Raw genomic sequence first — 118,604 nt, 5'->3', positions numbered from 1 at the left:
ATGATAGTTTGTAACCAAATGGACCCTTATGGGTCTGTAACTCTGAGAGTGTACATTGTACTCTCTCAGAGTTAAATTAATATTGATTTTACAATATAAATTGGGGTCCCAGAGATAGAAATGCCATTAAATGGGGGTTTGTAGACTAATATGCATGTCAAACAGGGGGTCCTTGAAGTTAAACAGGTTGAAATCACTGCTAGAGCCATACAAATCTTCTCTTATGGGAGTTCCTGGCATATCTTTTCAAATGATATAAACCACTGGTTTACTTAACACTGATCTGTCCCTCAATCTCTGCAGCATTGTAATGTGACCACAGACTAGATGAGACGATGACACAGTAATTGAATTAAAGCCCTTTGAATTGACACAGTAATCCTAAAAATGAGATGTATAGTTTATAGCTAGAATTTGATAATATAACAGTTTACAAGTTACTTTGAAGGTGTCCCTTGTGATTAAACAGCAGAAATATATACTGCCATAAATAAAATACATTATTTACAGTAAGACACCCTGAGGGCAAGAATTAAGAAGCGACCTCGTCCTAAAGGGCGAGGTCGCGTGCACACATCCACCAGGCAGACTGCTGGGCGAGCAGCGAGTGCTGGCGCTTTGGCATGGGCATGATGGGGGCCGGGGGTCAGATCAACAAAATCGAATTAATTCTGTACTGGCCATATATGGAGCGTGTCTTGAGTGTACAGGGTTTTATGAGGTCAGATGAACATATGGAATGTCAGAACAGGTCAGCTCCATATATGGAGATCTACGGGTGGCAGAGGGGGAAGTTCCGGGCCTTAATTTTCGGGCCTGTTGAGAACTTTTCACCGCCTGGCTCCAGCCTTGAATCTCTAGCCACTCCCATTAAGAAAATATGTTCTGGTGATATAATGAAGTGAAACAAAATGAAAATTCAGACTGGGTGTCAGGCTAGAGCTAAATGATAGTTTGGAACCAAATGGACCGTTATGGGTCTGTAACTCAGACTCAGAGAGTGTACAAATGGTCTGGAACCAACCATTTGTACACTCTCATGAGTTAAATTAACATTGGTTTTACAATATAAATTGGGGGTCCCACCCAGAGATATAAATGCCATTAAATGGATATCCACGGCTTGGGGCGTCTTCACTTGTCGAAAAGCATATCGCCCCAGCGTGGATATCTCGCCCCAAAGCACCCAAGGGACCCAGAGATAGAAATGCCATTAAATGGGGGTCCGTAGACTAACGCATGTCAAACTGGGGGTCCTTGAAATTAAACGGGGAGGGGGCTAATTAGTGTCAATTTAGGGGTCCTTACCTTGACGTGACAAAGTTTGGGAACCACTGGTCTAGATATAGCAGTAGTATGTAGTCATCTAGTATATATTGCCATCTAGTGGCTGTTATAAATCATAGCGCATATCACAACATCCCTTTTTCTTTCAATGTAAAATCACAACAAAATACTTTTAAACATTTCTGTTGCACAACTCTTCTCTTCATCTTCCCCATCTACTGCTGCATTTTCTGGCAGAGATAGTTTTATACATCCATATATATAGGATACGTTATCTTTATAACTTTTGAAAGTTGACAGCAGTATTTCTTTTTTTTTTTTGCATTCACTCGTAGCAGCAATTTATTCAAATGTAATTGAATTGAAGTTTGTTACTCTGTATATATAACAGAATTTCTATGTACCGATGTGTAAGTAGTGTAGAGTATAGTGTGCATACAATGATTTGTATAGGTGCTTATATTACATTCTCTCTCTCTCTCTGTCTAGTTACTGCCCTGCCTACACATCCCACAGTACCAAACATGATGGTGTGAAAAAGTTTATGCTGAACCGGAAATTTGTCTTGGGCTTTCACCCCAGCTGCAGCCACACATAAAACATCAGTGACAAACAAAAATACATAACAGAGGGAGACACAACATTACACAATGTTGTGTCTCCCTCTGTTATGTATTACTATTTTTGTTAATTGTCATATAGTAATACCAGTAAGACGCCTGAGGGCGAGAAGCGACCTCGCCCAGGTCCAAATATGGCACTGGCCATATATAGAGTGTGTCTTGAGTGTTTGACGAGGTCAGATCAACATATGGAATGTCAGAACAGGTCAGCTCCATATATGGAGATCTAAGGGTGGCAGCGGTGGCAGTGTCTTGAGTGTACAATGTACATGGTTTGATGAGGGCCCAGGTAGGGCCGGGCCTTCATTTTCGGGGCTGTTGAGAACTCTAGTTTTCGCCGACTATACCTCCGAGTTCATGATCCTTTTAAAATCTCTCGTCCATTTTTGTACCTTGCTACCCATTGCAATTTCTGTCTCATAGAAGCAATGCTACATAAAGATCTAGCTTACACATGAGACATAACACACATTTAAAGATGCACTGGCTGACTGCTGTTCACTAAGAATAAGGCTTTGTGTATACATACTAGTAGTATATTAATAGTATGGCTCTGAAAGATATCAGCCCTTCACTTAGTTTTTTTATTGGGTGAAGGCCAATTAACATGCTAGATGACCACAATCATTACTATTAATGTCCATTCATATGAACCCGTTTTATAATATATACCTAGTATATCTTAAGTTGTTATACATTACGCCAAGAACAATTTTAGTGATAAAGAAACCCCTTTGAATCTTGAGATGATTTGCCATCTCTCAAATGTAAAATTTGTTTTAACTGAGTGCAGCATTATACATACGCAGAAACCCCAGAATGATAACACAAATAAATGAATTGACCCTATATCTTTGTTTCCATCTTATTGTATCGCAGTATAAGTAAATTTAATATTTAGATCACATTAAATCTGACAGTCATCTGACAATGACAAGAGGCATTTACATGTTATGAAGAGCCCTAAACCGGGCTGTACACGACAAGAGGCTGATTTTACAAACATCACACAGACAAGGAGATAACCATTAGGATACAGGATTAAATTTACAGGGCATAGAGCAAGTGATGGATTTGCCACAGTCCAGCAAAGCAATTGGCAAGATGTTGATCCAGGGGGAAAAAGAAGAAGTGTTCTATTAAATCAATGTCAATAAATAAGGTGTCTTTGTGCCTGGCTGAGAATAGTAATATGTTGTACCGTGGAATGAGAAGTCCAAAGCTGTGTGAAACATACTATGTACAGTATGTTGTTAAACCTTTAACCACGTTATAATCGGACTAAGCGATTTTCAATTCCAAAAAAAGAAATTATAGACTAATGAAAATAATAAATCAATATGCAATCAATATATGCAAACAAATTAAAATAAATTGAACACAAACGATTTTATACGGTGGCTGACCTGCCTCCAGCAAATGGAATCTTAGAATGGAATGTGTATTGCTTTGTTTTAGTGCTGTGATCAAGTGTTAACCTGAATCATTTAAGGCACAGAGAAGGAATGGCCTGAAAATTACAGATCTAATTGAAAACAATATTAAAAATAAAAAGCATTTCTTTTAAAAAGGAAAAAACTATACTGAAAACATAACAAAGCAGCGAGTTGATCCATAGTTGATTGGAGAACAGATGGAAGGACGGACGGGTAGCCAGTGGAATGAACAGACTTCTTGGGCTATAGGATCGTCATCCTATAAACCCATTCGGATACTCTGAATAATCTGGAAGATGGCTGTGGAGAGGGAACAAAAGATGGATAGGGCTGTCACGAACATGTCATTTTACTTGACGATTAATTGTCACACAAATAAATGGGATAACGTTTTCATTGTTTTTGGCATTGAACATGCAAAAATTACATTTCTATTAGGCTTCATAAACAAGAATTATACAGGGCAGATATGCCAAATAACTTAAATAGAAAGAAATGACAGATTTAATTAAAAGGGAGTTTTCTTTTTAAATGGTGGAAATAGCTGATCTACAACTGCATAACGCATCACGATGATTTGTGTGCGTATAGATCTGTAATTTCCACTATTTTGGGGGAAATGTATTTGAGCCCCTCCTATGTCCAGATTTGAGTGTGTGTGCAAACACAAACTTTGTCCTACACAAACATTAAATTCCATTGACAATGAATGGACAATTTTGAGTGTACAGTGTACATTGTGTAACACAAACGAAGGTGAGGAAGCAAATTCTGATTGGCCGGAATGAGATGATGTACGATGATAAGAGTGCCCCTCACTTCACACGGGTGTGATTTTTCAACATCTAGAAACAATTATGAGATTATATGGAAAACAAATCACACCCATGTGATCACTTTTGTCTTCAATGTTTGTGTCTACACAAAACCCAAAAGGCTGGGCATTGTGATCAGACGATTATGTAAGTATGAGTAACATGCCTAAAGATGGAGATTGAACAGTTCAACAAATCCAAACTCCATAAATTAAGCATATCTGATATCTGCCACTTACAGACAGTACATTGAAGTGTGCTAAATTCTACTAATTTCCAATTCAATTAGAATAGTTTCACCACTGTATGGTAGAATAGAAACAATATCATTAACCCCTTTTGGTGTTAGCATTATTTTATAACATAGCTATTGAAAAATAGAATATCTACATTCTACAAGCTCATAGCACGCCACCGAGTGGCATGCTACGAGCTTGTAGAACACACGACAGACGGACAGAGCTTCAAATACATAATTTCCAGTCCACAGACATGCTTGTCAGAGACCATACAAAATAGTCAACAAAGGACATTCTATTATCAAATCTGAACCCACAATCCTCTCTATAACTTATTTTGTGGTCTCAGTCTGATTCTGTATAGGCATACTGCTGCCAGACCACAGTGACCATACGGTACATTGTCTACTCTGGGCCAATGTGACCCAGAGCAGCAACCCTGGACACACAGTCACATACACAGCAAAGTGCTTACTGTAGTATTACTACAAAGTATATTTAAAAAAAGAAAATGCATCTTACACCATCGTACATCATTACCTCAACATAATTACACAACTTAAAATGAAATGCAGGCTACTTTGCTGTTGACAATAAATACAAACAAAAGTCGAGTTGGGATGAGTCACCCCTAAATGACAAAACTGAAAACAAATAAGAGACAATCCAAGAGATAATATGAGTATCTCAACAGGCAAGATGGCTGCCAACACTGATCCAAATGTGGATGTCCTTATGTAGACTTTGCTGAGGTGGGCAAACATGTTGGACAATGCAAACACACGTGTACAGAACCACCTTGCTTGGAAAAAGATTAGGCCTACCAACATAGGAAAGAATAACATTCAGCAGCACATGAGACTCTGTTCCTCAAGTCTTTAAACCCCAACTACAGTAGATAGGGAAGAGAAAATGCTGCCAAACACATTGCCAAAATATGTAATCAGAAGGTCCTAGCAATTAGCAAATATAAAAATACAACAGTTTGTGGCCATGCTGTGTTTGTGACATGAGTTGCTGAGTTGGCTGGCCATGGAAATGTCAGGAGATAAGGTGCTCTCATCTAATCATGTTGTGTTCTTGACAAGGGCAGCGCTGCAGATAAACTCAAAATACCTGTGTGAATGCCAACATCTGATGTTTTGGTCAGTCTCAAAAACGGTTTTAACAAATTGAGCAAGCTAGTGGAAATAACTGTGGAAGTAAAGTAATGCTACGCCTCCTACCTCTAATCTCTTTTTCGATCCTCAATTCCGTCAAAGATCAATCCTCAGTTACAGTTGAGTTTTTCTCATCAATACACAACCATCACAAGTAAGCCTGAGGCTACAACTAGCATATAGCAGTCTAGCTCTGGTCCATAGCCTTCTACTGCTTCTATGATTCTGCCCTGCAGTATAAGGCTATGGGGACTTTCGGTTTTCAAATCGAAATCAGACCAGCCTCTCGTCTTTAGCGTAAATAAAAAATAATGTTTTTGCTACTCACAAAAACAAAGGCGGGTTGCGTCATTAGAAAGCCTACTTTCCTTAGTGGATGCACTCTGAGCCCCCCACCACACGTATAAACTGTACTTTTTGGCCACCGGAGGAAAAATATTCTCTATGAGGCAATTCTCTGGGCAATATCGGTAGAGGGCACAGCGGAGTAACTAGAAGTATTTTTTCCCCGGTGGAAATAAAATCCCCCTTTGGCCAAAAAGTACCGTTTATACGTGTGGTGGGGGGCTCAGAGTGCGTCCACTAAGGAAAGTAGGCTTTCTATTGACACAACCTGTCTTTGTATTGTGAATGGTGAGGTCAAACGCTTGTGAGATTTCCACTAAAGAGGAGAGGCTGGTCTGATTTCTATTTGAGATTTAAAACCGAAAGTCCCATAGCCTTATACTGCAGGGCAGAATCGTAGAAGGCTATGGACCAGAGCTAATAGCAGTCTATGACTGCATGAGAAGCAACTGTACTTGCATATTCGTTTGTCACATTATGGCACCCCTAAAGGCACTATACTCACTATTTTCTTTGTGCATGATTGAATTGCATCAACAGTCACAGTAAATAGAATTATTTGAACTGTGTTGAGTTGAAGTGAACAAGAAGATTTTACTACGTTTTTACTTTACACTCACCTGAGCCACAAACAACAAAAATGAACAGGGCCAGAAGCCAGGGTCCCACGGCCACTTTGTCATCTTGAGTGGTTCTCTGCAACGCACGCACGCGCGCGCACACACACACACACACACACACACACACACACACCATCAAAACGTAGGCCTGGCTTACTACATAGTAGTACTACATACTATCATCAATGACAAACATACAGTATCATATGGACATATAGAATGCGGAAAGATGCAGCTGAGATATTTACATCTTATCTTGATGGCCAATTAAGTTGATAAACACACCAGACATACAATGTGTCAACATATTTTGCTGGCCAACTGCACAAATCAAGTTCCTACTAAATCATATAGCAGGTTCAAGGAGAAAAACAGACACCGGTTCTTGAATGAACAGTTTAGTACCGTCATATTATATTTATTAAAAAAATAAAGCACAAGGACGTGGTCTGATATAAACGTTACCGTGGATTTGACGACGTTGCCTCTTTGTGTGATGTTTTTGCTGTGTTTCTCGTTGGCCATGCGGATCCTCTGCTTGGCGACCATCTTTCAATACAGTTGTTTTTCTTTATATCTGGAAAAATAAACGACTCGGTGCCTGTAAGTGGCTTCTTTGCTTTAGTTTAAAAGTAAAGGCAAGCACAACGATAGACAGGAGGAAAAGCAACGCGTTACTAATGCTACGTATACATCTGCGACCCCGCCCACACCGGAAGAATTCTATTTTTTTCCTTTAACTAAAAAAAACTTTATTCAAAACCGTTCAAGACAAAAGACAAGGTGTAGACAAAACAATTAAAAACATTTAAAACAATTACATTAACTGTAGCGGACCCAGCTGGCCTTTTAAGGATGAAGTCTGAACTGATGATTTTGAAGTTGCTTTATTCATAGATCAACGTAGAACTGGGACAGAAACAAAATACAATGTATCAATGGTCATAAATCACTACAATATAATCCATAAACTGTTCCAATCTCAGGCACAAAATACATTTTCCATGCAACACTAACGTACATTACACAATACATAAACAGTCTTCTGCATACATTTTAACAATAATACCAAATACCAATAACAGTGCAAGCAAATCAATAAAATACCTTGTCCCCCTTTCCAGCTAGGTGCTATATTCTGTGTGTGACATCAGTTCGTTCCATGGTTAGTTGGCATTTGACCGTTCCTTTGGCCTCCCTTTCCTTAGCCATCCACATAACCAACCAACTTCAGCCACACCATTTGTGTGCTGTCTGTTCCAAGTCTTCTCTGTACTGAGGCAGCATTTCCTTGTTTTTAACCACAGTGCCACAGCTGAGCTGAGTCCCAATCATCTGATTCACATCAGCTGTGATCAGTTGTTGGCACACTTCCTGTTCCAATGCCTCACAACACTGAATATATACTAAACAATAAAGTATTACCTGTGGGTCCGTTACACTCCCACCAAATCATACAGTGATTTAAAAGCAATGTACATAAATCACAAATGATTTAAAATTACGTGACCCCAGATGCATTTAAAATTCTTAGAATAGGTAAGAGTGAGTTGTACCATCTTTCTCCCACCTTGAGTACTCCATCTCCAATGAGAGCATGCTCAGCATTGACTTCCAGGAGCCTAGTGTCCTGGGCCTTGAACCTTCTAGCCATGGCTGGTTTCCCTTTGATGGGCAGGGATGCCTGCGCTTTGTCTGGTTGTCTTCGCACTCCTCTAGGCCTCCGTTCCCCTTTGACTGCTGCCGGGGAGTCTTGCTTGGTAGCCCCCTTGTAGGCCATCGCGGCCACTGCATTAGGCTCGGCCTCTCCGGCCTGCAGAGTACCAGCTCCCACCGAATCCCCTGGTGCCTTGGGATGTGAGGCCAGGGTAGCTGCACCCTGCTGGGCTGAGTCTTTAGGCTTCACCACTGCTGCTCCCTCAGTCACCTCCAGCTGCTTCTTGATGACTGTTTCTTCCTCACCAGCCGGCGCACCTGGGCCTGGCTGCTTTTGTTGAATCTCTTCATGCTGCTCCTTCATGGCAGTCAGGGGTTTCTCCTGCTGCTCCTTCATGGCAGTCAGGGGTTTCTCCTGCTGCTCCTTCATGGCAGTCAGGGGTTTCTCCTGCTGCTCCTTCTCTACGGCCGCCCTCTGTTGCTCCTGCTCAGCAGCCAGGAGCCTCTGCTGCTCTCTCTTCTCTGCAGCAGCCCTCTGTTGCTCCTGCTCAGCAGCCAGGAGCCTCTGCTGCTCTCTCTTCTCTGCAGCAGCCCTCTGTTGCTCCTGCTCAGCAGCCAAGAGCCTCTGCTGCTCCCTCTTCTCTGCGGCAGCCCTCCGTTGCCTCTCCTTAGCAGCCAGGAACCTCCTCTGTATCTCCTCTTGCCTCTCCATCTCATGTTGTCTTTGAACTTCCAGAGCTTTGCTTTGTTCTTCCTGCTCACGTATAATTTCGTACTCATGAAAATAATTATGCACTTCCATTCCGTAAAACTTTCCATTTACCATATTCTCAGCAACAACTTTGAAAAGATCTCTTGAAGCGCATTCACATATAGCCACTCGGCCTCGTAGACCATCAGGTGGTGTGATGCATTTCTGGATTATTTCACCATACAGTTCAAAAATGTCTTTACTCTTCTCCAAGGTGTAAAGGAGAAGTCTTGGGTCCCTCTCTGTAACGCTGGACCTTAACTGTTTCTTTACTATTCGTGCTGCCATTTTCCAATGTTCATATAGTTCAAAAATACTTTTCAACTTATGCTCAACCTCGGAATCTGTATCGTCTGCCATTTTGTAAAAGAAACGGAGAATAAACCTTAAATGGCCATAGAAAATAATTTAGCACAGAAAACTATATTTCCCTTAGACAACTGCATGTATTATTAATTAAACAAAAATAATCTTGGAAATCATAAACATCTGAAAATGTAATTAAACAAGCCTTGTGCAAGTCTAGTAGCTTGTTCAGTTCCTTTTCCATATAGTTAGTTTCCTGACCTTGTGTGCATGTTCCTTTGAATGGAAGTTGTGTTTGTGTCTGTTCACCAGATCCATGTACAGATGTCAGACTCAGAGTGAGAGAAGTCCATGTTTCCTTGCAGGTGGTAGATGATGAGGAGTCCATTCGGGTAAAGTTCTACTGTAGCGGACCCAGCTGGCCTTTTAAGGATGAAGTCTGAACTGATGATTTTGAAGTTGCTTTATTCATAGATCAACGTAGAACTGGGACAGAAACAAAATACAATGTATCAATGGTCATAAATCACTACAATATAATCCATAAACTGTTCCAATCTCAGGCACAAAATACATTTTCCATGCAACACTAACGTACATTACACAATACATAAACAGTCTTCTGCATACATTTTAACAATAATACCAAATACCAATAACAGTGCAAGCAAATCAATAAAATACCTTGTCCCCCTTTCCAGCTAGGTGCTATATTCTGTGTGTGACATCAGTTCGTTCCATGGTTAGTTGGCATTTGACCGTTCCTTTGGCCTCCCTTTCCTTAGCCATCCACATAACCAACCAACTTCAGCCACACCATTTGTGTGCTGTCTGTTCCAAGTCTTCTCTGTACTGAGGCAGCATTTCCTTGTTTTTAACCACAGTGCCACAGCTGAGCTGAGTCCCAATCATCTGATTCACATCAGCTGTGATCAGTTGTTGGCACACTTCCTGTTCCAATGCCTCACAACACTGAATATATACTAAACAATAAAGTATTACCTGTGGGTCCGTTACATTAACACCATAGATTATTACAAGCAGTATTGCAAGCAGACCCCCCACTATAATTACAAGACAGTGTTACAACTGATGCTGTAAAATTAAAAGACCCTATTTTCCAGATTTTCCAAAAAATATATAGTCTATTATTGCACCTATTTTGTTCATATTTGTAGCCTATTGGTCTATTTAGGCGCTGCACATTAATTGTTTGATGCAACATGATTGCATTGCACACTGTTTTCTTTCTCCATCCTTCATCCAATTCAATAGCGGTCGGTGATTGGCTTGTTGGTTGTCGTGGTAACTGCTGAACTCAACGTTGATGAATACGCCATATGGAGGAGACTTCATTTTCTAAATGAATAATGAAAAAAATATGAATTGTAATACTTTACTAAACAAGATAATCTGATATGAGACCATAATTATGAACCGGTATAAATGCTTAGATGCGGTTGATACCAACTTCCAGAGGTTGTAACACTTGGTCCATTTGTGATCAGAAAATACAGAACGACACGCCACATGTTTGCATCTTCAATCAACTGTGGTACCGGTATCTGCATTTGGTTATGGCACACATACACTTTCACTGATACACTCATTCCATGAATTACCACTAACAATAATGTGATGATGTAAGCAGACAAATGTGACTTTGTATATTAATGTGGTATAATTAAATGTGGTGTTGTATATTGGCATGAATTATTTTACTTAAACTGGTGTGTACAGTACACTATACTTTTAATTAATACAAAAGTATTTGTTGTAGTGTCACATATAGACAACATGAAGATTAGAAAGTATTTTTTGGACACTACTCCATATGTCTACATGTCTTCCTCATCATCACTGTAGGCCTATCATTTTTGCACAACCCAAAGGCTCTTTCCAGAGCCACACACACTTAGTTTCATATGATCAATGGGGCCGATCTACTTATATGTATTGTACATTACATTGTATTTGTAAAGTTGCCCGAACGGCCAAGGCTCCAAGAATCGACACAGTCCAAGAATGTACATCTTTTGTTGTATTTATTTACCTCCAAAACTGATGAACAGCCCATATGACGGATTGTCACAGCCCGGGTCTGAGGCAAAACAAAATACTGCACGAATGATACTGGCCACGATACACTTTCAAAAACCAAAAGTAATAAATAAACACTTGATAACTAACAAAGACAAAAACAACAAACCAAGAACTAAAGACACTGAAAACAGGCTATGCCTTCCCTGAAGACCCTGGCAGCTCTCCCTTGGTGTTGTCTCTTTGCTGTCTCAAGCCAACTGAGCAATCTCCCCTCAACATTTCCAGCCTCCCTTATATACCAGGTGAGACCCACCCACAATGATTAGTAATTGGACCAATCTACTCAAACCAGGTAAACCATGACCCATGAGTTAGACCAACTATACAATTACACATTTAGAGTCTGAATGTTTTCCAAGGCATCACATCACACAAAACAATTACAATAGAATTAGGCAACACAGATAAGGGTATATGATGCTACACATGGCCACCCCTCCAAGGAGCTTGATGACAGTCAATTAATGGAAGCATCTGTGCAGTGTGTGTTTGTCATGACCAGTTTTATATTGTGGAGTCTTCTAGTGTCTATAGGGCACGGGTTGCCCCGTGACAGTATTGTTTGTTTTTGTACTGCAAATGCCTGCTTAAGTTTTAATGCTTTTTTATATTGCATTGTTTGCTGTCTTGTTTTCTTTTAACCTGTACAGCACTTTGGTTGACCTGGACCTGGTCATGATAACTCTTGCTTCTTAACTGTGCCGTATTAAGAAGCTCTGTTGTTTCAGCGTAACCTCGCCCTTTAGGGCGACTTACTGGTGTTTTATAATGTATTATTCATCATTGGCTTTTATTTAATGTGTGCTAAATTGAAGGGATGATAGCGCCCCTATATTATTGCAGGGCAATACTTGTACATCAAGCTGCCTTAAGGCTACGTTCCAACAGTCTGCAACTGCATGTTCACCTGTACAGCCCATAATGCCCTTAATACAGGCCTCCACCTGGGCTTTGACTGCTCAGGCCTGCGTAAGAGTGGGTGGAGGATGAAACAGCTGAAGAAGAGACAGCACAGAGGCTGGCTCCAGTTTCACCTGCCAGTCATGAAAGGTACCGAGGAGGCAGTTACATGAGTGAGCCCTGTGAGCTTAAAGTGCTGTCACTGTGGCTTGGAAGAATAGTATAGAGCACGCCGGTAACTATGGTAACATTTCTAAATTGTTGTTTGTCAAGTGGACCTCTGTGCATGAGTGTGGACCTCCAGGGGTCCTTGAAATCTAATTAGTCAGATACCGGTAAATAGACGGAAGGAGACCAATGACTGCATAAGGCTATTTTCTCAGGGCAGTAAATGGTGCTGCCTGAAGAAGAGCTATCATATAATTGAGTTGATTAATGTAATTGTAATTCAATCCACCTTTATTGCAATATAGAAAATGCTAAGAATGACTGTATAACAATATAAAAATGATCACCTACTTCTCATGTGCAATGTACACACTTCAATTTCTTCAATTTAATTTCAAGCTAAATATCTTTGCATATCAGGGTCCCTGGACAATATTATCTCAAAGGGAGATCCAAAGTCCATGAAAGTAGGCCTACATTTTTGCTAGGTGACATGATATAATTTGAAAAGTAAAGAAGCAGACCCAATTCACGATGTCTCAAGTTTGAAAACTACAACTTTTTATTCAGATGTGAATGTTTCACAAGGAACTTCTTCAGTCATAAAATGTCAGTCACAAAAATACATTCAACTTCATTCAACTTGTCTTATACTATTCATACACCTGCATAGTAGCCTATACGTCCTGACTCTTGTCATGTTGCCCCGTTGCCAGCAGAGAGCGCCCTTGCACTTGAACTTTACAATTGATTCCATAGTTACCGGTATTCCAAAACTGTGTCAACGCTTTACCCCATGGGCACATTTGAGCCGACAGCCGCGGACAGAAGAAGCTGTGTTTTACGTAATTTCCGAGTTTTTAGACAGCTGGTGGATGGAAAAGAAGCTCTATCCCCGCGGCTGACTGCCGCGACGGACAGATTCCCGGAAACGCTCACATCCGCGGGGGTAGAGCTTATTTTCCATCCACCAAAAAGCCGGAAAGCCGTCGGGCGTCAGCTTCCTTTGGCCGCGCCTGTCGGCTCAAATGTGCCCACGCCACGGTGTTAACGCGTGTGGCGAGTTCAGACACAGGTCACACTGTCACACAGCCACATACAGCATTATGGTAGCCTGCTGCAAGTGGGCAGCCTACTGTCGCATTTCAAAACAGAAATGTTAATAATTCATGCGTTAATTTTGTTGGCCTATACGCCGTGGGGGGTGGCACCCAAGTTACAAAACGGAGTAATTTGGCTATTTGTTAAATTAAGATACATGGCAGAAATGTGGGTTTCGAGTGTCAGAAAACGCTGAATTGTATTCACTGTCTCACACTCACCGCCAAAAACTAAAACATGTGTATAATATTTCCATAAATCGTCATACAATCCGTGAAAGTATACGTTTCCATCGTCGGTGCGCCGCTTTTGCATAAAACGATGTCCAGCTCAGCCCGAGATAAGAAGCAGGCAGCTGACGACCTGAGGTAAAATGCAGTTCAACCTTCTATGTGGATAGACTCTCTCTCTCTCTCTCTCTCTCTCTCGTTTACTACACATGTGGATAAATGCCCCACCCCCCTCTCTCCCCCCTTAGAGTCCTTTAACTACACATGTGGATAGACCCCCCCCCCCCTCTCTTTCTCCTTACCATTGAGAAGCATGCTGGTGAATGATCTCTCCAAGTCCCTCTTGTGTTGCGTGTCAGGGACAGTTGCGTGCGAAGGGCACGTGAGGTCAATGCGACCAATCCGGCACCTGAAATACACTACTCTGGCCGTCTATAAAACACCCAACCCGGCATCTTTTACCAATGGCTCCGACTTTATCCAAGAAAACCTAGATTAAAAACAAACCCTGACTGTTATGTAGGCTACTTATTTACTCTGTAAACCTATACTTCAAAACTGGACAGTGGACACTGTCTGCAACACGTTTCGGTGAGTCAATATATTTGCCTAATTATAGCCTATCTAAGTGTATTGTATTGAGTGGCCACTTAATTGCTTACACTGCTGTTTTATTTACTGTCTCTCCATTGTTTCTTCCCCACTGCCAATCAAGGCACCCATTCAATAATTAAATCTGGTGTATTTGAATGGTTTCTATGTACGAGGCTATACGTGTGCACTGTGCACGCTTAGTTTAATAATATTTATGACTTTAATTACTTCTTCCCCCCCCCCCCCCCCCCATCTATCCATGTATGTTCAGATGATGATTCCACCAGGAGAGTGTCTCTACGCTGGCCGGAAGAGGAGGAAACCTGTCCAAAAACAGTTGAGTTTATTGCTTTTACTCTTGCTAAACATTTTATTGTTAACTGCCTCTTGAAAGTATGGTAGGCCTATACCTTAATTCTGTAGAATTGTCGATTTTGTGTTTCGTTTCGAGTTGCTAACAAGCAGTACACAACTTTTGTTAAAACTTTGTGTATGTTCATGATCTGTCACCTGTTGGTTGTTACAGTAGCAGTAGGTAATTCGCATCCTCCTCCTTATATTGACACCAATACTAACAGAGTTGCACTTGCAACTGGTTTGCACATACACAAACCTATATTTATGATACCAGCTGTAGAGAAACTATTGACAACATATATCTTCACTGATGAGAAGATGAGCCGAGAAGGCGAGAGAAAGGAAATGGAAATTGTTTGGACATTTACAAAACAGACCCAAAAATATGCAGACAATTTAAAAATCATACTCTTGGGAGTGAGAATGAATCCATTACATATACCAGCTAACACCAGCTGCCAGAAACCTCATTTATACCTATAATCATACGTCAACTTTTTATGTTTTATTTATTTTCATAACTGTATGTCATAATAATAATAAATAAATAAATAAATATATCAGGGATTTATATAGTATTAGTACTCAAGTACTCAAAAATGCTTTACATGTGTTGGGGCCAGGAGAGAGAACATAAAAAAGGACAACTTTATTAGGAAGAAAAGAAAGAAGAAAAAAATATAAATTAAAATTAAAATACCCAATAAAAGATAAGAATTAAAAGCAATAAAACAGTAAAGTTAAAATCAAGTCAAATTTGAAGGGTCTAAACAGGAGGGTTTTCATCATCATATGCAAGCATTGCACATACCGGTAAGTAGTGAAAATAGCAGATCTACAAGATCTTCGCTGCGTTTTGTGAGCTTGTAGATTGGCTATTTTTTACAATTTTATATTTTAAAAACTATATAGGCTATATATATTGTAAAAAAAAGGGAATGTTTCAGACTGGTTTCCACCCAATATGCATAAGAACATAACACTTAAATTATCTTAATGTTAATGTTTTAAAATTAATATTTATTAAAACATTTGTTAAATATTGAATTAAATCAATAAAGAATTATGGCTACTCATTTAGAATTTACTGACATGCAAACTTATTCTGCCAAATACCAAAATAATCTTTTCAGATTAATTCAAATTTCCTTGAAAGGTTCAAATTAAGCATGTTTAGTTACTATTTTTAAAACAACCACAAATTCAACAATGTTCAACTACTTTGCATTCTTTAGCCAATACTTTCATGACCGGCGGAGTCTATAGTGTCAAATTAATTGGCTCAGTAATGCGACAAAAACAAAAGAATCTCCATGAATTCAAGGCTTCATGGGGTGTGTAATTGATAAAAAATATTTTTTTTGGGTGAACAACTCCTTTAAAATGTTTCTTTGCTGGCTGCGTCACATGCCTTCTAACTGTCAAGGACCCCCACATGAATGTGTATTTGGCTACAGACATCTAAAATATTCTGTGCAAGGGACCCCCATACAAAGTTTTTGTTGTTAAAATATTCAGAATTATTAAAACATCTTCAACATTTTTCAAGAAAACAGATCTACAAGCTCGTTTCAAATAGCAAATGATAGATAGGGTTAAAGTGGTTAAACAGAATTTTATTGCTAACTTGGAACCAACTAACAAGAACCCCTGGGCGTCCCTGGACCCCACTTTGAGAACCAGTACCCTAATTGATTAAAATGTCATATGTATGTTTTATTTTTTTATTTTGATTGCATCATAGCAGAGACTGGGTTCAAATCCCAGGTAGGACATAAAAGTTATTGATTGCAGCTTTAAGATATTTATTTTGTATTTTTGAGGGCCAATGCACAGCTTTGTGTGTTTGTTGGTGTGTTTGAGCACAGAATGTGATGATTTGATTGGCTAATGTATGATGCTGTATGATGATAAGAGTGACTATCACTTCACGCAAGTGTGATTTTTTACAATATGTTTAGATTGTACAAGCAGAGGTGCAGGAACGAGAGAGTGCTTGGACTGTGACACAAGTCACAAGCCTCATTTGTACATAATTGGTTGATTCGTCAGGTTGTGTATACATTGTACATGTAAAATCAATAAGGAATCACTCAGATTCAATGTTTTCTTTTTTTTCCTTCCTTTTAACACTATAATAATGCATGGTTCTTTATTGATTGTTTGTCACCATTGTAAAGGAGGAATCTTCAAATCTGCCTCCAAGGGTTAAAAGGTGCAATTAATTTGCACAAATTGTACATGTACATGTACCTCTTTTGCAAGTGAGACCTGGCCAAGACAGGGTCAAAGCAGTAGGCCTACATCAAATTACAAAATGATAAGAAAGAGTGCAACAAACGTTTGTGGTGAAAAAGCTTATTTTTCCAAGTGGCAACTTAGAACATTTTACATATTCTGTAAAAAATAAACTCAGTCCTCAGTATTAATTAATTTATTTGTAACTCTGGGGGGGTTATATGATTTTCTCATATTAGATGTGAGCACTGGTTTCCACTGAAAGTTTCAGGCTCCTTCATGCCTGTTAGCAGTGAAGTTATATTTTATAGTTCTTACTAGTTTGTCCTGATCTCTCTCTCTCTGTCTGTCCCACCCCCCTCTCCACCCCAGGAAGACTTCGGCATCCATTGTGAAGACCAATCCGTCCAAACGGCACAGGGACCGTCTCAACGCAGAGCTTGACCGTCTGGCCAGTCTGCTGCCCTTCACCCCAGATGTGATCGCCAAGCTGGACAAGCTGTCTGTCCTCCGCCTCGCTGTTTCCTACCTCCGTGTCAAGAGCTTCTTCCAAGGTGGGCAGTGCCAGTGACATACTGTAAAATCAGAGTGTACAAATGTAACCCTTAAGGACTTGCTTGAACCCCAGCATCGCTATATCCCTATTATTCCTATTCTGGGGGGAACATTTGCCTGATTGACAGCTTTGTATGACTTTATAAGAAAAGGGCTGGTCATGTCATAAACCTTTCAGGAACGGTCAGCAAGTACAGTTGCAACCCATGTCCATTTAGTGAGTTAGTTTATTTTTATTTCGGCCATTTAAAAACAAAACAAATGGTTGGTTGTACAGTAGCCTACTTAGTCAACATTGTGACTATTTTAGCCGAAAAGGTATGGGCTGAAGCAGAAAGCCCACATATTTACATAATTAAAAAAATAATATATATATAATAAAATATCACAGTAGCATATATGAAATGCACAATTGAAAATAAAGTATCATGAAGCTACATTAAAATACAACTAAATGTTATATCTATCTATATACATAAATTATACTATACATGTTTATTTATTACATTTTATATATTTTATGGAGGGACAGACAGTAGGCTGACAGGAAATTGGGATAGAGATGGGGGGAAGACATGCAATAAAGGCCGTCGGGATCGGGAGTCGAACCCACGGCACACTGCCAGACTGGGTTACCAGCCAAGGTGCCTGGACCTCTGAGCCATGGCTTGGTTGAATGCTTGATTCTGATTGGTCAATCACTGAATTCAGCAGTGAGTTATATCTTGATAATGACCGCTCCGCTCTATAACAGACCGCTGCCTAATCAAACCCTCTGAGCACCAGCTGTGCGGCTGCGCCCCGTTTGATTTACTGCTGTTTCCAACATGACAGCCATGTAAACACACACTGTGACACACAATGTTATTTACATCTAAACATTGCTCTCAAAAATATTTTTGAAAACATTTGAGCGAAAAATAGACGAAACAGTACCCGAAAATGGATTCTATTTGCACTGCAGCTGGGCAGACACAGCCAGCGCAAACTTATGGAATACTTTTCGTGTTGTTTTGAGTCAATTTATTAATTTATGTTAGGTAGCCATGTAATAAGCGAGATAATATCTGGCTAGGTGGTCATTGTCGGGAGAAAATTCACCGATAGGGAGTTAAACCACAGAGGCGAAGCCGAGGTGGTTAAACTCCCTGAAGGTGCAGCTTGGAAGTGATTTATTATGAGCCTTGTATAATATTGCAGTGGAGTTGAGGTTGACTAAATCTTGTAGTTTCAGTGTACTTGTGGATTTTACTGTGCAGCTGACACGAGGACAGTGTCAGTGTGTGGGGTGCGTGCGTGCGTGCGTGCATGTTGTTATACCTACTAAATTGAACTTGGTGTGTTTGCAACAGGCTGTTGAATTGCAAGCAAATGTCCACATACAAACTGGAACTTGTTTATTCAGTGACGATCCACACCAGATGGGGGAGCTTGCAAGTCACGGTTGGAGGAGACAGTGGAACAAACCAATCACCTGGCATTGTTGGCCCATTGCTAACAACAAGAAATGAGAACATTTTGACTAGTTTGGCTGGCTAGTCTTTGGACATGATGATAATCGAGACCAAATACAGTGCTTCGTTTTGGTCACAAACCAGTCATTTTGTTACGTGTGAACATACTAAATTCAAATCCATTTTACAGGGGCCTTTAATGTGGCCATGTTGTGTTTGATTGAGTGGTGGTGGTGCTCGGTTGTTGTGGGCGGTTTCGGCAGTTTGGTGTGTGTTGTAACAGTTTGACTGAGTGCTTGTGCCAGTCAAAAAAGTCTCAAATTATAGGTTTAAGTAAGTCAGTCAAACAGCATGCAACAGCAGGATGCATTGATTCATTCAATAAGAATACTACAACATAATAATGTACAAAATATTACAATATATGCTATAAATTACAAGCTTGGGATAAAATACACAACAATCAAGCTTGAATGTCAGAACAAATGTATTGGAAGAGTCAAATAATAAGCAGTATAGGTTTGTGGGTATCAGTGATTGTAAGGGTCCATTCCATATTTATATTTAAACAAAATGATTACCAGAACACATGCATGTGCGTGAGTGGATGTGTGCATGTATGTGTTCGTTTGGATGTACGTAGTCTCTCGCACTGAAATCCCTGAGCATTGTGAGATGAAATCATTGTATTGTCTCTCCACTTTTTATAAGTGCATAGTGAACCAGAAAATTGTATTAATACATGGCTGCAGTATTGTACACGCATGTATGCAAACAAAAACTATGCAGACAACATATTGCAAACAATGCACCAAGACACCCCCACACTCCAGCCACACCCCATTGTGTCTTACCCTCTTGCTGCCCTCAATTTCCTCTCTCTACTGTCCTGTCTAAATAAATGGGCGAAAGGATTCCACATGCATGCCGGTTTAATGACGCACGCACGCACGCACGCACGCACGCACGCACGCACGCACACACACCACATGTGCACACACCACATGTGCACGTAGACAATATATTCTGTTCTGTTCATGCACATCAAGCTTTCATTCTGAGGCGATGGCAAGCTTCAGTCAGTTTGACCAAAATAAGGACATAAAACATGAGACTTGATACATGGGACTTGTCCCTAGAGATGATGTGACCTTACCTCTGTCCATGATGGAAATGTATGTATGATGGACAAATGTACATACAGAACATGACTGGGCCATGGCCAGGCTCAACTAGAAACAGATGACATTCAGCGGTTCAATTAATCTACTGGCTGGCCATATTGGCTGTCATTTTGCACCGACTGAGAAGGTTTAGCAATAAAAGCGATTGATGGTTCAACACATCATTAGAATGTTGTGTTTTTGACAAGAAAACGAAAGACATCAGTGACCATATCAGGGACGCAAGACGTATTAAATTATTTAAACGGTATCGGTATAAGATATGTATATTTTTGGCAGGATTCAACTCCAAGTCCGAGTTTTGTCCGATTTAACAAACTGTTTATTACAGACTTTACAGGGAAAGGCTGCACAGAATGATATGACCGTCAAAAAGGTCAGCAATGGTCATTACTCTACATTACCTAATAATAACTGTAAATACTGGGGGTAATTGGGGTCAATTTTTTTGGCTATAATTCAGTAAAAGTCCAATTTAATTGAAACTAGAACAAAACAGAGATAACTCAACTTATCACCTAGGAGAAAAGCTGGAGCTCACCCAGTGTGTCTTCTGTTTGAAGGGGACTATGATCTGTGGACACTTGTTCTCTCTCTTCACATGTCTCACTGGTCACTACCCACTGGTGTGTGTCAGTTCTTGTCTAGTCTCTGCCTGGTAATTGTACAGATTGGGCTGTCACCATATAACAGAGGCCTAAAGTAACTGACCTGCTACAGCAGACAGCTTAGGCGTCTGCTATGACGCTCAACAGGAACAGAGCTGAGAGAACACAGCGTGTGTGTGTCTGTCTGCCTGTGAAATCCACCGCATGAGCTCTTTGTTGACCTTAACACTATTGTTAAGGTCTTGTCTTACACAATTACATTGGCGTTAAGAGGGCTGAGTGTGCATGTGTGTAGTGAGCATGTGTGTGCCAGTGTAAATGTGAAGCGACATCCCATTATGCCTGGTTTAATTCAATATTTGGTGCGTGCGTGCTTGCCTTGCATGCAATTGCATGCGTGCATATGCGCATGTGTGTGAACATGCACATGTACGTAACTGGTGAACTAAATGAAATAGTAATTTAAAAAAAGTAAAAGTCATTTAATATTTAAAGTGACGTTTCTGTTGAAGAGTGACGTGCATGGAGCACCAAAGTGAGACTTTAGCGTTATCACGCCCCTGGTTCAATAGGCAGTGTACAAGAAGTACACTGCCTCAAGTGCACACTGTCTCACAAGTCCTCACAAACAAAAGACATAATCCAGTTGCAATTTTCATTTCAAGAATAGGTTTGTGTCACACTATCCATGAAAAGCAAGAAAGATGATCCAAAGAAAAATATTCCCCATGAAATTTCATGAAGAAAAAACTCTAGTCCACTCTCCAAACAAAAAGTCTTTAAATACCAGTGTCATGCCATGCTAGTGTTCTTACGTTCCCACTGATGGGTCGATCAACCCTGATATAATGTATGACAAGATTTGTGCTTTATCCACAGCTGTACTCCATGAAGTATATTCCCCATTGATCTCATCTTTGTTTTGTTTACTGTAGTGTTGGGCAATGGCAACACAGTCACAGATGTTAAAATATCACGTGGTAACATTCTGCATGTTTAGATATTACACGTAAATTTAAGTAAAACACGATTTCCTTGTTATTGCCTATGAAAGTGTTTATATGTGAGGACTGAGGAGATATTGTTTTTTACAGGAGCAATCGTGGAGTTTCTATTCAGACACAATTGCAATACTCACCTTGTTAAGCAATTACACTGATTTATACTCACAAGCTACTCTCAATCGTTGTGAACTTGTTGATATGCTATTTTTGGTACGCAACACTGGCACGCAACCAGTATAATAACTCTGGCATTAGATAGCACTCCACTCTGCATGACCCTGCCAGATGGGAGAGAGACATAGTGTAGATAGAAGGAGAGAGAGAAAGAGCAAGTGAGTGATGGGCGAACATGTCAACCATACAATTCAATAATGTGTGAGTCAAACCCTGTCAAGCCTGAACGAGTCCAAATCGCCTGTAACTCGTTTATCTCATTTCCACAGCTACTGCCAAATCTGGCTACAGACAAATCAGTTGTACAGTAGTTAGACGTGTTTCAAGCGTTTGGAAAAATGTGGACGAGTATTTGATTGGTTGATTTATTGAATCATTTATTAATACGCGTAGCACTAATATGCATCTTCGGAGGCCAAATCACAAGTGGACAGCTCTAAACACTGGTCTGCACATGCATTGAGGATGTATTGAGCAATCACCCAGACCACATTCGGGGATGGTCAGGGGATGCATGTGACCACAATCATTGTGGATGCAAATGCGTCCTCTGGTTCCCGACTGCATTGATTGAATATCCCCTGTGTCATCTTCTTAAACCACTTAAACCCTTTAAATACTTTGTTGACTGGAGTCTCGCAAGGGTCTATACCAGGGACACTCCTTTTTTCTATTTACACCCAATCTCTTTGCCGCAATCTCCAGTGGTGTAAAGCAGGGGTTCTCAACCCGTGGGTCGCGACCCCTCAGGGGGTCGCCAAATAATTTTGGGGGGTCCCCAAATTATATTAAAAAAAACGTTTATTTTATTTTCTTTGCAACTGAATGGCTGGAAAATGGAAATGAAGAGTTTACATGGTACACATAGTACATGCATACATCTTCCCTAATTATATTATATCTGGTTTCAGTATTTATTTATGATGTATTGTCTCTATTATTAAGGTTATTGTAGCAGTCAATTTATATTGGGGGTCGGGAGGGGGCGGGGCGGGGGTCCCGAGACATTGCCAAAACATTTCCGGGGTCCCCGGCCAAAAACGTTGAGAACCCCTGGTTTAAAGTAACTTGTACATTCACTCAAGTATTGTACTTAAGTATGTGTTTGGGACTTATTACTGGAGTGTTTCCAATTTTCAATACTTCTTACTTCTACTAATCAGAGGCAAATATTTATAAACAATTATTTGGGAAACGTGTGAAATGGGACATTCTGCAAAATTACTTAAATGAGAGTAATATTTTAATGCAAATACTTTTTTACTTTTACTCAACTTCACAAGGAGCATAGGTCTGTGCGCTAACTGGTTCAACCACAAGGCACAAGGCTGTTTTTCAGTACCGCACACAACACATTGGCATCTCAATTGAGCTAAAACAGGACAATAAAATAGAAAAAAATGAAAGAAAACACACATTTACATGTAAAACATATATAAATAGAGCCAATAAAAAACATCAAAGCAAAACACATCTCGAATGTGTGATGAAATGTTTTGGTTTTGGTGGTGTATTTTAAAGAGTGCTTGCGTGTGTGCAAGGCACATACTTGCATGCGTGTGCACAGCAGTGTGCCCATGCACACGCATGCGGCTGCATGTTTATGTGTAAGAAAAAGCCATCTTCTTTCTAATGAATCCAAACATCTGCATTACTTCATGCCTGACAAACCTATGATATCACATGTGCATCTCCAAGCAGCCGATGAATAAAACAAAGCTGTCCATAGAGTGCATAGGTCGCAGTCTCATATTTCACACAATGCTCGAGCTTAAAAGGCACCCACGTGAACACAATGTAAATGCATATATTATGTATTTGCTCAGGCTTACTATGCCCTCGTAGAGTGATGGTATTTTGACCAGGGGGGATGTTGCTGTATAGAGTCAGACAGAGGAGAAAACGATTACTCGTCACGCTATAGCGTGAGGTAGGGATGACCCCAATATGTCATCCTACAGGCCGAGGGGCACTGTGCTTGGTCTTTTGGCTCTGTGATTAGAACCCCAGCCATTTGGCAACAAGACATGCTTTTGTCCTGAAGCCGGGATTCTGAATATAGGATTCTTAATTCATAATAATATTTGATTGTTCTGAAAATATAATCAAAATATCCCATCTACAAGCTCAGAACGTGCATCATGACATGTTGTGACTTTATAGATCTGCTATTTTTGAAAACTTTAAAAAATGTACATTATAGTAAAAAATATGTTTCTTACGTCTTTGGATATTTTCATCTATATGCCCAAACATGCCAAAAATAGCAACACCAGGTTAAAAGTGGTTAAGGAGTGATTTTTTGCTTAATGCAAACAATATGAATGCGTGACTTCCAACAAAGACACATTTTCCCAATTTAAAGTCTTGGCCTCATTCGTTTTTGTCAGTCAAGAAACCAGTGCAGTTAAATCCTCAGTGTCTATTTGTACATTCTCAGAGTTAAATGAAAACAGGATTGTCCTGTGAATCATTTGAATGTTCAACTATTCCAGATATCTTCACTTAGGTTTACAATAATTAGGTTTCACTATTGCATGCATGTGAGTTTGTCAACAATATATTTTGCCTAACATTGTGATAGCTGCTATATGACATAGGATTGTTACTGCAGATTAACATTAGGAAGAAGAGTCATACAGCTATATATATTGCACAAAGTAGCACTTGAGTACTGTACAGAGAATACATAAAATTGACTGCATACCGGTATTTGAATTCAAATGTATTGTTAAATCCACAACATAAGTTCCCAGAGACTAGAAAAACAAGATAACATAGTGTTGTCAATGGCAATGGCAGATAGATTACAGTATATACAGTATATATATACCGTGATGTGAAGATAATTATTTAAGCATTGCATAAAAACCCTGAAATACACAGGGCTCCTTGCTGATTTCCAAGGACCCATGATCCCATGATTGTATTGAACACACGCACGCACGTACGTACGCCTTGTACGTACGTACGTACGTACGCACGCATGTTCGCGCACGCACGCACGCACACACGCACACACACACACACACACACACACACACACACACACACACACAATTAGACCAGCACACACACACACACACACACACACACACACACACAAACAGACCAAACCTTTGATAAATAGCTAAATAATTACAATGTAGTGGCCCTCATTGATTCCAACATGTTCAGTTACATGCACACGCACATGTTACACACATAATACTTTTCATTCATTCAATATTTATAAAACCCACAGACACACTTAATTTCAATCATAGCATAAATAGCAGCTTATATAGATTGACTCCTTTTTTTACTTTTCTGGACGGGAACCCCTTTTGGTGTTTTAAGCATTATGTTTTAAGCATTATGTTAGCTATTGAAAAATAGGAGATCTACAAGCTCATATAGCGCGGCACTGAGTGCCGCGATACGAGCTTGTAGAGCAGCTATTTTAAAGATGAAAAATACAAGGTTCCTGCGTGACAGCAACGATATGCAGGCATGGGCACAAATATGAATAAGCACATACAATAGGCATTCACCGGAAAGCACCCTTGACCCCCCCCCCCCTCCCTCCTGATCACTTAGGGGTCAATGCTAGTGAGGTCTTCATCGACTCCCACGATACAACCCATCAGCTTGGGTGTCAACAGAGAGTTGAATCTAATTGGTGATGGAAGCACCCCCATCAAAGCAGATGAAAGCGTTGTCACGGCCACAGCAATGATGTCCTTTGTTCCTGTGTGGGACCGCACCATATGTCTGTCTGAGACCACACCTCACTTCCACACCATGGCCAAAGCAACCAAGTGCCGTCGCTACCTATACGCACAATGGTCAGCCACGTCCTGTATAGCGAACTTCAAAATGTTTATCAAATCAGCAAAACTCCGGCATTCCCACCATGAGATGAGATGAAATAAAATTACAGTATGATGATGCTTGCAGTTAGAAGAAACTGAGCATCTTCTTCAGTACATGTACAGCCCCACCTGCACCTTCAGTGAGGGACATGTAGGGGATGCAGAACCCAGTATTTGCGCAGTTATGTTCATAATGTACCATATTTATGTACAGTAACAGCATTTTACTCATAATGTGAACACTGTGTGCAATGATTACTATTGGAGAGCGTTAACTTTTTGACAATAGATGTTCAGTTTCAACCAAAACATTATCGCTTACATTACAGAACCTTTAAGAAACACTGCTATAAATGATCTCTGTATGAACTTTTGGTTGATACAAAAGGGCCACAAGGAGCCCTTTGTGTCCCTTTGTGCTAGGGGTAGAAGTACGGGGATCGTGTGATCAGGTATTAGGCTGTCTTTGTCAGAGCATCAGCGTCTGTCCGTGTTTAATAAGATGAGATGACGTCGTTTTGGATTGCATGAATTAGTTAATCTCACAGCTCAGAGATGCCGTGTTGCCGTGGAGAGAGAATAATTGAAATGAAAGACAAACAAAACAAATAGAAGAGAAGAGACGCAAAAGAGAAAGACGAACAGAGAAAGTGCTGGAAAAAGAAGAGTTTGAGAAAAATAAGCACGGAATCCACGACACGCTGCAACCAACTCTCAAAAAGTTTGGCGCGACCCACAGACAATGGCTTACACTAGTCTGCCTGTGTAACTGCAACCAGCTGATTCAGAATGAAAGAAACTTGAACCACAAACTGACCTTTCTAACCTCTTCTATGATTGTCCGCTGTGTGTGTATGTGTTTACATGTGCAATGTGCCTTTAACAAGGCTATGTTTGGTAGCGTGTATAGCGACAGTACAGTGAGCGAGTGGCTTGCGTGACTCAAACAGACTGAGATTCTGACCTCAGAGATGCCATGAAAACGATCTGCCGATTACAGCGAGGAAACACAGGGGACCTGGCAGGCAAAAATGAGCCTGTGGCAAGGGGGAGAGGATACTACAGCAGATGAGAGGAGAGGATGAGAGTGGGAGAAGATCAGATCACAAGAAATATAAGGTGAGGTAGGAGAGGAGAGGAGAGGAGAGGAGAGGACAGGACAGGACAGGACAGGACAGGACAGGACAGGACAGGACTAAGACAAGGGATGCGTGGAGGACAGAGGAAAGATTGAGAGGAGAAGCGAGAAGACAGAACATAGGTGACAGGGGAGGGGGCATTCCTGTGTTTTCTCTGCAATAGGTCTGGTCAAACCAAGGGGATGTGTTGTCAACATCTACATTAAATGGATATATAACTGGAATAGTATTAATTTTTACATAAATGGACCCAGCACACTGTTCAGACTAAGTTCAGACATATGTGAAGTAAACATAAACAAAATATTTCTATACAATGTTCCTTGTTGCTAAATCCAAATAAATGTGTCTGAAAGCATTGTCTAAATTGTGGTGGAAGTTAATGTTAAAGTAGTTACACATAATTTATTCAGGGTTCAATTCAAGTATCCATCATTTAATCAACCAAGAAAAGCAATTTAACTGAAGTATTATCTATATAATTCACCACATCATCCCATCAATTGACGAGCAGTTAAACAGAAACACAAAACAGTCATTTTGTCAGGGAATGGGAAGGACATTGACAGTGTCTAATCCAGAACAAGCCGACATAATGCCTCCTTTCAAGAACTGGTGAAAAATAAGCACCACTCAATCTCAGAGTGTCAATCAGATCATGCACTGGCTCAGGTGGTAGAGCAGCAGTAGATTCAGTGCTTGTTCAAGGACACTTGTCCTGGGCAGGCACATGATTGGAACCTGCAGACCTACTGTACAGCTAGACATCAGTTTCTCTACCTAGCTAAATAACACCTAGGGTTTTCTGTCAGTTCATGGTGGCAGATGATGGCAGCTGTCCATCAATACGTATGTGCTTTCAAGGTCAAAGTCAAACTTGACAAGTCAAAGAGTGTGTGTGTGTGTGTGTGTGTGTGTGTGTGTGTGTGTGTGTGTGTGTGTGTGTGTGTATACATGCATGTGTGAGTTTAGTTTACCATCTTGTATGTTGTGATGAATGTGATAAGAGGTCAAATGGGAGGAAACCTTTCCCAGAGCTTATCAGTTTTAATGCTAAAGGTTAGGGTTGGGTGGAAAACATACCTTGACATGTCACATTATGTGATGACGGTTTCTGTATTAGTATTCCTCACTACCAGAATCAGATTTGAGCACAGATCCTCATTGCAGTTTATGTGAATCAAATATTTAGAGCTAATGTTAAATCATTTCTGTTAAGTCCTTCCAGGCATCAGACAAGACTTCAATAAAATATATCTGGTAAAAAGAAAAAACATCTGGTGGGAAGAAACTGAAAAGGATGGATGCCATGGCCCAGAATGGAATCATATCAACACCAACTAGGCCACTAAAAAGATGGGGAAACATTTTCAGTATTCCATTGTCCATTCCTGTTTCCACTAAAGGTTACATTTTTGCACATACGCTTAATAAATATAATGATATAAATAAATATAATTCCCATATAATTAAGTTAACATTTCAGTGCATGCATCATCTGTCCTGTCTGTGTGTAGTGTACTCATCTTTTTGCAGAAATCTGCCTCTATTGTGTACATTTTTGCAGTGTGTGTGTGCGCGTGTTTTTGAGGGGGGGACAGAAAGTGGGTTTGCCAGTTGAAAAACTGCTGGGGCGAGGCATGCAGTAGGCTTTTAACCTGAAGTGTTCAGGCCTCATTGACCCTGTCACAACCATTGGAGGAACTGGACCCCCCCCCCCCCCACACACACACACACACACACACAGTGTCATCTTGCTAATGAGACTCAAATTTCCTAAGTCATAGCCGGATATTCTCCCCATGCAACCACCACGTGTGTGTGCGCACACACACACACACACACACACACACACACACACACACACACACACACACACACACACACACACACACAAGTTCCAGCAATGCATAGGTGGAATGATTTGTTCTGCATGCATCTGGAGACCTTTCTTCGACTTTATCAAATTTGCTTTGGCTAACACATTTACAGAAATATCGATCATCTGTCTCTAGTTAGTACAGACATAGAAATACAAAGAGACGTGGCGAATGATAACACACAATAATACTGTAGTTGAACTTTCAATGAAAACAGGAAACATATGATGAAAAATACAAGATCTGTAAGTTCACAAGTTTGGGAGCTTGTAGATCTGTTTGATTTGTATATCATTGCTGTCGGGCAGTAACCTCACATCTCCACATTTCAACTTTCTCCGTTTTCATTCCGTAAAATTATGATAATCACAAGAGTGATTATGAAAACTAGTGAAACTACCACAACACATGATGCAACACTTTGTGAGCTCGTAGATTGTCTATTTTCACTATTCTAAAAGATTTCCACCCGAAGGCAACGATATATAGTTTAAGTGATTAACTGTAACATAAGACAAACGGATGGTTGGGGAATAGACACAGTCAAACACGAAGGCTTGAAGGCTTCTATTGTTTGTTGGAGTTGGAAGTCACTGTGTCAGCGACCTGCGGCCTGTCATACAGCCAAGTTGTGGACTTTGGTCCCTGCAAACTGTCCCTCTTTTATCTCTCTATTCATTCACAAACTCTTTCTCTATACCCTCATTCTATTCTCTCTTTCCTTTCTTCCTTTAGTCTGACCTCAGCCCTCTCTTCTAGCGTGTTAATACTTAATGTGGTCTGGTAAAAATGAAGTAAAGATTCCTTTCTTTTTTTTATGGTGTGTGAATGCCCCGCTATGTATGTAAGTTCCGTGCCTGAGTTGGACCTATTAGTTCGGCATTGGCCTCTTCGCAGGGTCTCATGTGATGTCAGACAGGACTCAGGAGCACGAGAGAGGTTGGTGGGAGAGAGCTACCCTGTTGCCCCATCTGGCGACCTGTAGCATTGGGTCATTGGTCTGTCAATTAAGGGTAGATCACCACAGAATAGAGCTCTATTGTGCGTTTCAAATGCAGCTGCCTCACAAAGCCACAAGGGTGATCTCATGAGTTTAATTTAAAAATTAGATATTTGGTGTCTGATAACTGGAAACAGCCACTGCCATGACAATCGCACTAGTATTATGTTTGGTGTTATCTGAGGGCTTTCACTGTTGTGTGGATGTAAGGATATGTTGGCAATTATATTTGACTTTTATGTATTTTATGCCACATAATCATTTAACCCTGGATTCAAATGTGGTAATCCAATCTCTGGGGAGCATGGAAGTACACAGCAAATTCCATGGCTGCTTGAGGCTAAAAGCGAATGTCAGTGTTTGCTTCACATGTCCATTTTACATTTAGTACATCATCTCATATCTCTGATGTTTTAGTATATGTGCTGTAAAAAGGTTATTGTATTATATTATATTTTTGCAGTTAAATATAGTTTTTCTAAACTCTGATACCGTGTTGAGATTTGAGAGAGAGAGAGAGAGAGAGAGAGAGAGAGACACAGAGACAGAGACAGAGACAGAGAGATAGAGAGACACTTGAGAATTGAGCTTATGAGTCACACAAGTTGGACTTCAAACCTTCCCTCCTCCTCCTAACGGGAGCAGGTGTATCCTACATGCGTGATCACTGCTGTGGGTGGATTGTATGTACAGTATACTGTATGTGTGTGTGACATGTGTGCAATGAAACTCCCAGCCCCTCCCCCCCTCCGCTCCCCTCCAGGGTTGCGTGATGAACATCTAGCATTTGTGAGTTCGCCAGAGGGAGGGCGGGTTGGTTGGATGTATGGATGGATGGATGGATTGAAATGAAACAGCATGGATATGTAGATAGACAGCCATCAGAATAAATGCTGGTAGATGGATGAATGGATATATTGATAGATACAAAATAAGGATCAATGGATGGATACATATTCAATTCGAAGTTAGAGGTTTGGAGCCCCATTCTCCAAATGCAGCAGCATATAATAAGATAATTACATGGATTAATAACATAATCTAAGCACCGCAACGGATGAGAGATGGCCATATAGGTGTACATGTGGAGGGTTGGATCGATAGAGGAAGAGAGAGAGAGGGGTTGGCCTGGGTGGTATTTGCGTATTTGTCAGAGAGAAATGGCGTGCCTCTGGGCTCTGCTGTATATGTTTCTGCTACCATCAGAGAGGGAGAGAACAAAGGGGAGGAGACATGAAGGAAGGGCTGAAGAGAGGCAGGAGAGGAAGAGGCCTCAAGAGAGAAGAGAAAAGAAGAGAGGAGAAATTAAGTGTGTTGACCACATGATGGCCCTTGTGGCTCCAAAACATTCATTGATAAATATGTGGTTGGAATCTACAGCAGGAATAACTCAATAACTAAAAAAAGGTACAAAAGAAAAAGCTTCATATGAAACCATCGTGATATTCACTATCCTGTTCAAATTGCCGCCAGTAATCATCAGGTAGAAATACAATTATTAAATGTGTCATTTGTGTCAGTCATGCTGACACAGGCACAGGACTGTACTGGCCTTACGGTTACAAAATGACACCTGCAAAAGCATCTGCTCTGCTTGTATTATTGTTTTAAATGGAGACCAGTTTCATGCACATGTGTTCCACGTGTCTTTGTTGGCTCTGGTGCAAGTATATGATGCATTTGTGCGTGCATGCGTGTGGGGGGCGGTGCAGTGAAATCCTCACTTTTACACTCTCATAGTTAAATTAACCGAGGATTTTACTGTGTACATATGCTTTCCAGTGTTTACTGTATCCATGTGCGTGCTGCATGGCACGCGTGTGTCTGTTTGTGTGTGCGTGACTGCCTGCTGTCCTGCTACAAATTGTCTTACGCTAATTTCCTATAGCTCTACACTACACTATATGTGCTTTCTATGAAGCAGCGCCAGTAGCCCGCTGCGATAATCCCTGACTGTTGATTGGCCGCTGCCCTCCCACCAGTCAGCAGTCAGCATGGGGTGCGTGACCGGAGAGAATTTGTTGGAACGATTTTCAAAAGCAGGATCACTCCCTGCAGCTCACACACCCCTGGAGCTGCAGCACTCACATCATCACATGCTGGAGTGTGCGTGCGTACACATTGGTTTGTGCATGGCGTGTACATGGCTGCTTTAAAAAATATATCTGTGTGTGTGTGTGACCACAGCAATCACACGTTTCTCCACTCCCATATGCAATGTTAGTGATATGGCCACACAGAATCGTGGGCTAAACATAAGTGTTTTTCTCTGTTTTGGATGCATTTCAAATATGCATTAGCCATGGCAAATGTATACAGGGCTGGCTGTTATATGAGCAATGCAATCGGTGAACCACATGTACTGTACGTTGCACGCCATGTTATCGTGACATCACACATTTGTTATCACTTCTTCCTCGTCACTCCCATTGGTGCTGTCAGGCGGAAACCTTGTACATTTTTGCTGTCTGACACATTTTTGAAACAATGGGAAACAAATGGTTGCCAATAATGACCAACTATAGGGAGGCCAAGTTTAAAGTCATTACGTCTGTCTGTATGTCTTATATTTATACATTAAAAGGCATGATTAACGACATTGGTTGACAACACGACAGGTTCAGTAAGAAGACACTAATGGGTTTTACAGTATATGGTCCCGGTTTAAAACCAATTAGAGTACAATAAATATAAGTTTTTCTGTGCTGCACTCTTCACTCACAATATTTGACTCATGTTGTTATTGTGTTGGCCTAATGTGGTACAGCAGTCCACTTTGCACGCTATCAGATATTCATGCAGTGTGAACACTTTTCTCAGAATGTATTTTATTTTAACTTCCTACTCACTCTCTCTCTCTCCCCATACTGTCTTACTATATTCAGCCATCCAGGAAAAGCCCTGTAGAAGGTCATCACCACAGCCAACTCCACCCCCAGCCCAGGCCTGCACCTCCCTGGGTTCCACCGTGGTTGAGAGTGACCTTCTGCTGGAGGTAATCGTCACCCAGTGGTTTTCTAGAGACCCGTTTTGAAGGCACAATTTCAGCTAATTCAAATTCACCATCTTGGAATTTCCAGTCCCAAATGGAACCGGAAAACAAATGCTATAGGCCCTATAGCATTTGTTTATGCCCTATAGTATAGGGCATAGCAGTCTTTCACACCACCGATCGAAAGCCCATTCATTTTTCCCATAGAGATTTCCGTAAATATTTATACACATGTTTTTTTAAGCCTGCAACCAAGCCATCCAGGCTCTTGATGATTTGATACTGTGATTTATTCAATCTATTATCATACAATTAAAGCCTGGATGGCTGGGTTCCAGGCTTAAAATATGGCATATAAATATTTTCAGAAATCTCTACGGAAAAATATAATGGGTCTGTAAGGGCGGGTCTTCGTTCAGTAGAACCTTCTTTGGAGCAAAATGGAGCATAATTTACCACTGACCATTTAAATGTGAGTTTAACAACACCCTGGTGTCCCCTCTCTGCCAGTCACTGACAGGCTTCGCTTTGGTGATCAGCAGTGAAGGATTCATCTTCTATGCCTCCTCTTCCATCGTTGAATACCTAGGTTTCCATCAGGTAACTTCCACTGATATTCTGTTGGCCTACTGTAAGTGTATGTATGTGTATTCTATATGGTTACTGTATCTATGTCATTCCAGTTCTGCCAGAGAACAAATCCATTTGCCAGAGAATAAATGCTAACGTGACAGCAGCAGGATTTAACCTTGTGAAGTGCCCCTGAGTGAGGCGTTAAATGAGGGAGTGGCCACTGAGCATGCAGAGCGAAGCCCACCACTGCCGACTCAGCTCCATGTTGATAGGCACAGAACAGTAAATAATACACTCTCAGTCTCAGTTATGAAGTACTTTAAATGACAAAAATATCTAGGATTGAGTCGTCATGATCCGCATCTATAGAAAGAAGAAATATTGTTTGGGTATTTTTCTTTCTTCGTTTTCAGCATCATTTTTCAACATGTTCTCTGGCGACCAGGCTCTTGAATGAAAAGTATAGATGTGGTTGACCAAGTCGAGAGATGGAAAAAAAGGCCAATGTGGAATGTGTGTGTGTGTGTGTGTGTTTGCATACAGTACAGTACAATTCTGAAATCCTGGAAACAATAGTTCTCAAATTCTTTCATGGAAGACAGAGCTAAAGTACCACGTCATAAACCAAGCGTGTCTTTTTTTCTCAGTGGCACTGAGGAGAAGCCTTTGCGTGTCTGCAGACACGGATATTATCGGGAGGGTGAATATTTGAGTGTGTGTGTGTGTGTGTGGGGGTGGGTGTTCGGGAAGGGAGGGGGAGTTAAAGACTTGGAGATGGAAAAAAGGGAGGGTGTGGAACGAGGAGAGGAATTACGAGTGTTGGCTCTGGGGTTGCCTGCTTTTTTCATCAGCGGAGAATGTCTGCCGTCATGCGAGCAGCTCTGGAGTCACGCGAAGCACACAGAGAGAGAGAGGGGGGGGGGGAGTAATTGAAATAGAAAGGGAAAAATAAGGATGAAAATACAAAAGGGGGAAAGGGAGTATTGATGACAAATACATTTCTCAAAAACAAGATCAGAAGTATCAGCAGTGTGAAAATGTATAAAGAATAACAAAGATGAAACATTAAATAATGATTAAATATTAATTAATGTATTACATTTATTTTCACTACATTATTTTATATACGCAAGTAAATTAAAGGTGACACAATTAAAGAAACAAGTAAACAATTGGGGCTAAAAGTTGCAGCAAGTTAAGTATATTTAATTTAAATGTTTGCACAGAATGCCAAATAAATATATTCCAATATTATCTGTTTCTGTAAGCATATACTCATCAAAGTTGGCATTCATTCACAATAGGGCACTTACCCATAATTAAATGTATTACAATTTCTATCCATAAAACTCCTTAGTGTATAATATCAATTATCCTAATCCTCTCCTCCTATATTACTTCCCCCAACTCCACCTCCATTGAACTCTGTTGCTCTGTGTCCTTCACTAGCACTTCTTTCTCCATCCTCAACTGTTCTCACACACACACACACACACACACACGTCCATCTCAAGTGCCATAGTTCTCACTCTACCCGTCTGGCCCCGACACTTGTGGTGTGTCCGTTAGTGTAGTTTGCTTGTAGTGAAGTGGAGCGTGGTGCAGGTTAAGTGGAGAGGTCATCGCTCCTGACACACACACAATAAAGACTCCCTGATGTTAACGCTTAATAGGGTCAAGACCCTCCATCCTGGCTATGTCACTGTGTTTGCCCACTCATGCACACACACGCACGAACACACAAACGCACGCACGCACTCTCTCTTACTCAGTTTCTCACTACGAGCTCAGTGGTCTTGAATTTACAGTGTCCGCCCTAAGATTGGGAGGTCGGGGTTCAATCCCTGGCCGGTTCATACCAAAGACTCTACAAACGGGACCCAAAGCCTCCCTGACTGGCACACAGCATCACGGGTACTATAGCGTCATGTCCAGTATACTATACTGTATTGTTCATCAAGCTGCTTTACGCTAAGGAAACTGGAGATAAGCTCCTGCCCTATGGGCCGTAGGGCTCTGTAAGGCCTACTTACTGTACGTACTCTGTTACTCAGACAGATGTAATGAACCAGCTTGAGTTTGAGTCTCTACCACTCTCCATTTCTCAGACAGATGTGATGCACCAGAATGTGTTTGACTACATCCATGTGGAGGAGAGACAGGAGTTCAAACGTCAGCTACACTGGTCCATGTGTCCCCCTCCTGAGACCTCCCAGCAACAAGCTGCCAACCCAGACTCTGCTGTATCCAGCACCATAGGTGAGGCGCTACATTCCACACCGTCAAGTTCAATTACATCGCTTTACAACAATCAAACACATCACACAAACTAAAAGCAGGAGGCTCATACATACTCCAGTTTTAGGTGATGAGTTATCACCTTCATAATGAGTCGAGGCCATCATACTCGCGGTGATGTCCTTAAGCATTGACCCCGCCTCCCTCTGGTTCAGATGCAAAACCCCGTGCCTGCAAAACCGCCCACCCAACTTCTAGACCAATCAGTGAATGGTGTGATAGCTCCAGAGTGAAAGGACTTGTCTGACAGTAAAAACGGAGATGTGTCGGTGTCCGAGGCGAATGACATGTTGTAGTTTTCTAACCCTTAAAAAACTACACCGCGGTGAAAAGCTATCACCTCAAACTGGAGTATGAATGCAGCTTAAGGGTTCAGCACCATGGAGAGCAATCATTTTGGAACACACTATTTTCATGAGCAATCCCTGACCCCGACAGAGTTAACGTTAGTGGGGATGAATCACTCACTGGTAACTATCTGACTGATCCTGCTCATAATTAGGCTAGTTCATTGACAATGAGTCAATGCACTCAAGCTCACTCACTGTTGACAAGTTATTGATGATAGCTTCAATTGACTTTTTTGCCTCAATGGAGGCAATTCAATGTGTTGTGTATGTACTGCATTCTTATGTGTGTTGTAGGTGATGACTTTGTGGCGGGCAGTCTATTCAGTGCTCAGGAGATGGATGGTGTTCCGTCAGAGCTGGTTCCATTCCTATCTCGCGGTTTCATTGCTCGTGTCCGCTGCCTCCTGGACAGCACCTCAGGATTTCTGGTGAGTCATGTGTTCCTCTGCCTATACTCTCCTATATTTACTATCCCATGTTGGGACATGTTAACGTTAAAGGAAGGGTTTATTGAGATACCGGTAGTTCATGTTTGGTGTTAAAGAAACAATGTACTCTCCTCCTCTTAGAAATGGTAAGAAAAAGCTAGTGCCTGTGTGTGTATACAGGTGCATGCCCAATGCCCATGCGTGTGCATTCATATGATGTGTAATCATCGAGGGATAATGGTGCCTTCAGTTTATACGTTACATTAAACATTTTGGTCCTTTAGATTAATTTGTGCCAAAAAAGTGCCATGAACTGTACACAATCATGCAGCTCAAACATAACGCAGAATAATACAAACTACAAGATCTAAAATCATGCATGAAATTGATGAAAGTCATACTTTCATTACTAAAACATCTTAACTGTTTAATGTCACTCTCCTATTGTTCAATTGGCAGAAGATCCCTGCCAGCCTACGCAAAACAACACACTTCAAAGAGTTTTACACGAGCTGGTGGTGAAAGTGAGAGAGAGAACTCTCAACACAGAATGCACTGGGAACCGTTATGTCAGATATTCACATGTCACAATAAACCAAAAGGATTCAGGTTTAAAATCTGTAAAGTTACCATTTAAAAAGGCAGTCACTGTGCTATGTTTTTAAAACCACTAAAGCATTGTCCTTTAGTGAAGCTGTTAAAGTAGCACTACCTTGTGTAGATATAGTTACTCCTCACTAATGCTCATTTCTGTCCACTTCTGTCTCAAAGGTTTGATGTGGAATGTTCTGGAACCTGCCTACAAATGATATAGTTTAATCCAAACCAATGGAAACTACAGTCTTTCTCTTATTGGAAAGTTATCATGTTGAAATAGAAGCCATTGTTGTTAAAAAATAATATAAAAAGTTTGAACTCGTTTGAAATGACCACGAATGATGTCTGAGCTAAAGAGTGATTTGACAGACATGGTGCCATCTTATAAGGAACATTCTTAAGGACCAGTTATATGAAGATAAGGTGGGAAATGGTTGAGGTGCTCCTCCTTTAACTGCTGCATTCTTCCTGCTGATCCAGAGTATGCAGTTCCAGGGCAGGCTCAAGTTTCTTCAGGGCCAAAAGAAGAAGACGGAGTCAGGAGTGCAGGTGCCCCCCCAGCTGGCACTGTTCTGTGTGGCAGTGCCACTCATGGTGCCCTCAATCACCGATCTGAAGCTCAAGGGAATGGCTGTCCGCAGCAAGACCAAGGGAGGAATTGTAGCCACACTGGAACATAGGTGAATATAATATTGTAGTATATATTATAGTATAGTATTAGTATATTTTCAAGTTATAATAATAAAATAAAGAGACTCAAGTCACGAATGGGCATGGATAAGTTCTTCAAAAAATATTCCATTACCATTTACGGTACCTTATAAAAATGTAATGTGTACCATGATCTGTGTAATGTTATGAGCAACTGGGCAATGTCTGATTGGTCCTATATTCATTCCCGTAGCGACAAGAAGCTCCGCGCCTCCCGGGGATCATGTGACAGTAGCGACTTCCTTCTTTTCAACTGGACGAGCTCGGTTCCGGCCCGAGGTGACCCATGTCACCACTACACCCCCTGGACTCCACTCTCTAAAGATCCTGCCCTGCGTTACTGCAATGATGGATTCTATCCACAGGATGAACCCCTCAACTTCTGCTTATCTTCCACGGGAGGTGTGCCCAAAACTTCAGGCGGCCTCCTGGAACATCCCCATCCTTGGGACTCTCAACGGGGACAGGCAGGTTCAGCTCGGAAGCACCCAGCAGGGGCTGGCTACCTGTCGGGTAAACAGGGCAAGTACACCCATTCCCACATGGGAAAAGATTTCAGTGGGTATAGACAGGAAGGGGGTAAAGTGTATGAAGGTCCTCCCAGCGATGTGGAGAGCTACTTTGAAGATGCAGGTGTGATGAAGGCAGATGGCAAGTACATATCTGGTTTAGACTGCTGTAATGGCTTGACGCTACCTGGGAGCGCCATTAAGACTGAACAAGACTCAGACTCTGAGACTACAGGTGGGAGCCTGTATACTATCGGACACAACGGGGCATGGGAGAAACATCGTTATGCTACATCCATGTATGCAGAGCACTACCCCTGCCACGACGTCAAAATGGAGACAGACCACTACAACCATTACAACAACTGCCACAGAAACAAAGGGGAAAATGGAGGCGGGGCCAGCCTCAGTCCTTCTCCAATCAATGGACACCAGAAATACTTGTATGCCGCTGCTGCCGCAAGCAGACTACCCAAGTCTGGAGGAGGAAGTTGCCTTACCCATGGATATGAGAACAGCAACATGGACCATAAAGCCTATAACAATGGAAGCATGAACCAGGCAGAGAAACAACTGGACTATGAGTTCAGAGGCCAAAACCTGGTCCAGGCAATAAAGAGGGAACCTTTGGACTCTCCATCATGGTCAGACACCAACAGTCAGGACATTGGACAGTTGCACAGAGGCATGTTGGTGCCCAACTGTGGTTTAAACACATTAGCGCATAAATCGAACCCATATACCTACATGCAGTAGGTGAACAGGAACATTCGATGATTTGTATGATTTCTTTGTGACACTCATGTGTAGACACTGGTGATATCCACTTCTGACCAACTTGTCCTGAGCTGATGAGAGTAGCAAGTATTCACTGAAGTTATAATGTTCTGGTTTAGCGTGAGGAGCTGGGTGGAATGGGGGGATACAAGTACATGATTGGCAGAATGCTCAGTTGTCAACATTTTGGCATAGGATTCTGCTTTAAATTGTGTAAAATTGCCTTTAGATCATTTCAGACCAGGGTAAAATATATACGGTAGGAGAAATTTCAACTTCCATGTTTGAATGTCATTTTTGTCACTGGTCATCTGGCGTAAGGGATTTTTAGATATCAGTTCCCTACAATGGAGGTGCCAATCTGGAGACCAGAGCAGGAAACGGGCTCATGCATATTAAAGTATGGTGTTTGTCTCGCCCGCTTGTCTGCAATGCTGATATGAATCGTCCAGAACTTGTCAATCTGGAACAGAGTTTCATTATACAACTACTCAATTACTGTACACTGACTTAAAATGGTTTGGTGGAAAAGCAAATTTGTTGCGGTCTGTTTTATTAAAAGTTTATAACTGCTTTTTAAAGTAAAGTTACTGGTACTGGTACATTACAAGTGCGGGTGCATGAGTGAATGTGTCGGGTAATGAATTCAAAAGACAGCAGTTGAACAGTGGTGCATTGTGTCCATCTCCTTGATTGGTCTCAGTGGTTTTGCCTCTTGCTATGAGAAGCAGTGAGTCTTGTATGAGGCCATTGCATCCTATCCCGTCTAAAAAGCCCTTAAGAATAATGTCACCCCTTAAGAATAATGTCACCTTCACTCGATGGCGATGCAGTTAAATTGTGCTCACATGTTTTGGTTTCGTGTATATTTGAAATTAATTTATCTGCTATTTGGCTCAAGGTTTATGGTGTAAGCCAGCCAGCATCATGTATTTCCCACTGGGTCTGTACTGTTTGTTACTAATAATACTAATTAAGCGCATATAAGATAATAAGGTTGCAATAATATTTGACATTTCTTAGGTTTCTACATTTTGTGTCAAGACATTTCATTGCGGGAATGCATTCTGATCTCTTGGAAGAATATAATAAGAAATATGGATGTACCAAATCATCTAAAAGTAAAATGTTAGAAAACAGGTCTTTTCTTTCTTTCGTTCTAGAACTACACTGTATATACAGTACATTTCTACCAGTGTTTGTATAACGTTATTGTTTTGAATTGTTTCAACTGGATTAGGTGGATTGTAGTCAGTATTATATATTTTATCATCCTTAATAATTCAGTTTTTGTATTGATGACCAAGAAGAATGAAGTGGAACATTGATTTGAATCACTTCTTTGTGCTCAATATCGTCTTCACCCCACTTTCCTTAACCTTGTTTGCATACGAGAGAAATGTTTTATTTTAATATCACTTTAGTCACTAGTTATTTACAAATAAAATGTTGAGTTTGCCTGACAATTTTCTTTACATTAATTAGTTGTCTAACAAATTTGTCAATGTCATTTTATTTACTATTTTGATCTATTGTGTGTGAGAAACAGAAAGGAGAAAAAAAAAGAGTAAATGCAAATACAGGAAGTCAAGGAAGAAGCAGTTTACCCTACAGTTGACTTCTCTCCATCAAGGAAATCCAGCAATTTCTCTCAGTTGTTTGTTTGGTTATTATAACTCATTAATTACCATTTGTAAAGGCCTATTCATACTCCAGTTTTAGGCTTCTAATGGTACAGTAGGCCTATTACACTTGTATTGTTCAATATTACGATACAATACCACATTACTGTCAGCTTGCACTGAAATTTGTTTTGCGTCCATGACATCACCGTTGAAGTTACAGACAAGACAGACAATACATTACAAAAAGATACATTACAGGACACATATCACAGAAACAGACAAGAACATATCCTCTGGTTTACTGATTTTGGTTTAAAAGCAGAACAGACTGGTGTACAAAAGTGTTCTTTAGCCTGTTTTTCTTATATTTAGGGACTCTAAACCGCCTCATGGAGGGCAACAGTTGATATTCATAAGGGGTCAGAGGAGATACTCTTCTTAATATAGTAGTCCTGGAAAACAATATGCACATTATGACCAATCTGAGAATGCCATCGTCAAATATTCGGGAAAACAGCGACCCCTGTTGTTCCTCGAGGCAACAGTCTGTCTTGAGAGACTACATTATGATTACTAAAGTTTCATAGAGGCAACCAATCAAATATGTGCTGGCTCTCCATGATGTTTTATTCCATCTTACAATAAATGCACCACCTTTATAATAAATGCACCACGTCTCTGTACATGTGTATGTACGTACGTACGTACGTCTGTAATCCAGGTAACTCGAGAACCGTTCGCCCCACCGACTTCAAATTTGACTAGTTCCATACCACCACAGTGCATTGCCCGGCCTTGAGTCGGTGGGATACACGATTGTCCAGAACCGCCACAAAAGGCTCTGGTCAGGCTCTGCCAGTGGACCTAATGAGCTTAAGTCCCCTCACCTGTATAATGGCCAGCTCCTGCCTTAGCCAATTGATTGCCATGGCAACCCCACACCTGCCATTTGATTACTTAGTCAGTCCACTTTTCACAGTCAGTTTGCGCTCTTCAGACAGACCGCCACAATATGTGTGCCTTGAAGGACATCTGACTGTCAGGGACAACCCCCAGGCCAGGCACCCAGTTGGAACAGAAGCCACCAGGGAGTTGTGGATGGAAATGGTGAGATCCCCCATTTGGCAATGCGGGCAGGACTTACCTGGGAAGAAGAGTTAGTACGGTCTGCATTGAAGTCTCCTTGAGGTGGTGAAGAGATAACCGCTTTAAGATAGCAGCCAGGCAGGCAGTGATGTGCTCTTCAACCTGGGTGGCAGAGGGAGAAAAGGAGAAAAACATTTGAGGGTTGAGGATAATGACTCGGAGGGGGGTGAAATTATGACAGGCGGTTGCTGTCAAAAATGTCAAGACACTCGTGCTTTCTAAGGTGTGATTTGGGGCCTTGAGGGCCTTGAGATGAATACAAAAGTAATATCTTCTAATATCTTAATACTGTCCAATACTTCGTTAGGGAGGGGGGTGAAAAACATGACTGCCGTCAAAATATGACCCCCCCAGTCAAAAAACAATTGAACGTGATGAATACAAAAGTAATATCAACATCTTAATACTGTCCAATACTTAGATAGGGAGGGGGTGAAATTATGACAGACATGCAGTTACTGCCAAATATGACCCCCCAGTCAAAAAACACTTTGTGTTTGAAATAGACGCTTTCTAAGGTGAGATTTGGGGCCCTAATGAATATGAGTATGGCCTACAGTTAAAAGGATTGAACTCAAGAAAGGCAGAAAGCAGCTATGGCTTTGTTTCCATTTGGAGTCATAATGTACTCAATTCATTCTGCATACTCAAATAATAAATAATATATAATTATGAATTTGCCTACTTATTTATTACCTTTATTTCATTATCAACATTTTAGCCTCGTGATTTCTTTCCAGTAGTCAGCTGCTGGTGGGTGGGGCGTTGTGGTCGCGCACCAGGAACTGTGTGCAGTGGGAAGCTGTCAGCAAACGGAACACAAGAAAATAAGTAAAGACACTATCGATTTACACGTTCTGGGCGTTTATTGTTATACCAGGTAAGAATAGTACTTTCTCGGTTCGTTCGTCCACCGAAAGTATGCATGGCAGTACATGCGTCTACTCTACTCTAAAGTCTCCGTACGTGTCATTTTACCAGCTTGTTGTTAGCTTAGCTCGCTAACGTTTAAAGTCAGAAGGATATGACTATGTTACTGTACAGCAGATTTTTACGAAGGACTCAGTCTGCCCAGCTGCTATTTGTTTTCCAGTAACCAGTCCTGTCCTATAATATTGTCGTGTCATACGTACATGTACAATATGAAGATGTGGTGACCACTAGCTAGCATGTAGCATTAACTTGCTAGCTCTGTTGCTGATTAATGTTATGTCAGTTTAACAAAAACCCATATAAACTGTCGTAGCAACTCGATCATCTTAGGCTATATAGGTGACTGTAATTCTCCTACCATATGAACTATTGTAACTGCTCCTAAACCATCTTCATCTGGTGCAGAAATAAGACAACGTCCCAAGTTCCCAACTGATATCCCGAGGGTTTTTATTTATCCCAAGCGACAACGTCAAAAACTGCAAAGAAATCACATATTATTTAACCACAATGAATTATTACCACATGAAATTATGAATGCCCTTGTCTGTCAGTCAGTCATGCAGCATGCTGTCCTTTTAAATGACCAATAATTGTCCATATTCTCACAATGAAATGTCCACGTCTTTGATGAATTGAACAATGTGGACCCTGTTGTAAACAAGTGTAAGGCTTAATTGGGTCGTCCACTCACAGTTAACAGTCTTTGTATTGAGTTTGTGCTTGAAATGTACTGTAATTCTGCAAACTGTTAATAAAGATTTCAATCAATCAATCAAACCACATGTCACAAACATAAACAAATACACGATACAATGGCAATATAACCTTTACAGACACAAAACTGGGAACATACCGTATGCGCCTTCTGCACAGACTTTTAGGAGTTCAGTTAAGTTCTTGTTCTTTTTTTATATTATTTTCTTTCTTATCTTTTGTGAGACTCTGAGTCTCTGACATGAAAGAGCTCCTCTCTTCACCTCTGCTCTGTTTGTTCTGCCCAAAACATGCCCAAACCCAACAGGTGATTGAAATGAGGTGATTAGCTGCTTAGGTGAGCCTAATTCAACCTGCCCATGAAACAGACCACAAATACAGAGCACAGTAGACCATGCATCTACCATACAAATACCGAAATATACAGTTTGTTGCCCAAAACAAAAATACAATTTACCATATGCATTTTCAGAAAAATAAGCAAAATAAAATATTACAGCATACCCATAACTGGGACAGCTACACCTATGGCCCTTTTTAAGTGTTAAGAGACCACATTGTTACAGATGGCGATGAAGATGCATTCCCTAAGTGAGGATTCATTCCATAAGTGTGTTGCTTTGTCTTTTTTTAATGCATTTGTGGCTGCACACTCCAAGATAAATTCCATTCTTCAATGTTTCATTGGAAATGTGAAATTATTATTATTACTTACATTAAATCTGAAATTTGCAAAGTAATGTTGGGTTGCTTACACCATAAACCTTGAGCAAAATAACAGATGCATGACTGTAGCCAATGCTTCTAGAGAGGACAAAAGTATTATGCGCTGCATATGCGGATACCACCGACAGTGTGTTCTGCGTTTGATTCCTGAGTTACTGACTCTTTCCCAGTATCCTGTCTCCCTTCACTGTGCTATTGAATAAAGACAGAAAAGACCCCTTCCCCCTCCACACACACACACACACACACACACACACACCTCAAAAGAGGTATCAAGCTCTTTGCCCTCATAGCTAGATTTCTAAAGCGCAACAATAAAAACATAATTTATTTGCTGGTGAAAATGACCATGTGGTTTGCCTCTGTAACTGGAGGTTTGTGTGTTATTGACTTGCCCAACAGTCATTGTCTGACTGCTGTAGAGTGTCACAGACTGCCATGGAGGAGACGAACCGGGAGGCGGTTGCTACGGCAGTGCAGCGTGTGGCAGGGATGCTCCAGCGATCAGACCAGCTGGACAAGGTGGAGCAGTACAGACGGAGAGAGGCCCGCAAGAAGGCATCAGTGGAAGCAAGGCTCAAGGTGACATGTCCCTCGTTTGTAATATGTTGTCGGTATAATATTTAACACATTATTTTAATGATGTGGATACACGTCTTCCTTTTTATTGATATCAAACCATATAAAAATAATTGCCTTTCCTTCTTCAGCGATCCTAGACCGTTTTCGTGCATGCGCCCTGCCGTTCACTTCCTTGTTTACAGGCCGACAAAAGCCTAAATCTACGGCGCTCTCCATGGTTTGATCATAACGCCAATGTTCTGTGGTCTTTTCTGACTTCAGCAAGCACCTCGTTTGGAATATTAACGCTTCTACATCAGTGTGTTTGTTTTACTGCCCTTGGTTAGTTCTTTATACTAGTATTCATCCTGATTCTGAAATGAAATTGACCTTCTTATGAACAATTAGGCTGGCAGGCTGCAGTGTTTACTTAGTTTTTAATTAAATGCTCTGGAAAGTGTTACCTGTGTTATATCCCCGTAGACCATAACTACAGTTCTAGTCTTTGTTTTAGTCAATGCAGTTCAACAGTTCTCATTTGGTACAGCCAGTAACACAGTCATCTTTTCTTGGTTGCCAATACCGTGTAGGCAGCTATCCAGTCCCAGCTAGATGGAGTTCGCACTGGACTCACACAGCTGCACAACGCCCTGGTGGATGTTAAAGACATCCAGATTTCCCTGGCGGCCGTCAACAGTGACTGGAGGCAGAGCATCAACACCATAGAAAACTTGAAAGACGTGAAGGACGCGGTGGTCCAGCACAGTCAGCTAGCGTCTGCTGTTGAGAACCTTAAAAACATCTTCTCAGGTATATGACATTTAAAGAGTGTATACTGTATGTATAAAATGAGGTTGCAGCGCCTGTGACCTACTGACAGAGTCAGTTGCCTTCTGTTTGTGCATACATCTTACATTGTGACAATACATTTCTCTTGAATCTCTCTCTATTGAATATTTAGTTTGCTTTCCACTTGCTATCTGTATTTCTCTCTGCCCCTGGCTATGTCTATCCCCCTTCACACACAAATACTCAATCTGTTACCATCACATTCTCACAAATTTGTCCTCTACCTGCTAGAGTCTAGCAGATATACAGCGTGCAGGCGTATTGTTATTGCGTATCTTATTATTGATGCACTCACATTCTCAAAATGTGTCTCTCCAGTACCAGAGATAGTGGAGGACACCAAACAGCTGATAGAGGAGGGTGAGCTGCTGCAGGCCCACCGTAAACTGATGGACCTGGAGTGTTCCCGTGATGACCTGATGTATGAGCAGTACCGTATGGACAGCAAGAACACCAGCGACATGAACCTCATCCGCAACTACTTTGAAGATGTAAGTTCACCTAGGATGGACAATAAATGTGATATACTGTACGTATATTAACCACTTAAAGGGATAGTTCACCCCCAAAATGACTTATTTTCTATCGATTATCCACACCATGGAGCCTTGAATTCATGGAGATTTATTAGTTTTTGTCGCATTCCTAAGCCAATAATTTGATGATGCAGTTTAACTCAATGAAGGCCAGGAACGCGGCATTATGTTAATTTCTCCTCTTCCCGCCTGTGCCAGAACGTAATATTACGTCTTTCTTAAATGTAATTTAATCCGTTATTCTTTTTTTTCTCTTTTTTTTACATGTTAGACAGCCTCCACACGGATCTGATAATTTGGCTGAGAATTTGGCTCCAATATGGACGGCTATCATATCTGGGGCAGGCGGAAGTGTGTTTTGTAAGCTCATAATGTGGATTTATTTGGCACTGGCGCCACGTTGTGGGTTAAAGTGGTAGGGCATGGCCCGGGTGGTAGCTGTATGGGCACCTTGGCTGGTAATCCAGTCTGGCAGTGTGCCGCGGTTCGACTCCCGATCCCTGCGTGTCACCCCCCATCTCTCTCCCCATTTGCTGTTGTCAGCCTACTTTCATCTATCGCTTTATCAATAAAAAGAAGGCAATTTAATCTTTAAAGTGGTAGGGCACAAAGTGTTAATATGAAGCAGTTTATCCGGTAAGAGACTCAAAGAGTCTCCTTTGAGGATTCACTGCTGCCTGGTTATCAAATTATTGGCTTAGGAATGCGACAAACGAAAAAATATATTTGAACAAATGTAATATTCACGTACTGTAATCGACTGTAGTCTTAACTGAATAGAGCAAGGTGTGCTGATGAATTCATCATTTAATGCATTTTCTCCTAGGTGCAGTCATTGTCTGATGAACTAGCTAAGCAGTTGTGGATGGTGCTCCAGCGTGCCATGGTAACGGTTCGCCGTGACCCCACCATGCTGGTCTCTGTGGTGCGGATCATCGAGCGCGAGGAGAAGATCGACCGACGCATGCTGGACCGCAAGAAGCAGACGGGCTTCATCCCACCGGGACGACCTAAACAATGGAAGGAGAAGATGTTTAAGGTAATAGGATGAGGATGGAGGGATGACGTCATATATGACAGTTATGGTCTTATTCCAGATATGCTGTATAATCAGTCGGTCTAATCAAAGTGATAACATGGGAACTGTAATGAATAGTCATATGACAAATACAAACTGATTTTTGCAATGGCTGCTACGGATTTGAGGACTACAAACCATATACAGTAATTACCAAGAGCAGCAACTAACCCATTGTTTAAAATACAGAGCTGAATATAAATAATAAAAAATAATGCCACACTCTCACACACACACACACACACACACACCCAATCACACTCTTTTTAGGTGTTGGAGGGCACTGTTAGCACCCGCATCGAGGGGACCCAGTCTGTGACACGGGAGTCTGATAAGATGTGGCTCGTTCGGCTCTTGGAGATAACCAGGAAGTATGTTCTGGACGACCTCGTCGTTGTCAAGAACCTCATGGTGCAGTGCTTTCCCCCACACTACAACACCTTCCAAAGGTACAGTAACACCATGGAATCTGCTTTGATGTCATGTCATAACACGATTTCTGTCTGTCTTATCTATGAATCTCTTGATCTATCTGTCTTATATAATAATATATTTCTTTCTTTCTTTCTCTAGTTCGTAGTTATAGTGATTCTATCATTACATAATGTATTGTAGTAATATATAATTGCACACATTTGGTTGTAAAAACAAACTTTGTAAAGTCTCTAAAAAGAACTGTGAAACAAATAATGAAGGGGATGATTATCATAATTGTTAATAAATTTTTATAATCGAGATTGTGTGTGCATTTTTCCAGGTTTTTCTGTCTATACCATGAAGCTGTGTCAATTCGTGTCCAAGAACTGGCATCTGAAGACTTGGAGGCCAATGAAATCGTTTCCATGCTCACCTGGGTCCTTAACACATATAAGAGGTACAAGTCTAAACTGCTGTGCCACAAATAAGTCCTACATACAATGTATGAGAAGGGAGAAGCTAAAGGATGCTGGCTGCTTTGGTCACAGCATGGAGTGTGTGTGCGTGCATGGAGTGTGTGTGCGTGCATGGCATGTACACGAACAGGGGTGTGCACTGTGCATGTACTACTCTTATCTATATTTCCTGCAGCTATCATTTTCTCCCTAAGCCTTCACCACACCAGTTCCATGCATGAGACAAAAGGAAGGAAGTCTCTACTGTCTCTTCTTATATGGGCATGCCTCGTAAATCAATTAAATCAATATTAAAAGCTTAACTCTGCTCTCTCTCTCTCACACACACACACACACACGCACAGTTTCAGCACGCAATGTGTACTGTAATAGTGATGTGCTGTCATTGGATTAGTCACACTGTTTAAATCGCATGCTACTCCTAACCTTTCTTGCTGGGGGCATGCGTGTGTTTTTGTGAGTATGTGTGTTCACACATTGCGTGCAGTTGCAAGGATTGAGAAGATTAATGCACAGCTCCCTATGGGCTTTTAAAACACAAAGACACACACACACACACACACACACACACACACACACACATACACATACAGATTCTGGCTGTATGTGGTACCATCATGGGAATTGCATACTGTACATGACAGAATTTTGAAATTGATAAAACGGAAATAAGAAGATTGTATGGAATTAAAACGGGTATGCTAGTAAAATGTATCCACCTGCTATGTATTCATAAAATTATTTGCTGATGTGGACTAAATGTATATAGATTTCTCCCCATTTTCCCCCCTACTTTCTTTGAATGGTCATTACTACTATACAAATTTTGCATTTTATAAATTATTTATGAGTTAAACCATTCTGGGTGGGAACCCCTTTTGGTGTTTTAACTAAGCATTATGTTATATTTTAGTTATTGAAAAATAGTGGCACGCTACGAGCTTGTAGGTCTGCTATTTTTGAATAATCGATGAACGACTGACATAGAAACATAGCTTTTTCAGAAAACTGTCAGGACGTAGAAGACATTTTTAGAATCTGATCTCAGGTCAGAATGGGTTAAGGGTTGGGGAATAGGTACTGTAATACAAATATCTGTGACTGTGCGTGTGTGTCAGTGAGGAGATGATGGGACACCCAGAGCTGCATGCAGAGTGTGACGTCAACCTGCTGGAGCCCCTGTTGCCGCAGGAAGTTGTGGATCAGCTCCTCAGTAAATATGTTCAGACGTTTACCGTGAGTAGGATACACACACACACACACATCAATGATGAGACATGGGCTGAGTGATATGACTTCAAAAATGTAAAACTATTTATATAAAATAGCAGATCTACAAGCTCAAAACTCATGTGGTGTGAGCTTGTTGATTTGGCTATTTTAATGTAGCTGTTTTTAACCGATAACCGATTTTAGTTTATTAAAAAAAATATTGACATTGATATACAGTAGAAGAAATGTTTTAAAAATAAGTAAGTACCCCCCCCCCCAAGAAACCTGATTCTCAATTAAGCAATTAACCTACATGAGCCAGATTAAGTTGGCTATTGGTTCATAAATATCGGTTTCAAAATATTCTCTCAATTCGGGTCAATTGCCCTGCCCTAGTTCAGACATTAAGTGTGTCCATGGGTGCAGTCTAATATAACAGGCTGGCTGCGGAAGGCCCTGGAGACGGACAAGAAGGACTGGCAGAAAGAAACGGAGCCTGAGGCTGACCAAGACGGATACTACCAGACAACTCTGCCTGCTATAGTCTTCCAGGTAACGCATACATAGTGTACTAATTTTTATTTTATTTATTTTTACCTTTGTGTTGTGGTATTTTGTGTATTATGATGTTATGTATTTGTTTGTATGTATTGCACTTCCTCCCTCTCCCTCAGATGTTTGAACAGAATCTGCAGGTGGCAGCTCAAATAGATGAGAATTTTAAAGAGCAGGTTCTGAAGCTCTGTCTCAAACAGATGAGCAGTTTCCTCGTCAGGTAAATTTTTCATGAATCTTTTTACTTTTCATATCACTTCTTTCAAAACTGTGTGTGTGTATTGTGTAAATTATTTTCATCATCAATTAATCCAGTTAATTGATGATGAAAATCATGTTAAGTGGCCATACGATATAACAAAGACAGCTATTGCAATCGTTCAATTTATTTACCCTGCACTCAAAACAACACATTTCAATTTCACAATATGGAACATAGGAAAGGGCAGGCAAGGCAATTTCAACAAGGCAATTCAATTTGCTTTGCATAAACAATTAAGCAAAGAAGGGAAATGCATTATAGGACATTTGAATTTAGTTAAGTAAAATAAGTCAAAATAAAACAGAAAAATACGAGTAAAATTATAGGGCAGAATAATAATTTAGCTTAAAATGCGTTAAACTTGTAGAAGAGATTTGGTGGACCCCTGTGGACCCCGGTCAGGGTCATAGGGTTTAGGGGCTTAAATGAATAATATAATTGTTGAATTTTCTCCCTCGGGCAGGTACAGGGAAGAAGCCATTGTCTACAAAGAGGAGCACCTGAGAGACAGACAACAGCCTCAGTGTTATGTTCAGTACATGATCGCCATAATCAACAACTGTCAAACGTTCAAGTAAGGAACTTGGACATTGAAAATTGTTTGCTATACCAGTGTTTTAGAATACTTTACTCATTATGCATGTTAGTGTGATCAATATGGCAGCATGTTTTTGACTGCGCTCAGCACAAGTTTGTGCACAGATAATAGTTATAACTTATTTGTGGGGAACTTCCAGTAATGAAAATTGTAGACTTTCAAAAGCCAGATGGAAAGAATCAACATGACAATACAGAGTGTAATCCACTTAAGGATGTACATAGATAAATAGATAGATACTTTATTTGTCCTTTCGGAAATTTGTTTTGTGCACAGCAGTCATCAGGATATACATAAAGCATATGCAAACAAACAGATCACAATAAAGAAACAGTGCCAACAGAAGGCCAATTACATTACAATTACATTACATTTCTATTGGCTACTGATAAGACAGTAAATATTGAACAAGACATGTATGATAAGAGCGCTCCTCACTTTACACGGGTGTGATTTTTTTTTTTGTATTACCTTAGCACCAGCTGTTCTGATTGCACTGCTGTGTGTCAAACCACGTAGAAATGTGGTTCAAATCAGACTTGCACAGATCAGTTTTCATGTGGACTTTCTGCCGTTAGATTTGATAAAAAAAACAATCTGATTTTGGGCTGCAAATCTGAACATAGCCTGTGTCTTCTTCAGAGAGTCCATCAACAGCCTGAAGAGGAAGTACTCCCGTACTTCGTCAGAGCTCAGCGACGTCGACGCAGCCATTGAGAAGACACTCAACGAGGTTGCCAAGGAGGGATGCCAGTTCCTATTGGATGAAGTCTTCCTAGACCTAGACGTAAGACCGGCTTTGTTTAGACAAAATGTATTTCTGCATCGCCTTTATCGGCTATGTCCACAGAACGACTCTTTTTGCGCTACACATGCACTGAGCGAGACGCCAGCACCCCATTACTCATTTTACATTAAACATTTTAGGTATTTTGCTGACTCTCCCGTGTCTTGCTCCAAGTTTGGACCATAGTATAAGCGTCAGTTCCTTCCTAGTACTGTGTTAATACAAGCAAGTTAATCAACACATTCTTACCGCTTTTATATGACACCATTCTACGACAAAGATGTACTGGTTAAGTACAGTACTAGTACAAAATAAATGTTGTCAGGCACTGAATAAAATATCTTTTGTTCGAATGTTGCCCGGCCCCTCCCCCAGCACCACCTAAATGACCTGCTGACCAGAAAGTGGCTGATGGGCTCCCATGCTGTGGACACCATCTGTGTGACAGTAGAGGACTACTTCAATGACTTCAACAAGATTAAGAAACCCTACAACCTGGTAAGGAGTATCGTCCATTCACAGTAAAAAAAAACAATCGTACACATTTTCGTGTACAGCAGACCCTCATATGTACCAGGGCCCCCAATAATTTGTGTTTGTGAATTCTCAAAATAACATCTAAAAGAGCTGGGTGTACTAGCTGATTCAAATAGATGAAGTATAAATTATGGTAAAGTGGTTTCGTTGATTTTTATTTTGTTTTTATTCGTAGGAGATGACGAGTGAAGCCCATCGCAGGGTGGTGGTGGAATACATCAAGGCTGTGATGGCGAAGAGGATCATGTTTAAGAACGCAGACGAGAGGAGGGAGGGAGCTGAGAGGATGATCAAAGAGGCGGAACAGTTCAAGTTCCTTTTCAGGAAACTCACCGCCGTAAGTATACATCTAGGCTGCACTGTGTGTGTGTGTGTGTGTGTGTGTGTGTGTGTGTGTGTGTGTGTGTGTGTGTGTGTGTGTGTGTGTGTGTGTGTGTGTGTGTGTGTGTGTGTGTGTGTGTGTGTGTGTGTGTGTGTGTGTGTGTGTGTGTGTGTGTGTGTGTGTGTGTGTGTGTGTGTGTGTGTATTTTCAGAGCAAGTCACATAATGGTATACAAGATGAATCCAGCATATGAACAATGTGTACTTATTGTGTTACTTGGGGTTCAGGGAGAAGACACAGATCGTCTTTGTGATGCCATAGCTGCCATAGCCGAAGTCTTCAAGCTGACTGACCCGACTCTGCTGTATCTAGAGGTCTCCACGTTGGTGTCCAAATATCCCGATATCAGGTACACGGCACGCGCACATAATGAAGCTGCTTTGAAAAATATCATAAACAAAATATTCAATGTTCAAGCAGCATCTATAACACCATATTAAATGACACGTGTCATGGCAGGGCATCAAACAGACAGTCTTTCCCACTTTAAACGGCAAATGATATGAATATTAATATTTAATGCAGATACTTTCACCCACAAGGTGTTGTTGCCATACAAGATTTAGCCTCGCACCGCTCAGTTGTGATTAGATTAATCAAATGCAAATATGGGGTGCATTCATCACCAGAGGCATTTTTTTCTTTTTGGAACTGGGTAGACTAATATCTACCCAGTGATATTAGTCTGGCCATGCCAGGCTTTTTGTTTTTGACACTGCTTTGAGGCGTTTTGAATCAAAATATGGGAATATAAAGCGCAACATCTTTACTTTACTAGAATTGCACATATTTATGAACACGTTATACAAAAGCAAGTTGAAGATTCAATGTAAATATGGCTGCGTTAGCACATATTTATGAACACGTTATACAAAAGCAAGTTGAAGATTCAATGTAAATATGGCTGTGTTAGTAAGAAGCATGCAACGTTTCATCCATGGTCCGTAACACGTAACAATAAAGCTCTTTCCAACTCTTCTTGTGTCCACAGGGAAGAACACATTGTGGCTCTGTTGGCAGTGCGTGGTGACGCTAGTCGGGACATGCGTCAGATGATCATAGAGACATTGAGTCAGAATAAACCAGCTTATACCAGTGCCATGCAGCCCATCTTCAAAGACATCACCGTAGCGCCCATGAATATTAGCTCCATGGCGAGCGCGACGGCAAAGCTGCTCAAGTAGACGTCACCAGGCATAACCTGGGATTATAGATTGGTTTCCCCATCGTCCCCCAGTTGAATTAAGGGAAGACCTTTACCGTAAGGAACACCAAATACACAGGACACCATGGGAGCTGTGTGAAGGATTGATCATAACTAAATAAAAGTTCTGAACAAATGTCTTGGACAGAATAATAACATGACTGATGCACTTTGAGTGAGTCCCCTGAATGTTTGGATGATGAGTAGCTCAAGTGGAATGCTAGGTACTCTCCAAGACTTTTAGCCTTAATCTGGTCTGTCCGTTTTCTAAAGTAGGCAAAGTCATTTTAATTAGAATATGAGTTGGAAAATATGAGAGAGAGAGAGAGAGAACTTTCCAGTCATATTTCTGAAAAATGAATTGAGTTATTGAAGTAGGCATGGCCTGGTGGATTTAAACTTCATAACTGTCACGTAATGTTTGTTCCCTTCACGAGTGAAAATGTTAGCACGACCACATGTGCTATCCTGATTTGGCTACATGGAACTGTTCGTTAGTAGATAGATCTGTCACGCACACACACATGCTCCTAATGCCTTGTATTGTAACTTTTAGTTATTAGGGAAAGATATTTTCATTGTTAACATAACTGGGGAGCATCGTGGGTTTTCTTTTTCTTCTGTCCTATTTCTATCTTGCCATGTGATTGCTGGTTGGCAGATGATGCCGTGTAAATAATCTTGCACCTTGCAAAACAATAAATACACCACATATTATTTAGTGCTTCTGTTATTGTGAAGTTACATATTACTAAACTAAGTTAACCACTGTTGTTAGGAAGCTTTACTGTATTAAAACCTTACACCTTAACAAAATCTAAGTATTTGGACTATTAATATTTGGAGTTTCACTCAATGAGTGGCTATTATAAAAGCTCTTTTGGCTATTAAAATAAATACATTAAATAGGCCTTTGTTAAGATTCATGAAAGGGGGGGGTTAGTGTTATTGGGGATAAAATGAGGGACATTAATATTTTTCAGCATGAAAAACGTGTTTCCCATCATGCATTTACTGTACCTAGACAAAGAGCTGAAAACCACAAAGCATCCCACCATCCCTATAAGTGTGTCTGCGGTTGCATTTCACTTTCACCCTGTTGGCTTCCTTCTAAATGTTTGATTAGGCTGTGTGACTCAGGATGTGAGTGAAGACGGCATCACGCAAATACTGTACTATGTACACAATCCATTATATATGTACTGTACACACACACACACACACACACACAGTCCATCCAGACGATCATACTCAGGATGATCATATAGATGTAAAGTTAAACAGACACAAACACTGTGGAAGCCACTGATGCAGAGTGACAGCTGGGACTGTGGGAGGGGTGGTCTTAAAGTGCCGGTAATCCCACAGCAGAATTGCGTGACTATTCATAATTATACAGATCCTTCTCCCATTGGCTTACTGCCACCACTGATCGCTATGATTGGAGGAAACGGTTCTCTTTGTTTCATACTAGGTTTTGACCTAATGACTCCCACTTGAACCCTAGTGCAGTGATAGGTTACTTTGTTAGTTGATCCTATCCTCGGTTACCAGCCTTTTTAAAGCTGGAACAAACAATCCATGAATCATTAGAATAAACACTTATGAGAAGTGGTCAGATGTTGTGGGCAGTGCGAACACTTTTTCAAGTGGGCCCCTGATCCAGAAAAGGTAGAGAACCCCAGTGTCCCAATTCTGGGCATGTCACAAAAACATGCTCACATGGGACATTTGGTGTACACTGTAGAGGGAGAAAATGAGGGGGGGCAAGAATAGACCCCTGGAGGACCCTGGTCAACATTATATGAGGTCCTCTTATCCCTCCCTGATCCTATTATGGACTGAATTATCCATTAACCTTGCCCAAATCTGGACTCGTACTTTATAGATAATGAGATGACCAATGTCACCGCCTGGTTCTTATCCACATTGTAGCCATGCTGAGAAAACAAACAAAATGGCCAAAAAAAGAATAAAATCAGCTCAGGCTTAATGCCACTGGACATTGCATGTGCTTGTTCATGTCTTCATTTGGTTTGGCAGGGGTTTTAAGCCAACCTTGCAACTCAAGGAGTTGCATTGGTGTGGTTGACCTTAAAACGGTGCTACTGGTGTGGTTTGGGCTTTAGACAGGAACTCGATGCACAGCGCCATCATCTGGTCAAACAAGCACAGGAGTCGGTGAACTGCAAGATTAATAGAATGGCATTGTCATGAGTCGGAATAGGAATATTTTTCATCAGCTTGAATCCCTAAAAATCTAAAAAGATTGATGGATCCAATCCAGAGTGATTTACAGTAGACGGGTAGATACGTGGTAATGCATAGAAATGGTAATCTAGGGTCATGGCTAGGTAAACAAACCAGTCTAAAGTAGAAAATATATATACATCTGTACATTGAAACTATATACTGTACAGTGTACACTATAGGATGCCAGGTCTACAAATGTACCTGGCTAGTCTACTTATAACATGCCATCTAAATTACATAAGACTTGCATAAGACTGCACTCTAAGGTAGAGTCTGAAGAAGTGAGTCTTCAGACTTCAGGAAGAGAGAGGAAGTGACTACACTGCCCCAGCTCGGCTGGAGAAACGTGGAAATGACTCGGAACACCACACATACCAGTATGCCACAAATACATTTATTCACATACTGCACGTTTTATAACACTTGTAGATAATTTCACCACATTTTCTACAAGAGACTATATACACATACAAAATTATCCTAGTATACTTTCTGCAAAATGTTACCAATCAGTGTTACACTCAGTCAACAGAGTGCTGGTGACAAAAAGCATTCCCATTCATAAAATTGTATTTAGGTGTTAAAACCATGCAGCAACAGATATATGAGGAAGTCAGTCTTTAGGTGTAGAAGCAGAAACAATTAATTATCATTCTATTATATAGTTTGGGTTAACAACTAGGAATGGGTCCTCTTCTATGACTCTCTCCTCTCCATCTCCAACCTTCTTCAGCCCCGTCTTCGTCAGTTCAATGATGATGTGGTCCTGAAACATGAGAAAAAACACTAATTTCACATTTTAAGTGTAATACCATTTAATTTGATGTACTGACTCAATTAATTATTTCTATTAAAATTCTGATTCTATAATAGACTATTAGCCTTTGATAGGTGCAGCATCATTCAGCACCATGGAGAGAGCCTTTATCCATTTTTAGTATTGCCTTTTAGTAGAGACTACTCTATATATACACATAGGCTACATCACTTTATTTAATTATTTGTATATGCATACATATTGTACCATGTAGATTAGTCATGTACTATGCACTTTGTTCTTTTAACTGCAATGATGAGTCTGCACAAACAAGAATTTCACCCATGTTACTTATGTGATGTGACAATAAAGTTTGATTCCGATTCTGTTCCTTGTAAAATTAGTGCCCTGTGTAAGAGCTACAGTAAAGGGTGATTTATACAATACTTAATTGCATGCCGGTGTTATGCCATCTGATCGGTCATAATGAATAGGATGTGCTGCAATTTCTTAATTTTATTCAGTATATTATATTCTTTTACTTTTTCCACTGGGTTGAGGACACATTTTTGTAAAGCACACAATCTTTCCTTATTGAGCTTTCAACATAAAACACTCACGAAATGGATGAGTCTGTGAAGGACTTTTTCTATCATGGACTTCTTGGCGATCAACTCCTCTTCCGAATCAATTTCACCCTCCATCTCCTTCAAGTACCAGTTTATCAGATCACTTTTCTTCAGAGAACCCTCGTCATCCACTGAGGAGGAGGGGAAAAAACAGCATTTTATTCAAAATCCATTAACAAGCAAATAAATCATGGTTTAAATGCAGCCAGTTCTACAACTACTGCAGTGTCAATACCTTCCCGTTATGGCCAATGCTTAGAAGCCTATCCTAACTCCTACTATATTTTTATAGTTTGGATTGACTGGTATTTACCACAAGTAAGTGTTTTAATAATGTAATAGGCACGCAGGTGGTGCAGGGGTAAAGTCCTATGTGTTCAACTTCAAATTAATGTGACATGAATTAGATTTATTATTATAGATATAGAATAGAATTATAGAATAATTATTCTTACTCATTTCTACCTTGCACTAGCACTGCTAAGAAAATGATGGTCACCAAAACAAAATGCAAATGGACTGCATCTATATGGTTTTATTTGAATCTTGCTTTATGTCCAATTCCTGGCTGCTAAAAGGTCAGGTTCTCTTTTTTAGAACATGATCTTTTGGATCGGCCACTCACTCTGCTCCAACTTCTGTATGTGGAGTACTATGAGATTTGAAACCCGACGATACTCAGAAAATGTCATCTTCAGGACAGCCTTGGCAGCAGCAGTCTTCTCTTTGATTGGCTGTTGCTCTGTGTCCATACTCTCTGCATTGTTCCCGTTGGTTCCGTTCACTTCCTTTCTTGGTATGCCATTCTGGCCTGTACAAATGAGCACAGTTTGAAATCACAGTTCAACATGGCATCAATCCAGGCATGTAATTATAGGTGAAACCTTTGACAAGTAAAAAAAAACAAACAAAAAAAACCAATCTCAAACATATTTTGGACTATCAACCAATAATATCCATTCATGTACTGCATTCTTAGAAAATGAGACCTCCATATGCACTCTGTTCTTCAATATGAGAAAATATATAAAAATAGGCTTACAAGTACATTGAGTTATATCTTAGTGTCATAAAGGAGGATGAAATACCGTTTTAAAATGGGGATGCTTTAGTTTAGGCTGAGGCATCAAAGCCTCAAAGCAATCGATTTTGGACCATTTTACAGCGCATTGCAGTGCATTGTAGTAATCGGTTTTACACAGTCATGTACTGCCTGGTTTCTTGAAGCACATGTCGTGAAGGAAAATTGTTTATGGACAAATTTTTAGGTCCCAACCAGTCTCCCCATTGGCCGCTAACCCATCAGTCACCGTTCATGTCTGGGTCGTCTTGTAGATCCTGGTCAAAATTGATGTCAGGAGAATCCACACTGATGATGGACTTGTTGATTAGACGAAAGGCCTCCTTTACATGTTTTGGATGGACCTGAGGATTATTACAGTAATAGTTAAGGACCGACAGTGACACGTTGAGTCTGGGAGCTCATCTATAGAACTACATCTGGGACTACAAGTCCTACAACTGTCATAAACAGTAGTAATGACTGAGACAGTGCAGAGTAAAGGCCAATTTATGCTTGGAGTAACATGTCACACTGCGTCTCTCATGTTCTGAGCCTTCATACCATTTGTGACTTGCCGACAGCCTCGCCCGAAAATGTAAATAAGAAAGTGAATATAGTCTCACACATCTCTGTAATAGTGGAGATTAGCTAGTCTTCCGAACCAATCAGAGTACACAACAGAACTTTGATTTTATGCGACATAGTCGGCGGACTGCGAAAACATTCGACACTCATGCCATAAATTAGCTTTAATCAAATAAAGTAGGCGCTTGGGTAGCACAGTGGTAAAGCGCCTGACCACCACCTCAGAGGGAGGGAAGCTGAAGACTGTCAAATAAATGAATGGTATCTCTCACACACACACACACACACACACACACACACACACACACACACACACACACACACAATTTCAGACACTGTAATGTGATACAATATTTGAATGCGTTTGTGTAGGCTGGTGTGCATACAGTACCTCATCAGAGGAGTATAGCTTAGCCATAGCCTCAGACAGCCTCAGCATGCTCTCCAGCTGTCGAACAGTGATCCTCCAGGCTGACTTGGTGCTGCCTACGCTGTCTCTCTGCCTCAGGAGTTTGTATTGCTCCACCACAAACTCCTTAGCCTCCGGTGTTATCTGCATCAAACACACCAGATAAAAGTCCTCCTGGGTCCATATCTTTTATAACTTTATTTTTTAGCTTGAATGTTTCCTCATAGGAGAAATGAACCAAACGTGCTCAGGACACTGACCTTGGGTTGGAACTGCCTGGCAAACAGTATATATCTCTGTATCTCATCTGTAGAATAGACCCGCTCTATAGACTCAATATTTCTGCAGTGGAGGTCGACAATACGGCGGGCTATAGCATAGTCTGTCACCTGCAAGAATACACAAAACCCTTGTATTCTAGTAAATAAATACTATATACTACAAACATAGCATATAGAGGATGCCTTCCCATCAATGCATCCTGGGTAACTGGACTTCAAGGAGCATAGTGATGCAGGTGTAAATACAGACAGAGATGGTTTTAAACATACAGACACAGACAGTGATAATGAAGTTAAAGTCAATGGGGGGGGGGGGGGTTAGGAGACGTGCATCAAGGTGTTGAATTGACTGCTTAGGGCATGCCTTACCTCATTGCACTCATCTATCAGAATGAAGAACAGGTCAAATCGGGACATGATGGGGTCAGACATGTTGACATTGTGTTTCAGAGACTTGGCGCGATTGTACCGGCCATCAATGGGGTTGGCTGCAGCCAAGATGGACGTACGGGCATTCAGTGTGGCCTGGGGATAGGAAATGTGGGTTATTCTCCAGACTGGAACATGAACAACCTTTTTCATCAATGGTTTTCAAATGTTAAATTATATTTTCTGATTAAACCACCACTACAAAAACAATCCTGTGAAACAGAGACACAATGATGAATTATTCAAGGTGTTCTCTATTGAGAATGCCAAACCTACTAGTTACTGGTTTCAGGTCTTTTTGGTGACCTAGTAGTAATAAGTGTGACTATGACTAGAACCTTGACTCCAGCCTTGCAGATGGAAATGGTCTGCTGCTCCATAGCTTCGTGAATGGCCACCTGGTCCTTGAGGTCCATCTTATCAAACTCATCAATACAGCACACGCCCTGAGGGCCAAGTCACACACATAAACAGTGGACATTGTTATGAGGGAAAGAGGCAATATTAAGACATCAGGTTTTAAAGAAAGTATAAACACAGGGGATGGCATCAGGTAAAAAGACACATTCCATGACAGGAGGTTGATTCCTAGCTGGGCTGATGTGTTATTTGCGTCAACTGAATCTACGGTATGAAATCACTTAAGGGTAAGATCCACTTTTTCTTACCTTTTGTTATGAGCAAACTAATATATTCCATTAATTATTTCGCTCCGTTGTGCAGTTATTAAGTAAATTAAGAAATAAAAATAGGGTCTCCATTGTAACGGGGAAACAGCTCTCAAAGTCACTCTTTTAGCACATAAACTAACAACAAAAGCTGATTCTGACAGGTTATCACATCAGGAAAACTCATGCCACTTGTCTCCGCTATCAAGTGGCAACATGGACTAGAAACAGAGACTTCATTTGTATAACAATTCCCAGTACAAACAGGGGATATTTAGAGACAAAGCAATATTTAGAGACTTTGTAGCATATTAGTCATTGCACCACTGAATTCACCTTCTCTTAACCAATCACACTGAACCATTCAAGACAGCTACTCTTTGGAACTAATCATGCACATTTAATCTAGGACAGTAAAAAATGTAATTAGAAACCTGTGAAAGACTGCCAAAGTCACACAAATCTAATGGCTGTGAAAATCCACTGCAGCACTACAATCTTCTTACATTATCTGCCAGCATGAGAGCCCCTGCTTCAATGACAAACTCTCCTGACTCTTCATCTCTGACCACAGCTGCCGTCAGACCAGCAGCAGTGCTCGCCTTCCCACTGGTGTAGACCGAACGAGGAACAAACTCTTCCACGTGTCTGAGATACACAATAGACAACAACCGTAAAATGTAATGGCATTACCAACTTCGGTCAACTCAGATTAGGTCCCACTCTGTTGGGAGCTCCATAAATAACAGCAACCTAGAGTTGTATACAAGGATCCTCATACAAGGATATGTATGAGTCAACAATACAATAAGACTTACAAGATACAATTAGCTTAGCTTTTAGGAAGCAAAGACAACTAAGTTGATGGTAAATGTGAAGGCATGGCATGTGTACAGTACGTTGGTGTGAAGTTGTGTGAACATACTTGAGGAATTGGCTCTTTGATGTGCTGGGGTCTCCAACAATACAAATGTTTACGTCCCCCCTCAAGGATGTCCCCTCCATAGTAGTCTTGGGGACGCCCCCAAAAAGCATCAACAATATGCCTCGCTTGATCTCATCATTACCTAGCAAGCAGAACACTCAGTGCAAGATTTTGATCCCAGAAGCAGTTAAATTCGATATAAAAATGTAGCCACAGCCACATGATCAGTGATTTCTGACCCATGGAATATACGATACCATTGCTGTCATGTCAGGTGGAAACTTTCAAAACCGTTCCCTTTTAATAACATTTTAAAATGGTGAAATTGATTCAAGGGAGCTTGATTTGATGAAGGACAATAGTATGGCGTACCATGGATGGTGGGGAAGAGACTCGTACACAGGTTGTGATAGAGGTTCTTGTCCTGAGTCATCTCAAACACCTTCTCCCACTCCTCAACAGTCATCTGCTTCTTTACATTCTCTGCCGTCTGCTCCTCCGCCGGCAGCTCTTTACCCCCAAGCTGACAAATAGATTTCAGTGACAGATTAGCTAATAATAAAGCCTTCATTCTCTACATGGCTAAAGGGGTTGTTCTTTTGGCCAGGGCACCAGAAGACAAAACGCATGTATGCATGTGGAAGAGATGTGAAGCAATCAAACGGCATAGGTGCTGAGTTTACCCAACATTACAAATGACGAGGAAAGATTCAACTTGAATCAAACTTAAATAGTACAGAAAGGAAAAAAAGGGAGGAGTAAGCATGCAAGTCAGTAGACTATCCTAAAGCAAGTTTTTTGCGTTTTACTTGCAATGGTATATTCACTTTATTGGCTGGTAAGAAGACAAAGTTTGTTTGTCTTAACTGCATTTGATACTAACCCGCGGGTTGGTAGGAGCGACATTGCAGGCTAGGTAGGCCAGTCTGTAGGACAGTTCCCTCACTCCCAGAGCTTTAAGTCCCTGGAGTCCGTCTGCCTCAAATCCCTCCCTCCCTGCCACTCTGTTGCTGCTCTCTGAACGAGTAACTGAATGGAGAGGATACAGAGAAGAGAGAAAATCATCAACAAATATTAATTAGGTTTAGAGTTACATTACTTTTTCTACTGGTAGGGTCTATGTACCTGAAAGCAGCATGGCTATATCAGGCACAACTATGAGTGTTCCAGTGAAGTCACAACGGTCCCCAGCCTGTGCCATCTCCACGACCTCTGCTCTCAGAACGACATCCACACTGCGTGGGATGGAGCCCCGGGGCAACTCTGCCTGGGTCTCCTGGATACGTACCTGGACGAGGAACGGATGTAAACTCATTTTAAATTGACTTTAAAGGAACGATTAATATTGTTTATGTATCTGTTCACATGTGATTAGTGGCAGTTGGTTAAAAGGTGTAGTGCGTTTCCGGTTCAAACCTGCTGCTGAGCCAATCAAACAAAGCTATGGGAAAATGAACTGGAACGGGAAACGGCTATATGTCACCTTCTGAAAACTGGGACTTTACCCGGTAATCAGTTATACACAATGGTGATTTGTGTTATATTCTGACTCCATAGTTTAGAGTAGACTAGGCAGTAGGCAATGACTCAAGTCTTTCACCATAGACAAATCTCTGCACATTGTGGGTTCACAGTGTGCTGGGAGAGCCTCCCACTGCACTAATAAAATACAGTAACCAAATACAACGTGCAGACACCAATACCTTCTGAAAGTCAACAAAGCGAGACTTTTCAGGGTTCAGCAAGAATCGCTTTCGGTTGGCACACACAGGGTTCTTGCAGATGTTGGGCTGGGTGTATTTAAACTGCTGCTCCACATCCTTGATGATGGACTGGCAGTCGAGACAGAGAAACGTTGCACTGACCAACTCCGGGTGGACGGGGTGAGTCCGCACCACCTGCCCACTGATACGGAGCAATGTGCCAACACGCGCTGTGGACAGCTCTCGGATCCTGCGAAAGAGGGGGCACGTATAACTGAATAGGACCCGAGGCTGAAATCTTCTACAAGATTATTCAAAAATGTTGAAAAATAGCAGATGTTCAAACTTGCAGCGTGGCACGAAGTGACACACTGAGCTTGTAGATCTGCCATTTTTTCTTGAATAATAGGGCAATAAGGTGACCAATAATCATTTAAGGATTTTTTTCCCCCCAGGGTTTGCTGCCTGAAGGTAACCCCCACCATCATCACTCCATGAAGAACTCTCCACCACTTCTCCCACCACAATCATAGCTATGATTCAGTACAGTTCAGTAGGGCTGAACTGTTCTGAACTACTGCAGCCAAAACAGACATAGGCTATGGCTAAACTGGACAGGTTTCACCGGGCTGGAAGAACTTACTTTTGCCTATATGGAAATTCAGAGAAGGACACATAGAACTCTTTGGCTGGAGGGATTGTGCCGTGGTCTCTGGCAAAGTGACGCACAGCCCGGCATAAATATGGATAGACCCTGCGTAGACAGACAGGTATTACTTTAGTTTTAAATGACATTACAGGGAGACTGGAACACATGGAGAAACGGTTGGACTACTTACTGGGCCTGGACTCTATTCAATTACCTGTAATATTCCTCCTGGATGGTGGTTGCAAGTTGCTGGTTGAAGAGTTCGATGTTGGTGAAGCTCACAGTGAGGGTGTTCCTCTCGGGTCTAATCAGTTCCTCTGCGTCCTGGAGGTACAATACCTCACCAGTCGGGCCTTGAAATCTTGAAACCAAAAACGTATTAGGTCTCCATGGACAAGAGTATAGGTGATCCTTTTTGTTGTTAAAATTAGTGCAAAAATAGCAATGTATTCTGATACTATTCTGATGGGCTCACAGTCTCTCCAGCTCTTTAGTAAAACAGAAAAGAATTGCTCAGTTCTGGATAACAATTTTATCCAATCATGAGATAGAACATCCTACATATGTGGCATTGGTGGTAGTAATGAAACAAATACATTAGTAGCCTACAGTAGCCTACACACAATTTGGACTGGAACACTATGAAGCTGCTAAATGGGGTCTCTCCCCCCACTGGATGAAATTGGTGATAGTGACCCACTTGAAAATTTATTTTTAAAGCTCCAGCTTGCAGCTCTTTAATAACAGATTAAATATGTTTATTAAAGAGCTGGAGGAATGGACGTGGCGTGGGGACCCCTGTTAGGTAGCCTACCTATACTGTCACTGTGTTTGGGCTTCAACAAGGCTACATGATCATGAACAAAAATCCCCCAAGCTGCTCTTGTTCTTTTCAAACGATTCTATTGATTTAAAAATATATAGGCCTATATAAATTATTTATGTCAATGATTCAAGATATCAGACGCGCATCGATGGCACTATAGTTTGCTCATAATGTGATGAATGAATGACGCATATGTTTACTAGTTAAATCAAGACTGCAGTGTGTCGCGTGCTTACTCCTCCAGGAATTCCAAAAATAATTTCTGGCATTTCTCCGCGAGTTCGTCTTTCACTTGAACTCCACCGGCGGCTGCATTCTCTGCAGGCTCCATCAGCAAACACTGGGTCAGCTCAGTCAGTCAGTGAGTCAGTGAGTCAGTAAAGGGTTCGGTGGGAGTGGGACGGCGTACCTCAGGCATGCACCGTATAAGGTGTATATTTGCACAGGTGCGCTCTGCCCTCTAATAATATAGACTCACTAGACGGTAGGCTGGCAGCTACACCGAAAATTGGCCACACATGATCGAATCATGCGACACGAGTGGGCGCTGTTTTGCATAAATACATGCATATACGCACGCACACACACACACACACACACACACACACTACACTGCATGATGATCCCATGTATGACCGATTGGAGGCGATATGCACCTACTACAACCCACACACTTGTGTGAAGCAGAAGAAGAAAGCTACCCATGTTGTGGTCGGCTGCTGCTAAATGCTAGTAGCTTCGGCTGTGTTTCATTTGATCTCTTGTCAGCAGTAATTATCAACGTTAACGTTTGTTCAAAAATGAATGTCGCCCCGTTGAAGAGGGTCTACCCAGAGTTACCCGTGTGGATTGTTGAAGATCACCACGACGTGAGTGATAATAATAATAATAGAATAAAGATATATTCGTTGTCTTCATTGACTGGTTGATTTCGTTACATGCAGGTGTGTGAGCGGTGGGAATCGGATATGTGCTCACAGCCTCACATGCCCGCAGCCCGCTACTCTGTGTATCATCTCGAAGTGTCCTTGAGCAAGACACTGAACCGCTATCCTGGCTGCCAGAGTGCCAGTGGCTGTCCACTGTCCATCGTTGTGTGTGAACGTTTATCAGTGTGTGAATGAATGGATGTGTGCAGAATCAGATGCACTGCATCCATTTATATTACTCAAAATGTATGATATCACATGAATTATGATATGTAACAGTATGTAACGGTGTATAATTGTCTGGTTCTTCTGTTACTTTATCAGGTGGTATCTCATATCTATCGTGCCATAGCTTCCAGACATCTCCCATTGAAGAACATTAAAATGGTTCATTTGGACTCCCACCCTGATCTCCTTATCCCTGTCAACATGCCAGCAGACACAGTATTTGATAAGGATGCTCTACTCAGGTACAATGCCTTTTTTATTTTACAGTACAGTAGAGTAGAGAATAGTTGGACCTTTTCTCTTTGCCCTTTTAATAACGGCTATAGTTTATTATGAGCATGTGAGTGGCAGGTTGGCCTTGATAAAGGTTTTAGGCTAAGGCTGCTTATTTTATTCCGAACACTGACTGTATTCCTGCTGTAAAACTAACTGGTGACTGTCTGGTCCATCTACAGTGCACATATCAACTCTAGAATTGGCCCACTGAGCTCCATTACATAAATTGACCGAAATCGTAAAAAAGAAAATCAATCAAAATGATCAAATCAAATGGAATAGAGACCTATCATGAGCAGTGTGAGTGCAATCATGTTTGCAGCAGTTTGAGGTGAAGAGTGCACAGTGCAATAAAAACAGACATGGCAGAAGTTAGTTTCTTTAATAGCTTGCAGGTGTGTGAATGATATTAAAATGTTTGGAGAATCGTGACAGCTATAGATTAAATACCACACTGTGGCCTCTCTTCCACTGGGGTTGAACGGTACTGGTTCGGTTCTTTTTTCCCGCCTAATATTGAACCAGTGTTTCCACTGAAAATGAATTGGGTCAGAACCCTAAATGTTGGTCCAGGAACTGGAACCAAAAAATGGCCGCCGGTTCCATGAAAGCACCACAAGAATGTAGAACGGAACCAGTTCTTGAATCAAAGTTATTTTGGTGGAAAAGCGCCCTATATGTGTCTGTAAAAAGCATATTGTATGTGTATGGGACTGTTTTTACACTCAGACTTGACGACTTGAAACTGGATTTTACTCTGTGCAAAGAACATCATCCCAATTTTGATAGCAGGCAAACAGGCGATGGTCGAAAAGTGGGCGGAAGAACGTCGCCCGAAAAGATAAAAATAATTTATCTTTTAGGTGGCATCGTCCAGCGATAGCGGGCGATTAGGTGATAGCCAATGAAATTCATGTGTTGCTTTCCGTTCTCCCGCTGTTAAAACGCACTGTAAGGGATATGTTGCAGGAGATGGTCTATACCCCTGGATAGCCACCGCATTGTTTTATGTTTTTCAGTGAGTTGAGTATTGAGAACTGGATAATGCCCATGGTATATGCCGACCATATATCCTCTGTAGCCTGGCTACATCCATACTGGGCCCAGCAGATAAGGGAAGGAGAGCACAGAATGGCCATAGGTAAAGACACATCCACCAACACTCTCAGGTAACACACTTCCCATTGAGCTATTTAAAATCTGAAACAAAAAATATTGCAAATAATTAAAATGTTTTTCACCATTGTTGATACAGCTGTATCCAACTGCTTGCCCATGACTGCTATTGATATTATCTCCAAGGATAATAAATAGATACATTATTAGTATGAATCCTCACCCCTCTCTCTCTGCTTCCGCAGGGTGACCAGTACAGATGACTACTTCCTCAGTGATGGCCTGTATGTTCCAGAAGAACAACTGGAGAATGCTAAACGACTCAGTCTGGATGTGGTCAAAGTCAACCCAGTCAAACCAAACCACAGGAAATACACAGGTACCTACTGTACATAGACTAGCCAAAAGAACAGACAAATCTGCCACAGCAACAAACAAAAAAATAGCCCTGGACAGATTGGTCTGTCACTCCTCGGTTTGAATTACATTTCGGTCACCCCAGAGTTGTGCATGACTATCAAAGTGGGACATGTTTTGTTGAGACCTTAGGATGGATAGTTAGTTTTCTCAAGTTTTTTATTTTTATTTTTTACACAAGGCATGTTAAAAACGGTCTAACTGAAGCTGGTCCAGCCTAACATTGCTCTATGGTGTTGTGTTTATCTTTTTAGAGAGGAAGATTGGGAGGGAAATGTGGAAGTGCGGAGCTAAGAAACCCAGGACCCAGGAGACTGGGGAAGGAAGCCACCCTGAGCCCTTCTATAGAACCATGCCTGGGGCAAGTGGAAGCAACACTTGCACAGGCAGGAAAGAGCCAACGGAGGGCAGCATAGCTACAGAGTCCTGCAGCAGCAACAACCATAATGCAACAGAAGTGCAAGAACAGCTTGGTAAACCAACAGACTTGGAGGGTGATGATGATGGTGATGTTGATGATGAAGGCTCAATCCGTTATGCTGTAAACAAGTTATTGTCACTTCTCAAAGAGTCAGAGCCATACATCTTGGACATTGACTTGGATTTCTTCTCCTGTAAGAATCCCTTCAAGGAGTTATACACACAGGTACACCTCTCTATATTATGTCATGCCACACAGTAAATTATTTTTGTAGCATCTCACAGCTTCAGTAAAGCACCATTCATTTCAGTCTTACATAGGACACAGTTTGCTTTGTGTACTTTTTCACAGTGTACTTTATTCCTTTAACATGGGTGGCTGTGACTATTATTATTATTATACTGCACATTGCATTGACTTGAGGTTTCAATGATGGTTGTGCTTTCCAGGAAGAATACACCATTCTTAAACAGCTCTACAACTTTCGAAGACCCAGCACAAACGCTGCAGAGGTGAGAGAGTTTCAGTACAGTGATAAACACCCACGACATACTTTACTGTGATTGTGAGGTGATGCAATGCATTGGAGGGATAGCCTGTATGAGTACCATTAGCTGCACCAGTCACATCAAATAATTTAAATAATGTCCTGAATGTGAATTAATGTAATCACTGCGCGTCTGCAGAAGTATACACACTTTGTCCTCGGTGTCAATCTATCAGTTTGTACAACATTGTACAATCTCAGTTAAATGAACACTGAGGAATTCACAGTATAGTAATGCAAAAATGTGTGTATGGACCAGGAGGAGCTTAGCGAGTGTGTGTATCATCGTACACATCAGTTGGAGGACCTAGAGGCAACGTTTGCTGATCTCATAGAGGATGATGGCGAGGAGACCGTCGCACGCTGGGCCAGCAACCCTGGGTAATGTAATGTATGGTTTTGCTAGAACGGTGACTAAAACAGACTTTTGCATACTTACAAAGTGCCACAGGGTCTTCAAATGCAAAAATAGTTTTAATAGGAAATTACCTTATCAGGTTATCTTATGGTTATCTAAGATAACAAGAATGTTTGCATTTACGCTTCTATCTTCTACACTGGACTGCTAAATGAAATAATATTGGGTTCATGTTCTGTCATGTAACTCCCCCTTGCAGTGAAACTATTTTTACAAATGAAATACTATATAAAGAAGTCTACAAATATTGAGTAGGAGTTGCACATTGTGCGTCCGTACGACAGGTGTGTTTTTTTGTTGTGTGTGTTTTTGTAGTATCACAGTTCTCACTATGTTTTCCATATTTCAGGATGACTTCCCTGACCCACCTGGTATCAAGTCTGAAGAGGAGAAACCAGTCACCTGATTATGAAATGGTAATAATATTTATTAATAATGAATTGTAGCTTTATGGGAATTATAGGTTCATGGTAATTATTATATGATTCAATGCACACGGGCACCCAATACTTGATATTTACAACTGTACACACATACAAGAAGTGCCACGTTATTAGCTTCGCTGGCGCAGAGTGTAGAGTAGTAGAGTAGCGACACGCTTTGATCTCGCCGCAAAGCTGGTGCCTATGGGCTATAGTTCCAAACATTGCTCCTATGGCTGGAACTATCCCATTGAGATAGAATGAGCACTTCCATTGTTACAATGGGAGTCAACGCTAGTGTTGCCATTCTCTTACTATATTACTCTGGGCTGGCGTTGCCAGGCTATCCGACAAACGTATGACACATCATACATGTCCATATAAAGAGCATAATCTGTCCAGACAGACTACAGACAGACAACTTGAACATTGTAGAATAGGGATGTGAATGTGTCAGTATTTTGTCTGAGGCATTTACTGTCGATCCATTTATTTTAATAGTGGAGCTACAAGAGGAGTCTTAAAATTAATGTTATATCTTTTTTTTCTTTCTTTTTTATTATTATTATTATTATACATTGCTTAACATAATTCAACTTTTTACACTGGACGTCAATGGAGAGGCAGCTTGGGCTGAAACCTTGTCCAAATATGGACATGGCTGACGTCTAGCACTTTATGTCATAGATAACTTCTGTAGGGGTTTGTAATTAATACATGCACAATGTCAGTAGTAAGCTATTAAACAGTGTTAGCTCTCCTTTGATTTAATTTACTTAGTTTATATTGCCAGCTGCTACCCAACTGTACAGCTAACTTCACTGCCATGTTGTGCATGCTTTACGAAGCAGATATTGACGCACTAACCCTAAATGGTTAGCATCTAGTAATGCCTGGGCAGGAGAAACCGTACAGTTAGCTGACATTGTGGACAACCCAATGTGTGAGAAACACATTTTGCAGCACAAACCTAGAATATCTGTAAGGACTTGAAGAGATTTGAGAAAGGGATAATAATGAGCCAGCTGTCAGAACGCCGTGGCTTCCATCTGGACCAGTCGGAACTATTGTGCAAAAAGGGATGCGGTTTCTTTGGCAACACAGCCTGGCATGGGCTGTGCTCAAAGTGCTGGCGAGAGGAGAATCAGAAATCCAGACAGAAACAAATTCAAGAAGACTGGGAACTGGCTGCAAGATTTCAGAAAGAGTCCTATACCAGCTGGTCAACACAGTCAGCACAGTCAACCATTACGCCCTTCAGACATTTTGTGGAAAGACAAACCAAGGAGGTCAGAACTTTTGCGGAAAAACAAACCAAGGAGGTCATAAGGTTTTTTACATCTTACACAAAATTGCCACCTAAAAGAGACCTTCACCCTGTGGTGACTCAACCCTGGCCCTCTATATATACAGACCACACCACTCAGGAATTAATTGACTTCCTCAAACCTCTGAAGCCAGGTAGGGAGATCTTCAAAAAGTGTTTGGCCTTCACTAAGAGTATGGTTTACAAGAGACATCTGGGTGTTGATCAGTTATCAGAATGTGTCCAGGACTTTTACCAGAACCTCTCAGAAAATCTGCATGCCCAGTTTGAAGGTCCGTCGGATCACATAGAGAGCATTATGGATAAAGTAGAGAATTATATGATGATTCATCTGTATGAGGAAGTCTTCTGTCCTGACACTACAGATGACGAGAAGAATGACTTGACCATCCAGAAGAGAATTAAGGCCTTGCACTGGGTCACCATTGAGATGTTGTGTGTTCCTGTGGATGAGGACATCCCAGAGGTGTCAGATAGTGTAGTTGAGGCCATCATAGATGTCAATGAGATAGACTCAAAGCGTGTACCTACGGACAAGCTAGCATGTATCACTCGCTGCAGCAAGCACATCTTGAAAGCCATCAAGTCCACCAAAAAAGAGGCTGGGTCTGCAGACGACTTCCTCCCCACTCTCATCTACATTATGCTGAAGGCAAATCCTCCACGACTGTTTTCCAACATCCAGTACATCACCCGCTTCTGCAACCCCAGCAGGCTCCTGACTGGGGAAGATGCTTACTACTTCACAAACTTGTGCTGTGCAGTGGCCTTCATTGAGAAGATAGATGGCCAGTCTCTGAACCTGTGCTCGGAGGATTTTGAGCTCTATATATCTGGCCAGGCATCTCCACAGCAGCCACAGGCTATAGAGACATCCGTTGCTTCCTTAGGCAGCACAGCTCTGAGCGAGGCACTTGAGCGACTACAGCTGCTGACAGAGCTGGGGGTGCAACAGGAGCAGGTCATGGAGGGCGCTCAGAAGCTGGAGAGTGATCTCATTGACTGGGCTGACGGAGTGGAGCACGAGGTGCAGGAACATATGCATCGGTTTTCATCAGAGACGCGAGATCCCATCACGGCCCCTGGGACATCAGCAGTTGACTATGATGTGAGGAGCGATCTCCTTCCACCACCACTTCAGCCGCAGGTGTTTTCTGGGTGATGCGCAAACATCTGAACTGTGCTGTACTATGATGTCAGGCATTTCCATATTTGGGCAGGGTTTCAGCCCCATTTGGAATATACTTTTTGTATATGTTAAAATAATATTTTTCTTGCACCTTTTCTGCAATCCTGCTACTACTATCTGCTTTAACTTACACACTCCATTTAAACTTGAAAGTTTTCAGCTATTGTACAACTAGATTTGACTCAAGCCAGTATTTACGTAGATTGACAATTAAAGGAAGTCATACGTCTTTTTGTGTCAACACAAACATGAAATACCATTGACAATGAAAGGATAATTTACGTAATATGTATCTGATCAAATCGACTTTTTTAAACACAGTGCAACTGTTTTAATTCAGCTCGGGACTTGTATTCTACTGTTTGTTCAGTAACAGTATAGAGCCTTAACCTTTTAACAAAAAACGTTAATAAAATAATATCACTTACACAATCATTTAAATGTCTCTCAAGGTGCATCAGGCAGGTTTGACATGTGACTACTCCGAGCTGCCCCATCACATCAGCACTGACGAGGAGATAGAAAGGCTCATCTTGGCTGTCCAGCTCATCCTGAAAGCCCTGCCCAAACCCACCATGGTCACCATGTCCAGGTAACTAAAAACACATTATGGACGTTTTTTCTGTATGTATTACGACATAACAATCTAATTTTCAATCTCATCATTTAGAATTGAAAATAGGCTTTGTTATGAAAAGTAAAAGGATCTGGCTAGTTTTGTCTACTTTTCTGTGTTTATTTTCCATAATGACATAATTAACACGTTTTTGTCATTAAGGCACTCTGATAGGATGGAGCATACTTCAGGCATTTTCCATGTCAACTCTCTTCATTCTCATTCTCTACAATCTCTACAATACATTCTCATTCACGCCCATATTCCCTCAGTGCAAATTAGGTGGTCTTTTTAAGCAGCCTCAGTTCTCTGCTTAGTCTACATGCTTAGCTGTCAAAGCAGGTTGTACAGTGTCAGATGAGTATGAGTATGAGGTGTGAAAACTCCCCCACTTTTCCGGCCTCCAGCCTACTACTGCCTGTATTAAAGTTTCACGTTATTAGAATTAGAATGATTATTATAATATGTATCAATGTTCAATTGTTCATGGATTAATTGTATCTCATGCTCTGCTCTGGGGGTTGTGTTGATATCAGAATATGTCTTGTTGCACAGGTAATCTGTAAATATCACATGAGCAGAGCCATACCGATAAGCTACAGTAAATACAATAGCTTTGCAATAAATGGCTATGTCAATCCTGAGCTGAAGAGTCTTGATGAACTACTGTTTAGGTGGAAGTTGGAGTACTTTAGACAACATTTCTCATGTGTTCCTTGACCTTATCAACAGCTTATGAACTTTGTGCGTGCACATGTGTTTGTTTTTCAGGTCCAGTCTAGATGAGTACTGTCCAGCAGAGCAGGTCAACTCTATCCAAGACAGAGTGTTGGCTACATTAGAGACCCTGTATGGAAAGTTGAGCTTAAACAGAGACTATGACCACACCCCTACACAACCACATGACAGCGTACCACAGGTCTCCTAGTCCATCTCAACTCTCACACGCATACATACACATGCATAAATATGGTGGAACAGTTGGATGTGTTTGGATAGAACACACAATCCTTACATACATGGGTATGTGCAGCCCAAGTACACAAATGTACCACCCAGTACGTACTGCCAATTTAGATGGAATTTAATGAAAGTTTAAACTAATAAACTCGAGTTAAAGTTTAAACCCTTAGAATTTGAAAAAGTCTCCATCCTACATCTACACAGTATTCTGCATTAGTGGCAGTCTAGTATTAGCCTCCATTGTTGGGTTTTGTTAACACAAAAGGTACAAACACATTGTAGTTTTCACAATATTGAAATGTATTTATGTGGTATAGGGTATTCGTCTACAAGTTTATGTTTGGTGATCAGATCTAAATAAGAAACCACTAGTTTCAACTGGTGGCTATTTAGGCTCTGTATTGTTGGTATGCAGCTCCATGGTATACAATACTGGCTGGCTGAAAAACGAAACTAAAAGATATAAAGTGAACACAATGTAAACATCTTTTAAGTCTTGTAATTCAAAACATAGGTTTTCAGTTGTCAGAATACAGTAGTGCTCTTAATCCCATTCTTAAGTAGGAAACATGTGAAGGAGTCTTGCTTAGCCACTTAATGAAAACAGCACATTTAAAGCTAACAACACATCGCGTTGTGAGCTTTAGATCTGCTATTTTCAGTTCACAAAATGTTCACATTAATGACCCATAATAGGGATACTATAGTTCACTGCCAGTCTTTAGAAGAAAAGGGAACATTAAACACTAAAATTAATAATCCTGTTAAAGAGAGCTGAGTATTTCATATGTAATGTCTTAAATACAATCCTGTTATGTCCAGGTCTTGTGTGTGATGTTCTTCAAAGCCCTTTTGTTAATAAGTCCTAGGAATGTTGATCTAGTAGGACAGAGTGTCAATAAATATAACTTCACAAGAGAGAAGAAACATGACTCATTACATTTTTTCCATTGAAAATGTGCATTACAGATTTTCGCCAAAGCATGAATTAGGCTTCAGACAGTCGCACACAATCCTATATGCAGTGTCAGCAATTATCTTCTTTATGTAAGTTATTCAGCTACCCCGAAGTTATCCAGATACCCTGATATGTCACCACTCACCAACCCAATGCTCTCAATGTTAAAGTCAAGTCATTTCATACCAGGTAAACTTCACATTTAAAAACAAATTATTGTGCACAAACTACAGCGAATTACAGCCACTCTCCCAATCCACCCATAAAAAAAAACTCTTCAAGGACTATGTATAAAAAGTAAAAAATGAAGTATAGTTTATTAGTTACGAATAGTGAAAAAGGCTATCTACAAGCTCACAACATATTATACAGCAATGCATTTTGAGCTTCTAGTTTAGCCATTTCTTGACATTTTTGACAATTTGTACCTAATAATTACATGATGCCCAACATAGGGACACACCACAAGCCAGGTTGAACAGTCATTAAGCCTGCTAGTCTTCCAGTCGGGATTCGTTGTTGTTGGTCATTTCCCCGTGGTGCTGAAGGAAAGGGTGCATGCACTTTTCTGCACCCAGAAAACGATACATGCAGACAACGGCATCAAAAGGTAAAACACTGAAAAACAACCAGGAACAAAAAAGATAATGAGATTCATCTCTGCAGAATCAACATTACTTATTAAATGATAGAATATACTTTCTCTGTGGCTACTGAATTTGAAAATCTTAAAAGGCAAAACTACAAATGTTTTTCATGAACATATTTACGTACAGGGCGCACTGAATGGTTGAATAAACACAAATGAATCAATAAACCCAAAGCCATGGAATTTTCATCAACTCTCAGCCATAATTCAAAGAGATTAGAGCTTCAAGCAAGACACTGCTGTTTTACGTTTCCCTAACAAGAAAATGGAAGGGAGGAAGTGTAGTTGTGTACTCACGCCTTCAGGAAGTTGACCATGTACATGCTCCGTGGTGTGCAAATCATGGGTTCCTCGGTCAGAATGGCCCTCATGGCTCTCTGTACACATTCCTCTGGTCTCAGTGTTGCTATCTCCTTCCTGAAAAAGATACGCCTTTACAAATGAGTTTGTGAGGATGATGGCATTGACAAATACAGCGGCAAGCAGCAATTATGAGACATTCTGAGAATATCAATATTATTGGTCCATCTGTGATTTATACAATGTCAACATACAAGACAGTAAAATAGCAAAGAGAAAGCAAAGACTGGGAACTGGAACAACTCAGATGTATCAAGTCATGTATAATAATGACCATAACATGAACCATATGGCTGTTAATGTAGGAAAGCAATACACAATGTTGAAAACTGCCGGTTCCATGGTATAAATCCACTCACCTGTACTGTACTTTGAAACAAGAGCTTTTGCTGGTGATGTCATGAGTAAAAGACCATTTGAGGTCAAATAGTTGGACAGGCTATTTATCAATCTTTGTCTTCATTTGTTTTCATTAGAATCGAACAAAATAAATCATTCAATTTCATTAACATTTTTTCTTTACTTTTTGTGCACACTAATTTAACCTTTTAATTACTTCTGTTCAATATTCACCTACCTATTCTGGCATCTGCTGAACATGTTTGTGTCAACCAGAGAAGGGCAAACCAGTGTCATCTTGATGCCATCCTTCTCTGCTGCTTTCAGCTCATGACTTAAAGACTCGTGGAAGCTCACAGCTCCAGATTTGCTGGCACAGTAGTCCTGCAACACACAGCAGGTTTTTGATCAGATTCCATGTTTTTAAAGCATCCCTACTGTGGACATTTAAATAGAGACTACAATTTCGGAATGGTACAGAAAAGACCAAAGGGTGAAATCAAACCCACTGCTGTTATAACACTTTTCACACACATTTGGGAACTGCATTGCATATGCCACAGACATAATACTCTGTGAAAATCTGGCCATTCTACAGTTTTAGTCACTAAAACTAAGCAATATAATGAATATGTAAAATATAAGCATAATTAGTTGGTAGTTACCCATTGAAATCCATGCAGTCACATGTTTGAAAATACGTTACTAATAAACAGCTACAATGCAGATTAAATTGTGACATTCTGACCTCAATCCCTGCCATAGAGAAGAGTCCCTTTGTACTGGTCACCGTCACCATGTGTCCATGGTTCAATTCCATCATTCTGGGCAGGAATGCCTTGCACGTCTGCAGAGGCAAGAATACTTGGTTAGTATGCCATTCTACTTAATTTAGCTGTAGTTCAAGAAATGTGATGTATGACCTCAGTACTGATTTCAGAAGATTTGTTTGGTACAAATGTACAACATGAAATTACGAATAGATCATATATGCAATAAAGAGGAAGCATGAGCAAAATAGGTATAAAGTATTCTAGAATATACCTGATTTTGTAGCAGAATTACACTAGTACTACACTACACTAGTACTTTGTAATAACTGACATTTTTTGGAGTGAAATTATTTGTATGCATCTTATCAATTTGAAATAATTCTTCAAGGGGCTGTACAAATAAGAGGGTAATCATCATGACACTAAAATACTAAGCCCTGTTTAAATCGTTGTTTAATGTGGCTGGTCAAAACAATTCCTGCACAGAAAATAGAAGTGCTTTTCGTTGAAGTATAGGTCTACTGTATATCTTATTTACACATACCTCTATCCTCACTCAATTTTGAAGAACTCCTGTATTTTACTGTCCAGCAGTCATGCATAGTAGGTGGGGTTGCTGTGAGCTCATTTTACTCTGTAGAAAGTTAATTCTTCTACAAATACAGAGACCCTTTAATCTCAACTCACCCAAAACAGAGCATGGCAGTTCACCATCAAGGTGCGCTCGATTAGATGGTCGGGGCACTCTAACAAGTGGCGCCCTGATACCACCCCTGCATTATTGATGAGAATGTCTACGTCTCCCACTTCATGCTGCACTTTCTTTGCCATCAGGTACACCTGCTCCCGCTTGCCCACATCACACACATAGGTGTGTACCTGTGGCTGAAACAAACGGCCATCTTCTGCATTTAGGGAATCTGCAAATAAGCACAACCGTATATGCTTACAAACAAGAAAAACTGTGTCGTAACCACTGATAAAAACAAATGCCGTATACAAATCATTGCCATTTAATGTAGTGAATCTCAACTACAGCCATGGAAATTAATCAACTATGTTGGAAAGACCAATTTAGCCACGGTGTGACACCCAGTTAAATATGATTCAATAGCTGATGGTTTGGGTCTCTATGACTGGAGCTGAGACTTACGTTTTGACTAAATGGAGGAACTTCCATAAGGGAGAAGAGTAGTAGATTAATTAAGATTTCAGAAATGCCCAAACACCTGGCGCCATGTTTATATACTGTGTACAATCTGTTTCTACCTTCATGTCTTTATGTTCACAGAGGGGTGTCATGGCATTGGCAACAGAATGAAATGAAGCAAAGGAGCGCTAAGGAGGTATGACACTCCCTCCATTAAAAACGCACCATGGCGGCATTCATCACCTCTTGTGTTGGTTTCAGTTATCACTGATGTATTAGTGTACTGTAGTGTACATCATATGTTGGCCAAGCGTACCATTGAGACCGGAGCATCAGATAATATTTCATGTCAGGAAAAGCCCTGCAATCTGCATTAACCAGAATACTTAATTATCACTGTTTGCCAGGCATTAAGTGCCATTTTATGTTTATGATCGAGCGAATTGTGATGCAGTACTGTGTGGCACTTGACTGTAGGCCTATAAATGTATAAATGAGATTAAATGTTATGTTACAATAAAATCCTGATCGACATGCACTGACATTTTTCATTTTAATCCCATGTAGTCTACAATGCATTGAACTTTTTTGTGCAGCACGTCCAAATATGTCCAAATATCATGCACAGTATACACACCTTTATATCTTTTAAGTACTGTATAAATATGTAGATAATCTTTTTGTGTTCTTATCGGTCGCTTTTCCCCCTTTTATATTATACTGTGGTATAATTGGCCTATTTCCTTTATCTTTTACTGTTGGTGAAATTATTGTCTTTGGTGAGAGAAAGAGAGATCAGTCAGGTGCTCAAGGAGGAGGAGATAAAAAAAAGTGTTAAAAACGTAGATTGGTGCTTACTTGCTTCTAGCCTCCATATGACTTGAAAAATAGAACAAAATCTTGCCTTTGGTAAAATAAAATTGGGGAGTATGAATTAATAGGGGGGGGGTGTAGGCTTAGGCTATATAATTCATATTGGGTTCAAGTACAATGTCAGAATGTCTTGTCTTTGTATAGCCTTTGCATAACTCACAATGGGTTCAAGTACAAACAGGGACATCAGGGGGCGTCCGCGTACGTGTTACATTTGGGGGGGAAACATGAGGAATACATTAGTATACGTTGTCATTCACACATGCCCAGGCCAGGCAATTCCAGGAACTAAATAACATTGAAAAAGAAAAGGACAATTCAGAAGTTGTCTCCAATGAGGCAATTTACCTACGGAGATCAACTCGTGGATTTGTCGCACCATTTCTGCAGTTTCCTCGTTGCTTTTACTGTTTATGTCCCAAAGAACCAGCGTTGCTCCCCGACGGGCGAACTCCGTGGCCAAATGCCGCCCCAAGCCGCCACCGGCCCCGGTTATCAGACAGATCTGACCCGTTACATTCTTCTCCTTTGGACCAACAAGCCACTTCACACCGGCCAGCACGAAAGACCAAACTACTCTGAATGTTACGACGGCGAATTCCGAGAGAACGCCCATTGTTGCAACGCAAACCACGCTGTTATGTTGGTTCGTTGGTTTTGTTGATACTGTCTAAAAAACCTAATCTGTTAGCATTTTGAGCAGAATATAGACATCAAGACATGAGCTGCCTGTGACCGCGGCCGCGTAAACGAACCTATATTTCTTTGTTAACGTCAGCGGCTGCCAAAGTCCCTGCCTAGTGTAAACTCAACTGAACTGTGTACGCGGTGAAACATAAGGCGAAGAGAAGCCTAGCTCTGCTCCATAGCTCGCCGGCTCTAATGCCCTTTGCATTAGAGGCTAGAGCTATGGATCAGAGCAAGGGAAGCCCCACCCATGATCAAGTAGATTTGGATCATGATCAATAATCCCATTCGACTGGATTCGACTTCATGCTATTTCCAACACATTTTTCCATGTCACCTGTTATTCTGTTCTTTATGTGATTCTATGAACAAATTAAGTCTCTATAAAAATGCTAATAATAATAATAATAATAATAATATTAATAATAATACCGTAATAATACATAATAGCAATAATAATGACAAAAACAACAATAATAGTAATAGGCTATTTATTAGCCTATTTCATCCTAAATAACTACATCAATATATTCTAAGAGAGTAGCCTATAAAACAAACATTTTAATGATGGTCAGAGAGACAAATGTAATAATACAACACAGTTGTAAAATATGTGTATTCATGTACCTCCCTAGGGAGACACTTGAGAGGCATCCTAACCAGATGAGCCGAATCACCTGTGGCTGCCTCATGGCTCCTTTCCAAGTGAAGAAGCAGCGACTCAACTCCGAGTCTCTCTTGCTTGACTGAACTTCTCACCTTATCTCTAATAGAGATGCCAGTCACCCGTTTGAGAAAACTCATTGCTATACGTGTGTGTTTGTGTGTATTATGTATAGGCCATGGGTGTGGGAAGCCAGCCAAAGGACAAAGCATTGTGAAAAATATGAAATACTGGTATATAATAATATTAGTGGTTATTCAAGAGAGAGAGAACAGAGAACGGGCCCTAAGAGACTCAGACCCCCCCCCCCCCCCCCCACACACACACACACACACACACACACACACACACGCACGCACACGCGCACACACACACACACACACACACACACACACACACACACACACACACACACACTTCTCTGGGGGGTGGCTGGCCTAATCTAATGTGTGATGTGATGAGAAACATATTAAAACATTGATGATAGCGTGTGTGTGTGTGTGTGTGTGTGTGTGTGTGTGTGTGTGTGTGTGTGTGTGTGTGTGTGTGTGTGTGTGTGTGTGTGTGTGATTGTGTGTGAGAGACGCAACATGGCCTGTGCCACCATGAGGCTGATTTGAAAACTGTCAAGTGGCATTTCTTCCTCAGCCTATAGTGGTAATAGGCATGCACGGAGGATTCTAAAAACGACTTATAAATCCTAAAGCCTTGTTTATACTTCACTGTGCAACGGTCCTATGCTGGAAAATAGCAGATATGCAAGCTCATAGCACAATTAATTAATTAATTTTTTGCCATCCAAATGCATTATTAAATGGGCCCTAAGAGATGCAGAAATTAACTAGATTTGTGCCCTTCTGGGCACAGGTCTCCTAGGAGATAGGAGAGTGTTTGATGTTTGGCAAAATGTTTAGGAGTAATTTAAACATGTTTGTTTGGGTTTGTGTGTGCGTGTGTGTGTGTGTGTGTGTGTGTGTGTGTGTGTGTGTGTGTGTGTGTGTGTGTGTGCATGCGCGTGGGACACGGAACCAAAGTTCCAGCCAGGGTGATTTCTACACGGACATGCATTTTGTGAACACTATCCGGGAAGTGCACCCTTCAGCTTTGTTGTGGCAGTGAAAGTAAATAATTTTCGAGGCTAATGTTGTGTTTTGACAGAAAAACACGTTTTCTTGGATGACAAAGTGTGATCGAATTTAAGTCGATCCCCATCCTTATAGTGTTTGTTCGGATCGCCGAGAGAACACAATCTGGACAATGGTAAGAAGCGCTAACACCTTAAAAGGCTAATGTACTCCGTCACAACACGAGCCTTTCGCTCGAGAAAAATGACGTATTTTCAGCTTTAAAACTGATCGTCGACACAACCCGCTTCGACGCCGTTTTCTGTCGAAAATGCGGCATTTTGATCGTCTGCTTGTCAAGGGGGTCGCACAAGGGGTACAAATGGTGTCGTATAAGCCCCCTGTTCTGCTTGTTTGGTGTTTTGTTTTAGCTTTTATTTGGTGTTTTTACCTGTTATTATCAACTATGTCCTCATGTATTCACCCAGTGACAATAGTGATGTGGTGAATAGAATGTCTTGGTTTGTTAACTTTTAATGGCTGTATTTTTGAACGTTCTCATTCTCAATGTTGTTTTCCCAAAATCCAAAGATTAAAAAAACGTCAATGTTTACGACACCATTAACTTTGTAGTTTTATACAGATGCAATTGGTTGTTAGTTGTTACCCTGTCCAGTCAGTGGTATAAGTCTATAGCTGCAAGCAACTGCTATACATGCTATCTGCATCTATACCCACCATTGACAGCCCATTCATGAAACCGAAAAGTCCTATCTGATTGTATTAAACAACGATAAACCTTCCAATATTTCACCTGTATGAACAGCTTGAACTGCTTCTTTGTATGTATCTGTCAAGATTTAGTTTAATACAAATTCACCTTAGACAAATATGGGTGCAAGCACAACAAGCACTTCCAAACACATTATCATAAAAATAAATTAATATATATCACTGTCTTTATTGCCAAAAGGTTGCTCATAAGTCATAACAGTATGGTGGATGTTTATGAACGAAAACAACATCGCATGGATGTACCTGGAACGTATCCTCAGTGATGTATCCCAAGGTCATCAGGGTTTCGGGTCTCGCAGCAACATACCCCTCACTCAGGTGACCCAGCCGGGGTGATCATGCCCCGACTTACGTCCCAGTAGCTATCCTCAATCAGTCCTCTGGGGACTCTGTGGGTTGACTGACTCCTGTCCAGGCACCTCCTACGTCTCACAAGGTCCACTCCTGCTCTCACCAGGTCCAGGACTTGTGCGTTGCACCAGATTCCTAGCACCAGACACTTAATTCGGGAGTGGATGTTTATGAAACAAAAACTTGACAGGAACACAGAGGGTAGCCAAAGCTATATTGCAATATTGCTGAGTAGGACTTTTCTGTTTTGCAAATGTGCTATGATGTCAAGGGAGGGAATTGCAACTGGATGCAGCCAGATAGCATCTACAGAAGTTGCTTGGTCGACATTTACTTAAAAAGGCAATATCATTATCAAATCAATATAAAAAGAATCCCTATATTTTCAGCCAATGTTTTATTCTCTCATTTTGAAGCTGGAAAAAAGGAAAACAACATGCACATCCCCAACCCAAATTTGAGCTGAGAGACAAACAGTAAGCAAGGACAAATAAATAAACACTTGCACACTAAGGGTTCCAGTGTGAAGAGCCAAAAAAAGCTTGACAACGCTCTTCCTGTCTGAAGAAGAGCTTTGAGCTTAAAACGTCAACTGTTGCATTGGAGCCCTCATTTTGCAAGTGTTTATTTGTCCTTGCTGAATGTGAAGCTGGAAAAAGCTTTTGTGATATTGAGGAAATGCAGCAGATGTGTTTTTTGGGAAAGCTTTCAAAGAATCTAATCTAAGAAGTAGAAGTAGTAAAATAAGAAGTCTGCACCCAGAATCTGTTACTGTTAGATCAGTTAGATGTTAAAGGAGTTCAGGGTTTAGGGCATCTTCCAACACCAACACTTTATTTATGCTTGTAAGTTGTAACACCCCATCAGAAGTTTTAAGAATTAAGGAGACACTCCTGGGGCGGGAGTGGCCGGTAGAGCAGCCGGATTGATTGATTGAATAGTTTATTAGACAGAATGTATAATAAACAGAAATCAATATCATAAATAGGTAAAAAACAACAAATCCATGACAACAAAGTAAAAATAAAAACACTGTATATACAATGAGGGAAATCATGATATTTCCTCTCCCTTGGGCCTGCTGAAAGGTGGATTTCAGGCCTTTTTTAAAAGTGATTTGGATTTTTTGAGGGAGGGGGTCGGGGCATTCCACGCTTGGGTGGAATGAGGTTTCCAGTTTGATTCCGGGCTCCCCCAGAGTTACTGTCAGTGTCTTTGAGCAAGACTCTGAACCCCTAATTGCTGCTGATGTGCAGGTTGGTGCCTTGCATGGCTTCCTCCACCATCGGTGGGTGAATGTCACCCAATCTATGTAAAGCGCTTTGGATAAAAGTACTATATAAATAAATGCACCATTTACCAATAAGTGGTGCCTAACTGTGATGTGTTCCATTATCTACCAGTTATCTAGGCTGCGTGGGCCCCTGATAGCCACTTGAACGTCAGGGGTTATTCCAAGAAGACCTGTCCTTTCACCTCTCCCTATTGGCCCCCATGGAGGACTAAGAAGACACCGCTTCACTCCCAAGACTTCAGAAAGTGGACTCGGTGGAGAGGAGGAAGCTGCCATGTCGTCCAACAGAAACCAGAACCCACATGGTCTGAAACAGATCGGCCTGGACCAGATCTGGGATGACCTGAGGGCAGGAATACAGCAGGTCTGTCGTCATCATTTTGTGTCTCTCTGTAGCTTAACGGCTGCCTGGTTAACATCTTGGTTTGGTTCCTACCATCCCTCATATCCTAGTTTGGATTCTAATCTTGACATTGTGCTCATTCAAATAAATAAATGCTTGATAAAATGTTTGTAATGGATTACGATCTGTCTGAAGTTCAATACTTTTCAATTGTTATTCAGTGTTGTGTTTTTTTAACTAGGTCTACACCAGACAAAGCATGGCCAAGTCACGATACATGGAACTGTACACGTATCCTTTATCCACGCCTGACAAGAAAAGACAAAGTGAGACTGTGTTTTAGAGACACTGTTTTTATTGTGTTGATTATGTGGCCTCAATGTAATGTGCATTAAAGCCAACAAAGGTGCTGGAAAATTCTGTTTCGCGCAATAGAGTTTGTGCCGCACCTAGACTACTCACTAGAAACTTGGGAAGTGTTTTCAGCACATTATGTGGGAACCCATTTTAGATGTTAACCCATTTTGGACTGAGGCTGAAAAACGTCAAACTTTTATATAGCAGCATCAATGTTTGAATACTGTACATACTGTACAGAACCCCAAGAGGGGTTCCCGTCCAGAAGGGTTAGAACACCAAAAGGGGTTCCTGCCCAGAATGGGAGGAGTTCAGGAGTTCGAATATGTCCAATGTAGTAAGGTAATCATAAAAATTGTAAGAAAATGCACCTTTCAAATTGATTACATATGGACTAAAATAGAGAAAGTTTAGAAAAGGTTTTAGCTGATATTTAAATCCTTATTGCCATAATGTTTGGTTGTTTGGCCCTGACGGCATCCTCCCCTAGACACGTATATAACTATTGTACGAGTGTTCACCAGTCAAACCAGGCACGTGGGGCTGGACCCCCATCTTCCAACAAGCCTTCTAAAAAATCAACCACTCCTGGAGGAGCCCAGTTTGTTGGATTGGAGCTCTACAAGAGGCTCAAGGAGTTTCTCAAGACCTACCTTATCAACCTCCTCAAGGTAGAACATTGTTACTTTGGGTCATTCTAGGTAGAGCTACAATTGCACTGAAGCATCTTATGTTTAAAAGATTGCTATGGATGCACATTGTCAAAGAATCTTTCTCATATGCTCTGGGTAATGTGTTACTAGTTGCCCATTAAACCTGTGTGATTAACAATATAAAAATGTAATTTGATATATTTTGCTATCAACTACAAGCATGCAGCGTTTTAAATGATAATATTGCCTATTGTGTTGGCAAATTTTGACTACCGGTATGTGCCAATTTGGTTGGATATCCTCCTAGAACGTACTGGAGAAATGTCTATCTTCTCCTTTCACTTATCCTTCTCTCTTCCGCTCTTCTATCTCCATCTCAACATCCATTTACTTCTCTCAATCCTTCCTCTATTGCTGCTAATCCTTCATCTTCTCATCACCCCCCCCCCCCCCTCTGGTCAGGATGGGGAGGACTTGATGGACGAGGGGGTGTTGAAATTCTACACACAGCAGTGGGAGGACTACCGTTTCTCCAGTAAGGTGCTGAATGGGATCTGTGCCTACCTCAACCGCCACTGGGTTCGACGAGAGTGTGACGAAGGCCGCAAGGGCATCTATGAAATTTACTCAGTGAGACTCCTTTCTGACATTTCATTTAAAGACTGAGATTGAATGCTGAAATTCTTTTTCAATTCATAAAGCTCAAGATCCCCTTTAAGACCTGTAAAGTTCTTCAGAAATACAAAGACTGAGATAGTGGACAGTCCAGCATTTTGCTGTGATCTTGACAACTGATTTCTCTCATGGCAGCTTGCTCTTGTGACGTGGAGAGAATGCCTTTTTAGACCTTTGAATAAACAGGTAAGGCCATTAACCAAATCACACTGTATTGGCTGTTGTTGCTTACACAGAGAAATTACGTTGTTAAAGTCAGTAAAATATGTTATAATACCATTGTTCTTTTCTGTTTTGTGTGCTTAAGTCCAGTTTGTGTTGTTTTGTGTGCAGATTATTTGTGCATTGTTTGTTGTTTTAATACAGTTAAACAGTTCTTGCATTTTTCATTCAGGTAACCAATGCTGTTCTGAACCTGATCGAGAAAGAACGTAATGGAGAGCCCATCAACACCAGACTAATCAGCGGGGTGGTTCAGTCTTATGGTAGGTTATTAGCTATAGTAGTTAGCTTCTGGGGTGTGGAGCAGTTAGGGGTTAAGTATCTTGCTCAGGGACACTTCGACACTTTGACACATTGACTGGGCGGACCGGGGAAGGGGGGGGGTCACCCTTTCTCAAAGTGGGTTGGCTTAGAACCAGTGATTTGGATTAATTCATTATGTGTATATATGTATGATGCTGTCTGTAATTCTATTGCATTTTTGGTGGGGTACCAACGCTGTCTCTCTCATGTATCTAGTGGAGTTGGGTCTAAATGAGGATGATGCATTTGCCAAAGGCCCTACACTGTCGGTGTACAAGGAGTTCTTTGAGATACAGTTCCTCGCAGACACAGAGCGCTTCTACACCAGAGAGAGCACAGAATTCCTCCTGCAAAACCCTGTTACTGAGTACATGAAGAAGGTGGGTGATGAAAAAGCACTGTGTGGTCTTGCTTAGTCAGACCTTTGGCACAGGGAAACTGTTGCGCCTTTCTTTGTCCTTTGTTCCAGGTTAACTGCAGGTGTGGTGGTAGAAAACTGGCAGAAAAAGACTTGTTCGCTCCATGAAAAATTAAGGATACTCCTTAGACTGAGACGAAAATACAATTTATTTTATTTTTATATCACAGACAAACAAGTTGCTCTTATAGAGCATCCTATCAGCTCAGCTCAGGTGCTGGGAGTTACTATGCAATGGTGGGGCGTGGACATCACAGAAAGATAAATATGAGTTTAATCAGACCGTTTCCCACATAAATTCATATCGGATGCATCTTAATCTCCCTCTCCTCTTCTACTACCAGGCGGAAGGCCGCCTCCTAGAAGAGCAGCGGCGTGTTCAGGTCTACCTCCATGAGTCCACCCAGGATGAACTGGCCAGGAAGTGTGAGCAGGTCCTCATAGAGAAACACCTAGAGATCTTCCATACTGAGTTCCAGAATTTACTTGACGCCGACAAGAATGAAGGTAGGTAGGGGGTGGAGGAATGGATGAATAATAACAAATAAATACATAAAGTATGAAGCAAACAATGTAATGGGATGTTGAGATGTAAGCATAAGCAACAGAGGATGAAACAGTTTTGGGGGGAAATCTTTTAATTTGTTTAATCATGTCAATTGGTTCTTTAACTGTGTAACACACAATTTGAGTGTAGATTACAGTTGACTAAGTTGTTGTTCGATTCTTTATCCTTTTTATTGTCAAATGGTGCACTGGTGCTATCAAATGTGAAGGTTATACCATAAGTGTCCAAGTAATGGAAAAGTATGAAATAATGTAAAGACTCTTTCCTCACTCTCTCCTTCCCTTATCTTTTATTTTTCTTTCTCTGTTTTCCAACCCTCCTTCAGACCTGGGACGCATGTATAACTTGGTTTCTCGGATCACTGATGGTCTTGGGGAACTGAAGAAGCTGCTAGAAACGCATATCTACAATCAGGGGCTGGCTGCAATCGAGAAGTGTGGTGACTCCGCTCTCAATGTAAGGTCAACTAAGTGTATCTGATTCAATTGCTTTTCCCATTAGTGATTGGACCCATTCTAACATGATTTCATCTGTGGAATCATGTCTTCTCCTTCAGGACCCTAAGATGTACGTCCAGACTATCCTCGATGTCCACAAGAAATACAATGCCTTAGTCATGTCAGCGTTTAACAACGATGCTGGCTTTGTAGCTGCACTTGATAAGGTTAGACTGCTCATGGTTGCTCTTTGCTGCTCTCTCAGTAGTGAAATAAGTGTCGTATTGTCGTATGACTTGGAACTTTTAAAGTCTCCAGTAATCATCAGATCTGATGACGACCAACTTAGCCTAAGTTCGGCCAACTTTGCCTAATATCTTTACATTAAAGATAATATTCGTTGCTGTCGGGAGGAAACGTCATAACACAATTTTTGAGGTTTTTGACATAAATCAGTGCTATTGAACACCCATTACGTCTGTTTGTTGTTTCGAAAATATTGAACCATTGGAAAGTAGTAAAAAGTGCTTCGGACAAAACCTCTTAACTTCATTGGACCCTCAAAATGTCTGCTAAAGCAACTAACTCCACCACCTCTCCCCCTCTCATGGAAGTAATTGACAATATATAAAGTTACAACACCAACTTTGGTGAGGCTGTATTATAAGGTTTTCTTGACTTCCTGAAAAATGAACATTTTGGAGTTATGAGGTTTCCTCCCGACAGCAGAGATATATAAAATAGAGCGAGTATCGCACCTTGTTTTGCTATTTTCTGGATGTCTATGTGGAGACATCCAGAAAATGTCTAGATATTTTAATGTGAGTGAGTGGATATTTTATCACCTCCAAAATTGTAATGAGTGCCTATATCATGAAACACAATTCTTTCAGACTAGCGTTATAGCTGCATTCTTGTCTGTGACTCAGGCCTGCGGTCGTTTCATCAACAACAACGCTGTGACCAAGATGGTTCAGTCATCCAGTAAATCACCTGAGCTGCTGGCCAGATACTGTGATTCCCTGCTCAAGAAGAGGTAGGTTGGTCCTTATAAATCTATACTGTATCCTGGATACTCTGCACAAACAGGGATACTGTATATTGTGCTTTTGTTCATCAGGCGATTCCAATTGTCAACCAGTGGATTTCCTACCTGAACACAGGGTCTAATTTATTGTTAGAATAGTATACCACCTCCCAGTCTCACCATCAGTTATTGTTTCTCTACTCTACTGTGGGGCACTCGCTGGCCAAGTGGTCCAGGCACATGCCACATATAGGCTTTGGCCTGACAGCGTGACGTGTGTTCGAGTCCCGTTCATGACGACCTTTGCTGCATGTCTCTCCCCTTCTCTCTCTCCCTCTTTCCTGTCCATCTTCACTTGATACTATCAATAAAGGCAGAAAAGCCAAAAACACATCTTAAATTTATATATATATAAAATATATATACTCTACTGTACAGATTGGTCAAAATGTCATTTTATATATCGTCTTCTCAGCTCTAAAAATCCAGAAGAGGCTGAACTGGAAGACACACTCAACCAAGTGGTGAGTTCCTGGGTACCTGATCAATGATACGAATTACGAATAACGGCCGGTCTCTAATACAGGCCAGGGAAAGAAATATAAAAGTGCTACAGCGTGGCTATGTTTATTATGATACCCAGATACCATACATTAATTTTCCACAACATGGTAAAGAGTGAACAATATGCCTCCCAGATGGGAATACAAAGGGAAGGTTTTGCCGTATTCCGAGGATAATTCAGCAGAGAAAGCTGCAAAGTACTTGGACATTGATCTAAAAAGAAAAAAGATACCACCTGTAATTCACTTTGTTTATATTAATTGTTCTAATATTAATATATAGTATATGGAAGGCAACAGATCCTTCTTTTGTTAATATTTTGTTTGCAGCTGTGTTGCTTTTAATCACATCAAAACCATCAATTCAACGGACTGGGGTACATATTTGTTCTGATCTCATCCCACGGACAGATGGTGGTGTTCAAGTACATAGAAGATAAAGATGTCTTCCAGAAGTTCTATGCTAAAATGCTTGCCAAGAGACTAGTTCACCAGAACAGCGCTAGTGATGATGCCGAGGCTAGTATGATCTCCAAACTCAAGGTACATCCTCTTGTGAATTGTACAATCTCTGCAACTAGTGAAATAATTGCCCATTTTGTTCTCATAGTTGCCCAAACATTGTAACTATATCTATATCAGAAGCTACAATTTAATTTATGCTTCCATGTACTTTATCTGTCCCACAGCAAGCATGTGGCTTTGAGTACACGTCTAAACTGCAGCGCATGTTCCAGGACATAGGAGTCAGCAAAGACCTCAATGAACAATTCAAGAAGCACCTCGTCAACTCAGAGCCTTTAGACTGTAAGCAGCCCTGCTTCTCATTATTCTATTTCACTTAAATTACACGCAGCCAGTCCATGCATTGCTAAAAGGGCAAACGTAAATTTCAATTGTGTGTGTCACACATTTCATTTAGAACCAAACATGTTGCCTGATACAGGGAAGAAAATAAAAAGAAAGCAATTCATAGAACAGAAAACATGCTCACTTCACTATGCACATTGTAAATGTGCATTCATATGGATGTGTGTGTGTGTGTGTGTGTGTGTGTGTGTGTGTGTGTGTGTGTGTGTGTGTGTGTGTGTGTGTGTGGGGGGCGGGGGATATGGGGGGGCAACTGCACCTAGGATGTGAAGTTAACACAAGAAACATTCCTTCCTCAGCCTCTCTTCATATCTATTTTGATTTCTCTTTACATGGGTGATGTAGTGGACTTCAGTATCCAGGTGTTGAGTTCAGGTTCTTGGCCGTTCCAGCAGTCCTGTACGTTCGCTCTCCCCTCAGAGGTACAGTATGGCACATGCTTTATGCTTCTTGGCCAGTTCACACTAGTCTCAGTGTGTTTTTCACTGGTAAAGCCTAGGTTAAATAAAATAAATGCTGATATTATCATTATTATTTGTAGTCGTAGTATGGTTATTATTATTTAAATATTTGGTTTCATTTGTACACTGAGTTAAATCAACACTTTTTTACTGTGTACTATGAAGGGCATACAACTTGTGTATGCAAAATGTGTTCATAGATTTCCTACTTAACATGTAGGAGAAGTTAGGTGGCATACAGTATATGGCTATGCACCACTTTACCTTTTTGACCCTTCCTTTCTTGCACCAAACATTTCGTCTCTCTTTCTGCCATCAGTTAGAACGAAGCTACCAGCGTTTCACAGCCTTTTATGCCAGTAGACACAGTGGCCGCAAACTAACCTGGCTCTATCACCTCTCCAAAGGAGAGTTGGTCACCAACTGCTTCAAGAACAGATACACACTGCAGGTATTTCTCATAAACCTACACACACACAACACAAGGGTACATCCATCTGCTACACTAAATTACTACTCTTAGTACACTTGTGCTTGGGAGTCACATTATTTATTTATATCATATCATTATATCACTACTGAGAATCTTTTAAGAAAATAATTCCACATTTTGACAAAATATGTAGTTTGTGCCTTTAACAATGGTGCCTTTGCTGGTTTGCTCAAGTGGGTTGCTACACTTAAATAAATATTCCTGCAATTCATTGTAACTAGAGTGGAGCCCGTTGGCCACTGGCCTACTTGGAACGATGCAAGTTGTAAATTAATTCCCCACCCAGTTATTATGTCTGTGTCCCATATATGGAGTTCTTTGTCAGGCATGCCTACATATGCAGTCTATGCAGATGTCAGAACATAATTGTGATGTCAGAACAGGCCAGCTCCATATATGGAGATCTAGGGGTGATCGGGTGTGATCAATTGGCAAATTTGGGCCCTGTCCAGAGCCTGGGCAGAGGTCTTTCTGCCCAGGCTGGGCACTGCACACCCTGTGGTGGTGTGAAACGTGTGTGTCGAATTTGAAGTCGTTGGGGCACATGGTTCTCGAGTTACGTGGAATACGTACACACATACACACTAACTAAGGTGCATTTATATATAGATAGATGGATGTAATATTCTTCAACACTATTTGTTGATACTGTTTTGATGATGCTGGTGGAAAAGATATGGCTTGATATCTTGTTTATTTGACTAACTTGTCCTATGTCTTGTCTTTTTAGGCGTCTACATTCCAGATGGCCATCTTATTACAGTACAACAGTGAGGATATCTACTCTGTCCAACAGCTCACAGACAGTACGCAGATCAAAATTGTAAGTATCTGTATCTGTATATACACAGATTACACACACATGCACGTACAAACCAAAATATTTTTGGTTGTTTACACTGTAATCAGCAGAATGAACGAAGAAGAGAAGATCATTAATAGAGACCTTGAGACAGAGAAATATTTATCAATGTAATCAAATACTCATGTAATGAATACATTGACATAGCAATAACTAATTTAGTGTTGCCTCCGCTGGTTTACAATTAAATTCACCTTTTGGATAAAACATAATCGGTACCTTTTAATGCATCATCACCTCAAATTCTTTGCACATTGGTGCATTTATTTTTAGGGAGTACATATTGATGTATTTTCTTATGCTTTCAGGACATCTTGGTGCAAGTCTTACAAATCCTGTTGAAGTCTAAATTACTGGTAAGTTCACAGCCAGTTGGCTAAAATAATAAAGGCTATAGAGGCTTCTCAGGCGGGCTCTGTACCCATTCAGCTATGGCCATTTTAATAGACTTCTGTATGGCTTTAGTAATTCTTGTTTTCATGTTCAGTGGTCATTTTAGTTGAATGGACATATATTTAGTCAAAGCAAGTAGATGATGCCTCGAATGTCTGAACTGAACACATTTTACCATTGTGTTATAAATGGGAATGAAGGAATAGCCACCACACAATAAATGTCCTTATCACATGGTTTATTTACCTCTGATGGACAAGGGACACGTTTGGGCCTGATGGGCCTTCCTCAGCGTTGTTGAGCCTTGCCCCTATAAGACTATTCATCTAATTTGGAGTGTTGCAGGTTTCCTGCTTTTGGTGATTCTTTCTCTTAATTGTGTTATAAACCACCTTGATTACATGACTTCATACAATGAATATGAATAACTATATATCTTTAAAATTCCACATGTTTTGTACACGTACAGGTGCTTGAGGATGAAAATGCCAACATAGATGAGGCAGAGTTCAAACCAGACACTCTCATCAAACTGTTCCTGGGTTACAAGAAGTAAGTCCTTCATGAACTCGTGCATGGTTAGGATTCTTGTTGTTTTCAATTATTATTTTTAGTACATGAGTTGACAGTAGGGCTTAATGTTTTATTGGGAACAACAATACTTGCACCATTATCTTTTTGTACTCAAATGATTATGAATAAATACACAATAGAAAATAAATGTGTGGGTTCAATGAAGTCTAGCAAATTAGGAATGTCCCGAGCTGATATCGAAGATTGGAATTGGACCCGATCATTGTTTACTATGATGTATGGGCTCTATCTATGTCATCTGAGGGTGATGGTTCTGCACTATGTAATTTTCCTCTTCTACCCCGGATTTGAACCTGGTTTCCTATGCAAGGGGTGATAACATTTTACCATTGTGCCTGCCTGGTTGCTCAGGAACTTGACCATCAGGTCAAAATTCAAGTCAGATCCTGTGTCTAGGGTTAGGGTTAGATCCTGTTTAGGGTTAACTAGGATCCTGGTTGATAAATATTTCTCATACTGTTTGTGAATTGCGTATCACTGCTTCACATAACTATATTTGGAGTTGGATCAACTCAGTTCTAATGTACGCATTGGATCAGGGGCCTTAACCAGTAGACTCTCAATGTCCCTGCTGTGCTGATGTCATCCCTACTCAAAGACATACTCTCTGCACTGTTTCTCTCCCAGTAAGAAACTGCGGGTGAACATCAATGTGCCAATGAAGACTGAGCAAAAACAGGAACAGGAAACGACTCATAAGAACATTGAGGAGGACAGGAAGTTGCTAATACAGGTACAGTCTTGCCACCTTCAAGGTCTGTTAACAGTATTTACTGAAGTCTCAAGTCAAGTTTTTCCAACCACTCAGCCTATATATGAAGTGCATTTAGGATACATAATGTTCTGATATGTTTAATTTTAGGTTCAGGTCCTGATTTCACGATCAGCACAAACTTGGGTTACTATAGTACTAACTAGTAACTGCTCGTTATGATAAACTCGGAAACTTCGGAAACTTAACTTTGGTCGATTATTTGACTTATTTCTCCCCTTAATTTATACCAATTGTTATTGTATTTTATTTGTTTGTTTAGTCACCTTTACAGCGAGGTATAGCTTGTAAGGATCAGGCATTCCTGGAATGAGCAACACCGCTAAATATGTGGCTAGCGCCTCCAAAATAGTTGTCAAAATGGCAAATGGTTGGTATTCACCCTTCCTTTGAGTTGCTTAGTGGATTGGATGATTGCAGTCTCCCACAGGAAGAAAACAACACACATTGGCCATTTTTACACTTCCGTCTGTTTATTAGCCCTTGGCTTTATACGAAGTGACAGGACAGAATATATATATTTACATATGCAACATATACTATAATATATTATATATATAAAACAACAAGTACTGTATGTGATGCTTGTACAACTGAAATGTGAATGAGTACTGCAGCCGAGTGTTTAGTCCTGTATTAATGGTCGATTTTATACTCACGTTTTGTTGGAGTTGTCTCACAACAGCTCACGATGGAGAGCGAGTTGTAGCATCAAGACGGGGGAGCGGAGAACGCACGTGGCATCTCTTTTCTCCCCGGAAAAGCGATGAGGGACCGGTAAAACAAACAGACAGACAGAAACAGACAGCTAGTCAAAGGGCAACCTCTTGACGCCGCAACACAAGACGACTGGCTCGTGGAGTGTTTTTATCCTTAGCTTTGAAAAAACCCTAGGTCGAAAAATCACAGAAGTCAGGGCGGCAAGGAAGGCAACCCACTAGAGTGAGGGGCTAGCAGGATAGCTACTCAGAGCGAGCTTAGTTTAGCAACACAGTTTAGCTGTGTTGCTCATTCCAAGAATGCCCCATCCTTACAAGCTATACCTTGTTGTAAAGGTGACTAATCAACAATAAAATACAATACCAAGTTCCAAGCTTCACAATAAAGAATCGAGCACTGAGAGAAGATATAAAAACTTCAATTTCAGAATAGTGTACCCCAGGTGGAAACTAAATTCCAATTTAGACCAGTGGTAACAATATTTCATTTTTGCAGACATACAAAATTAGTGATCAATAATTGTATCAGAAATACATAATAAACTCACATTTTTTTAATTATACTAGAATATAAGTTATTAAAAAAGAAAATGTACGGTACTATACGGCCTATAATTACATCCCAATCAAAATGGGGATGCCAAGGTTAAAGAAAGCCTTAAGACCACCAGACAGGCATTAAATGTGGCGTGATGAAAGTTTATTCCATATTTGTGATTTCAATAATTGGGTATTATCAGTACAGTTAGTGCTTCCATCGCATGTTACATAACATGAGCAAAGGGCCATTTAGGTGCAGAGGTAAGTGGGTGTGTGTCATATGGTTGTTATAGAGATTGCTTGCTCCTGAGGACACTCTGGAGCAAGCATGTTACTTGAGGTCAGGAGATCAAGTTCTACAAGTTCTACCTTGGTAAGGTAGCTTCGATAGTTGTTGTGATGTCACGCATGACAATGAAAAAAGAAAGATAAGCCATCATGTACATTGTACGTATATGAAGACTGATTAGATAAGGATAAAGAGCATGCCAGGATTTAAAGGAATGCACTGTCACAAGGCAACTAGTTCATGCAATGACTAATACCGCTGCAGAAGGAGGAGAGGACACTGGAGCAGCACAGACATTTTAAGTATTTTTTATTAGGTGCTAGTATAGAAAACGACTAACGTTTCGACCTATGGGGTCTTCATCAGAGTCATAAAGGTGGCAGCATTTAGGGAAGACTTTAAATACAGGGTAGGTGGATCAGAGGTGAACATTGATCAGAGGTGAACAAGCTTCTAAATGGAGATTGTCGACGCCCAGGCTGTGGATCAAGGGTCTCCACGGATTATGATTGTGAAGTGTTATTATAAATGTATATTGTTACACCAACATCCAACATCTGAAAACGCGCTGGACAACGTCTTGGAGCACTGCGTAAACTGGCCAACAAGCTTGATGCTGAAGGCAGAGCCAACATCTATAAAACCCATGTCAGGAGCGTTCTCTTGCCGAATACCAAACGAGTAACCCCTTTACCAACTCGCCCTGGGTGTACAGCCGGCAAAACTGCATGGCCTGGTATTCCTAATGTAACCTAAGTAAATTATGCTTAAACGGTTAAACCTACCCTTAACATCAGTAAAACTGCCTAACCTTATTCTCAGCAATACAGAATACAAGAACCGCGGCACCGAGCGGTCGGCGTGAGGTCAGCGGAAAAATCGAGGGGCGAGATGGTTTAGGGGCGACCATACCTGATACCCTCTTGCCTAGCCTGGATCAATGCCTCTCAGACCACTCTTAAGCCCTAACCACACCAAAGGGTCAAGACGGTTTTAGCGTTGTACCTGCGGTGTGATATGTCTTGTTGGACGTTGTCCCTAGTGATTCAACGCATGGAATTCAATGGCCCAAACCACACCAAAGGGTCGAGACGGTTTTAGCGTTAACTCCTTGCAACCGTTTGGACCCAAAGAGTTGCATGGTGACCCTTTGGTGTGGTTAGGGCTTTTTTTTTTACTTCCCAAAGCTTAACAAACCCTTGTAGACAAAACTAGAAAAAGTGCCCCTCGGGGCACGGGTCTCCACCAGGGCAGGTCAGGTTGTGGCCTCCTGGTGGCGTTATAATAGGCCAATGTGAAAAGGGTGCCATTTGTTCTTATGCCTTTGATGGCAGTTGGATGATTTGAGGCATTTTGTTAAAAACTTATAGAGATGGTGTGTAACAATTTGCGGGATTTTTGGACAAAATCTGGAGGAGTAATGGCAAAAAATGTGTATTATAAAATGTGGCCTCCTGGCATCGATCCGGCCAACGGTGCCGGAGATTAGCTGGTAACGGACGGACGAAGTTCAAAACATACTCTCTCCCCATGCCTGGTGGAGACAATTATCCCTAACAATTGAGTGTATGTATTGATCAAGCCTGTCAGAAATTGTAAAAGTAAATATGATGTCTTGCTCATGGTGTATATGGTAGTGATGGATCTTGGCTACTCCATTGGAATAAAAAGTGCCAGTGGGCTTGAAAAGCGACCAGGAAGTGAGCACATTTTAGGCATGCTGAGCACAAACCAGAGAAAACCATGAGAATTACATCACTGTTTCACTTTGGCTATGGTCATCCCCCATCTCTGCCCATGCCTTCCTGTCATTCTTGACTAAAATTACCTCGGTTGCTATACCTAAAAAGGTTGTTGATAATTTTCAACTATTGTGTTTCCTAATTCATTTTGTTCATTCAACAGGGCCTTAGAAACTGTGTGAACCCTCTCTTTTCCTCTGTCCCTCTGACTTTCTATGTGCTGGCTATCCTCTTTCACTAATATCTATATTCCTTTTCCTCCCTCCGTCTAGGCGGCTATTGTTCGGATTATGAAGATGAGGAAAGTCTTGAAACATCAACAGCTTCTGGCAGAGGTCCTCAACCAGCTCTCCTCAAGATTTAAACCCAGAGTCCCTGTTATAAAGGTGAGGACCTGTCATTACCTAATTAATCAAGTTCTATACTTTCTAGCTTTCAAACAGATTGTCGTGAATGGAAAATCCAGGGCGGGGAGAAAAATAGCTTTTTTTCAAAATGGAATAAACAGGAAATTAACATGATCTCTGTGTGACTCATATGTTAGCGAAGAGCGCCATCTAGCGGAAAACACACGTCATTGGCAATGAATGATTGTTAATTGAGGACCGTCAGAAATTAATTTGGTTTTAACACGTTTTGGTTCATTCCTTTTTCTGGTGACTTGTTTTACGGCAGAAATGTATCGACATCCTGATCGAGAAGGAATACCTAGAACGAGTGGACGGGGAAAAGGACACCTACAGCTACCTGGCTTAGTCCAGCCACTCCTCTTCATCTTTCCATCTCTGTTCTGTTTTTATTTGCTTTTTCAAGAGGTCATCTCCTGAAGAAGTTTGTGAAAATGATTCCTTTGGACATTTTAGCCGATGATGTCGGGAATGCAAGCACGTAAAATTGTATCAGAAATTTTAAAAAGACACCCACACTTGAAGAGGGCAATTTACAGGACTGTTCTGTTTTCTTATAGGGTTGTACAACCGGCCCTCCCTTGAGAGAACTCGGTGTCGTCATTGACTGTCAGTCATATCTCATTAGAACCACTCAGGATCATCTCTAGATGTTTCAAAAATCTGTAAATAGTACAGACATAGACATTACCCCTCTATCTTTACCTTGCAAGTCAACATAAAAGAAGAAATATCAATCCTGCAAATCAAAAATATCTTCCTTATTTTGTATCTACTTTGAGTCTACGGGGTTTGCATGCTACTGCCTACATACATTTGAAGCAAGACGTCAATTATTCACTTTATCTCTGCAATGCCTTGGGTATAGTTGAATTAATGACTGTTTTATACTTGAACGCACACGTGTCTTTGCGCCTAAAATAGCCAACAAGCTCACAGTAGAGCAGCTATTTTCGGTGTGATACACAATGCAAAAGAAAGTATAACTCGGCTTTAAGCGTGTGTGGAAGTGACCGATGAGAAGTGAAAGCCATGTCACGAGTAGAATCATGCGCATCATTGGGTTTAATGGAGAAGAATACTGATGGATTGAAGCAGCATTGCCATAGATTAGCGAGGAAGAAACTGAAATGAACCATGGGTTGAAACAAAAAGATTACAAGGCACCTGTAAATAAATACTGTGACTGATAAGCAGTATTTGTAATTAATTTGATTACTTTCCAGCAATCTGTTTAACTTCTTGCACACTGGAACCCAACTGGAATGTCTTTAAATGAATAAAGATCCAAACTTCACCAGACTGACGTCCCGAGAAGGCAGCATTTCAGCATCCTGGTCTGTTAGATCTCATAATACATAAAGTGCGAGATGGTAAAAGACAGAATTGGCACAGCCACAACACATTTGCGTGTACAAATGCAGTCCGATTGCAGAGTGGTGTTAAGCGGTCAACATGTCACAAACCTGAACAGTGAAATGTCCATCCTCCAATATCATGTCTGAGTGACTCTGACACTACAGTCCTCTGCTGCATCTACCTCCTAGTGTAAAAGAGGGAAAAGTGTGTATTCTGCTCCGCTACCTGCAGCTAGCAGACAAACATTTGTATAGTGTGATTCACTTTTTTAATGTGTGCTAAATAAAAAGTAAAGGTTTCTGTATGTGCCCTTTTCTTGAATTTATTTTTTATCATAGGCGCTTGTCAAATGGCAGTATTGTCACACGATAACAATTTATGTATTTGAATGAAAACAAAACTTTAAAGGAGCACACGAGTGTTTATGAGGTGTGTCCTTACATCAACCTGTGATTGAGAAATATCGGCCCACTCATTGTTGAAGTCTGTTTCTCAAACACCTCATAATCAAACAAAACGTACACTTATTCAAAGTGAGTGTCACTTTAGTTTGAATAAATAACTGATACTGCTGTGCAAGAGCAGTGTGCAAGACCTTTTGTTCATTTTTATGATTGCTTCAGTTGGGCTGCCATTGCCATCCATAATATACTGTAACTCCAAAGGTGGATCAGAAATCAAGATCAGATTATTATAATTCAAATGATGCTCCTCATTGACTTACATTGTACTGTGATTGTGAAACAGCTCTATAAGTCGTCATTTTAGCATGCAAACTAAGCTCATTCAGACAATATAGAACATCACAAAACCCCTCCCTCCTAACCAAACAGTAGTACACCCTTCCTCACATCCACGCTATTTAAATGCACAAAGCTTTTCAGATTGAGGATATTTTCTGCTCGAAGACACTGGCATTAGGAGTACAAAAATAGTGACAATAGATGGGATAGTTTTTATACTTTTTATTTTGTAAAATACTTTATCATGGATTTCCTTCAGGTGCCAGGTAAGACAGTTACATAGTAATTGTATTTTTTAATTGTCACTATAGTTTTATGTATATATAATTTATATGAAATAATATTCAAATGCAAGATTGTCCAATTACCAGTGTACATGATTTCCTTTTTATGACCAATCCCCCCCCCCCCCCCCCCAGTTTTCATCAAGAATTAAATGTCATAACATGCATACAGCCATGTGATTGTGATGTTTAAAAAAAAACTTGCAATCTTGTTCATTCCTAAAACCTGACCTAACCCTTGATTTGCTTTTGATATGAGTCATTGAGAGACTAATTATCTTCATTGACATACAATGAGTTAAACATTTCTATTAGATTTTAGTATTTTCAACTTTTCTTTTAATAAAATGCTATATTAGATGTTTCGGAGATAAAGCCAGAGATGCCACAACGGCGATGGTTTGAACATGTACAAAGGAGGGATGAGTATATTGGTAGAAGGATGCTAATAGAAATAAATTAAAGATACCTGATGATTCATGTCTGCAATGTCAGATGACATTGACATATTTGGCCATAAACATGAATGACATGACATCAATGATGATAAGGAGAACAACCCGGAGTAAACAGGCAGTAGACTAAGGGTAAAATGATGATATGAAGACGAGTAAGGTGACAATATGACCTATCTGGAACACGGTCGGGGCTAAAGTTCTGTGCTGACCAACAGAATATGATGGAGTAGCCAACTTGACATGACATGTAAACAACATATCAGAATTATCTAACAGATGCTGAGGTTGGAACTGAGGCCTCCCGTCTGGCAGTTCCAACAAAGTCAGTTTGAAAGAAGAGGAGGCAGAGGAATGGAAAGGAAAATGTAGCTGTCCCAGCAATGTGTATTTTGTAATATTCTATTTTATTGCTTACCTTTCTGAAAATGTATAATATGGGAACATTATATTTATATGTATGTTTATTTGGGTACATATTGTATTTGCATGCTATGTGTGGTGCCTGGTCTTTTATTGCTGTTCATTATGACCTAGAAGGGCATGCAGGGGCAGAGCCCTGTGATTAGAGTGAGGCAGCATTGATTGCACCTGTGTGAGCTGAACTCAGTAGTTTCAGTGGCGCCGCGCAAGAAGCTTCCCACGTCTAAAAAGAGTGTCCTTAATAAAGAATATAAGAGAATATAAAGTAGCTCTCCTAAAATAATCTGCAGAAGGCGCACACGGTATGTTTTTTTCTTTGTAAACAGTGTTTTAATTCTGTCGATCGTTTAATTGTTTGTGTACATCTCATTGTGTTTGTTTACATATAATACGGACATCATGATTGACTGACAACAAGGACATTCATATTTCATGTTTCATTGTGTTTAAAAGGATATTGTTATGTTTTGTGTTGCAGTTGTCTTGGGGAAATAAACAACCTTGAGATATCAGTTGGAGCGTTTGTTATTCTGCTGGATAGGAGCGGTTATAGAAAAGAAGAAATAAAGTTGTGTATATACTATTATTAATATTATTCAAAGAGTCTGTTTTCATTCCGTTTTCGACCCCTCTCTCTAGAAAGAATCATAGACAATAGCTCCACTAATGAAACTGACAGGGGCAAACACAAAGCATCACTGGCCTGCAAAAACACCCAGAGACCTACGGACTTCAGCAACATCTACAGCAAAGGTGTGTGTGTGTGTGTGTGTGTGTGTGTGTGTGTGTGTGCATGCATGGCTTTGCATGCAAGGTTTTCTGGCGTAATGTTGAGGCATCCATTAGGACATGTTAGAATTACACCCTTATCGACATTACATGATGATCATGACATCAACAACAACGATAACAACACAAGCCTTCACACTGTAACTCCACAGAGCAAAGTAAAAGACCAGGTCAATAATGACATGACTCCCATGTAGCTCTTGGACATTATGTGGGCAGTCTATGATGTCAGTCACCTACTGTACTTTTTAAAGTAGGTGAAAATGTCTTGTATGTGTACTGTGATTGCTTGTGTGTGTGTGTGTGTGTGTGTGTGCGCGTGTGCGTGCGTTGCGTTGCGTTGTGTGCGTGCGTGTACATGGTCCCAGATCTCATCCCAGCATTAGGAGGTGAAGAAGCGACCAGATGTTTCTTCCAGGAGCTGGTGAATATCCTACTGGGTTATGTTTGCAAATCCAGTCAGAGGAGTTCCAAGGTACATGGGTATACATTTTTATTCATACTGCATGGTGACATCATACCTGTCCTTCAAGGTTCACGATGTTTCTTGTCACATGTTCTTGTCCACAAAGGCCAATCTACTTGAGACTGGCTATACTGTTGAACAGTCTAGTTCAGCTGTACATGTCAGACAAGAATCATTGACTCATTCAGGAAAAAGCTGAGGGTTTCTCAGGATAAGTGTAGGAAGGAGGAGTCAATTACAGGAGCTCAATTGGCTACCAGAGGCCAGCGGGCCTCATGCTGCATTCAGACAGGCAGATGCAAAGATACAGTCTAAGTCTACCATTCATTTTCAATGGAAGCCAGCGATGTGAAGCTACAGTGCAAAACCGACATTTGTAGCTGCTGCAAAATAATAATAATCTAATCTATCTTTGCGCCTTGTATCTTTTGCATCTGCTCGTGTGAACGTACCATACGTCCCCGTTACTACTTCCTCAGAGTAGGAGCCACAGAACCAGAACAAGCCATGGTAATGTATACTCACAAAAGTTGTTAAATGAAAATCGGACATTGTTAATTCACATTTTAGATAATTGATAATTGAATGAGTTGCCATTAAAATGCATAATAAAATAAGGATGTTTTCTATCACCTCTGCGAGTTGATGGGATGTATCCTTTCCAAATGAGAAATGGCCCGAGGGATCTTGATAGCACTTATTGACTGTCTTACTTTGAAGCTTCCCTGTGTGTCGAGGTGCTGGACTTTCATCAACCCCACCAATTGAAAGAAGGTCTGGAGGGCTTCAGCCTGGACCTGCCTGACCAGCCAGAGGCCCTGGAGCAGATACTGGTCGACTGTAGGGACACACTCAAGTACGGTGTCAAAACAGGTGTGTGCATAGCAAATTTCCAGGTGTTTGTGTTTGTGTCCAAGCTTGTGTTGTTATCCATTAGTGAACACAAACTGAAGCAGTAATGGTAAGGCAATGGGATTTATTCATTTTCACTCGAAAGTTTCGGAACATAGGTGAACCTCCCATGATAGAGGGCAGATTTCTGACCTTTGACCTTTTGACCATTTCTACAGGACATCCCCGCTTCTTCAACCAGCTGTCATCAGGTCTGGATATGATTGGCTTAGCCGGCGAGTGGCTGACCTCTACTGCCAACACTAACATGTAAGATAAAGACACAGGATCTCTTCCTGTTGAAATACAGACGTTAGTGATATGAGCTACAGATAAGAGACACAAGATTAAACTATATTGATGCCTGTGAAGAAATGGAGTATAGATCAGTGGTTTTCAACCAGTGGTCCAGGGACCACCAGTGGCCCTTGAGGGGGTTCCAGGTGGTCCCCAGCTAAATGATAGAGTATACCGGTAACCAAATACTGTACATGGACCCTTATGGATCTTTAACTCTTGAGAGTGTAAAATGAAACCAAATTGACCCTCACAGGTCCATTTGGTTTCATTTCACGCTCTCAAGAGTTAAATTATTGTTAAACATCTGCATTACTCAATTTACAAGAAGTCTACACAATTAGAGAATGAAGAAGAATTGATATTTTTATCGTTTGCCTGTTATGTCTCCTAATGGTACCCAACATATTCTTTAGTTTTGGGTCTGAGAGGCTAAATCTCATGGTGGTCTGTGGCTCAAACTCAGAATAAATAATTGATATGAAAAGGGTTGAAACACGCTGGTAAATAAATCTATATTGGAGCTAATGAAAGCTATTCTACCAGGTTTACATATGAAGTCTCTCCAGTCTTCATCCTCATGGAGGAAGTTCTACTGAAGAAGATGCAAAGCATTGTGGGATGGGCTGAGGATGAGGGAGATGGTATCTTCTGCCCAGGTAAAACATGGACAGATGGACGGATGAGTGGAGGAATTAATTATGGGATGAATGGATGACGAGAAGAGGTTAATGAATGAATGATGTATTATTCTTAAGGCCAATTCTAAATCCTGACTTAGGTTTTCTGAAAACCTTCAAATATTTATTAAAAAATGACATTTTGTTACGTATATAATACTTTACATAGCAACAACTACCCCAAATGGGGAAATGTGATGAATGACGATACACCTTAAAAAATGTCTTACTGAAGATACTCTACTCTACTACTCTACATTAAATATCTGCAAATAAGTTGTTTACTTGGTAAAGGTTACCTTTGAATCCTGCACATGAATTGTAAATTATATTCATAAAATCTAATCTTTCATAGCGATTAATTATTAATACCTGTAGTAATAATAACAGGCTTTGAATGTCTATGTACTGTTTTACTTTTTTTATTGGCTATTACTGATCTAAATTCAATGTCAGGTATCAGTACTAACAAAATAATGATTTCAACAATATAACTGTAAAACCATATCTATATTTTCCCAAAGGAGGAACAATATCCAACCTGTACAGCATCCTGGTAGCCAGGTACCATTTCTACCCAGAGGTGAAGACCAGTGGGATGAGGGCACTGCCTCGGCTGGCTCTTTTCACCTCAGAACATGTAATATAACACACGTGGTAACAAGTATTGTGTTTCATTTATTTTTAGGTATGCTTAGCTTGCCTCACGTTTACATTGTAAGTGTTGAGTTGACTCTTTTCTCGTAGTAGCAAGAGCCATAATACTGCTAAGAAGACATACACAGTATAATATACTGTGCCAAAGTACAGTATATGATATTGTACTTTGCATACAATGACTAGTGAACATATTTTATCTACAAGGTCAAAGTGCCTCACATAATTTGTGATGTGACGCATTGTGAGCTTGTAGGTCTGCTATTTTTGAAAATGTGGACATTTTTGGAAAAACATGTCATGATATGGCCAAAAGAGGGATGGTAGGTTTAAAGTGGAATTGGTTAACTCATGTGGAGTGGGAAGGTAGCCTAATTCCACCATTTTCCTTTGAACTCAACCAAGTCTTTTGAACGTTTAAGATCAAAGCAAAGTGCCTATTGTTTGTTCCAAGAATAGTATTGATATTATTTGCCCCACAGGGCTAGTGGAACAAATGACGATGATCATTCCTACTTTCTATTCTGTATAGAGCCACTACTCTGTGAAGAAAGCAGCCGCAGCCCTGGGGCTTGGCAGTGAGAATGTGGTGGTGGTGACATGTGATGAAAGGTTAGTGAGACTGAGAGCAATATTGAACAAAAGAAATGTTTGCACACCTGTTGGAGGAAACTGTAATGGGAGTGTGTGTGTGTGTGTGTGTGTGTGTGTGTGTGTGTGTGTGTGTGTGTGTGTGTGTGTGTGTGTGTGTGTGTGTGTGTGTGTGTGTGTGTGTGTGTGTGTGTGTGTGTGTGTGTGTGTGTGTGTGTGTGTGACCTGTGTACTTTCCATGTCTATGGAATTGTGGGGTAGACAGAATGAACCATCCTTTTTCCCCTGTAGAAATTCCCATAACAAACTAGCCGTGTAGATGATCTTCAATGTACAGTCATATAGGGTAGGATAGACATTTATTGATTTTCATAAGAAAAACAAAAACAGCTAATAATGACAACAGATAAGAAAAAGGTCATCCAGGTAAGATTTCCTAAAGTTGTGATAAACTGTTGTCATGTATGTGTTGTTAAGAGGGAAGATGATTCCTGCTGCGCTAGAGGCTTCCATACTGACAGCTAAAGATAAGGTAGGTAGAGGATAGAGACTTTTCATTTTCTGTTGCATACACAGCTGCCATCAACCAAGAAGAAACAAAAAGAAGTGTCTTACTGTCCCACTCTTCAAAAAGTCCACATAAACGTATTAATGTCAGCCAAGTTCATAATGTCAAGATGTTTCCACCTTTTTGAGCCAAAGAGCACCTTCAATTGATACATAATTGTATCTATGCAGTATATGTTCGGAGCGTAATGCTGACAGAGCATAAGTCAGGCATTACTGTGCACTTCTGTAAGCTGAATGAATAATAAATGTGTGTATAAAAACTCCCCTCTGGCTCCAGGGTTGGGATCCATTCTATGTCAACGCCACAGCGGGTACCACTGTGTATGGAGCCTTCGATCCTCTCCACGCCATCGCAGATATCTGCCAACAGCATTCACTGTGGCTGCATGTTGATGTACAGACGTTCAGCACACAACGTCACACACACGCATGCACGCACGCACACACACACACACACACACACACATTTTACACATTGGACATTGCACAAATAGACATTGCTGTCTTGTATAGATTAGACCAAAGCTAACATTGCAAGCATGCATTGGCTAATTAATTTCACATGCAAATATAATTATGGTGCATGCATCTGCTTCGATCCAGATGTGTTGCATGCCCTTTCCAGTCTCTACTGCCCTACCCAAATAAAGCAACATCTAAAAATAAATAATGCAGCGCAGCACAATATGTGAAACGTTTCTTTGCAGGATTAAATGTTCACACAGCAATTTGATGTTGTGTTACCTCAGTCTCTCTGTATGATATAGAGAAGAGCATACTGTACATCTAAGTCATAAGCATAAGTCTGATTGACAGTCTTTTCAATTCTTGAAATGTGTTAACGGCTGGACAAGAGCACCACCTAGTGGATCTTCTAACAGAAAACCACAACCTGCTTCAACTCAAGCAGAGCAATGCACCTGCTATTTAAAAACAAAAATATTTCCTCATGGCATCACGTTTATGTACACACACACAATTGCATATGATGCTGTTGTTCTAAACATCATGTACATATGCTATTTGTATGTATATCTTTTTGAGTATTTGACCTGTTTCTAGCCTGTGTTTTTCTCCTGCTCTTACTCTATCTCTATCCTGCTCTGTTCTCACAATAAAAAGTGTGCAAAAAAATAAATAATCACCTACACCTGTAGTGACGTGACAATAATATTTGATTCTGATAGAGTAGACGGTACACACACTGAACTAGGCTACACATCCACTAAGGATTGTACTGGGGAAATAAAGAAAAGAAAATCAGTACAGAAAGTCAAATCATTCTCATCTTTCTCTTCTCTGTCCCTCTAGGCAGCTTGGGGCGGGGGCTTGCTGATGTCAAAGAGACACCAGGTCAAACTTGAGGGCATTGAACGGTAATTACACCTGCGTCACCTTTCACCTAAAATACAGATAGTTCACAGTGAGCTGGCTGATCCGTTCCTTCCTAACCTTTAAGGTGTATGCTTGCAAGAACACGTTCAGAGACTAAACATTGCCAATGATGTTTCATATGAGTTGACTGCATTTGCAGTTTTTTATCACCGCTATACGATTTGTCTGCTTAAAATGATCCAAACCAGAGACACATTAAACCATATCCATTGAAATCCTATACTTTAACAATTTCTATTGTTTTTGTCATGCTTCTCCACAGCGCCTGGTCTGTAACATGGAACCCCCACAAAATGATGGGTGTCCCCCTGCAATGTTCCGTCATTCTGGTCAAGAAGAGAGTGAGAAATAATTACGTCAATTATTTTATTTAGCTATGTTTACTATTTATGTATGTGTAGAGTTCCAGGCAGCTATGCTTTGCTAAACAATGGATCCATATTTAAAAAAATATATATAATTAATTTGGGCTAGAATCCTATATCAGGGCAACAAATAAAGCGTTCTTTTAGATAACTATTGTGTTGTTAGGTGCGATTTTCAGCAACTGAATATCAAAAAGAGATTTAGAGTACGACCATATAGGCCATTAGATATTTGGTTTAATTCTTAGATTTTTTGTCCTTGAAAGCCTACTGCACATAAAGAAACTTTTCAAAATCATCTCCATATATGGCTCAATGCTCACTATGGGAGTGGGACATTACATTTCTGTTCTGTCTACATGCTCTGGGTCTCAGAGGTTGACTGTGTTCTCGAAAATGTGCATACTAATGTCATCTTCAGTGGTAATTTCAAACAAGACTTAAAACTGTTTTAATTGATACAAGAACAATGGCTTTTCAGCATTCCTCCACATCTTTTGTGTATCGTCAGATTGGACCCCAGCCATACCCTCGTCTCTGGCCCTATGTTGAAGAGGCTGGCTTCTGAGAGTGCATGGTCTGTATAGGAGGCAGGTGGTAATTATGTTCGGCAGGCTGCTCAAGCTCGCCACACTCGCATGCTGTGCCATTTGCCAAGCCCCACTTCTTCTTTGAAGTTTCCGACCCCAGTGGGTTGGGTTCATCAGGGGCCATTGCTTGCTGGCATGGTAGATCTTCATCTTTGATGCCATCCCCCGGGTCCTAGATGTAGCGATGGATTCACGTGGGTCTGGCTGTTTCCCACTACTGCTTCCAACTCCCAAGCTGCCACCATCCAATGCGTTAACTTAATAGACAGGTCCTCAGGGATAGAACAGTGCATCTCTTGTGCCGCATTACTGTAGGTATGGCGGTAGGCCACTTTAGTCTGCTTGTCGTTGTAGTGTCATGCAGGACGTGTCAGGAATGTTTCTGGGCTTGCGATGCTAAGGCGATTCTCACTAGGGCTGGTAGGTGAAACACAGGGCTGGGCTTCAGGCAACCAGCTATGATCTGGAGGGCTCTGTTAATGGTGACAGCAACCTTTTTGACCTGTTCAGCAGAGCATGCTAACTTTCAAGGAAGTCAAAGACTGAGGTTTAGCGCTGCCCCACTGATGATGACATTGGTAGACAGTTTTCTGAACTGTCCACAGCCCACCTCTGAGATGCAGAGTGAATAAACAAAATGATGTACATACGTTTACAATTTTGTTATGTTGTTGATATTATGTGCAATTCACCCTTTTTGTGTGAAATGTATAGACCCTATCCCTGTCTGCCGCCTCTAGGGACTGCTACAGGAGTGTAACCAGATTGGAGCTGATTACCTTTTTCAGACAGACAAACACTATGACGTCTCCTACGACACTGGGGATAAAACCATCCAGTGTGGCCGACACGTAGATGCCTTCAAACTCTGGCTCATGTGGAAAGCAAAGGTGATAAAGTACTATCTCTATTAGCTATAACATGTACTCCTTTCATATACACTATTGCTCTTCATTCTTGTCTCTGTGTCTTTTACAGCATTTGGGCTTAGTTGTACATTGTGCTTGAAGATCTGCAAGAGTTGAGGTCAACTCTTGCAGATTTTAATGTATAAATCAGGCATTTTGGTTTCCCTCTCTCTCTAACTCTGTCCTCGTCTCTGCCAGGGCACTGAGGGTTTTGGATCCCAGGTCAACAAGTGTCTGGAGAATGCTGAGTATCTTTATGATCAACTCCAAAGGAGGGACGACTTTGAACTGGTGTTCAAAAGCAAAGTAAGACTTCGTACAGTACGTTACCAAACCAAGCACATAATAGGCTGTAAGAAATCCCATCTTAAAAAATAACTTTTATTAAGTGTTTTCCACATTTTAAAATGCCTCTCAGCCAATCACATGCTGCAATGGATGTCTCCCTCTCTCGACCCATCCCTTGTTCTTCTACCTCTCCCACTAATCCTCTCCTGTTGTTCATGTTCCAGCCAGAGCACAGTAATGTGTGTTTTTGGTACATTCCACCCAGTCTGAAGAAGCTTCCACCTGGCCCTGACAGGAGCAGAAGGCTACACAAGGTCAGTACAGCGCTCACTACTGTACTTTATCAATGCGTGATGTCATATAGATACATTTTTCAATTTGAACAAAGTTTGTTATACAGTATAACACATGTGACCTGCCGTACTAAAATCACACAAGCGTCACAGAACATGTGAGCTCTCAGAAAGCAATGTCTAAACTCTTGTTGATGTAAATGGCCTTTAAGTGTTTCCACTTTGATGTAAAGTAACACTAAATGAGGTATACCTGTGTTAACACACTAATTGTTACACACCCAGTACAAATTAGAATTAATTTATTTAAATCAATTTTTCTGGCACAGGATGCAATCCTCTTTTTCGATTAAAAAAATTAAATAAGTATAACATGCTGAATATATCCTCATGCCAATCTATTAAGTTGGCCATTACCTGATTGGCAATGACCTGAAGAATATCTGCGAGGATTGAAACGTTGTAGACTCGTTCAATAAAGGCATCCTTTGCCTTGAAGCCGGTGTGTGGGTTCTATCTTTTAAAAATGAAACGTTTTTTGGCCTTGCACCCACTGTTGATTAATTGGGGCATAGAGTAATGCAGCCACAGGGCTGAACCCATTTTGGACGGGAACCCATTTTGATGTTAGCATTATGTTATGCTTTAGCTATTGAAAAATAGCAGATCTACAAGTACAAGTAGGTCTGCTATTTTTGAAAAATCGAAGAGCGACTGACATAGAAGACATTTTTAGAATCTGATCTCAGGTCAGAATGAAAACTGTCAGGATGTAGAAGACATTTTTAGAATCTGATCTCAGGTCAGAATGGGTTAACATTACACATGTCCTCAGGTGGCTCCTCACATCAAAGCCATGATGATGGAGCAGGGGACGGTTATGATTGGATACCAGCCGTTTGGATCCACAGTCAATTTCTTCAGGTGTGTGTTCTCCAACCCAGCTACTCAGCCTGAAGACATCCACTTCCTTTTGGATGAAATCGTACGCTTAGGCCACCAGTTCTGACCTCTGTATTCTAGACTTTCACTCACTGCTGCTTTTTACTCATTTCCTGCTATGGTGCAACACTATAATCTAATGGTGGATTTAAAGTAGTGCAGATGGGTTTCACAATACCAGAGTATATATGCACAGTAACATATACCACCAACATAACTTCATGGATATTCTACTGTAAATTGAATAAAATACCCTGCCATATGCCTACTGTATATACAGTAGGCATATGTTCTTTAATATTAAAGAAATTAGGACCAGTAGGCCATATCTTATCATACCACTATTCCATTTGAGGTTAATGACAGACATCTTAACTTAAATGTATCAAAATGTTGCCCCACATCCCAGTATCGGTACATAATCTTATAACTATACTGAATCACTTTTAAGCTGTGTAAGCATATTGACAATGCATTTTGTTGTTTTAAATGTGCTGTATAAATAAAGTTGGATTTCTGATGCCATGTGCTCTCCTTTATCAAGATAATGTAGGCCCTAATAAATAAATAAAACTTGTTGTTAGAACATGTTTGCTGTCTATTCCTATCTTGCCTAGCAGCCCATTATGTGACACTGCCTTGTTGTCATTTTTGTTCTCAGATGGCACATGCTTGCAGAAGGGTAATTCCATAACAGTCACTCTGACTACTATTGTAGAGGAACGCAGTTAACATAATGACAGAGGACTCTACTGTATAACGTGTACAGTAGCAATTATTAAGGATAACTTTGACAACCGAACTTTGAACTGTCAATCTCCCCCTCTCCTCTATGATAGCTTTCCTCAAACATTGAATACTGCACTGAGTTTAAAGACTTTACAGGATATTGCACATTTACCTATAGGTGTAAACAGTAAAGGGGAGAGGGGATGTGGTAAGAGGTAAACTGCACCAGAGAGGGAGGCACCACCATCATAACTTATCTGCAAATTATCATGGTGAATGGCTTGGGTGAACAGGTCACGGTATGCAGGACAATGTAAATCAGCATGAACACACCCAGGCCCAAAGTAATTACAGCGCACATGCTGGTCCAGATATTACGAGACTTTGTCTCTTCTTCAGTCCTTTCATTCTGTCCTTCCTCGTCCTCCCTCAGTCGCTCTCTCTGGACTTCCATCTCTCTCTCTGTCCACCTTCCATCTCTGCTCGCACGCCACATCGTGGAGTGTCCTTCTCCTGGCAGGGACCTCAATCTGTATCCGCCTGGAAGAAACGGCACAGCTCGGCCGGGCTCGACGCTCCCTCCCTCCAGGACTCTGCCTCGGTGGAAATGCATTGTTCCCATGGCAGCGTCTCTCATAGGACCTGGAGGAAGCTGGTTTAAGCCGGCCATGATTGTACCGGCGTTTGAAACTTGGTCTCTGTCACTGCCCACCGAGAGGGAGGAGTTGGTGCTGGGTAACAGTAACATAAAGACAGTGGTGAACTCTGGTGCCAACAGGTGTGCCAGGGACGATGTCATGGGAACTGCACCCATTATGTACTCATCGTCAGGGAGACGGTCGACGGTTGGACCGTCCGAAAGCACTGTGACACCACGACACCAGGGGCAGACGATGACTAGCCGAGTGGTTTGATTTCCGGTTGGACGTTGTAGCCATATCTCGCTCAAACCCGGCCTTTCCCCGGTTTGATCCGCCGTTAGGTCAGTGCCATTGAAGTTCGTCACACCTTGATCAATCAACATTTGGTCATTGCCGATTGAAGTCTGAAACTCCGGCCTCGTCATGTTGGTTGTCTGCGCTGTCCCCACACTGTCCACAGCCACCTCCGCAGATCTGTTTCTGACTGGACCATCTGTGGGCTGGGTGCTGCTCTCAGACTCGTTCCGTCGCATCATCTCATGCCATCTGTTCTCCGCTCCGTCATTCCCGCTGGCCTCCATGCTCTCTGAATAGCGGTGAATAATCTGCGCGTGGGGAGCGTTCTCCGTGTGACTGAGTCCATTCGTTAGAGCGGCGCCTCTCTGGTCTACCCTCACCTCGGCGTGTGTGACGGTGACCATGCGGCTCAAGCAGGCCGAGCAGCAGGTGTGCCGACAGGCCAGCCGCTTGGCCCGCCGATGCTGACTGTATTCATTCAGACATATCTGACACTCCCATTTACAGGGGCCACCTTCCATGGTCAATTACTTTGTCCTTCTGATATTATTGCTCTGGGAGTGTGTGGGTGTGGGGGCAGGCACAGTTAGTGTAGCAAATGCACTTAGAACTGGGAAGTGGCCTGAAAGGTCCTTGATGAGGTGACAATGCTATTCAATGCATGGCTCTGTGCCAGCATAGAGACAATTTCCCAACGAGGATAAATTCAGGATCAAATAAAGTTGTGTCATCTGTCTCAAACAACAACTGTCAGAACAGTAAGTCAGGCTCTCCACCAGGTGTGACCAGATTCCATCTCTATCTCCTTTTGTCTCATGGTTTCCTGATTCAAAATGCAGCAGAGAAGAGAAACAGCATTTCAAATTGATGTCATGTAAAACGTTTGTCTGGCTCCACTGTGCTCTGCAAAAGTCAAGAGAAGATATATCCATTATTCAGTGCAGTGGTGTAGCCTATAATCCCATGTTTATTCTCCTGTAAACAGTGTGGATGAGATAAGTGTACTTTCCAACACACTGTCAAAAGGTAACATTCCCCACTATATGACAAAGAACAGGCATATAAAATTAATTGTATTTTTGTGTCAACAGGATATCCATGCAAAGTACACTACACACAGATGTTTGATCAAAAAAGCACCATCAAGAAACTATTTTGTATGCTGAAAATCATGGCTGATGACAATTTGTTAAGAGTTTATCATCTGGTTTTGGTTGAGTTACTGAGTAACTGATTACTAAGATTAACAACTACATTATACCTAGTAAGTATGTAATAGTCCAATTGAGTGATCACAGCATTAGAGAAGTGTGTGTGTGTGTGTGTGTGTGTGTGTCATGGTATCTTATATTCTAGGGATCAGTTTTAATTGAACAAGATCCTTTTCTTGCACAAAAACACAAATATGCAATTTGTAAATTAAAATTGTACAAATACATGATTACTTTTCATTTATACAAATGGAAACCTGTCATGCTTTTTGTTCTTGCTTAATGTAAGTCGCTCGTCTGCTAAATGTCTAAAATGTAAATTGTACACAAATATGCTAATTAGTAATTACTATGTAAGGTTATGATAAGTCCACAGAGACATTATGTGCAATGTCAATAAGACTTCTTTGCACTTACCAAACCAGTTGGTCAAGAGCCATAACACCTTGTGAAAATGGATAAACTGTACTGCTGTTTAATTAAGCCTCACATGATGAGCTCCACATTTAACTTCATTAAGTGAATGTTATGTGAACCCAGGAAATTAAACTACCGGTAGGCCTACATTCAATTTCTTTACACACTAGGCTACTAACAAAATGCTCCACTGAGCATATTTAATTCTGAAATGAAGAGACTCCAATGGCAATATAGTAAGTTCCTGTACCCACGTCAACTCGTAATCTTTTGAGAATGATGAATTATCTTATTCTTAATTTATAACAAAACAAAAGCAGATAAATCTCTTGAGGGCTGAGGCAACATTGCAAGTAGGCTATGTCCTATCAAAATCAAGGTAAACATTAACGAAACGAAGTCCCAGACTCCCACCCATTAAAACAATGTTGACAAACACTGTACAACTTTGCAAGTTCAAGTTAAGTAATCTGTAAATCAAATGCAGCCGGTCCTGCAGTAGCCCAATAACCTCCGACTCACGTAGGTTTCAAAAGTAGCCTAGCAATATCGCAAACTTACCTTCTCTTTTAATACCATGCAAAGCGACAAGATGAGCCTTGTAAAAACAAAAACAATCCGGTTGTTTTGACTGTAGGCTAGTAGTGACTAGTGAGTGAGTTTGCCGCACCTTAAATAAGGCTGTTCAGACCAGTGTGCTTCAGTGGGGGCGTTTCCATTCCAAGGTACGTACGGTAAATATACTTAGCCTACATTATAAGCTTCTGTCGACCATAATATGTTGATAAACAAAAAGTAAAATTGTAAAAGCTTCATGTGACAGTTTACAGAAGTACAAAATAGTTTATTACACAATTTATTGAAAACAATTAGACAATTACATTTTAGGGTTAAAATGCATACAATTAGAATATTTTTTTTGTTTTAGGATTAAAATGTATAAAAAGGTGCACTGATATCATGTCAAGTCAGTGTCACTGCGGTCAGTCATCTTTGTTTCAGTCCATTATTGCCACCTGTAATGAGAACGATTGATTAGAATTTGTCAAAACAGACTTGAAAATGGCATGTCCACACTTCACAGTGCAAATATTTGACCTCCATAAATGTAAGTAAAGTCACTAATAAGTTAGGCTTACTGTATAGCTGTAGTCTATACTTACGACTCGAGTCATATAGGCAGCAACAGCCCTTGTTTCAAAGTACAAGCAAGTGGATTTATGATAAGTTTAATCTGCTGACGGTTTCGCAACACCTAGCAGGCAACCTAGCTATTGCTCTCCTACCTACTACAATTACAGCAATGTTGTGGTTTTGTCATTATACATGATACATCTGAGCTCTACTGCAGACTGCAGTCCGAGAATGTTGCACATGACATGACATTAGAATCCATCTAGTGACCCCATTAATCTGCATCAACATTTGCACCATTTTGTGATGTGCATTAGTGGAGGACCACAGACCACTAATACAAAATAGGTTAAACATGGGTGAAATGCTCCTTAATTTTGTCAGCTATATAAGTGTAATCATGCTGACAAACTTTTGAACAGTTTGTGCATTTGAAAATATGATCTGTGTAGCGGGGGAAAAACTAAGGGTTGGTGGTGGCTGGTGGGTGGATTGGTCTGGGGCTGCAATACTGACCTCTTGGTTTCCCAGGTCTGTTCCAGGGATCATTGTAACCTGGCTGCTCCTCCTGGCTGCTCCAGTCTGCATAACGTCTGCTGTGATCTATTGAAGAGATATATTACATAGAATTCCCAATACATTAAAGCTAGAATTCTACATGCTAATCTATTACATTTGGCATTAAGATGACATTTTTGCAAAACGTTATGCAGCATACCCTGTGACCAGTTTCTGCGTGGCCCATGCTTCTTTGGGTTTCTGTGCCCATGTCCAGTCTCATAAGTGTCCTCTTCAACCTTTGTCTTTTGCATCCTCCTCGAGTCTGTGGGCGACAGCAAGGTTTTTTTTAATAATGTAGTTCAGAGGTAAAAATGAAATGGTAAAAGTGCATTTTCAACAGGCAATGCTTTGTAGTTCAGTGCTAATGGGTCTTCCATTTTCAAAGCATTGAACTTCATCTCATGAGGTGTTGGTTCAAATAAATCTCATGCTGTTGGGCAAACTTGTTCCTAGTTGCCTTAAATGTGACATACCTTCAGTAAAACAATAATTAGTATAGTAAGACATTTACCAGGATTCTTCTTGAGCTTTGGTACCATACAGCGTCCAGTCTGTACCCCACGGTCATGCATGTTCGCCTTAGACGGAGACACATCGTCCAATTTCTGGGCAATTACCTCCAGCTTAATTAGCTTATGCTCCCAAAAGTCTTGTCCCTTTTCTTCATTGTTGGGGCTCAGCTGACCAACACATGGGCTTTTCTCCTTTGCTGGATTGTTGGGGAACATGGATTCTAATCGCTCTGGAGAGCATGAACTTTCCATCACATGCTCTGTAACATTCAGAGATCCCTGGTTTGGGCTTTTATTAGCCTCGGGTTCAGAAGACCCTTTTTCAGAGACATCCTCCTCTCCCTCTTCAGCACTGGGAATGGATGCATTTATATTGCTGGGGCCAACAGCGGGTGAAGCCAGGGAATCCTCCCTTTCTGAAGGCTCTATATTCAGGCCTCGTGCTGGGTTCTCAATAATCTGTTCAGACTCCATTTCTAGTCTCTCATGCGAGCCTAGCTCAACAGCTGGGGTAATGAAAATATCAACATTTTGCTGGGAGGTCAGGGGGACCCTATTGTGGCCCATTGTGGAGCCTTCTGAAACAGCAGCAATATGTTCAACAATGTTTTCAAACAGCTTCAGTTCAGAAAACCCTTTTTCAAAGACATCCTGCTCTCCTTCAGCACTAGGAATGGATGCATTCATTTCTTTCGGGACAACAGCAGGCAATGCCAGAGAATCCTCCCTTTCTGAAGGCTCCATATTCAGGCCTCGTGTTGGGTTCACAACTATTGTTTCGGACCGTTTAATTTCAGACGCCATCTTATGTGGGCGCAACTCATGGGCTGGGGTAATAAAAGGCAAATTTTGCTGGGATAACAGGGGGGACGTATTTTGGCTGCACTGATCGAACCAGCCAGCCAAGGGCAAACACACCGAGACAGATTCGACCGACGACATTGAAAAGCGACGACTCAGCCTTCTGTTTCTCTTGGCTTTTAAGCTGCTGCCATTTGTCAACAGATAATTTTTACCTTCATCTGCAACTTCTTCAGCAACTCTATCAGACTGAAACATGCCATTCCGCATCAACCACTCGTCAGTAGGGAAGTAGGGGGCCAATGACTCCACAGACCATACAGACTGATTCATTTTTTTCGACTCAGAGTATATTCGGGGAAGGACATCTATGGAGTCTTCAAGTGAACCAGGATCATTAAAGACTTTGTGAGATTCATTAAGTTGATCTAGAAATCCATTTTGTGGCACCCTCTCTCTGCATGGGTTGTAAGACGTGGCAGAATTAACAGACCACAGGGACTCATTTGCTTTTCTACTCTCAGACATGCTCTCGTGACGGATAAGGGGCTCCCTCTCCTTAGTACCATGTTCATCATCGTCTTCTACCGACTTATGGCACCTCCCGTCAGTTGAATGTACAGTCATGGTTTCCTGCTCAGACACAGTTTTGTCATGTGTGGGAATCTGGTCCTCACTCTCACACAGCTGGTCTACCAATTGTTCCAGAGATCTTTCCCTGCTCTCATAATGGGTGGTGGAGGGGACTCTTCTTTCTTTGGCGACGACATCCTCCTCCTCTCGGTCAGAGGAGCTACAGACAGGCACCAAGCTGTCATTGGACGCCACCGACCACCCATCACAGTTGCCGATGCTCCTACGAACACTTGGGGCAATGATGTCCTCGCAAACACTCCCTTTATTCCTTTTCTGCATTTCCAAAGGTTTACCGACACTGGATGAGTGTCCAGTCTTGGCCAAACGGGGCTTTAAAACCTCCCCTGCGAGGCCTGTGCTTCTGCCACAACCTTGCCCGTCAACCTGGAAGTCATCTCTGCGATCAGGAGAGGGGCAGTCATTTTGCTCCTCAGTGCAGGCCGGCCTTCCTGAGCTGGAGCCTGGGGAGGATGTTCCTGTGCCACGTCCTGATTCTGTGCTTCTTTCAGTGTAAAGGCCTCCAATTCCGGCTGATGTTGCCGACGATGCCGGTTCAGTTTGCACCTCCGAGTTCACCATCTCTTTGGGGACATAAGAAGGGGGGCGGAAGCGTCGGTTCTGGTACGGATTGTGGTATGGTCCAGGAACCTGGGTTTGGTGAAAGCGGCGGTAGTCGACTGGTGGGAGATGATGCGACTGGGGAAACATGTAGCCCGGAGCCTCCATGTAGGGGTTGGGTAGGAATGGGGGCATGACCATACCGTAGCCTGATAATGAAGAGAGGGATGACAGGTTTATCAGATGCGTTTTCTTATGCTTTTTGAATAGGTCATAGAATGGGGGGGGGGGGGGGGGGGAGAAATAACACTCACCCATGCCTGGGAATCCTGTGCCTGGGAATCCAGAGCCTGGGAATCCAGAGCCTGGGAATCCAGAGCCTGGGAATCCAGAATAAGGGTTACAAGGGTAGGGCATGGGCCACTGGTACTGGAGTAGAGGGGGTGGAGGCATGGAGGGGATGTAAAAGTAAGGCCGGGGTTGGTGGGCTTGAGGATGAGAAGGTAATGGAGCCGAGGGCTCCGGGGGCGCGTAGGGATCTGGACCACTGTGTCGGGGGCCATGCTGTCCATGTTGTGGTGCGCCAACAGCATTATGGGTTTGAGGATTTGCATTTGCTCCATTTGGTACAGGATGAGATTGAGGTTGTGCGCTCGCAAACCGTGGCATCTCCATATCAGACCTACTGTACAAAGAAAAGTGTTCAAAGTGTTAGAAATACCAGTAATTAGATGAGCTACAGACTGACTGCAGCTGCATTATGATGTCGAAGCCATTTCACTTAACTATCCTG

The 118,604-nt window shown here is 41.1% G+C and overlaps 10 protein-coding genes across 13 annotated transcripts; 6 read left to right on the top strand and 4 right to left on the bottom strand.

The window, feature by feature from the left end:
• Positions 1-2,763: 2,763 nt before the first annotated feature.
• On the bottom strand, positions 2,764-7,222 carry LOC308325116 (stress-associated endoplasmic reticulum protein 1). Its single transcript, XM_080777521.1, has 3 exons — positions 6,991-7,222; positions 6,526-6,601; positions 2,764-3,646 (listed from the first exon to the last, which is right to left on the bottom strand). The coding sequence occupies exons 1-3, from the start codon at positions 7,072-7,074 to the stop codon at positions 3,606-3,608; spliced, it is 201 nt and encodes a 66-aa protein (XP_080633647.1). The 5' UTR covers positions 7,075-7,222; the 3' UTR covers positions 2,764-3,605.
• Positions 7,223-14,608: 7,386 nt separating this feature from the next.
• On the top strand, positions 14,609-38,995 carry ahrrb (aryl-hydrocarbon receptor repressor b; the record flags this gene model as incomplete). Its single annotated transcript, XM_080779003.1, has 8 exons — positions 14,609-14,670; positions 17,302-17,483; positions 32,667-32,776; positions 33,284-33,373; positions 35,455-35,605; positions 36,289-36,422; positions 37,500-37,699; positions 37,924-38,995. The coding sequence occupies 8 exons, from the start codon at positions 14,609-14,611 to the stop codon at positions 38,993-38,995; spliced, it is 2,001 nt and encodes a 666-aa protein (XP_080635129.1).
• A 3,549-nt stretch (positions 38,996-42,544) lies between these two features.
• On the top strand, positions 42,545-54,334 carry exoc3 (exocyst complex component 3). Of its 3 annotated transcripts, none has more exons than XM_080778412.1 (16): positions 42,545-42,667; positions 44,566-44,745; positions 45,315-45,534; positions 45,892-46,064; positions 46,936-47,148; positions 47,458-47,636; positions 47,945-48,061; positions 49,199-49,316; positions 49,719-49,844; positions 49,967-50,067; positions 50,573-50,683; positions 51,350-51,494; positions 51,870-51,992; positions 52,207-52,368; positions 52,641-52,762; positions 53,405-54,334. In XM_080778412.1, exons 2-16 carry the CDS (start codon positions 44,602-44,604, stop codon positions 53,595-53,597), a joined length of 2,247 nt encoding a protein of 748 aa, XP_080634538.1. In that variant the 5' UTR covers positions 42,545-42,667; positions 44,566-44,601; the 3' UTR covers positions 53,598-54,334. The 3 variants fall into 3 exon arrangements, with proteins under 3 accessions (XP_080634538.1, XP_080634540.1, XP_080634539.1); XM_080778414.1 differs by having other exon boundaries at positions 42,568-42,667; positions 44,586-44,745; XM_080778413.1 differs by having other exon boundaries at positions 42,594-42,667; positions 44,538-44,745.
• A 2,185-nt stretch (positions 54,335-56,519) lies between these two features.
• Positions 56,520-65,125, bottom strand: mcm6l (MCM6 minichromosome maintenance deficient 6, like; the record flags this gene model as incomplete). The annotated part of the gene is made up of 17 exons (XM_080778823.1): positions 56,520-56,636; positions 57,248-57,387; positions 57,882-58,067; positions 58,567-58,681; positions 59,296-59,457; positions 59,574-59,702; positions 59,964-60,119; positions 60,362-60,469; positions 61,198-61,339; positions 61,617-61,758; positions 61,989-62,139; positions 62,500-62,645; positions 62,742-62,904; positions 63,320-63,569; positions 63,963-64,073; positions 64,183-64,329; positions 65,031-65,125. The coding sequence occupies 17 exons, from the start codon at positions 65,123-65,125 to the stop codon at positions 56,520-56,522; spliced, it is 2,460 nt and encodes an 819-aa protein (XP_080634949.1).
• Positions 65,126-65,508: 383 nt separating this feature from the next.
• cUnh5orf22 (chromosome Un C5orf22 homolog) lies at positions 65,509-73,633 on the top strand. The gene is made up of 10 exons (XM_080779230.1): positions 65,509-65,663; positions 66,048-66,193; positions 67,247-67,396; positions 67,589-67,722; positions 68,015-68,406; positions 68,631-68,693; positions 68,988-69,109; positions 69,496-69,562; positions 72,537-72,676; positions 73,472-73,633. Exons 1-10 carry the CDS (start codon positions 65,595-65,597, stop codon positions 73,626-73,628), a joined length of 1,440 nt encoding a protein of 479 aa, XP_080635356.1. The 5' UTR covers positions 65,509-65,594; the 3' UTR covers positions 73,629-73,633.
• Positions 70,585-72,057, top strand: LOC308325345 (rab5 GDP/GTP exchange factor-like; the record flags this gene model as incomplete). The annotated part of the gene is made up of 1 exon (XM_080777830.1): positions 70,585-72,057. One exon carries the CDS (start codon positions 70,585-70,587, stop codon positions 72,055-72,057), a length of 1,473 nt encoding a protein of 490 aa, XP_080633956.1.
• Positions 73,634-75,099: 1,466 nt separating the features above from the next.
• On the bottom strand, positions 75,100-79,637 carry LOC308326390 (retinol dehydrogenase 10-B-like). The gene is made up of 6 exons (XM_080779231.1): positions 79,114-79,637; positions 77,430-77,662; positions 76,718-76,816; positions 76,208-76,353; positions 75,568-75,687; positions 75,100-75,239 (listed from the first exon to the last, which is right to left on the bottom strand). The coding sequence occupies exons 1-6, from the start codon at positions 79,379-79,381 to the stop codon at positions 75,116-75,118; spliced, it is 990 nt and encodes a 329-aa protein (XP_080635357.1). The 5' UTR covers positions 79,382-79,637; the 3' UTR covers positions 75,100-75,115.
• A 1,569-nt stretch (positions 79,638-81,206) lies between these two features.
• LOC308325286 (cullin-1-like) lies at positions 81,207-98,995 on the top strand. Its single transcript, XM_080777768.1, has 23 exons — positions 81,207-81,376; positions 83,730-83,984; positions 84,205-84,254; positions 84,811-84,991; positions 85,436-85,603; positions 85,784-85,834; positions 86,043-86,133; positions 86,390-86,553; positions 86,936-87,098; positions 87,485-87,615; positions 87,716-87,823; positions 88,526-88,632; positions 89,099-89,147; positions 89,598-89,729; positions 89,876-89,993; positions 90,402-90,478; positions 90,837-90,968; positions 91,741-91,833; positions 92,181-92,228; positions 92,735-92,817; positions 93,487-93,592; positions 97,194-97,307; positions 97,597-98,995. The coding sequence occupies exons 2-23, from the start codon at positions 83,895-83,897 to the stop codon at positions 97,675-97,677; spliced, it is 2,337 nt and encodes a 778-aa protein (XP_080633894.1). The 5' UTR covers positions 81,207-81,376; positions 83,730-83,894; the 3' UTR covers positions 97,678-98,995.
• Positions 98,996-102,919: 3,924 nt separating this feature from the next.
• Positions 102,920-110,587, top strand: gad3 (glutamate decarboxylase 3). Its single transcript, XM_080777511.1, has 12 exons — positions 102,920-103,008; positions 103,582-103,694; positions 104,240-104,355; positions 104,905-104,984; positions 105,441-105,495; positions 105,811-105,927; positions 106,845-106,909; positions 107,191-107,269; positions 108,624-108,773; positions 108,990-109,097; positions 109,304-109,393; positions 110,208-110,587. Exons 1-12 carry the CDS (start codon positions 102,959-102,961, stop codon positions 110,379-110,381), a joined length of 1,197 nt encoding a protein of 398 aa, XP_080633637.1. The 5' UTR covers positions 102,920-102,958; the 3' UTR covers positions 110,382-110,587.
• Positions 110,588-110,745: 158 nt separating this feature from the next.
• Positions 110,746-114,247, bottom strand: rnf152 (ring finger protein 152). 2 transcript variants are annotated; one of them, XM_080777509.1, is made up of 2 exons: positions 114,171-114,247; positions 110,746-112,884 (listed from the first exon to the last, which is right to left on the bottom strand). In XM_080777509.1, exon 2 carries the CDS (start codon positions 112,500-112,502, stop codon positions 111,297-111,299), a length of 1,206 nt encoding a protein of 401 aa, XP_080633635.1. In that variant the 5' UTR covers positions 112,503-112,884; positions 114,171-114,247; the 3' UTR covers positions 110,746-111,296. The 2 variants fall into 2 exon arrangements, with proteins under 2 accessions (XP_080633635.1, XP_080633636.1); XM_080777510.1 differs by lacking the exon at positions 114,171-114,247 and adding an exon at positions 113,610-114,148.
• Between the last annotated feature and the right edge of the window lie 4,357 nt (positions 114,248-118,604).

Source organism: Protomyctophum bolini, assembly GCF_963924005.1.
Source record: "Protomyctophum bolini genome assembly, chromosome: 12".
Classification (NCBI taxonomy): domain Eukaryota; kingdom Metazoa; phylum Chordata; class Actinopteri; order Myctophiformes; family Myctophidae; genus Protomyctophum; species Protomyctophum bolini.
Note: the sequence above shows the minus strand (reverse complement) of the source record. Positions and strands in the feature narration are given on the sequence as shown.

What these genes read in the sequence shown, in the direction of transcription:
- LOC308325116 (XM_080777521.1), bottom strand. Translation starts at nt 7,074, where the DNA reads ATGGTCGCCAAGCAGAGGATCCGCATGGCCAACGAGAAACACAGCAAA. An exon ending in GCAACGTCGTCAAATCCACG is followed by an intron (nt 6,602 to 6,990) that starts GTAACGTTTATA and finishes CGTGCGTTGCAG; the next exon opens with AGAACCACTCAAGATGACAA. An exon ending in TTTTGTTGTTTGTGGCTCAG is followed by an intron (nt 3,647 to 6,525) that starts GTGAGTGTAAAG and finishes CCCTCTCCACAG; the next exon opens with CCATCTTCCAGATTATTCAG.
- exoc3 (XM_080778412.1), top strand. Translation starts at nt 44,602, where the DNA reads ATGGAGGAGACGAACCGGGAGGCGGTTGCTACGGCAGTGCAGCGTGTG. An exon ending in CCTTAAAAACATCTTCTCAG is followed by an intron (nt 45,535 to 45,891) that starts GTATATGACATT and finishes GTGTCTCTCCAG; the next exon opens with TACCAGAGATAGTGGAGGAC. An exon ending in GTCCTTAACACATATAAGAG is followed by an intron (nt 48,062 to 49,198) that starts GTACAAGTCTAA and finishes CGTGTGTGTCAG; the next exon opens with TGAGGAGATGATGGGACACC.
- cUnh5orf22 (XM_080779230.1), top strand. Translation starts at nt 65,595, where the DNA reads ATGAATGTCGCCCCGTTGAAGAGGGTCTACCCAGAGTTACCCGTGTGG. An exon ending in GATAAGGATGCTCTACTCAG is followed by an intron (nt 66,194 to 67,246) that starts GTACAATGCCTT and finishes TATGTTTTTCAG; the next exon opens with TGAGTTGAGTATTGAGAACT. An exon ending in CGCTGGGCCAGCAACCCTGG is followed by an intron (nt 69,110 to 69,495) that starts GTAATGTAATGT and finishes TCCATATTTCAG; the next exon opens with GATGACTTCCCTGACCCACC.
- LOC308326390 (XM_080779231.1), bottom strand. Translation starts at nt 79,381, where the DNA reads ATGGGCGTTCTCTCGGAATTCGCCGTCGTAACATTCAGAGTAGTTTGG. An exon ending in CCACGAGTTGATCTCCGTAG is followed by an intron (nt 77,663 to 79,113) that starts GTAAATTGCCTC and finishes GCTTATTTGCAG; the next exon opens with ATTCCCTAAATGCAGAAGAT. An exon ending in ATGGTCAACTTCCTGAAGGC is followed by an intron (nt 75,240 to 75,567) that starts GTGAGTACACAA and finishes GTTGTTTTTCAG; the next exon opens with TGTTTTACCTTTTGATGCCG.
- LOC308325286 (XM_080777768.1), top strand. Translation starts at nt 83,895, where the DNA reads ATGTCGTCCAACAGAAACCAGAACCCACATGGTCTGAAACAGATCGGC. An exon ending in AAGACACACTCAACCAAGTG is followed by an intron (nt 89,148 to 89,597) that starts GTGAGTTCCTGG and finishes TCCCACGGACAG; the next exon opens with ATGGTGGTGTTCAAGTACAT. An exon ending in ACAGTACGCAGATCAAAATT is followed by an intron (nt 91,834 to 92,180) that starts GTAAGTATCTGT and finishes TTATGCTTTCAG; the next exon opens with GACATCTTGGTGCAAGTCTT.
- gad3 (XM_080777511.1), top strand. Translation starts at nt 102,959, where the DNA reads ATGATTGGCTTAGCCGGCGAGTGGCTGACCTCTACTGCCAACACTAAC. An exon ending in AACTGGTGTTCAAAAGCAAA is followed by an intron (nt 109,098 to 109,303) that starts GTAAGACTTCGT and finishes TTCATGTTCCAG; the next exon opens with CCAGAGCACAGTAATGTGTG. An exon ending in GGAGCAGAAGGCTACACAAG is followed by an intron (nt 109,394 to 110,207) that starts GTCAGTACAGCG and finishes ACATGTCCTCAG; the next exon opens with GTGGCTCCTCACATCAAAGC.
- rnf152 (XM_080777509.1), bottom strand. Translation starts at nt 112,502, where the DNA reads ATGGAAGGTGGCCCCTGTAAATGGGAGTGTCAGATATGTCTGAATGAA.